The sequence below is a fragment of the Lontra canadensis genome, unplaced genomic scaffold, assembly GCF_010015895.1.
Source record: "Lontra canadensis isolate GAN:19392208 unplaced genomic scaffold, GSC_riverotter_1.0 scaffold5, whole genome shotgun sequence".
NCBI lineage: Eukaryota > Metazoa > Chordata > Mammalia > Carnivora > Mustelidae > Lontra > Lontra canadensis.
The window spans coordinates 8,714,569-8,858,747 of NW_022630999.1; the positions used below are offsets into that span (position 1 = coordinate 8,714,569).

Genomic DNA, 144,179 nt, shown 5'->3' on the forward strand with positions numbered 1-144,179 from the left:
AATATTTAGATGAAATTTTAGACCTTAGTTTTTAGACATGGTGCTGGAATGAATTAAGATTTTGGGAGCTCTTGGGATGGAATGACTATATTTTGCATGTCAGAATTTTTTTTTAAGATATATTTATTTATTTGATCACAAATAGGCAGAGAGGCAGGCAGAGAGAGAGGGAAAGCAGGCTCCCCACTGAGCAGAGAGCCTGATGCGGGGCTCGATCCCAGAACTCTGGGATCATGACCTGAGCGGAAGGCAGAGGCTTTAACCCACTGAGCCACCCAGGCACCCCCAGAATTTTTTAAGAAGGTCAGAATGCTATGAATGTTTGTGTCTCCTCCAAATTCATATGTGAAAACTGTAATTCCCATTATGATGATATTTGGAAGTAATTAGGTTTAGATGAGGTCATGATGAAAGAGCCTTCATAATGGTCCTCTTGCACTTAAAAGAAAAGGAAGAGACCAGAGACCTCTGTCTTTGTACCATGTGAGAACACAGCAAAAAGATGGTCATCTGCAAACCAGGAAGAGGGTTCTCACAAAAACCTGGCCATACTGGCACTTGATTTTGGACTTCCCAGCCTCTAAAACTGTGAGATATAAATTTGTTCTTTAATCCACCCAGTCTGTGGTATTTTGTTAAAGCAGCTCAAACTAAGCATTTTTCCCAAAGAAATGAAGATTTATGTTCACACAAAATCCTGTACCCAAATTTTAATCACAGCTTCATTCATACTATCCCAAACTGGAAACAACCTACATGTTCTTTAATGGATGAATGGTTAAACTGTGGTGCATAGAATACTACTCAGCAAGAAGAAGGACAACTCCTGAGACACATAACTTTGACAGTTCTCGCAGGAATTATACTGAGTGGGGGAAATAAACCAGTCTCAAACAGTTATTATGTGATTCCCTTTATACAACCTTGAAATGACAAAATTATAAAGATGGAAAATAGCTTAGTGGTTGCCAGGGATTAAGGAGGGGCGGGGGTTCAGAAGGAAGTAGTGTTGCTACTAAAAGGGTAGATATTATGAGGAATCTTTGTAATGGAATTATTTTGTTCTTGACTATGGTGGGGGTCACGTGAATCTACATATATGACCAAATTGCATAGAACGAAATACATGTATGTGTGCATACACACGCACAAATGAGTGCATGTAGAACTGAGGTAGGCATACTGTCAATTTCCCGAATATGATATTGTATTGTATTTATGGAAAATTATGTAAGATATTACCATGGGGGGAAACGGGGTAAAGAGTAAATAAGATCTCTCCGTATTCTTTCTTTCTTTTTTTTTTTTTTAGGTTTATTTATTTGAGGGAGAGGGTGAGAGATTTGTAAGCAGACTCTGTACGGACCCCAATGTGAGTCTCCATCTTGAACCCTGATCTGAAACCAAGAGCCGGATACTTAACCAACCACGCCAGCCATGTGGCCCTCTCCATATTATTTCTCAAAACTGTTTGTAAATCTGAATTATCTCTAAATGAAAAGTTTTAAAAACTGAACGCATATAAATAAACCTTGTTCCATCTGTTGTGTTTTTTTTAAAGATTTTATTTATTTATTTGACAGAGAGAGACAGTGAGAGAGGGAACATAAGCAGGGGGAGTGGAAGAGGAAGAACCAGGGTTCCCGCTGAGCAGGGACCCCGATGTGGGACTCCATCCCAGGACTCTGGGATCATGACCCAAACTGAAGACAAACGCTTAATGACTGAGTCACCCAGGTGCCCCAACCTTGTTCCACCTTATCCCATCACTTCCTACACTTTCCTAGCTAGTTCAGTTCACTCCTCCCCATCCAAATTATCATTGCAATGTATATATCATAAATTAATGGGGGGATATTAAGAGAAAGAAGAATTAGCTGACATGTTTGTTCTCTTGGGTCTCTTTTGTGTAAATTATCTTCCACTCCTAGTCCACTCCTATATGAAATTTGGTCCCAGCCAGTCAGGACTTGACTCCCATCTGGATCAAGGCTCCAGTCTATCTTTGAGTCTGACATAGCAAGGAATGCTACTTAGGATTTCCCCAACATCTGGTATGCTTACTTGTTTAATGTTGATCTCTTAGCTGAACTAGAATTCCATGAGGACAGAAATTCATTCACTCACTTATCCATTCATTCAGTAAAAAAATTTTTTTTTTTCTTTAAGTAGGCTTCATGCCTAATGTGGAGCCCAACACAGGGCTGGAACTCACGACCCTGAAATCAAGACCTGAGCTGAGATCAAGAGTTAGATGCTTAACTGACTGAGCCACCCAGGTGCCCCTCACTCAGTAAATATTTATTGCATGTCTACTCTGTGCTGGACACTGTTCTAGAGCTGAGGATAAGGAAGAGTGTGAGATTAGTAGCTGTGAGGTGTCTGAGACTAGAAGTGGGAAGACCTGTGATGGTTGTAGCAGAAATTCCAGAGGAAATAATGATGGTGATTAAGGTAGTAGTAGTGGGGCTGGAGAGAAGGGCCAAATTCAAGAAATGTTTCTGAAAAAGCTGACAGATGTATGCAAGGCTTACTAAGAATCCAGAAATAGGGATGACTCCCAAGATTCTGGCTTTGATCCTTCAGTTTCCAAAAGTGGGCATACCAGAGGGGGGCAGGTTCAGCAAAAAAGGGGACACTCACTAGCTCCATTTTGGACATTTCATTTGGCACCTGGTGCATCCAAGTGGAATTGTTCAGGGGATAGGTAAATTATGGAGTTAGGGGTCAGAGGAATGTTGCCTAGCATTAGACATCTGAGAGCTGAAGCCATAGAGGAAATAAGATAACTTAGGGAAAGTGGATAGAGGCAGAAGAGGAAAGAGAAGCACACATTTAATGGCTGTTATTATATGAAGAAGAAGGATCTGTGTATTCTGTTTACATAGGGTTAAACCTGAGAGAAGCCTCAAGAACAGAATGTAAAAAGGAGAGGGCCCTGGGGCACCTGGGTGGCTCAGTCAGTGAAGCCTCTGCCTTTGGCTCTGGTCATGATCTCAGGGTCCTGGGATCCACCCCCCTTCAGACTCCCTGAGCAGAGAGTCTGCTTCTCTCTGTCCCTGCCTCTCCTCACTGCTCATTCTCTCTCTGTGTGTGTCTCTCTCAAATAAATAAATAATATCTTTTTTTAAAAAAGGTGGGGGGGGGATGGCCCAAGAGTGTCATACGTTACAGAGAGGCCAAATAAAAGTAGGGTTCTGAAGGAATCCTAAGTAGGATTCTGTAAGAGGGCCCCTTCTCTGAGCCCAAGCCCTCTACTCACCTCGGCAGGTCCATCCTGCCTATGGCTGCTGACCCGCTGGACAGCAACTGCCTCTGGGAACCAAGGCCCCCTTCATCCTGTGATCTTCCAATTATCTATCTAAATTTGCTTTTTGAGAAGAACAATAACAACAATAATAGTTAATATTTAGCACTTAGTGCATTCTAAGTAAAAACACTTTACATGAGTTATCTCATTTTAATTATCTCATTTCATCTTTCAAACAATCCTGTGAGGTAGGTACTCACTTTCCTCGTGTTGCAGATGAAAACACCGAGACTGAGAGAGCTTAATTAACTTGCCTAAGATCACAGAAATAGTGAGCAACCCAGTTCTGTGAAGTGCGGAGTCCACAAGCTGAAACAATTCTACACTTTATCTCCAGAAAAAGTGGGTCACAGAGATGCAAATATCCTATTCTATTTGAATTCTATTTCTCACCATAAATTAATAAATAGGCATTCTCACAAAATTTGCAAATGGAATAATATAGATTTGCGAGTGATTTGGCTACAAGCAGTTGTCAGTATTAGGAAGCATTGACAGCTCTAATTCTGCCAGTGTTATAAATGGGAGAGATATGTGAAGTTTGTAAGGCAAGTATATTACAGATGTTTTGTCACCATTATAGTTTCTTTTTTATTTTAAAGATGGGAGAAAGATGATTTGTTAGCTAAAGACAGTGAGGGGAGAAAGGAAATCATCAGGAGGAAGGGGGGGAACTGAGGGAACAAAGGACCAGAGGAGGAGGCCCGTCACAAATTCAGAGTACAGGTGGCAGAAATAACTTCAGATGGAGGAAAGCTTTTTCTGCTAAGAAATGGAAGCAGATGCAGAGAAATTGCAGGAGAAGGAGGGTGCTGGAAACTTAAGATGATCTCCATGTTCTCAGTAAAAACGGAGATGTCTTTACCTCGAGGGTGGGAGACATAAAAAGGGGGAGTTTGGAAAGCGCAACGGTTGCAAATGCTGCTCTGGGAAAGGAAACTGCTTCAGAAGAGGGCCAGTTCACAGAATTCCTGGGGGCCCGCAAAAAAGTCCAGCTGGGGTTGGTAGACCAGGGATTTGCAGGGGCAATGCTCTGAACAATTTTGTGATTTTCCTCTAGCAGCTCTTGATGACCTGATGTAGGAATCGAGCAGTCTGTTACTGGGAGTGAAATTTCATTATGCGGTTAAAGCAGGAGAGTAAAGTCAGTAGGGGTTGAGGGGCTGCTCATGGCTTAAGCTACATAAAGAAAGGATTGAAAACGAAAGATGAATGATAGATCGGAAGGAAAAGGGAATCAAGAGTCAGAAAGAAGGGAGTCCTAAAGAAAGAAAGTGGTGGTCAGAGTATGAGAGCTGAGTTGAAAATTTTAGAGGAAGTTCTAGGTGAATAATTACAATGGGCAACGTTCTACTAATTGCACAGTTCCAAGAATTGAACCGAAGTGCTTGCTGGCTAGCAACGAGATAATGTAATAGCTAGAAATGCTATTTTCAGGCTCCAAATATGGCATTCAAAAGACAATTAGGAACATCAATATTTAATGTATAAATATCAAATAAGAGGTCTTTTGGTACTGATGTGTTCTATCTTCCTAGCTCTCTGCCACAGTCTATGTACTGCTCTTTTTGTTGGCACAAGGCCAGTACAGTCCATCTTTGAACAACATGGATTTGAACTATGCAGGCCCACTTATATGCAGATCTTTTTCAATAAATATAATATGGTACTGTAAATATATTTCCTTATCATTTCCTTTTTTCTAGGTTACTTTATTATAAGATATATATATATATAAAATACATATAATATAGAAAGCATATGTTGTTTATATTATTGGTAAGGCTTCTGGTCAACAGTAGGCTCTTAGTTAAGTTTTGGAGGAGTCAAAGTTATATGCAGATTTTCAATTATGGGGGGTGGGAGAGGGTCAATGCTCCTAACCCCTACATTTTTCAAGGGTCAACTGAATCTTCTTTCTGTTTCAACTCTTATAGGGCACTAACAATGTTTTTCTTCCTTTTAACAAATATGCGTTGACTGCCTAATGACAGATAGCTTCGTGACCCCGAGATCAAGAGTTGTAACCTCCTGGGTGTCTGGGTGGCTCAGTTGGTAAGCATCTGCCTGTGTCTCAGGTCACGATCCGGGGGTCCTAAGATTGAATCCCCATGTCCTGGCTCAGTGTTTGATTATCACACAGAGCTTCTTACTTTGAGATCTTACCTTCTAGAATCTACTTTGGAGCAATAAGTTTGCAGCTATTTTAGGTGCAAGAGCTTGTCTTTAAATAGATTAGATACTCAGACCCACACCCCCTCAATTCTGCCCTGGTCTTAATGTGTGTGTGTGTGTGTGTGTGTGTGTGTGTGTGTGTGTGTAGCCTGCTTCTCCCTCCCCCCCCCACCCCCACTCCTGTTCATTCTCTCTTCCTCTCTCTCTCTCTCTCTGTCTGGAATTTAAAAAAAAAAAAAGAAAGAAAGAAAGAAGAGTTGCATCCTCCTTCAACTAAGCCAGCCATGCACCCCTGCCCATTTTCTATTTGGATTTTTTAAAAAATATTTTATTTATTTATTTGACAGACAGAGATCACAAGTAGGCAGAGAGGCATGCAGAGAGAGAGGAGGAAGCAGGCTCACTGCTGAACAGAGGGCCCGATGCAGGGCTCGATCCCAGGGCCCTGAGACCATGACCTGAGCCGAAGGCAGAGGCTTTAACCCACTGAGCCACCCAGATGCCCCTCTATTCGGATTTTTTAAGAACTGTCGAGTTTTGAGGGTTCTTTATATATTCTACATATACACCCTTTGTAGATAAGTGTTTTGCAAATATTTTCTCCCATTCTTTTCTTTTTTTTTTTAAAGATTTTATTTATTCATTTTTAAAAAGATTTTATTTATTTATTTGACAAGGGGTGGGGAGAGAGTGAGAGAGATCACAAGTAGGCAGAGAGAAAGGAGGAAGCAGGCTCCCCGCTGAGCAGAGAGCCCGATGTGGGGCTTGATCCCAGGACCCTGAGATCATGACCTGGGCCGAAGGCAGAGCCTTAACCCACTGAGCCACCTAGGCGCCCCTATTTATTCGTTTGACAGAGAGTAGTAGAGAGTGAGAGAAAACACAAATAGACGGAGTAGCAGAGGGAGAGTGGGAAGCCGGCTTGAGCAAAGGCAGACGCTTAACCCACTGAACCACCCGGGCACCCCTATTTTCTCCCATTCTGTAGCTTGTTTTTTTTATTCTCTTAACCTCGTCTTTCATAGGTTTTCTCATTTTGATGAGATTCAATTTATCAGTTTTTCCTTTTATAAATCAAGCTGTTGGTATCAAGCCACACCCTGGATACTGAAGGTTTTTCTCTTATTTCTTTTAAAAGGTTTTGTGGTTTTGTAACCAACCAACATGAGTTTGCTCTTTGCTGAGTCAGAAATTGTACCAGGTTGAGTTGTTGCACAAGGAAAACTTGCATTTGTAGCAAATGAGATCATAAGGAATGGCTTCCAAAGCTGTGGCTCCCTGAGAGGGTGAATGGGTTTCTTTGGGCTAGTGTTAGGATGAACGTTTAGATAGAGAAGACTTGTCATCCTGCGGAGAAGAGGGCATAAGGTCATGCCTGTGTCTTAAGGAAACGTGTCTACACAAACATTGTATGTCATGGAAATGCGGCTGAGGCTTCTCCTGGAGCAGAGACTGTGGTATTATAATTAGGTAGAGGTAATTGTAGGTCATTCCCTAGATCAGACCATGGTCCATCTGCAGAGGTATGAGCCAGGTTTAGCTCAAATGGTCTTGGTGGTCTGGCCAGCAGGGAGATTTTGTCAGTGCAGTTCGTGACCTGGGAGGTGGTTTTAGGTTTCATGTGCCTGAGTCTAGAGGAAAGCCTGAAAGAAGTGCTTAGGGGAAAATGTAAGACCAAAGTTAGTGGGTACAAACAGGTGGGCAGTAAAGGCAGGGTTTTGGGGTCAGGCTGGTGACAGTTTTACGTTAAAGTCTGTATTCCATTCTGATTTAATTATTGTATAAACTGTGAGATTTAGTTTAGTTGGAGTGATTGTTGCCAATGGATGCTCAGTTATTTTAACACCATTTCTTAAAAGGCAAACTTTCCTCCACTAAATTGCTCTTGCATCTTTGTTAAAATTAAACTGGACACACTTCTGAAAATCTATTACGGGCCGGAACCTGGGCTATCTTCTTTACAGTAGTTTTTTCTCCTAGAAACAACGTGCAAAATCATTATTTAGCATCTGTTCTGTGCCAAGCTCTGTGCCAGTTTGGAGAACTGAGAGGCGGAATGAGCCTGCCTGGAATGCTTCACAGAGGAAGAGACAAGCATGAGCACAAGTCTGCAAAGAGTAGGGAGAACAGGGAGAGCTTTCCGTGCTGAAGAAAAAGCATGTCAGAGGGCTAGGGAGTGTAGAGCAGCTTTGTTCATTTAGGAAGTAGTAAGTATATTACAGCTAAAAGAGAGGAACAGGAGATAATTTTCTCATGTTGAGTTTAAAATACCTGTGGCTAACTCAGTGGGAATGACCAGCAGGGAGCTGGCTACATGGGTCTGGAGCTCAAGAGAGAGATCTGGGCTGGACACTAAGCTTTGGAAGTTGTCATAGCACAGTTGACACTGAGAAGGGAGCCCAACATGGGGCTTTAAACAAACTAGCAATTATTTAGCTTTGTGCTGGCTTTTTAATGTCCGTTTTCCTCCATCCTCTTCCAATTAATGTTGAACAGTGTAAGTTCACTTAGTTGGTTAATATTTGCTTCCTAAAATCAATACAGTCTTGATTGGTCTGTTGGGAAAAAAAAAGGGCTGAGATTGGGGTTAGTGATGGTTGCCTTAAAACCAGTCAAGTGTCTCCATTATTCAAAATCCCTGGAGTCTACAGAGTCTAAGAATACTTTCTCACAGGAGTTGTTCACTTTGCTAATATTTACTTGTAAAAGGGAAGCTTGAAACCATAAACTACTGATAACTGTTTAACATAATAATCATAATAAAAACGCATTTAATTGACCTGTCTCTGGCTTGGTTTTAACTGGATGCAGGGTTTTGATAACGTGTTCTCTTTAGGATTCAGGTGGGTTTTTTTTAAAATTTTAAGATTTTATTTATTTATTTATTTATTTGACAGAGAGAGAGTGTGTGCATAAGCGGGGGGGAGCCGCTGGCAGAGGGAGAGGGAAAAGCAGGCTCCCCACTGAGCAGGGAGCCTAATGTGGGGCTCCACCCCAGGACTCTGAGATCAGGAACTGAGCCGAAGGCAGATGCTTAACCAATTGAGCCACCCAGGCGCCCCTAGCATTCAGTGTTTGATCTCATATCTTCTCAGGCTCAGTTTACATTTTGATTTTTGGCTGTAGGGCACCTCTCTGTGTTGAGGTTCCAAGACAACCTAATGGTGTGTTATACTCTTCTAAAGATTTAATCTTTTTTTTCTTTTAATAGATTAGGACTCTAAATAGTAAATACTGTCTTTAAGCATTTGTGGGTACAAACTCTCCTAAATTTCAGAGGGCTTAAATTTGGATGTGTTTAAAATTGGATCTATCCAGGGGCACCTGGCTGGCTCGGTCAGTAGAGTGTGGGACTCTTGATCTCGGGATTAGGTTCGAGCCCCATGTTGGGTGTAGAGATTACATAAAAATAAAATCTTAAGAAAAAAATTGGATTGTCCAAATTTAAATTATCCAATATTTATTATTTAAGTTTTTATTTATTTGTTTAAATTAATTATTAATTATCCAAATCATAGCCAAATCTGTAATTCTGTAAGGAAAATTTACATATATATGAGAGATACTTTTCTTTCTTTTTTTTCAAAGATTTATTTATTTGAGAGAGAGAGAAAGAGAGAGGGAAATAAGTGGGGGAGGGGCAGCTGGGGAGGGAGAGAAGCAGACTCCCCTCTGAGCAGGGAACCTGACATGGGGCTCAGTCCCAAGACTCTGAAATCATGACCTGAGCCAAAATCAAGAGTCTGCCACTTAACCGACTGAACCACCCCAGCATCCTCAGAGGGGTGGTACTTTTCTAAATGGGGATTGGGGGTGGAAAAAGCCGGGAAGAAGAAGCAGATATCAAAGTGGACAAAGTCCTCACAAAACCAAAGAGGGAATATAACATTTTTGCAAAAATTTTATACAAGATATTTTCTAAGATTCAGAAGCAACTAACTTACAAACTTTTGGAACTTAATCCAATTTTCTTTGGAGACTGCTATGAATATTTTGTAATTACTATGTAGGAGAGTGGGGCCTAAAACAGAACCTTTCAAATCACAAATGTTTTCATCTGGAGCAATGGCACCAAGCTGTGTTCGACAAATGAGAAGAATGAATTTTAAAAATTATCATATACTTACTGTTTAACAGAAAAAGTGAAAAATGGTATGTCATCTTTGAATCTGTTCTGATGTGAAATAAGAAGGTGAAATTAAATAACCCATTAAGCATTCATTTGAGCCAGGATTTCTCAGTTTTAGCACTGTTAGTGTTTGGGACTGGGTAATTCTTTGTTGTAGGGAGCTGTCCTGTGTAATGTTGACTGGTTAGCAGCCTCCCTGGTCTCTACCCATTAGATGCCTTCCCTCTGTGTGATGACAAAAGTCTCCAGACACAGTGGGATAAAAGTGTCCCCAGCTGGGAACCACTGATTTTTGTTTTTTATTTGGAAGCACTGATTTTTAAGCCTTGAAAGAGAAAAGCAACAAATATTGGCCCCCAGTGTTTTAAAATGAGTATTTGTTTTCCCAGTTTGATTGAGATATAACTAATGTGTAGCGCTGTATACATTTGAGGCATACAGCATAATGATCTGACTTACGTATATCATGAAAGAGGCTTAGTCTTAATCCTTACCAATTACTTCTGTCTCATTGAAACTGCTGTATCTTGAACCTTTTTCTTTGGTTACATTTATCATGGTTCATTACACTTTTTATCTTTTATTATTATTATTATTTTTTAAAGATTTTATTTATTTATTTGACAGGCAGAGATCACAAGTAGGCAAAGAGGCAGGCAGAGAGAGGGGGAAGCAGACTCCCTGCTGAGCAGAGAGCCCGAGGGGGCTCAATCCCAGGACCCTAGGATCATGACCTGAGCGGAAGGCAGAGATTTTAACCCACTGAGCCATCCAGGCGCCCCATCTTTTATTATTTTTAAAAATTTATTTATTCAAGAGAGAGAGAGAGAAAGTGGAGGGGAGGGACAGACGGAGGGGTAGAGAGAAACCCAAGCCGACTCCTCATTGAGCATGGAACGCCACTCAGGGCTTGATATCATGACCCTGAGATCATGACCAGATGGGAAATCAAGAGTTGCAGACTTAACTGACTGAGCCACCCATGTGCTCAAAGCTTTTATTTTTTAAAATTTATTAAGAGGGGGTGCCTGGGTGGCTCAGTGGGTTAAGCCTCTGCCTTTGCTCAGGTCATGATCATGATCGGAGAGTCCTGGGATCGAGCCCCATATGGGGCTCTCTGTTCAGTGGGGAGCCTGCTTCCCTCTCTCTCTACCTGCCTCTGCCTACTTGTGATCCCCCTCTTTTCAAACAAATAAAATCTTCTTAAAAAGTATATTAAGAGGATTAGAGGGGCACCTGGGTGGCTCAGTCCTTAAGCATCTGCCTTGGGCTCAGGTCATGGTCCCAGGGCCTGGAATGGAGTTATACATCAGGCTCCCTGCTGGGAGGGAAGCCTGCTTCTCTGTCTCCCACTCTCCTTGCTTGTGTTCCCTCTCTAGCTGTGTTTCCCTCTGTCAACTAAATAAATAAAATCTTTTAAAAAATTTGTTAAGAGGATGAGAAAGAGAGAACACAAGAGTGGGGGAGGGGCAGAGGAAGAAAGAGATTCTCAAGGGGACTTCCCGCTGAGCCTGGAGCAGATGCCAGACTCATTTTCAGGACCCATGAGATCATGACTTGAGCCCAAATCAAGAGTCCTATGCTTAACTGACTGAACCCAGCAGCCGTCCACCGCCCTTATATTTTCTGAAATACGGGGCTTGTGTCCTTTCCTGTCTGTGAACTCTTTCAGAAGAAGGGCAGTGTTTTTCCTTGACATCCTCTGGATGCCAGTAGAAGTTCGTTAGTTGAATGACCTTTTATGCTGATTAAAAGCACCATATGGACGTCCTTTATTTTAAAATTTATTTGTCAGAGGGAGCGAGAGAGGGAGCAAGCACAGGCTGGGGGAGCTGCAGGCAGAGGGAGAAGCAGGCTCCCTGCCCAGCTCACTCCATCTGGGCACTCTGGGATCCGCTGGTGACCTAGGGCTGAAGGCAGACTGCAGTGTAAGAGATGTTATTAAAGGAAGGGTTTCCCTGAAGATTCTTTTTAAAGGAATATCTCTGTTTTGCCTATCTTATATATTTCACTTAAAGTAAAAAGCAGTGATCATGCTGACATTTCATGATGATTGAGCTTTGACTAAGTGAACCATTTTATGTATTTGATTCTTCTCACTTTTAATCAGAAGACACCTGCAGACTAACAGAACTATGTGGAGAGGACAGGCAGGTCCTTATGTTTTGGGGTCCTTTAATAGTTTTGGTGCCATCAACCCAGGCCATGTCCAGCCACTTCATGTCCATCTCTAGCTGCTGGATGTTAATACTACCAGCGGCACACGGCTTTCTCTGGGCCCGCCGTGGGAAGAAGAATACGTAGATGTGTGTTAATTTTTGGGCCTTGACATCGTTTCCGAAGAATTTAACTCCACCTCCCCGGGCAGAATGCAAAAACAGCGCCCTTCTTCCCGCCCTTCACTACCCCGTGACCTCCTCCCACTTGCCTTTTGGTCCGCTTCTGTTAAAGAAGTTCTGATTTTTTCCTAGACAGCTAGAGGGAAGGTACCAAAAGTGGAGTTATATTATCTCTTTATTTGCTCTGGTGGGACGCTGTAGAGGAAATCACACTTGCAGCTGGTTCTCCAGTTACAAATGTAGCGCTGCAAACTTCACCGCCCGCGCAGGGCTCCAGGTTTGATTGACAAGGACGCGCCGAGGGAAAGCGCGGAGGCGGGGCAGGGGGCCGCGGGTCGAGCCCGAGACAAAGAAGTTTTGGCTGCTACTGAGGAGTGAAGGGCCCCTTGGGGTAACTAGCTTTGAGCTCCCAGGGGGCGTTCGGCGACGTCGTGTTCTTGTCCGGAGCGAGGGAGGCAGGCACCGGGGCCGAGCGGGCTGAGGGGCGGGGTGGGGAAGGGGCGCGGGGCGGGGGAGGGGGCGCAAGAGGGAGTGGGGGGGGTGCACCGCCGTCACGTGGCCTCCGCCGCCGCGGGGTTGGGGCTGTTCTTCCGGGTTGGAGGCGCAGAGCGGTGGGGCCCGAACCCGGGTCTGCCAGCGCGGCGTCCCCCGCCGCGTGCCGCCCACGGCCGCCTGGCCTCCCAGCCAAGGTGAGCGGCGCGGCGCGGCGCGGGCCGCCCAGGGGCGGGATTGGGGCGCAGCTGGGGAGGGGCCGCGGGGGCTCGCGGGGATGGTCCGGGCCTCCGCAGTGGAGACCTGTCAAGAAGCAGAAGGGGGCGGGGTCGGCAGTGATCCCGGTGCGGGGTGCCCTGCGGCGCCCGCAGGCAAGAAGCTTGGGTCCGGAAGGAGAACCGCGCTTCGAGGGCCCTCTTTCCTGTCTCTTGCTGGGGCGACGTGGAAAGGAGTGGCCGGGTGGTTGGGAAACTGGGTACTCGCAGGGGTCAGGGGACTGGCAGCTTTGCAGGTGCAGATCTTGGAGCTTTGGGGGGGGCAGCGGGAGTCGTGCGGTGTCATTTCTGCCCGCAAGATGGGAGGAGGAGGGGAGGTCATAGAGGACTTTTGATAGAGGGTGCACCTAGAGAATTGGCAGCTGGACGCCCCGAAATTGTGCTAGAACCTTGAGGGAATTCGGGGTCGGCGATCGGCTGGAGACCTAGGTGAGCGAAAGTTGTGAGTGTGCCTGTCTGTGCGGGCTGATGGTGGTCCGGGCAAACTTCAGCCGGGCAGAGTGGGGCTCGGGTTTTGCGACCGGGAGGAGACAACGGTGGGGGCCGAGCTGATTCGAACCCTGGAGGCGGAATGTCTATTATTCGGCCTCGGCCAATCGGCTCCGGGGGAAGGTTATAAATAGCGGTCCGGTGCAGTTGCCCGTAGCGCAGCAGTTTAGTGGCCGAAGGAGAGGGGCGGTACCGGTGGGTTTGGGCGAGGTCACACTGCCTGCCAGTCTAAGCTTCTGTAGGGTATAGTGTCCTTGGTTGGTATGCTTCGATTTAAAAGCGTGACTTGTTTACGGTTGCAGGCGTCCTTTATTCGCCCTGTTGTGCAGGGCAGTCGTAAAAAGATCGCCTTGTAAGGAGTCTTGTGGGACAGACTACGTTTGGATGGGGCTTGCATGCTTTTATTTAAAATGCCCCCCTCTTCTCCATCGCACCCCCTTTATTTGCAAACCTGGCTATTTTTTTTTTAATTTATTAAATGTACAGTTTAGGATTACTTTCTTATCGGCAAGTGTGCTCAGGCTTTTTACCTTTGCTGATGGAATCAGTTTTCCACAAGGATACACAGCATTTCATTTTCAAAGGAAATTTCCTGAAACTGTAGAATGTGTTCCCTAGATACCTAGGTTTCAGGTTACCTAGCCCTAGTTATTCATTCATTCAGTCAAAAAAAACACTTGCTGTTTTCCTACTTTGTGCAAAGCTTTGGGCCAGTTAAAATACCAAAGTGAATAATAATAGCAATTAAGATAACTGTCTTTTTAATCTTCACAACCCAAAAAGGGCCTTGCTGTCATTATCATGTTAAAGGTGAGGATATCAGGTTCAGAGGAGTTAAGTGACTGACTGGCCAAGGACACAGCTAATAAATTGCAGAATGGGGGCTTAAAACCCACAGGTCACCTTGTTAGACTGTAGGCTGCCCTCTCTCTCTGCCCTCAAGAATTTTAGGGAAGATAGTTGTCCAAATCACTTACATTACGCTGCTGCACGGATGATATACTAATTTTTTTTTTCAATTTTGAGTTGTAAAGCTTTCCCCCATCTCTTCAAAGTCTCAGAAGCATGTGGATAATAAAATAGAAGAGAGCTTTTTAAGTGAAGAGAGGGGTAAATGTGACAGTTAAGCTAGTATTCTATATTTGATGGAAACAAGTACCTGTCTGTGATAACACAGTCTCAGATATTCTCTGAATATCTTTCAGGGTCATTTGTATTTGATTTAGGCTTAGTGGTAGGAACCGTTCCTGTCAATAAACTACTTTCTGATCGCTGTCTGGTTATGTTCATAACTTGATTAAGTGGAATTTTTTGGAGAGATCGGCCTCTGAAGGCCTTGTCCTTAACTGATGTCTGATGCCAGGGATCTGTTCAACATCAAATTCCCATTTTCCAACTAGGCAGGGCAGTTTTTTCCGGATTCCATGAAATAGGACTTCAGCTTTAAGGCGTAAAATCTCATCATAAAAGTTTTAGAGCCGAATGGGGGGTCTTACAAATGAGCTTTCCTATGTTTTATATATGAGCAGACTGAGGTGCAGAGAGATTCAGGTCAAGTAGGGAGTGAGTGGCAGTGGGTCTGGGTAAACCTCATCAGCCCCACGAGAACGGTGGTTGTTGGGGAGGTTGGATGATCCGAGAAGAGAAACTAGGGTAAGTGGGGAGATTGGAATAAGACTAGGTCATTGGTAATGGTAGGACAAATCTCCCTCAAGGCAAGGATTTTTTTATATCTGTATCTTTTATATATCTTTGTATCTCCCTTGGTTCTTGGCATAGATTCACTGAATGTTTTTGAATGTAGGGCTGGATTGCTCTCCATTCTCAGCCATGACTAACCCTACAAGTGACCCATGAATAAATAAGGAGAATATTTATGGGACTCAGGAATGCTTGGGATTGAAATGAAACGACATGCGGAAACACTGAAAATATAAAACCTATTCAAGGGCAAAGCATTATTCATACACATTTCTGATTGCCTGAACCAATTTCGCCGCTTCCCCTTCCTTACCTTTTTTTTGTATTACTCTCTCCATCTTAAATGTTTATTTCTTTTCTTTTTTCTGAGACCTGCAGGAATGCATAATCTCCTTCTTTGATGCCTCAAAGAACTTTGGACTTGCCTTACTCTGCTTTGTAGTGTTATTACTTGTTGATTTTTCTTATCTCAAAATGTGTGACCTATTCCAGTTTGATTTTACAGATGCTTCTAACGACTGTGCCTCTGACTAAGCTCTATATACGTGTTTGTTGAATTAAAGGGCATTTTAAGAATAAGCACCATTTGGATTAAGAATTTCCATTCCCAGTGTGGCTTTTTGGTATTTGTAAGAAGTTGCTTCAGGGAGTTGTAGCAGCAGTTCTGAGGGAGCTAGACCCTTCTTCCTCTGGATGCTGGAAGAATGCTTATGGAGGTCTTCTGGGACTGGGTCCTGGGCCCCATGAGGGCCCACATGATGGTGCAGAACTTTTAAAGTAGTTGGTGGAGTTAGCTGAGCTTGAATGATAGGGTTCCAGATCTTCCACTTTTTCCTGATTTTTAAGGAAAGAAAAGAAGGTTGGGGGTTGGGGGAACATTGGGAATCCAGGAATGGTGGGGTTACCTTCCACGTACCCCTGGGGTTCTGCCATGGAGAGCAGTGGAGGGAACCACTGAAGCTTAGGTCATCCAGCCCCGTTAGAGCTGGTGAAGAGTGGCCACTTGTGAGAACCACTGATGGAAGAGTTCCTAGTGGCACGCATACCTACAAGCACAAACTTCTGTGATAATGACATTTTCCTTTCTTTTTAAAAATTGGAGTCATAGCTCACACATGTTTAATTTTCTTTTTTTGGCGGGGGGGGATTTTATTTATTTATTTGACACAGAGAGAGAGAGTAGGCAAAGGCAGGCAGAGAGAGGGGGAAGCAAGCTCCCCGCTGAGCAGTGAGCCCGATGCATCGCTCGATCCCAGGACCCTGAGATCATGAACTGGGCCGAAGGCAGAGGCTTAACCCACTGAGCCACCGAGGTGCCCCATGTTTAATTTTCTTAAGATGTGCACTTGGCAAACATGCATCTCATGTTCACTTATCTCAATTCAGGGGGTCTTACAGGATAAGCATCTTGCTGTACTGACTAGGTTGCCAGTGTTTTCTGTTCAACATGGTGGCTAAGTAGGTTGCTATTATACAGTATTATAGACAATTTAAGGGAAATTCAAGGGTACCTGTGTAATTTTTGTTGAACATGCAGACTTAGAAGGTAACTTTTCCGTTAGATGTGACTAACTCTAGCAATTTTCTTTTTTAGCTTTCCAGCTACATTAGGGATCAATTAGACTTAGGTGATTGAGGCTTAGAATTGATAATAGGTTTAGAACCACAATTTAAGTGGGAAAATGAATTCCAAGTTTTAAATATCTGAGTTGGAAACAAACTTTTGAAGCATCTTCTGTAAGTAAAGGATTCGGCAAATAAATTCATCTTAGGTGCCCACACACAACTTTTATATTCCAAGCTCTTTGAATTAGTATTTTTAAAAATGTTTTTGATGGTCAAATGACAAAGTATGTTTTTCTTAGCACATAAATGCTTTATTTTCTTTCCTTTTAGTATTTTACTGTCAAGGAAATTTGGCATCCAGAAAGTTGGGAGCTCATACGAACATGGCGAGTCTACTGAAAACCATGGTGACTGGCTGTTCATGTCCGTTACTTAGCAGTTTGGGGTCCTATAAGGTTATACCTGGGAAGAAGGATTTTTTACGAACATTTCATGCTCATCAGGCACTGTGGTGTACATCTGGAAAACCAGGTAAAGTCTCACGTCAATTTATGTAAATCAAACCTTCAAATTGTAGAAGCTAATAGATATTCTGATGGTTGATAAAAGGAAAGACATGGAATGTGATAGCCTGGTGTTTGTGAGTCATTATTTTGCATTAAAGAAAGCCTAAGGAGTGCTTTTTTATATTTTCCATGTATAGAAGTTACTGATCATCAGTGCTAATAGAAAAGAAAAGAAAATAGAAAAAGAGGAACAATAAACCAGTTGAGTTGTATCCGGGAAGCTATTGCTCAGCGTGAACGTTTCTCCTAGCAGCTCTTCCTCTTTCCTTGTTAGTACTGAGGAATTGTAACATACATGGCTCATCTCTGCTCAAGAATTAGCAACAAGTATGTGAATTAATCTGAAGTAGTGCTTCTTAGTTTAGTGAATGGCAACTTCATCTCAGTTGCTCAGTTCAGAAACCTTGGGGTCATCCTAGATCTTCATAGAGGTATGGGTCAGCTGTATCTTGTATTTGAGTCTATTCTCACCATCACTGCTATTATCGTCCTGTTCCATGGCACCATCACCTGTCCCTGGGACTACTGTGGTAGGCTTCTAAATGCGCTCTATGCTTTCTGCCTCTGCTCCCACTACAGTCTGTTCTCTACACAACAGCATCATCTTTTAAAAATGAAAGATCATGTACTTTTCTATTCAAAATTTGCCAGTGTCCTAGCCCATGCAGAGTTAAGAGCTGAAGTCTTTCAGTAGCCTACAAGGCCTTCCCTGCTAGGATCCCCACGCTGCTGTTCTAGTGTACAGGCCAAAAGGAGAAGCTAAATAAGGGCTTTCTAAGCTGAGTGAGATCCCTTTATGCACTTTGCACAAAGGCCCTCCTAGGACTCTGTCTATACCTCATTGGCCAAAACTGAGATAGGTGGCCATTATGTGGTTGTAAGGGAGACTTGGACATAAAAGAGGTCCTTTGTTCTAGATGATGACATATTCCACTAAAATTGGCATTTTTTAACTAAGGTGGAAGAACAGGATGGATATTTGGGGGGGGGGTAACCTACAGTCTTTGTCACATAGAATAATGCCCTTCTTTTTAAGTTTGTAGGACTCTTTGCATTTGGGATCCCAACACTGCTATGCTTTTTTAGTTCTTAGGTCTGTCTATCACAGAATTCACAGCCTCTTTTCTTGTTCTCACATGGCAAGTGACTCTTGGCCGGGTACCTGACCCTGCGACTCCTCAGTTTTATGTTCAGATTTTTATTTTATTTTAGGTGTTCTAGAAAGCCAAGTGATCCAAGTGTGAGAAAACTGTGTGTAAGATAAAAGTAAGTAACTGCATTGAGGATGTGAGAATTGTCCTTGCGAATAAAGGCTGGACATCAAGATCTCTATAGCAACTATGCAGGAGACTTGTTTATTCAATTTCTGGCTCTTGACTATTTCCTAGATAATTCCTTTTTATATCTAAAAGATAAGGATTCTATTTAAAATATATAACACCACAATTTCATTACCACATTGAAAAGCATGGACAGTAACCCAGTTAGTATTCATTTTTTTTTTCCATTTTTTTTATGGTTGCCTTACCCAAATAATGATCCAAACAAGGTCCATATGTTGTATTTGCTCGCTACATCTCTTCTTTTGTTCTCTGTGCTTCCCTTTTTCTCCTTTTAATTTATTTGTTGAAGAATATCACTGTTGCCTTGCAGAATTTCACATTCTAGATTTAGCTGATGGAATTCCCTTGGTCTTATTTATCCAGTTCCTCTGTCCCTTGTATTTTCTGTGCCATTTGGCTAGATCTAGAGGTTTGATCAGACTCAGGTTTCCGTTTTTTGGGCAGGAATGCTTCATAGGTGATGCTGTGTATGATCTATTGCATTACATCAAGAAGATTAATCAGTGAGTTTAGATGTTGTTGGTATCCATCTATTAAGAAGTTCCCATCAGTGTTTCATTCAAAGGCTATACAGCTGTTTAATGATCATTAACTAAATCCATGGTTTCATGGGGAGTTTTAAAATGGTGATAATGCTATCATTTTATCTCCATATAGAGCTAGAATTTTTCTGTAAGAAAAACTTTCCCTCTATTATTTAGTTACCCTGAGGTTGCGATGGTGAGGTGGGATGAATGTTGGATTCTGTCCCATTATTTACTAGTTTTGGTAATAATGTCTTGGTACCCTTAAGTATTAGTTGTCTATTTCTGCTATAACAAGTGATCACAAATATACTGGCTTCATATGACACAAATGTATTGTCTTGCACTCCTGGAAGCCAAAGTCTAGAATGGCTCTCACTAGGTTTATATCAAGGTGTTGGTGGGGCTGTATTCCTTCTGGAGGCTTTAGAGGGAGGTCTTTTTCCTTACCTTGTCCAGCTTTTGGAAGCCGCTTGCATTCTTTGGCTCGTGGCCCCCACTTCCATAGCATCTTCAAATTACTGTTTGACTCTGACTCTTCCTTCTTTTTCCATAGTTAAGGACCCTTCTGAGTGCATCGGGCCCACCCAGATAATCCAGGATAATCTCCTTGTTTCAGGGCCACTTGATTAGCAACCTTAATTCATCTGCTACCCTGATTCTCCTTTGGTGTGTATCCTAACACATCCACAGGTTCTGAGGATTAGACTGTGGCTGTCTTTGGGAGACCGTTACTCTGCTTTCTACACATCTGCTAAAGTTGGCCAGTGAAGCTTTTTAAAAATACTTGTTTTTTGAGTATCATGACTAACTCACTTGGATGTGTTTTATTATATTGCAATTAATTATTCTCTTTCCTGCTCAGATTGCTTCTTATTTGGCCAAGTGGATGCCCTTTCAGGTTGGCTCCTAAATCTTCCTTCATCTTTGGTAGCTTCCTTGACTTATGGTATATAGGGCCTAGGTAATCTGAGGTTGTCAGATAAGTAAACTCCAAATGTGATTTAACTTTGCACATCCATGCAAAATATTTTCCAGCTTTCTATTATTTTCCTCCCTCTTCTTCAAGTAGAGGGTAAGATTCATCATATTTTTGCCTTTGGCTTACTATCAGTTATTACTGCTTATGGAGTATGGGGTCTAAGACTGTGATCAAGTGAAGGTATTTTTAGGTTGACTTCATTTCTCTAAGGCCTCACGTAATGATTATTGTTATTCTGTGGAGATAATTTTTTTATTATGTATATTTAGAGTTTAAGTTGTTAGAGTAGATTTCTAAACTTTAATAAAACATATAGAAGCAGATCTTTATTTAAAAAAAAAATCTATGCCTGCATGTTGAGTAAAACAACAGAAGAAAGTAATCTACTTTAGCTAAAGCTGTTCAGAACCATCTATAAATACTTTACGTATATCATACAGGCTGTTTTGGTTTGCAAGGAACAGGATCCCATTAGGATATATTTTGTGATGAGGGTTTATTGTATGTGTTCTTGTTCCTGTTCATATACTTCTTGGAAAAGTAGAATGTTCTTCTGGATTTCATAGCTATGGCTCATCTTTCCTCTTGTATCGCCACTCCTGATGTTTCTACTGCTGTTGCTGTATACCTTCCTTTGATTACCTCATGACTGCTTACAAATAGCTTCTGTACCATTTACTCCCTCTGTCCTTTTCTGTGGCTCTCAGACTCCCTGAGAAAGAACCTGACTGGATCATCACTGGCCAACATAGAGTGTCCTTGGGCAGTTCCTGTGTAAGTCACATCAGAGGCGTCTGGCCTGTAGACTGTTATCTTTGACCCAGCTGTGGATCCCTGGTCTGATCAGCTGTGGCCAAGAATGTAGGGTCTCAGGAAATCTTGGAAATTTCCCTTGGAAATCTATGAGGTATTTCTTACGTTCAAATTGCCAGGAAGAAAACTCTTGAGTGTGGCAGGCCACCAAAATGTCTAGTATAGGGTAGTTCTTCAAAAACAGCAAATTACTTCTGTCTTCCTTAAAGGTAAGGATAAGGAGACCATAAATCCCAGAGGGGTAGTTTGAAGAGTGGAATTTGCCTGTTGATTGATTTTTCACAACCCATTTCCCCCCCTAAGGCTAAACTAATCTAGTCATGTGCCTTGAAGAGAGCCATTTGGCTAAATGAAATATTTGGGTATTTTCTGGGGAGCGGGCATAAATATTTTCCATCATTGATAAAAAAAACTCAGTGTGACTATGAAGTGGGAACATTATGTTGAGCTGTAACTTGTATGTGTAGTATATTTTGAACAAACTGCCTATTTTTGTTTTTATGTTGTTTTTTTTACCTTTGTAGGAATTCCATATAAACAACTGACTGTTGGCGTCCCCAAAGAGATTTTCCAAAATGAGAAGCGGGTGGCCTTGTCTCCTGCTGGTGTTCAGGCCTTGGTCAAGCAGGGCTTTAGTGTTGTCGTGGAATCAGGTGCTGGTGAAGCTTCCAAGTTTTCTGATGATCACTACAGAGCAGCAGGTGCCCACATCCAAGGGGTGAAGGAAGTGCTGGCTTCTGATTTGGTGGTCAAAGTAATTATTCTTTTCCCCCCTCATTTATGGCATGCTGATTTTTAAAAAACTTTTCATAAGAAAATTATATTACTCTATTGCTATGTCTCTTCATATTTTCAAACAATGCCCTTTCTCAGAGAAATCCTTGCATGTTCTGAATATTCTTCATATTCCAGTAGAACTTTTATCAGGCAGTGTGATCCATGGTTAACCACGAGGGGGAGAAAGTGATCTTCCTTTTTACATTTGTCGTGTGGGAATTCCCTTCTTTTTGGCTGGGGAGAATTTGCACTTCTGGTTCATATATATCTAAAATACCAACAGGTGAGTATTTAACTGCTACTGGAATAGAAAAAAGGCATGGAATTCCTCCTGGGACTGAATGTACAGTGATGTTCTGATACATAGAAGGAACAGTGAGGTAATTGACATAAATGCTATTTCTAGAGAGGGCAGCGCTGCCCTGGATAAAGCAACATGGGGTTGAGTGGAGAGTAGCCATACCTACTTTAATAAAAAGTTTCAATATACAATAGAATCTCTGTGCTGAAGAACTTTAGATGTAAAACCTAAAGTAAAAATTCATATAGAGAAAGGAAGAGATTGCATCCCAAGTCTAGCAGAGATAATTACTAGAGGGGAGCATTAACTTAAATCCTAAGCCTTCTGCAACCAAAATAAGGAGGAAAATAGGGATCATAGAAGCATGATCATTAGGCTGAAAGAAGCTCCTTACTTTTTCAGGAAACAGGAGCTGTGTGTGTGTGTGTGTGTGTGTGTGAGTGTGTGCGTGTGTGTGTATTAATTTTTTTTTTAAGATTTTATTTATTTATTTGACAGACAGAGATCACAGGTAGGCAGAGAGACAGGCAGAGAGGAGGAAGCAGGCTCCCCGCTGAGCAGAGAGCCCGATGCGGGGCTCGATCCTAGGACCCTGGGATCATGACCCAAGCCGAAGGCAGAGGCTTTAACCCACTGGGCCACCCAGGCGCCCCTGTGTATTAATTTCTGAGATGAATCAGTCACATAATTTTTTTCATAATCTCTACTGAATAACTTGGGTAGAGTCTTAGTGATTTTTGCAGAAGACACAAAATTTTTTGCTATAGACGTTAATAGTAAAATTTATGGTACATAGGTAAGTTGCAATTCAACTAAAGCTTTTAGAATGTTTAGGTGTGCAGATGCTTGGTGATATACTTAGTATATTAAAAGAGCTTAGATAGAAAAATAAGTATAATCCATTCCAATATCTGATCTAGGGATCAAAAACTTTTGAGACGTCCCACAGTAAAGGGTTGGTAGGGTACACATAAGTTTTGGAAATGCTTTGTGTTCTTATTAGAGACTCAGTGTGTAGGAGCATGTTAAAAGCATTGAGAGACCTTATAATATTGAAACTAATATAACTCTGTGCTTGCATTAATAAACTACTTGGCTTTGGGACCCATTTTTTTTTTAATCAAGACTTTACTATCTTGTGGAACTAGTGATCTAAAAAGCACATTCAGGGAAACATTCTATTGACTTAAATCACTCAGATGCCAGCTGTTTCAGCTGAGCATTTGATAGGGGCCAGGAGCATTAATGCAAAGTTGTCCTCTAATTTTTATTAAATCTATATTATAGATTCTCACTGAGGAAAAATAGACCTTGCCAGAGAGTCTTAATTAAGTCCAGAACCTTAATTAATTAATTAAAATTACATGCATCACTTGAACAGCAACTGACATGGGAGTAACCAATAATGGTGTCTCATAGGTAAATTGAGATGAAATGCTGTGGAATGAAAGTATTGACCCAGTGTCCGTGTTTCTGTTTCCTTTTAAAATGTTAGTACCCGAGCTATTGTTTTCTGGGCTTACTTGTCTAAGAACACGGCTGCGAAATGAGAGCTAATGAAAGGATACATGTTAATTGGAGACTGATTTTTAAACTTGGATATAAAACACATTTTAAAAGCCAGCCAATGAATTGGCTTACCTGAATGCCTGCAGGAACTTCGGAAAAGCTGGTGGTAGTAAGCCATGTTACCGGCTTTACAGACAATGAAGTCATTAAGGTCCCTGAAAATGGCTATAAGAAATTAAAAAAAAAAAAAAGAGAGAGAGAAAAGGCACATTTTAAAAATCTTTCTAGGTGGAATTAAAAAAAAAATGTGGTTTCAGAACATGGACATTTTGAAACTTCCTAACATATGGTGTGTATGTTCATTGACTTATTTGATACTTCTTCCCAGGACAGAGTTGCTTTTTGCTTAAGTGCAATTCAGCAAGGCTACTAGTTTGAATAGTGTTCATCCATAAATATTCTCCTGGAATTTTAAGGTGACATAAATCTATAGGTATGACAGTGGAGAGTTTAGGTTATACTGTTCTTAACTTCTTGACACTCCAGATGTTTGTGCTTGCCGAAATTTGCAAGAATCAAAGAACACACAACAAAAAATCCCTGTCCATTTTTTCTAATATCTCTTAATCTTACCAGAATAATAGTATGCTCTGTACTCAGACCAGTTCATAGGTCATCAATCAGAGGACAGATGGCAAAGATCTTTGTGTTCCTTACCTCATTTAGGTATTTAATCAGAAATTTATTGCCGAAAGATGACTTCTGGAGTGTTAATTATGGCTTATTATTTACATTGTCCTAGTTACTTCAAAATATGATAAAGATATTTATATTTTTAATCAGTGATGTGACTTTTTTCCCTCAGGTACGAGCCCCCATGGTTAACCCAACCTTAGGTGTTCATGAAGCTGACCTTTTAAAGACATCGGGAACACTGATTAGCTTTATTTACCCAGCCCAAAATCCAGACTTGCTAAATAAACTTTCTGAAAGAAAAACTACAGTTTTGGCAATGGACCAGGTTCCAAGAGTCACAATTGCTCAGGGCTATGACGCGCTAAGCTCCATGGCCAACATTGCCGGGTATGTCGATTCTTTTCCATTTCAGTCGAACAAAAGTACAGTGGTGCTCTAGAAACATGCTCATTGTAGCTCTACTCTCTTACAGGGATCTTACCTGTAATCATTGTTGGAGATCGCAGCTTTTTGAAAGTTTGCTTATTTTTAAGGCTTGTTTTATTTTTTCAAAGTTATAGGAAATGACTTTTCATGTTATAGTCCGCTCTGCACCCTTTTTTAGTCTTCATAGGTAGAAACCTTATTTCCTTGCACTGAGCAAATGATTATGAAATTATTTGTATGAAGAATAGACTCTCTTCTACATATGTGTGGATACATGAAATGCCTATTTTTAGATATGTTGTGATATGTGATATGTTGAGATGGCTATTTTTTTTCAAGTTTTATTGAGAGATGATTGACTTATAACCTTGTCTAAGTTTAAGGGATAAACATAATGATTTGATATATCAGTATATTGTGAAATGATTACCACAGTAAGTTTAGTTAATATAAATGGCTATTTTTATAGGTAAAAAAAATGGTTGGATATTGGCAGTTTCATATGGTTCAACCTAATGTATACATGTTAGTATTTGCCATTTTAATTAGGTTTTACTTAGGTAAATTCATAAACTATTTAATGAATACGGAAAATGTCTGGACTTGAAGAAGTTTCATTTGCTGTCAAAACCCACATTGCTAACTGAGGGCTAACTATGTCCTCTTATCTTTGCCTGCCACTCATATGTTCCCCGGGTACTGGCTGGAGTGCTGTGTAGAGAGGAGACTAAGGCACTTTCTGCTCGGAGGAATGTGGCTCAGACTGAGGAATCGTGCCTGCCCTGGGGAGGGATGGGAGTAGCTGTATGAGTGTAGCCTATTGCTGACTTTGCTAGAGAGTGGGAAAAATCTGGAAATAGATGATGCTTCTGAAATGACCGCCTCTAAGAGACTAGTTGAATTAGGTTTTAAGCATGAAAATCATTGGTAGTGACAATTTGCTAATATGAATGAGGCACCAACAGATGAAAATGGTTAAATAAACAGTGCTTGAAAGCGAGACTAACTTGAATAAAGCTTTTTATGGCCTTACACATGAACTGTAGTTTTTCTTAGGTTTTATATCTTAGATGTAGTGTGTCAAATAGGCCAATAGAGCAAATAGATTCTACTTTGGGTTTCAGCTGTCCGTTTTTTATAGAAAAGCGGAAAACAGAATGGACAAATTAAAAACACATTTTGTTATTCTTACTATGGTATGGCAAATGGTTGGTTTGGAAGATGATTTTTGTGATATAAAGTATATACCAAAGGACAGAATTTTTGCCATATTATTTAGTTTGTAGAAAAGTTACATTAGGTATTGTGGGACTAAAAATTTCCTGTAGAATGGCTCTAGATCAGTGGTTTTTAACTATGGAATCTTTTGAGCAAATGAAATATTATGAGGTGATATTAACAAATCCAGGAAGAGCAGAGTGGCCTTTCTTAAATTGAGGGATGAAGGGGTGTCCAGAAACATGTTTATTCTCTACCCTTCCTGGAATGGCTCCAGAGCTGGCTGAAATTTGAACCTTTGGGGATTTATGGGGCACAATGTAAAGAATCACTCTCTTATGTCCTGATCTGATATATACAAAGGTCATAGTTGCAGGTGAATCTTCTGGTATACTTATCCGCACAGTATGTGACAAATCACTGTCTAACTCACACACATAGCCATGTTACAGTGAGGACACACTCCTTCCAGTTCACTGTTGTTCTTCTGGGCTATTTTGTTCTCATCAAAAAAAGGACAAACTGTCACTACTTTTCCCCCCTCAACGTTTTCTTGTACATTTCCTGTGTGCTCCATCTCATTTTTGTTATTTTTTCAGCATAGCAACTGAATCTTTTGAAATATTCCAGTGTCTTACAGTGGCCTTTGAATCTTTATTATGTTTGCTTTTTGAAAATTTCTATGACTTGGATTCAAAAGTAAGACTAGCAAATAATGTAATCTCTAAAATACTGTTTTCCTGCTATAATAATATTTAACTTAAAGTAATAGTGGTTACCATTTTATACTTTTGCATCCATTATCTTATCAAGTATTATTTTATAAAAAATAGGAGCAGGGAAAGGTTTTCTTGTCAGCTAGCAAGTAGATCTTATTACACACTTGCATCGTGATTTTAATTGTGTGTATGTTATCAAGCGAGACTGTAGAAGTGTCTTTAAGGTATTAAATGATCTGAAAATGAACTTACTCTAATATGTTAAAAAGTCCTAGTAAGGGAAATTGATATATCTTACTAGTTTTCTTGCACAGAGTATTTCTTTAGTCAGAAACACTAATATTTACCAAGCATTTATTTTGGCGGGCTTTGTGCCAAGACCTTCACCTGCATTATTCCATTTAGTCCTTGCAACAACACTAAGAGACAGATGCTTTTTTCCCCCACTCTATAGACGAGGAAACCAAGGATTAGAGAATTACAAAAATTTACCCAAGGTCACAAAGCCTGGTTAGTGGTAGAATTGGGACCTGAGCTGAGGGCAGTCTGTCTCAGCATCCCATGCTTTCAACCACTAGTGATCAAGGGAAGTGTTTTGTTCGTTTGTTTGTTTTAAATTCCCTGACTCTCTCTGTGTCTCTTTTTACTCATCTATAAAATGAAGATAGTAACAGTACCTTTCTGCAGGATTGTGGTGGAGGTTAAAGGAGTAGGTATCCATACGACAGTGAGAATGATTTTTGACAGGTTTCATGCCTTAAAACCTAATTCAACTAGTCTCTTAGAGGCGGTGATTTCAGAAGCATCATCTATTTCCAGATTTTTCCCACTCTCTAGCAAAGTCAGGAACAGGCTACACTCATACAGCTACTCCTATCCCTCCCCAGGGCAGGCACGATTCCTCAGTCTGAGCCACATTCCTCCGAGCAGAAAGTGCCTTAGTCTCCTCTCTACACAGCCTTAGTCTCCCCTCTACACAGTACCCAGGGAACATGTGAGTGTACTAGTGTCCTAGTGTACTAGTATGTAGAGTACTAGAAAACGTTAGTGACTTTTCTTTGACTATTAAAGAAAGCTTAATTGGCAAGGTAGGATAATAGAGGAGTCTAAGATCTTTCATTTCATGGAAATATTTATTTTTTTCAGTTATAAAGCTGTTGTACTAGCAGCAAATCATTTCGGACGGTTTTTTACTGGTCAGATCACAGCTGCTGGAAAAGTTCCTCCAGCTAAGGTAGGAAAAACTTTGCATGTTTCTTCATAATATGAATGGGTGAAAAGTGAGGGTAGGTGTAGTACTAAATAGTACTAAACTACAGTTGTTTTAAAGGTTTTGTTCCGTGTTGACTTCACACTAATAACCCTGTGGCACATACGGACACATGGTGGAGCCTCAAGGCTGTTTACGGATGCTTGACAGAAAAGAATTTGGACATTTCTGTGTTTTTCCATTTTCGACTTACTAACTTGAATTCTTGGAGGTGTTTTGGGTAACTCGTTCTGTGTAGCATGTTTATTACTGATTTAAAAAAAAAAGCTTCAAGATACCATTCAGTAAGTTCTCGATTTCACAATGTTGTGACACTTGGTTCATAGGAAAGATTGTCTTAGTTCAGCAAATTCTCGATTTTCCAGCTGTTACATTTCACTCACAGAAAAGATTGTCTTAGTTTTTTCCCTTTTCTTCAAAAATGGGTTAAGAGGAGGGGGGAGGGAAGGGAGGTGGCGTAATCCCGTCCTTGGCAGAGAGAAGGGGTGTGATTTCTTTAATCTGGATTGAAAGCTGAGAGGAGCCGTTGATGAGCTGTGGGGATGGCTGGGTGGAAGAAGATATTGCTTCGAAACCCTTCAAACCTGCATCCACTAAATGACAGTGTAAGCACATTGTCTGGTTAGAGGAAATAGGACTGAAGAGTATGTCTGTAGGTACAGGTTTCCTTAGTGCTTCCTGCTTTTAAGTACTTTATTATACAAACTGAGAACTCATATGAGCTAAATCTCCCAGAAAAAAATGAAAGGGAAAAAAAAGATATGGCAGCTTTGAGGAATCTAGTGGTATATTGCTTTAAAAAAAGGCCAGGTGAGGAAAATGGCAAGTGGTTTAAATGGAGGCCAGAATACACAGCAAGGAAATTTAGCAAAAATAACAGGGATGTGACATATGAAGGGATTACATTTTTTGGGGGGGTGGGTGGAGTTTATTTATTTAAATCATCTCTACACCCAGTGGGGCTCGAACTCATGACCCCAAGACCAAGAGTCACGTGTTCTTCTGACTGAACCAGCCAGGTGCCCCTGAAGTGATTCCGTTTGATTTCTTTGTCAGGATCGAAAGAGTAGGCCTGGCACTCATGGCAGCCAGCAGTTCAAGGTTGTTTTTTAACTGGCTGAATGCTTTGATGCACAAACCTGTTACTCAGTTTTGGTTAGACTCTTTCCTGAAGTATATGGAAACTGAGAGGAAAGCTGGGAATATATTAGAGATTAAAATGTGAAACAGAAGACGAGAGGCTTAAAGGAAGGAGAATCAATCAGCCTTTAGAAGGTAGAAAAGAGACTGTCTTTACTGAGAATTTAAACTGCAGCTTAAGGGACTGTGGTCATCTGTCAGAAATAGTTTTCTGGTATTGAAGAATTAGACACTAGGGGGGCATATCATTCCTATAAATATGGAGGGTTCTTACTTGTCTAGAATGAGCTAACAAGCATCGTTTGATGGCTTATGATATGTCAGGCACTATTCTGGAAGCTGTGGAATGAACAAGGCAAATGAGATCCCTACCACATGAAACCTACACTCTAGTAGGGGCCACAGCGAGGCGATAAATCAAATAAATATAAGAGATAATCTTAAACATGAAAGGACCAGGATGATGTGATAGTAAGTTGTGGGGGCCAACTGCTTTCACTAGGGCAGTGGGAAGGCTCCTTTGACACTTGAGCTGAGACCTAAAGGATGGCGAGAAACGAACCAGGTATTCAGGATTTCAGGCAAAGGGCCCAGCACCTATGAAGCCCTATGAAGGTGAAACAGAGAAGGATAAAGAAGGCTATTGGTCTTGAGTGCGGTGAACAAGGTGGGGAGTGATGTGCGTTGGTGGAAAGGTAGGTTGGAGCTGGATGACGTTGGGCTTCTCTTGTCAGCCTTGCTCAGATTCTCTTACAGCTGACGGAAATGTCTGATTCAGGGTCATTTTGGAAAAACTCACTTTTGCTTCTGTGTCTCTACTGTCCCATAGAACACTTCACTTCTGACACTTCTGGTCACCCAATGTGTGGGGTTTTCTCTACACCGAGCAACTCTGTGACACCAGCAGTGTGTCCCACAACTTATTTCTAATACCGTCTCCTTGGGGGTAGTGTGCGATCCACAGGTAGAGGGCTCAGTCCCCCAAGGCTGCCCTCACCCCCTTCACATGCCATCGCCAAGTCCAGGTTGTTACAGACAGACTGACTGTAAATCATTCAGAGGTTCCCATGATCCTTTCCCTGGGTTCAGTTAATTTGCTAGAACTGCTCACAGAACTCAGGAAATTTATAGAAGGTTATGATAACGGGTACAGATGATCTTCCAGATGGAAGAGATGCCTGAGGCAAGGGAGGTGGGAAGGGGCGTGGAGCTTCCATGCCCTCCCTGGACGGTCCTGTCTCTTGCACTTCCCTGTGTTCACCCAGAAGTTCTTCAAACCCTGTACTTTCGGGAGTTCTAAAGGAGACTTCATCACGTGGGCATAATTGATCATTAACTGCTTTTCCAGCCCTTCTCCTCTCTCTGGAGAATGGGAGGTGGGGCTGAAAATTCTCAGCGGCTGTCCACAGACTCTGGTGATCAGCTGCCATTCAGGAGCCCCCCAAGAGTCAGCTTGTTAGAACAGAAGATCCTGCTATCACCCTTGAAATTCCAAGGGATTTAGGAACTCAGTATCATGAGCTGGGGTCACAGATGAGTTATTAGAGCAAAAAATGTTCCCAGTGCTTTTCTGGTTTTGGAAATTACAAGGGTTCTAGGAGTCCTGTGTCAGGAACTAGGGACAGAGGCTAATGTATATATATATTTTTTATTATCTCATGAGGATTAAAAAAAAAATGTATGGAAGTTCTTTGGGAGAATGGTTAGTAGGGGGAAGAGTGAAGGCAAGATCTGTTCGGAATTGACTGCGGAAGTTGTGCCCTGGGAAGGCAGTGGCAATAGAGATGTGTAGAAGGGGATGGATTGGGAGATCTTTGGGAGTTGACACCAAGAGTACTTTCTGGAGGTGGAAACGTGCAAAGGGAAGCCTCAAGATGACATTCCCGTTTTGGCGTGAACAGTTGTGCGCACAATTAGTGCTCTTAACTGAGCTGGGCAGGCTGAGAGGAGGAACAGGTTAAATGACTGGAAATGAAGAATATCCCTTTTTAAAAATATTTTATTTATTTATTTAGAATGTGAGCGAGGGGAAGGACAGAGGAAGAGAGTCTCAAGCAGACTCCATGCTGAGTGTGGAGCCCGACATAGGACTTGATGATCTCATGACCCTGAGATCATGACCTGAGCCAAAATCAAGAGTTGGACACTTAACTGACTGAGCCACCCAGGCACCCTGGAGATAAAGAATGTTCCTAAAGGTCATTTCTTTCCCCTGGCCTTCCCTGTTTCCCGAGTATATGTCTGGTGTGCCAGTCAGCAGTCAGTGCTTTAGATTCCATCATTTAATATAACTGCCATCTGGGAAGGGGTTTTTTGACTGCTCTGTTGCACAAGCCAAGCGGCTTGCTCAGGGTCACCCAGGACTAGTTGGTAGCCGAGTCAGGATTTGACTGTGCCCCTTAATCTCTGTGTCTTTTTCTTCACCCGGTACTGCAGAGAAAGTAAATTCCTGTTGTGAGATCTACACGGCTTTATTATTGTGCAATTACGGCTTTTAAATTATGGTTTTGTGTGTGTGTGTGGGGGGGGGTCATTTCTTGATTCAGGATAGCTTGGTCTAGTCCTGTGATTTTTAGTTACTTTATTTTTATTTCACACATTCTTTTTTTGTTAGTTTTTTTTTTTTTTAAGGATGTTATTTATTTATTCGAGAGAGAGAGAGGAAGAGAGCAAGAGAACACGAGCAGGGCCAGAGGGGCAGAGGAAGAGGGAGAAGCAGACTCCCCACTGAGCAGGGAATGGACTTGGGGCTTGGTCCCAGGACTCTGGGATCATGGCCTGAGCTGAAGGCAGAGGCTTCACCTGAAGCATCCCTTAGTTCACATTGTCATAGTGTGGAGTGGGGTGGGTGCCTTGGAGCCCAGAGGCTCCTTGGTCTCTCTTTGTCCCCTTTTCTGTGGAGTAACCCCCAGCCCTAAACCGTCACCATCAAGATGAATTCACATGATCTCTAAAACACTGCTTAGGGGGGCCCTGGAGCATGGGTTGACTAGGCTTCTTAAAGAGGCAGAAGGACATGTGGACATGATGGGTAGGTGGGAATTTATAAAGCTTCACTGTTTCTGTGTCTGTAGGTGGCTTTTATTTTTCTATTTTTATTTTTTTTTTAACGCAACCACAAGGAGTTGCCTCAGTTGACTGGGGAGTATAATAGAACTTTTTTTCTGGAAGGCCCATTCCAGACTAGAGACAACACTGCTCTTATTGTGTTTCTTAGAAGGCAGGGGCGACCCTTGTTTCTGAGGAATTCTTTGGTTTTCTTGGCTCTGACACTTCCACGGCTAGGGAGAGTCATCGTGTTGCTGTGGTACGGTTCATTCATAATGGTTCAGAATTACGTAGTTCGTCATCTGCTGTTCTTTCAGAAGCATTCGAGCTCCAGATACAGGGTAGAGTGGCTATTTCACCGAAGTTGTACCCATCTTTGAAACTTAATTTGACATCTTATGAACATAGAGAAACCTTCACATTTGAGAGGGGAGAGGTAGCTGGAATGCTACACTGGGAATTTGTTTCAGTACACATAGCTTTTATACACTAGGAAAGACCTAGTAATCTTTAACGTATGTACTGTTCATCAGACTGTATGTGGCTTCCACACGGAGGGGCTGGTTGTCTGTTTTCAGTGAAGGTTGTGGGCCTTTGCCAGCAGGTGGTCCTTTCATGAATTTGTAAAAACAGTGGTGGTTCCATTAAAGAGTTGTCTGTCCACTCAGTGTATTAACTGAGGGCTGTTCACCACCAGCACGCCTGGTATGTTACTGAATTAACTGTGTAGTGCCCTAGCCGCTGACAGTTCTTAGCTGGTGGTTTTTCATAATCAGTTGATAATGAACTTTATTTAAAACATACCATTCTGCCCTTTGCCCTAGATTCTGATTGTTGGTGGCGGTGTTGCTGGGCTGGCTTCTGCAGGTGCTGCTAAGTCGATGGGTGCAATTGTTCGAGGATTTGACACCAGGTAAGTGCCTTTCTAGTGATTGCTGCTAAGGCAAAAGCATTTTGTTTCAGGTGGGTTTTAGGCTTTCCTTAGGATTTATAAATGGCAGTTGCACATTGAAAACTGCTTTATAAGCTCTTTCCACTTAAAACTATTTCTGCTTCTTCAGTGTTAACTCAAAGTGGAAAAATATTATCTAGTGGGGAAAAAAAATGGAAGGGCCAGACTCAGTACTGAAGAAATCATTTCAAAAGCAGAGGAATTGGGGGTGCCTGGATGGCTCAGTCGTTAAGTGTCTGCCTTCAGCTCGGGTCATGGTCCCAGGGTCCTCGGATCGAGCCCCATATCGGGCTCCCTGCTTGATGGGAACCCTGCTTCTTCCTCTCCCTCTCCCCCTGCTTGTGTTCCCTCTCTTGCTGTCCCTTTCTCTGTCAAATAAATAAAAGTCTTAAAAAAAAAAAAAGCAGAGGAAATGAAAAGGAAAGACTCGCATTCAGTTTTGTTTCTTTTCGATGGATTAGCAGTGGGACCAGAGTTAATCCTATCCTGAGTTTGTGATGTGTTGCTCTACATGTCCTCTTTCTGTTCAGGATGCATTTACAAATCAGGCAGGACGTGACCACCACATCTGTGAGTTTGAAGAAAGAAAGTAGTAGAGGAGATATTTTGGGGGCACTGGGTTGGCTCAGTCGGTAGAGCATGTGACTTGATCTCATGAGTTTGAGCTCCATGTTGGGCATAGAGTTTAGTTTAAAAAAAGTCAGCATTAGAGACATTTTGGAGAACAGACAGGTGGCAGAGAGGTAAGGGGTATACTCTGCCTTGAATGGTTGGAAGCAGATAGAGGTGTTTGGGCAATAGTAGAGCCCCTAGGGGAAAGTAGTCAATTAGGTTCACAGTACTTTAAAGCAGGCATATCAACGTTGTCTATAATTCTTTAAAGAAAAGTTTGATTAAAATTGTTCTTTATTTTAGAAGATATTAGCTACTGGATTTTGTTAAATGCTTATTGAGAACGGCTATCATTTATGTGTATGAGTACTATTTCAAGGTTGAAACGTGGTGGTTATCAGCTGAGATCGGTAAAGGAATAATACCATGGCTAATCTTGAAAATACAATGATCAAAATTTTCAAAAAAATTTGCAATATTCAAAGTTGGAAAGAGTGTGCATTTCCGGAGTAAGGAATGTTCCATAGAACATGGTTGTCAGGGCTTACCTGGAGTTTAGAGAAGTGATGTACTGATGGAAAGCTATCCCGCTCACATGAGAAAAGGCATTTTTGAAGTAATCAGGTTGCAAGACAAGGATAGCCAGAGTCAAGCCTGTCATTAGTGATGTCTTTTAATTTTTAATATTTGCTTATGTGAAGTCTTTGAAGACAGCCAAACCCAGAGGGAGGAGATTGTGCAAATTTTCATTGTAGTGACAGTAAGCAGCATTAAAGTGGAAATGTGTATTTTTGGCTTAGAGAGGTTTTGAAACTTGATGTTGGGGTTTGATGTTTGAAACTTGATGTTGGAGAATTTATTAGGTATTTTGATGTCATTGGTTTAGATTGTATTCAGAGCTGATAGCTTGAAGGTGGCTGTTGCTTAAATCCATTTACCGTTTATTAGGATAGTTCAAGTACACAACGAAGAAAGATGTGCCTGAACTGACATAATGCTTTTCTAAGAATTATAGCTCATTAATCACTATTTTGAGACTGGAGATTGGTATCATATATAAATATGAAATCCAAATGTATTAGAAAACACACGATTACAAATTCTTGTTGGAAGACTGAATAATATATATCTTTGGATAAACATCCTAAAACCTTAAGGATAGCTCATTGCCCAGTGATATTAAAGGGGTGTGATTTAAAAATTTTTTCAAACAATAACTAGGAGATTCCCCTCGTAACTATAGTGAGCATCCTACTGAATGCCTACATTGAGAAGTTTAGAAAATAATAGCTTTACTTTTTTATATTTCTGTGTGTGTGTGTGTATGTGTGTGTGTTCCAATAAAGTTTTATTTACAAAAACAATTGGCAGGGGTGCCTGGGTGGCTCAGGGGTTAAAGCCTCTGCCTTTGGCTCAGGTCATGATTTCAGGGTCCTGGGATGCAACCCCACATCGAGCTCTCTGCTCAGCAGGGAGCCTGCTCCCCCCCGACCCCCTGCCTCTCTGCCTACTTGTGATCTCTCTCTCTCAAATAAATAAATAAAAATCTTAAAAAAAAAACAAACCCAAAAAACAATTGGCAGGTTTTTGGACACCTGTTCTAATGCTTATTCTCTCAGGCATTGTGCTATATGCTTTATTTTGTTCTTTACAGAACTCTATGATGTAGAGATAAATAGCCCTGTTTTACATATTATAAAGAGATATAATCAATTTTATATCATTCAGTTTTATTTCTTATCAAAAACATAATACATGCTTATTTCCCCAATTCAGAAAAATATAAAAAATTACAAAAAGTGAAAATAGCCTATTCCCTGGAAAGAACTATTAACATCTTTGTATATGTTCCCTTTTCTACATGTTAATTTAAAATATAATTTTACTGATAGTACTAGTTAACTGGCTTTTTTTTTTTTTTTTTGCTTAACAGTAGATCATGAAGAACTTTACTTACCTACAAATATATTTAATGGCTGCATAGGATTCCACTGTGTGGAAGTACAGTGACCTACTTAATTAGTCCCCTATAAATGGACATTTTTACTATGTATAAACAATACTGCATGTATTTTCTGTGTCAGAACATATGTATTTTGAGAGATTGCATTATTTCCTTAGGGTAAATTCCTAGAAGAGGAATTTTGGGGTCAAAAATATTCATGTCTTATATTTTGGTATATTATAATAGTTTTAAATGATAATTATTTTGAAGGCAGAGATTCCAAAATAGGAGATGCCTGGGTGGCTCAGTCAGTTAATCTCACGGTCTTGGGATCGAGTCCTGCGTCCTGTTTCTCCCTCTGCCTGCTGCTCCCCCCCGTCATGCGAGCGCTTTCTCTCTGACAAATAAATAAAAAAAATCCTTAAAAAATTATAAAAAAGCATTTATGGTTCCGATTATGCATGTTCATTTTTGAAAAATACAGAGAAGCCGTAAGGAGGAAAAGAAAAATGCCTTTTATAATTCTCCCAGCTAGATAAAATTGCTAATAATTTTTGGGGCATCATTTCTTACAGATATTTATGTAGATACCTTTTGATCAAAATTGTGATCACTCACACATATATGTCATTTTATTTTTTTTTTATGTCATTTTAAATTTATTTCATTAAAAATAGTAGACATTTCTAAAACTTGGTAAACAGTAGTATACCTTTGGCTGTAAGGAATAGAAAACAACTCAAACTGGCTGAAACTCTGAGAAAATGTGTTAGCTCTCCTAAATGAAAGTTCATGGGAAGGGCTCCCTTTTTCACACTCGCGCCAGCAGCGCATTGGTGCCCTCCAGGACCAGGTTCTTTTTGTCCTTTCTGTTGTCTTCAGCTTTGGCTAATTTCCCTGAGTCACAAGTTGGCTTCCGCAGGCAATCTGGGCTTGAAGTTTCCTTGTTCAAGCCCACAGAAAGGTGAGGACCTCTTGCTCAATCATGTCCTACCCATTGGGTCTGTTCTCTCTGACCCCAATGGTTGCTGGGGACTGGGAGGCTCAGACTACAGTTTCCTCAAGTTCCCTGGTGGCCAGAATTACCCGCAGCTCTTGCTAAAGATAAGCTTCTGTCCTCTCTGGGGGAGATTGTAATCGGGTCTGGGAAGGGGCCTACGAATTTGAATTTTTAACAAGCCCCTGAAATAATCATTGTCATCAGGGATGTTTGGGACTCACTATAGTGGGATGGGTGTTGACAAGTCAAATACACCATCCAGTGTGACTGAGATCTTTGCTGACTCTGGTTTTCCAACCAGTACACAGTGCATGGCTAGTGTTTATTTATTTATTTATTTTTATTTTTATTTTTAAGATCTCTGGTTCACTTGCGAGAGAGAGAGAGAGAGAGAGAGAGAGACACCACAAGTAGGGGGAGGGCAGAGGGAGAGGGAGAAGCAGACGCCCGGCTGAGCAGGGAACCTGATGTGGGGCTCAATCCCAGGACCTGGAGATCATGACCTGAGCCACCCCGCTGCCCCTAGTGTTTATTTTTTTAAAAAAACTGAATGTATTTTTGTGTAATTTTAAATGTATTGGCTCTTTACACCTTTTATAGGTTGTTTTTTTCAAACACAATTTAATGAGGACTAGGGACAAAAAATCACTTTGTTAAAATGCTTCTAAGAGTCATTCATGAGGGAGAAGTCCCCCTAATTCAGAACATTTATAAATGAAGATCTCAACTTGAGTGATTTGAATGAAGTCAAATCTTAATGTAGGTCAGAGTTCACATCATCATTGACAGTGGGGCCCCATGAATCAGAAGTGATTGTTGGAGTTATCAGTAGTGAAATTCCTTTTGTGACTGAAGTAAGTAGAAGTTCGAATTCCCTATAGTTTTAATTTTTCCAGGAAAAATTAATTTTTGTAGAAGTGGCACATACTTTTGGAAATAACTGAAATAGTCCAGTCAGAGATATCAAAAGAAAATGTCCAATTTTGCATATATACAGTTTGCTCTTCTTAAAACTCAATACACAAACAACAAACAATCCAATTAGAAAACGGACAGAAAACATGAATAGACATTTTTCCATACAGATGGTCAACAGACACATGAAAAGATGCTCAACATCACGGATCATCAGGGAAATACAAATCAAAACTACAATGAGAGATCACCTCACACGTGTCAGAATGGCTAAAATGAACAACGCAAGAGACATCATGTGTTGGTGAGGTTGTGGAGAAAGAGGAACCCACTCTCACTGTTGGTGGGAATGCAAACGGGTACAGCCACTCTGGAAAACAATATGGAGGTTCCTCAGAAGGTTGAAAATAGAACTACCCTACAATCTGGCAGTTGCACTACTGAGTATTTACCCAGAGAATACAAAAATACTAGTTCTTTTTTTTTTTTTTCCAAAATACTAATTCAAAGTGATACATGAACCCCAATGTTTATAGCAGCATAATAATAGCCAAATTATGAAAGCAGCCCAAGTGCCCATTGACTAATGAGTGGATAAGGAAGATGTGGTATACACACACACACTCTCTCTCTCTCTCTCACACTCACACACATGCAATGGAATTTTGTTCAGCCATAAGAAGTAATGAAATCTTGCCATTTGCAATGACATGGATAGAGCTAGAGAGCCTAATGCTAAGTGAAATAAGTCAGAGAAAGACAAAAAACAATGATTTCACTCATATGTGGAATTTAAGGAACAAAACAAACAAAGAAAAGAAAAAAAAAGAGGCAAACCAAGTAACGGACTCTTAACTGTAGAGAGCAAACTGGTTACCAGAGGGGAGGTAGGTGGGGGGGGGGGATGGGTGAAACAGGTGGTGGGGATTAAGGCGTGCACCTGTTGTGATGGGCACTGGGTGATGTATGGAAGTGTTGCCTCACTATATTATACACCTGAAACTAATATTACACTGTATGTTAACTAACTGGAATTTAAATAAGTAAAAACTTAAAACCTCAAAAATCCCCCCAAAATGTGTAGTAAAAGCTGATCTTGATTTCTGTTAAGGGCCTAAAATAACCCACCGCTTTCCCTTCAATAATCACCAGAGCTGCAGCTTTGGAGCAGTTCAAGTCTCTTGGTGCTGAGCCCTTGGAGGTGGACTTGAAGGAATCTGGTGAGGGGCAAGGAGGATATGCAAAAGAGATGTCCAAAGAGTTCATCGAAGCTGAAATGAAACTCTTTGCCCAACAGTGCAAGGAGGTGGACATTCTCATCAGCACAGCGCTGATTCCAGGTACGTCCTTAAGCTCACACTTATCAGCAGAGCACTTTGACTAGTGGTATTTCAAAAGTGAAAGTTGTTTAACATTGGAATTTCTTTAAGTAGAGATTGATTTACTTTCTAGAAAATGAGAAAGCACGTGAAAGCCAGAATGGACAAAAATCATGTAGCGCCTGGATAAAGATGATCATTAATAGTGGCATCCATTTTTTTTCTATATATTTTTATGTAACTGTGTTCATAGTCATATTCTGTATATCGTATTCTATTTGTAAGCAATTTCGTTTGTTGATACCCTTGATGAATTGTTTTTTTAATTTATTTCTCTTCCCTTTGTTAAGATGCTACATTCTTATTGTAGGACATCCAAACAGTACTGAAAAATATGAAGAAAAAAAGTACAGACCAGAAGTTGCAGCAGAGATGACCATTATTAATATTTTAATCATTTTTCCATACACTAGAGAGAGAGAGAAGGGGACTTGGTGTGTGTGTGCATGTTTTTGGAAATTCTGGTATATGTTTTTTACTAAAGGATGTGACACTTTATCACTTTTAAAATCATTTCCTTTGGCATGTTTGGTCTTTGCAACCAAATTGCAAGCTCTTTGATGGCAGGAATTACTTTTCAATCCTTTACCACATCCTCTTTAAAGAATATTTTTCACTCAATAGATGATTGATTAAACCTTGCTGGTTTAGTAAGCAGTTATTAATCAGTAAACAATAGCTTGATCTAGCAAGATTTTGGCTTTGAAGAAATGCTCCACCCCTCCTCTTCTCCCTTTCCTTCTGATATTGAATAATGACCACCATGCTAACTCTACTGTTTTCCTTTCTGAAAGGAAGTGGGCCAGATAATGAGAGCTTAGAGGGTTAATGGTTACTTGTGTTAGTATCTTCTAAAGGAGGCTTGCTTTCTCTAGGGGACAGTGGAAAATTAGAAGTTGCTTTGTCATGAGGTCATGGGAGAGGAGAAGTTCTCTTCTGGCATCTTCCCACAACTCCCCAGCTGAATAATGTGTATGCAAGGGCAGGAACTTGAGTGACACCACATCTGTGAGCTTGTAGGGGAAAATGTGTCCCCCAAGCTCTTTCTGTCCTCTGTTTACCCAGATGATATCAGATAGACGAGCTGGTCTCTCCAGACACAGCCCACCAGAGCTGGCTAGGGGAAGCAGATGGCATGGGCTAGTGACACAGGGTTAACCCATAGAACAATCTGTGAGTCTAGAAATGAGGTGGGTCGGTTACTGGAGGTGGACGCAGATCAGGCCAGCTAGGGTCTCATGGCGGTATTGGTGAAGTCCGCTGACTCATGAACAAGCAGTGGGAGGAGAGCGCTGAAGGATTTTGTCCTTTCCTTTTGTGGCAGTGGCTTGTGGCCCAGCTGTTGCACAGGTGACTTTGAAGGAGGGATGGGGTGGCCTTTGCTGCAGCCCCCATCTGACCTTTGGAAGTTAGCTGCGTGTTCGGGAGAGGTTACGAGCTGACTAGGTACAACAAGTGGCCAGTAGAGGGTGCTAAAACATTTCCTCATGGAGTAAATGATTTCGGACAGGAAGCTGGTTTTAGTCAAGTCATGCTCTTTTTGGACATAAGATAATTTGGACATAGTATATGGAATTATTATTGGGGATAAAGCCTAAAGTAAGCAATACAACTCAAGACTTCTTGTATAAAACACATACTCTTTTTAGAGCCTACTCCCTCCAATAATACTTATTTTTTAAATAAGGACTTTATAGTAAGTGTACTTTAGTAAAAGGTCAAATCGTGTAATAGTCTTAAATAGGATTTGTTAAAGACATTTTGTTAATCTGTTCCACTGAGCCTCTACTGTCTTCCGTCTTTTCTGGAGCAGTGATCTGTTTAGAGCATGTTCAAGTTAGATGAAGTGCCTGATCAGAGGGCTAGTCTTCTGTTACCTTTTTTTTCCTTTTTTAAAAGATTTTATTTATTTATTTGACTCAGAGAGAGAGAGATTACAAGGAGGCAGAGAGGCAGGCAGAGGGGGAGGGGGAAACAGACCCCCCGCTGAGTAAAGAACTTGATGTGGGGCTTGATCCCAGGACCCTGAGATCATAACCTGAGCAGAGGCGGAGGCTTAACCACTGAGCCACTCAGGCGTCCCTACATTTTTTTTTTTTTTTTTGGAAAGCCAAAATAAAAGAGAAAAGTTGGTGGGAATATTATGAGGAAGAAGATGATTTTTCTAAAGATCTTTCTTATCCCTGGGGGACTGAGACCCAAAAGTGTGAGCATTTCAACGAAAAGATGAAAAGACTTTATAAAAGCACAAATACCCTTTGAAAAACTGTCCTTGGCATGGTACCTTGACTGGTTTATGTCCTGCGTCTCTGCATGGGTCATCTGATGTGTGTCGAGCTCCTGAAAGACTTCTCGGAACAGAAGCTGTTCTCAAGTTTCCTTGAGTGGATCCAAAGGGGATTAAGTCAAACGTCAGAAATGGCCAAGCTCACTTGCTTGGACACAGGTGCTTGGAAGGCCGCACACAGGACCGGATTTGGATAAGGACACTAAGAGGGGGGCATGGGCAGTTAGCTAGCTTCGGGTAGCAACCTTACGGAGCTGGCAAATTTTTGATCCTCCAAGGTGCACTCAGTCTGCGGGCTTGAAAGAACAATTACATTGTGTTTGTGTAGATCGTATGTGGAATGAAATATCTTTGGAGGTTGCTAATTATTATGCTGCCATTTTGTACCACATACTTGTGCCATCATCTGGACTCCCTAGATTGGGGTGGGTGAAGGGTTAAAGGCTCTACTGTCACTTAATGTAGGTAGCTTCAGGACAGGGCTGACAGTCCCATTTTGTGGTGCTCTGCACACACGGGAAGACTCCCCAACTTCCCTGTGTGGCTCTGTGTCCTTTGGGGCTACTATTAAAAAGTAAGTCCCTCTGGCCATGTTCAGGTTGTGCTCATAATCTTTTCTGCGAAACTTTTGAGACTCAAGAGATTTTTCAGCATTTCTCTTGTTCTGGGTGCCATCCTGAGGTCTTCGTTGTTACAGTCTCTTATTTTTCAGTGCTGTCCAAGGAATGAGAGAAAGAACACTCTCTTGGCTCAACTTTTGGATAAGAATGCTGCAAACGCTAACTTAAGATTGGGAACCTAGCTTTCTTAAATTTTCCAAAACCAGAATACTTGCCAAATTTGTAATTTGAGGTGGTTAGCTAGGTCTCTCAGGAGATAGAACTGGGAAGTAGTAGGAGGTCTGTCTAGGAGTTAGAAAGTGTTTATTGGTCAGGAAGGAAGATATTCATTGCTTGATTATAAATTATAATACCATAGGTCATATATGCTGGGACATCTTTTAGGCACAATACAGATTATGATACTTTTTATCTATACTAGGTAAGGTCTGTAGAATATACCCTATACAGGATACTTGTGATAATTCTACATGACTCTGGAGAATTGGGAGGGGCTGTTTTCCCCGACATGCAAAGGCTATATGCATAGAACAGCAAACTAGAGATATTTTGCCATTGCCTGGAAAATCAGCAGCATTGGTTCTCCATCTGACATTACTTGTCTTTTTGAAATCTATCTATCCCGAAGAGTAGAAATATGGCACACAAGAATACTTTTTCACAGTAATGTTCAAACTTATGTTTAGGCAAGAGAATAATGGATACGGTGATATACTCTCCCATTTGTGAAAACCACCAAGATAATATTGTTTTCATGCCTCTACAGAGTTTTGGCCCAGAGTCCATGTTTAGTGTTTAGAGAGACTGGTCTTTTCCTTCTCTGTAAGCAAGAGGATCTCACAGTACAAAACTATAGAGATCAGTCATTTCTAACTTTCTTTTTTAAATTATTTATTGTGTTTTACTGACTGATCTAATTAATGGGTCCTCCTTCCCTCCCTTAAGTTTATCATATGGCTGTATGGAATTTTGTAGTATTAATTCCATGAATTTTGTTTTGAGAGTTTTGAAGGACGGGGAGAAAGACTTAAGTGTTGCAACATCAAGGGTTGGTAACCACAGGCTGTCTACACACCTCTTGGTAGCTTTCAGCACAAACAGGGCAACTTGTCATCAGGAGGAAGATGCCAAGATGGGGGAGTGTTCATTACCATTTATCAGTCGTGACTTCTGAGAGTGTGTTTGAGCACACTTAGTGAGTGATTGGGCCAAATTTAACAAATGGTCTACTAGGAAAATTTACGGCACAGAATTATACTCTGGTTTGGTCTGTTATTTCTCCAAAAGTGTGTTGCAAGATTGGAAGCATCATGTTCCCATCCCCGGCAGTCCCTGAGTTGAAAAGGATTGGGAGACCGAGGCCGTCTCTGGGGAAGAACGCCGGATGGAGTTACTGCGAGCAGCTAGTGTGGCCCTCCACGTGCATTTCAGTATTTTCCTTCTTTCCACTCTCCCTATACTTTCTTGTGCCTCCGTGTTGGGGTGGTCTAGCTGCTCTAAGAAAGCAAGGCAAAAGCTCAGACATTACAGAAATTTACTCCTTGCTCAGTTAACAGGAATGGGCAGTTGACACACTGGTGGGCAACTCTCCTTCACGTGGTTGTCTGGGGATTCAGGTAGGACAGTGTAGCTGTCGTCGTCATTATGAGGCACTGAAGGGCACTCTAGGCACGGTCTCTCTTCCAGTCAGCCGGAAGGGATGGGGACATAGAAGAATGTGCATAGGATGCCTAGAAATGCCACCTACCACTCCTGCTCATGTTTCTTCGGAAGATCGGAAGACTTAGTCATATGGCCAAACCTAACTGTTAAGAGATGCTGGGAATTGTTGCTTTGCTGTGTGTGCAGGAATAACAGAACATTGTATTAGTCTGCTAATTAGTTAGCTAATTAGTAGCTAATTTTGCTAAGAAAATCCCAGTTTAAACAAGGTGTTTATTTTCTCACAATCTGGAGGTTGGCGGTCCCAGGTCAAGGCATAGGCAGGTCTGGTTTCGAGTCCTCTCTGGCTTGTAGATGGTTCTGTTCTTGCTGTGTCCTCACATGGTCTTGGCCTCTTTTCGTATCCACATTTTCTCTTATTTTAAGGATATCCGTCAGACTGGATTAGGGCCCAGCCTAATTGCTTCATTTTAACTTAATCATCTCTCTAAAAGCCTTTGCTCCAAATACAGTCCTATTTTAAGGTACTAGGGGTTAGGGCTCCAACATAGGAATTTTCTGGGGACACAGTTAAGCCCAAAACAAACATGGATTTTGGTGAGCAGCTAATAGCTTTTTCCTTTTTCTCACTCTATAGTTTTATCTGCTCATGTTTAATGCATTCACAGGGGATCAGATCTTGGATTTAGAGCCTGATAGAGTAGATTCAGGTGCTAGGTCCACTGCCTGATAACTGGCTGTTGGGTCTCTCTGAACCTCCAAGTCTTCATCTCTGAAAATGGGGTAAAATTTTTATCCCATAGATCTCTTTCATGAGTAGATGAAGAAAACAATCCCATGTAGGGCCTGGCATAGAGAGCATTAGCGTTGTTCTCTTTTCTGCCATTGGTGATGCCTGGTCTTACAAATGGTACTCAGGACTGAAAACTTACCTCTTTTTTCTTTTTTTAAGATTTTATTTATTTATTTATTTGAGAGAGAGAGAGAGAATGAGCCCGTGCACGCCTGCATAAGCTGGGGGAGGGGCAAAGGAAGAGGGAATGAGAATATCAAGCAGACTCCTCGCTGGGTGTGGAGCCCAACTTGGGGCTCAGTCTCATGACCCTGAGATCATGACCTGATCCATAATCAAGATTCATACCTAACCAACTGAGCCACCCAGGCATCCCTTGACTTTTTTAATAGGAAGTCCGGACAGTCTCAAGGACTCCGTGGAATGTCTAAGACATTCCCTGAAAAACTGCATTTTCCAAATCTATGCATTTCATTAAGGCTCTTTTGTCAGTTAATCTCATCCTGACCTAAGTTGAATAACATGGGAAATAAGCAGTATTATTTCTATTTTTAAAAATAATCTTTTGGGGGCGCCTGGGTGGCTCAGTGGTTAAAGCCTCTGCCTTCGGTTCAGGTCATGATCTCAGGTTCCTGGGATCGAGCCTCACATCGGGCTCTCTGCTCAGCAGGGAGCCTGCCTCCTCCTCCTCTCTCTCTCTGCCTGCCTCTCTGCCTACTTGTGATCTGTCTGTCAAATAAATAAAAATCTTAAAAAAAAATCTTTTAATTATTTTAAAGAACTAGTAAAATCAGAAATATTCATTGCTTCAGTTTTTAAGGCATTTTGGTAGCAAAGGTACATCTAAGCATATGTTGGAAGGAACACAAAGAATGTTGTAATTTATACAAGAATATAGATGTTATACGTTTAAGAATGTATACCTTATATGTTTCTGGGGCGCCTGGGTGGCGCAGTCGGTTGAGCATCTGCCTTTGGCTCAGGTCATGATCCCGGGGTCCTGGGATCGAGTGCCCCATCAGGCTCCTTGCTCAGCGGGGAGCCTGCTTCTCTCTCTGCCTGCTGCTCCCCCTGCTTGTGCTCTTTCTCTCTGACAAATAAATAAATACAATCCTAAAAAAAAAAAGAATATTATACTTTCACGCTATAATTTAAATATGGTAGACTTTTTTTAAGAATTCCTACTGCTTATGGAGCCATGGTACAATCCTGACAATTTTTGATTTTTATTTATACAGAATTTTGCCGCTATGAGAGGTGGATTATTAAAATAATCCTTAAAAAATTTTTTATGAATGTGTCCTTTAATAATTAGGTAAAAGCTCGTTTTTAGTTTTTTTCATTCAACAGATCTTTCGGGATTTCTCTAATTTGCTAAAATATGCTGTTGACTAATCGTATTTCGTAAGTATTACATTTAGAAATATCTCACGGCATTCGATTTGTAAAAGCCAAGATTTGCTGGCCTGGCTTTCTCTCTGTTCCTTATACAAATAATTAATTGTGCAGAGAAAACTTGTCTCTACTTTTATGGATAGAACTCACATGTTAAATACTTGCTTGGCTCTTTAAGCTTGGGTTAGAATCTCTGTTCGCGAACATAGCTGTCTAAAGCTTAGCCAGTGATAACACAGAAGGAGGGGTTGAATGAGTATGTTGCTCCATGCACCATGAGGCTGGCTAAATCAGACCCAAGTAGATGAAAGACCCATGGATCACATACTCTGCAGTTTCTTGCCACTTCCGGTCGATTACATAATCAATTATCTGTTTTTCTCATAGGTATATGTAAGCGTATAAACACCCTTTTGTCCTTCTCTGTAGGCATTTTTATAGCTTAAGAGCCAAAGCTTTAACCCCCATCTGTGATTTTGAAATTCCAAAAGAGCCTTTGGTATGTATTGATTATGATGACTTCGGCTGTCAGAAGCAGAAATTCCTGCACATTCTGCCTTAAACAGAAAGGATATTTCTTGGGTTATGTATGCAGAGGAAGTCCAGTCAGAAGTGTGGGTAGGTGTGCTGACATCAGGGGACTTTCACTGTGCTCCTGTGTTCTCTTGCCTTGCCCTGCTCTGTGAGTTGGCGCTGTCCTCGGTGCTGGAAGGCAGCTGCGGGTTGAGCCCTCTGGCGTGCCCAACACAGTGTCCACAGGACAAGACAGGTCAGTTCCGATGGTTCCCTCTTGAAGAGGAAGGAAACTTCTTTTTCAGAAGCCCCGACCAAACCTTCCCGTGTTCTTATTGGCCTTCATTGGGTTAGTGACCACCTCTGAGCCAGTTTACGGAGACAGGGCAATGAGATACCCATTGGCTTACATCTGGATTTCTGAACTGGTCACTAATAAGGGGATGAGATTACTCTTAGGCCAACCAGCCTGCATCTGGAGTGGTTTCTGGGGTCAAGTTCCTAGACTGCGTGGAGAAAATGGAAATCAGAGTAGTGACCAGAGGACAAACAAAGTGGGTGCTGGGTAAACAACAGCGCTCAGTGCAAAATTGTGTACTATTAATAATGACATTTCTTTATGTATAGATGCTGTGGTTCAGAATGTCTTTACATGCTGTACTTTCCATTGAATCAGTGTATAGTGTTGCATTACGTTAAAAATTCTCCTTGTCTTGTTAGTGCTTGTTCATGAGATATTCGTTTTGGTTTGGATAAATATATTCTGTAATTTGTATTTTTAATGTCTTTGCTCCTATATTGTTAAATATACTATGACCTTGTTAAAGCAGAAAGTTTTTCTTGAGCTTGTCTAATTGGATGCCTTATAGGTCAGGAAGTTAGGAATTTCCCCCATCCAGTTACATACTATTGAATAATTCCAGTAAATAATGCTAAAACTTCTTTAGAATCATTATAGAATTTTGTGGTAAATCCATTTCATCTTGGTGTCTTTTTTTTTAAGATTTTATTTATTTATTTGAGAGAGAGAGAGGGAGAGCGAGCAAGAGAGAGCATAGGTGGAGGGGAGGGGCAGAGGCAGAGGGAGAAGCAGACTGCTCGCTGAGCAGGGCTCATGATCAGAGTGGATGGCAGATGATTAACCGACTGAGCCACCCAGACTCCCCTTGGTGTCTTGTCCTTAATATTTTTAGTGGTTTCCTCTTTGTTTGTTTGTTTGTTTGATGTGATTAAAGTTGTCTGTGAGGGCTTGATTCTTTTCCTGGTAGAGTCTGAGAATTTATTGATTTCAGATGCTCATATTAAGCCTGATTTATTCAATGAAGTATAATATATTGAAACTTTCTGGTAACTCTTTTCATTGGTATTTAGTTTAAGCTAAATCACTCTTCTGAATATCATCTTGCAGAGAGGGCAATGATATATTTTTTTGCTATATAGCCCTAGTTGTTACAGCTATTTTTCTTTCTTTATTTCTTTCTCTTTTAAGTAATCTCTATACCCACGTGGAGCTTGAACTCATGACCCTGAGATAGAGACTAAGAGTCACATGCTCTTCCAACCGAAGCCAGCCAGGTGCCCCTAAAGCTGTTTTCAGAAATGAGTAATTTTTCTAGAAATTTCTTTTTTTTTAAGATTTTTTTATTTATTTGGGGAGGAGGGGAGAGAGAGAGTGAGCAGGAAGGGGAAGGGCAGAGGAAGAGGGAGAGAGCAAATCTCAAGCAGGCTCGTCTCTGGGCATGGAGCTGGATGCAGGGCTCAGTCTCACAACCCTGAGATCGTGACCCAAGCTGAAACCAAGAGTTGGATGCTTAACTGACTCAGCCAGCCAGGCACCTCTGGAAGTTTCTAACTTTAATACTTTTAAAACTTCATCTTAGCATTCACTTAATGAGAAAATACATAGTATGAAAAGAATCTATGAATTCTAAAACTGTGACTTCAGTCATATTTAGAATGTATGTGTGTGGATTACAGCCATACATCCACACAGCTAGAAATGGTGCACAGGTGAGGCACTTTTTCAGCCTGGAGCCAATTCTGATGCACACAGAGATTCAAGGATACTCACCCGAATCTATGCCATCTCCGCTCATCCTGAATAATGGCCAACCAATTAGGAAACTATGAAAATTTTTAGATGACTGCTTTAAATACCTCAGCTGTTTTGGATAATGTAACTGTTCGCTAAGCTTTGAATGTAGCTTCTTTCAGTCCTAAAATATTAGTCTTCAGAGTTACAGGGAAAATTTTCCTTCCCTATCCAGCCTGAACATGGTAGGCACTAAATAGTAGTTGAGTGAATGAAAATATGAATATTTGAATGATGACTGTGATGGCATGATGTCCTACCATTGCCTTGGCTAAGATATGGAAACAAACATCCCCCACTGGGAGAGAACAGAATAATCTTACCATGAATGTAATGTCCAAGAACCAGGAGGAACCAAGAAATATTTCATGAAGTTGGACATCAGGTCAGATCTCTTAGCCACAGTTTGCATTGTGCCAGGAAGTACATAAATAAAAAGTTCTCTTTGTTGATTTTTTTCTGTCATATTTTCTGTTGTCATTGTTTTTGGTGGAGGTGGTTTGAGGAAATGTAACAATTTTGGTCTTTTTGTGTAGCTCATGTTTTGCAGATAAAATTATAAAATTAACAGAAATGAGCAAAGGGGAAAGCCCAGTTGTGCCTGCTTAACAAAACAAAACAAAACAAAACAAAACAAAACAAAACACCTCTTACTGCCTTTTAAGAAGATTAACTCCTCTTCTTTTCTTCTTTTTTTTTTTTTTTTTGGTAGGATTTTATTTATTTACTTTAGAGAGAGAGCAAGCAAGAGAGAGCGTGAGCATGGGGCAGGGAGGGCAGAAGGAGAAGCAGACTCCCCACTGAGTGGGGAGCTGATGCAGGGCTTGATCTCAGGACCCCAGGATCATGATCTGAGATGAAGCCATATGCTTAACCAACTGAGCCATCCAGGCTTCCCTTTATTTCTTTTTAGTTAAAAAAAAAATTTTTTTTTTTTAATTTTCAGTGTTCCAAGATTCCATAAACAAGATTGTTTATGCACCACACCCAGTGCTCCATGCAATACGTGCCCTCCTTAATACCCACTACCAGGCTCACCCAACCCCCAACCCCCTCCCCTCCAAAACCTTCAGTTTGTTCCTCAGAGTCCACAGTCTCTCATGGTTTATCTCCCCCTCTGATTTCCCCCAATTCACTTTTCCTTTCCTTGTCCTAATGTCCTCCATGTTATTCTTTATGCTCCACAAGTAAGTGAAACCATATGATAATTGACTCTCTCTGCTTGACTTACTTCACTCAGCATAATCTCTTCCAGTCCCATCCATGTTGATACAAAAGTTGGATATTTATCCTTTCTGATGGAGGCATAATATTCCATTGTATATGTGGACCATATCTTCTTTATCCATTCATCTGTTGAAGGGCATCTTGGCTCTTTCCACAGTTTGCCAACTGTGGCCATTGCTGCTATGAACATTGGGGTACAGATGGCCTTTCTTTTCACTACATCTGTATCTTTAGGGTAAATACCCAGTAGTGCAATTGCAGGGTCATAGGGAAGCTCTATTTTTAGTTTCTTAAGGAATCTCCACACTGTTTTCCAAAGTGGCTGCACCAGCTTGCATTCCTACCAACAGTGTAAGAGGGTTCCCCTTTCTCCACATCCTCTCCAGCACTTGTTATTTACTATCTTGTTAATTTTGGTCATTCTTACTGGTGTAAGGTGGTATCTCAATGTGGTTTTAATTTGAATCTCCCTGATGGCTAATGATGATGAACATTTTTTCATGTGTTTGTTAGCCATTTGCATGTCTTCTTTGGAGAATGTCTGTTCATGTCTTCTGACCATTTTTTGATGTGATTATCTGTTTTTTTGAGTTTTGAGTTTGAGGAGTTCTTTATAGATCTTGGATATCAGCTCTTTGTCTCTAGTGTCATTTGTGAATATCTTCTCTCATTCCGTGGGTTGCCTCTTTGTTTTGTTGACTGATTCCTTTTCTGTGCAGAATCTTTTGATCTTGATGAAGTTCCAAAAGTTCATTTTCACTTTTGTTTCCTTTGCCTTTGGAGATGTGTCTTGAAAGAGGTTGCTGTGGCCAATGTCGAAGAGATTACTGCCTGTGTTCTCCTCTAGGATTCCGATAGATTCCTGCCTCACATTTCGAGTTTATCTTTGTGTATGGTGTAAGAGAATGGTTGAGTTTCATTCTTCTACACATAGCTGTCCAATTTTCCCAGCACCATTTATTGAAGAGACTTTCTTTTTTCCACTGGATATTTTTTCCTGCTTTGTTGAAGATTATTTGACCATAAAGTTACAGGTCCATATCTGGGCTCTCTACTCTGTTCCACTGGTCTGTGTGTCTGTTTTTATGCCAGTACCATGCTGTATTGGTGATCACACCTTTTAGTAAAGCTTGAAATCAGGCAACATGATGCCCCAGTTTTGTTTTTCTTTTTCAACATTTCCTTAGCAATTTGGGGTCTTTTCTGGTTCTATAAAAATTTTAGGATTGCTTGTTCTAGCACTTTGAAAAATGCCAGGCTCCCCTTTAATTAACTCTTCTGACTTCTGCAGTTATGTCTTGAAACACTTGATATGATCATTTGATCTTTTATTCTTATATCTAGAATCTATACCAGACTGTCTCTAGGGTATATGGGACATCTCTTTATATTTGAAGGATTTGAATTAAATAATTGGATAGAGTCTTCTCTTTGTTTTATATTGTAAAAATCTTCCTGTTTGCTATCCATCCTTATTTAGGTCTCTGTCTCACTCTGTAAGTGTTTTAGAAGCACTTTGAAAGGCTGTCCTAACTATGTAGCTTCATTTGCTATAGCAATATTCAACTGGTTTTTAAGTTGTTTTAACTCTTCTAGTACAACTCTTTTTTTTTTTTTAGATTTTATTTATTTACTGATTTAAGAGAGAAAGAGAGCATGACTGCACAAGTTGGGGGAGGACCAGGGGGAGAGGGACAGGCAAACCCTAGGCTGAGTGTGGAGCCCAACTTGGGGCTCAGTCCCTGAGATCATGACCTGAGCCAAAACCAAGAGTCAGATACTTTAACCCGCGGAGCCACCCAGGTATCCCTCTTCTAATACAACTCTTAATTTATGTCTTCAATCTAGAGAAGAAACTGGTTGTGATTATACAGGAGTACTTTATTTGTTTAGGAATACTTTATTATTATTATTATTGTTGTTATTTTATAAAAATAGTATGTGACTTTTGGAAATGTGGTAAAGTACAAAGTAGAAAATAAAGATCATCTGTGATCTCTCTACTCAGTGAAAAATACTATTAACATTTTACTGTTTCCTTTTAGCTTTTTTTTCCACGCATTTTATTTTTATTTTTATTTTATTTTTAAAAAAATTTTTAAATTTATTTTCCGTGTAACAGTATTCATTGTTTTTGCACCACACCCAGTGCTCCATGCAATCTGTGCCCTCTCCAATACCCACCACCTGGTTCCCCCAACCTCCCATCCCCTGCCCCTTCAAAACCCTCAGATTATTTTTCAGAGTCCATAGTCTCTCATGGTTCACCTCCCCTTCCAATTTCCCTCAACTCCCTTCTCCTCTCTAACTCCCCTTGTCCTCCATGCTATTTGTTATGCTCCACAAATAAGTGAAACCATATGATAATTGACTCTCTCTCCTTGACTTAGTTCACTCAGCATAATCTCTTCCAGTCCCGTCCATGTTGCTACAAAAGTTGGGTATTTATCCTTTCTTATGGAGGGAAAATACTCCATAGTGTATATGGACCACATCTTCCTTATCCATTCGTCGGTTGAAGGGCATCTTGGTTCTTTCCACAGTTTGGCGACCGTGGCCATTGCTGCTATAAACATTGGGGTCCAGATGGCCCTTCTTTTCACTACATCTGTATCTTTGGGGTAAATACCCAGTAGTGCAATTGCAGGGTCATAGGGAAGCTCTATTTTTAATTTCTTAAGGAATCTCCACACTGTTCTCCAAAGTGGCTGTACCAACTTGCATTCCCACCAGCAGTGTAAGAGGGTTCCCCTTTCTCCACATCCCCTCCAACACATGTTGTTTCCTGTCTTGCTAATTTTGGCCATCTAACTGGTGTAAGGTGGTATCTCAATGTGGTTTTAATTTGAATCTCCCTGATGGCTAGTGATGATGAATATTTTTTCATGTGTCTGATAGCCATTTGTATGTCTTCATTGGAGAAGTGTCTGTTCATATCTTTGCCCATTTTTTTATATGATTGTCTGTTCTGTGTGTGTTGAGTTTGAGGAGTTCTTTATAGATCCTGGATATCAACCTTTTGTCTGTACTGTCATTTGCAAATATCTTCTCCCATTCCGTGGGTTGCCTCTTTGTTTTCTTGACTGTTTCCTTTGCTGTGCAGAAGCTTTTGATTTTGATGAAGTCCCAAAAGTTCATTTTCGCTTTTGTTTCTGTTGCCTTTGGAGACATATCTTGAAAGAAGTTGCTGTGGCTGATATCGAAGAGGTTACTGCCTATATTGTCCTCTAGGATTCTGGTGGATTCCTTTCTCACGTTGAGGTCTTTTATCCATTTCGAGTTTATCTTTGTGTACGGTGTAAGAGAATGGTTGAGTTTCATTCTTCCACATATAGCTGTCCAGTTTTCCCAGCACCATTTATTGAAGAGACTTTCTTTTTTCCACTGGATATTTTTTCCTGTTTTGTTGAAGATTAACTGACGATAGAGTTGAGGGTCCATATCTGGGCTCTCTACTCTGTTCCACTGGTCTGTGTGTCTGTTTTTATGCCAGTACCATGCTGTCTTGGTGATCACAGCTTTATAGTAAAGCTTGAAATCAGGTAACATGATGCCCCCAGTTTTATTTTTGTTTTTCAACATTTCCATGCATTTTTAAAAAAAATTTTATTTATTTATTTGACAGACAGAGATCACAAGTAGGCAGAGAAGCAGGCAGAGAGAGAGGGGGAAACAGGCTCCCCACTGAGCAGAGAGCCTGATGTGGGGCTCGATCCCAGGACCCTGAGATCATGACCTGAGCCGAAGGCAGAGGCTTTAACCCACTGAGCCACCCAGGTGCCCCTCCATGCATTTTTATCCTGTTGGATCAGGATATAATATCATTCTCATTTTTCACATTTATTTTATTTTAAAGATTTTGTTTATTTATTTGACAGAGAGAGAGATAGAGAGAGCACAAGCAGGGGGAGCAGCAGGCAGAGGGAGAGGGAGAAGCAGGCTCCCCGCAGAGCAGGGAACCTGATGTGGGACTCAATCCCAGGACCCTGGGAACATGACCTGAGCTGACAGCAGGCACTTAATCAACTGAGCCACCCAGGCACCCCTCATTTTTCCCATTTAATACTATATCATAAGTTTTCTCCTTCATATAGCATGATGAGTCATTAAGAAATTTTTGTATATATATTTTAATTTTGGGGGGGATTTTCTTATTTTAATGCACCACATTTTATTCAATGGTTAACGCAAAGTTGGGCTTTTCATTTAATTCCACTTTTTGTCAATTAAAAATAATGCTCTAACATTTTTTCTGAGTTATTTCATCATGTGTGCCTTCATTTATTTCCCTGGGATTAATCAAATCTTAGAAGTAGAATTACTGCTTGAGTGGATATCAACATTTTTGGCTGGTTGATACATACTGCTAAATTATGCTTTCCTGAAACTTTTATGTAGTTCATAATCTCATCAGTAGATCATCCAGCTAATTGTTTCATTTCAACATTGTTATGATTTTTAAAAGATTTTATTTTTAAGTAATTTCTACACCTAGTGTGGGGCTTGAATTTATAACCCCAAGATCATGAGTCTTATGCTCTACTGAATGAGCCATCCAGATCCCCCCATTATTATGATTTTTTGATTCTTTCATTTTGAGAGAAAAAAAAAAGTATCTCACTTTTTGTAACTTTGATGCATATAAGGGTGAACTTTTTTTAAAATTTGGTTGTTACCATTTCTTTTAGAATTGACCATTTGTGTTTGTTTTTCATGTATTAGGATCTTAGTGTTTTGTCTTTAATAAATTTTTTATTATATTGAATTATATTAAATTTTTATTATATTAACTTTTTGTCATATTGATTTTTGAGGAGTATAATACATACATATTTCATATTTTAATCTATTGATGTTTTCCTTATTTTCCTCATTGCTTTAAGAAATACCTTTTAATTCAAGACTAGAGAGAGATTCACCAAGGTTTCCTTTTTTCCTTTTTTCTTTTTCTTTATGGGTTGATTCTCTCTCTCTCTTTTTTTAAGATTTTATTTATTTATTTGACAGAGAGAGATCACAAGTAGGCAGAGAGGCAGGCAGAGAGAGGGAGGGAAGCAGGTTCCCTGCTGAGCAGAGAGCCCGATGCGGGGCTTGATCCCAGGATCCTGAGATCATGACCTGAGCTGAACGTAGAGGCTTAACCCACTGAGCCACCCAAGTGCTCCAATTCTCTCTCTTTTTAAAAATTTTATTTAAGTGATCTCTGCACCCAATGTGAGGCTTAAACTCATGACCCCAAGATCAAGAGTCGCATGCTTTCCTGATTGAGCCAGCCAGGTGCCACAAAGGCTCATTATCTTTTTTTTTTTAAAGATTTTATTTATTTCTTTGACACACAGAGATCACAAGTAGGCAGAGGGGCAGTCAGAGAGAGAGGAGGAAGCAGGCTCCCTGCTGAGCAGAGAGCCCGATGCGGGGCTCGATCCCAGGACCCTGGGATCATGACCTGAGTCAAAGGCAGAGGCTTTAACCCACTGAGCCACTCAGGTGCCCCAGGCTCATTCTCTTTTATAATTCATTCTGATCAATAAAATTTAGAGTTTAGTTTGGAGTCTGATATTAGATTTGGGTAGATTCCCCTCCCCCCATATCTCACTGATCATCTTATACCTTTTGTTCCTTCCATTTTGTGATGTCACATTTATCATATATTACATTTTTACCCTAGTAGCCATCAGGGTAAGACAGTATTTTGAAATTGCCTTCTTTTTTTTTTTTTTTAAGATTTTATTTATTTATTTGACAGAGAAGTCACAAGTAGGTAGAGAGAGAGACAGGAGGAAGCAGGTTCCCCGCCAAGCAGAGAGCCCGATGCAGGACTCGATCCCAGGACCCTGAGATCATGACCCGAGCCAAAGGCAGAGGCTTAACCCACTGAGCCACCCAGGCGCCCCTGAAATTGCCTTCTTAGTCTTCCTCTTGAACTATTCTTTTGGGGATTTGCTCATTTGGAACTTTTATGTTCCAAATTTATGTACTCTGCTCCTCTTTTGGCTCTATTTTTTCCCTTCTGTTTTCAATTTTCATTTCTGCACTTTTAGAATTTTCAAAAAATTAATCCACATGTGAATGCTTAAAGCCAGCTGCACTATTATATTCATCATTGTATTCCCTGTAGCCTTTATTGATTTTTTTTAAATTATAAAATTAAAACTAGCTCTTACAGAAAATTTAGGAGATAAAAGCACAAAGAAGAAAATATTCTTACCACTCAAGATGTCCTGCTATGGTTAAATATTATACAACATAGAATTTACTAGAAACTATATAGTATATGTAGTGTTTCATGTATGTATATAAATATATATAAAATTCATATATGTATATATAAATTATTTTTTACATTAAGGCAGCAGTCTATATATACTGTTTTGCTGTGTGCATTTTACTTATAATAGTTTCATGTATTCTAAGTATTCTCCATGCCGTAAATAAATTTTAACTCACCCTCTAGTTATTTGACTAAAGAAATTACTTCATGTGAAGGAATAGCCTATCCTTTCAAAAGTGAATGGACTTCAGAGTGACAGTATAGCCAGAACACTTACTATCTTTGTTAAGATGCAAGTGTGTGCATTTAAAGTTGTGTCAGCCAGTGCCTAATTGTTTTGTGAAGGTTGAGTGAATAAAATCAAAGACAAATCGGTGGTATATCAGATATTTTCTAGGGAGCCTAAATGGTTTTGGCCACTTCAGGTCACTAGGGTGCCACAGTCCAGACCTGATCCTTAGCTCTCACTGGGTCAGAAGAAGGAGGAACTCCAGAATTTTTAGGGTGGGAGGAATTCGATGCCAAATCGAATTTGCGAAGCCTATGCCTGTAAAGTGGGGGCAGTTAGAAGTCAAAGGGGGTGCATTTGGACCCACATTGCCCCATCAGGCCTATCAGCCTAAGACTGGAGGGAACAAGTAAGGTGTGAGGAAAAGCTGTTGCAAGCAAGAGGCTGGTTCAAGGAGAGGAGGTCGTGGACTAGAAAAGAGGAAGAAGGACGATCAGAAACACCTAGAAAGTACACATTGGCACTTGAAGTTTGCCGTTTTACATGGATGCGACCATGCGATCCATAGCTTTATATTTTTTCAGAGCTCAGCAGCATGACCTCTGGGGGGATGGGGGCAAGAGTCCTCAGATGTATGTTCTTTGCATCCCCAAATTCTTATGCTTGAGTAAAGTTTAAATATCCAGGATAGCTTTGTTGGACTGTAGTGGGGGAGAGTAGAGGAAAGGAATATTTCCAGAGAATTTTGAGAGGTGGTGAAACCACCAGGACTTCAGAGTGTTGTCTCTGGGGGAAATACCTCCTCATTCTTGCTCTTTCATGGAGAGTCAAGGGGTTATCCAACAAACCATGTGACAGCCGGCCCTGCGTGGCTGGAACAGAAGGTCCAGGGGAGCAGTCATGAGATAAAATGAGAGAAAGAGTGCTTATACCCAGTCAGGAAGGCCTTCAGTAAGAGGAGGCCTGGGATTTGGACTTTTATCTTGGCAGTATACAGTTGGCGTTGAGAAAGAGAGAAGTACTATATAAATACCCCTTTGTACCTTTACAACTCTTTTTTTCCACATGTGCTGCAAATCTTTATTTTTCTTTTTTTGAATCACATGTTTTCCAACCAAGTGGATTGAAAAACAGATAATTATAGTGCAAATTTTATTTTATATTTATTTCCATTTATAAAATCAATAGTGGTCTTCCTAAAATTCTGTAAACAGAGTTGAAAACTTTCTGAAAGAGGAGATAATGATACTGAGGCTATTAACTCTCTACTTTCCTGTTACTAGTCTCACAAGTTTATTTCCTTTGTCTTTTGGCTAATGCGTATATTGTTCCGTGAAACTTGAACCTTGTAATATACTGATGGTGTGGGCCCTGTTGAATGTTACTAATATAGGTTAGGTTGAAAAATCTTAAAGATTGGTGCTTTATCTTCTATGTAAGAATCAGTGAATGAATTTTTAAAAAATATTTTATTTATTTGACAGAGATCACAAGTAGGCAGAGAGGCAGGCAGAGAGAGAGGGGGAACAGGCTCCCTGCTGAGCAGAGAGCCCAATGTGGGGCTCGATCCCAGGACCCTGAGATCATGACCTGAGCTGAAGGCAGAGGCTTCAACCCACTGAGCCACCCAGACGCCCTGTCAGCGAATGAATTTTAAGTGTGAACTATCTCATGGCTAGAGTGTTCCATGAGAACAAAGTTCTTTTCTGTTTATCTACCATATATTCTGAGCACTAGTATAGGGCTCGACTCACCAGAAGCAGAATTAACAGTGTGCAGAGGGAATAAAAGTGTATGCGTGATTCCCAATTCTAATCCCAAACTGGGATTTCCTATTGTTTTCATTTCATGGCATTCCTCTGTCTCTCCTTGAAGTTATCCGGTGTTAAATGAAGGTAGATTAATAAAACATGTGGAAAAGTCTGGTGAAGTTTGTTAAGATGTTTGGAAATATTTAATTAATATTTAATTTAATTTAATTCATAAATTACTATTGAATATTCCCTTGACAATTGTGATCTTTATGAATTGTCCAATTCAGGTACACGTATTTTCCTTAATAGCTTACTATATGCATTTAAAAAGAGACGGGCCAAATGTTTGTGTTTGAAGAACAGGGTTGCGTGAAGTAAAGGGCGAGATCCCTCCTGCATGTTGACTTTGCAGTTCCTACTTAACTACGTTTCTTCCTAGGAGGATGACCAGTTTCGCCGGTGTGATGGACTTTCGGGGTATCTTGAAAGAATTAAAATTTCAGATGTTACATTTTTGAGTGTCCAGAGACAACTGTAATAATTAGGAAATAAGAGTTTGAAGAAAGCATAATATAATTTGTGCTGTTCTCTTTGATTTTTATCAGGTAAAAAAGCTCCAGTTTTATTTAGTAAAGAGATGATTGAGTCAATGAAGGAAGGTTCAGTTGTTGTGGATTTAGCTGCTGAGGCTGGCGGAAACTTTGAGACCACTAAGCCAGGAGAACTTTATGTCCATAAGGTATAGCAAACAGCTTCTTCTGTGTACAAACCAACTCCCATGTATTTAGTGATTTGTAAGGGAATGTTTATTCCTTTAAGTATTCAGAAAAACTGAGGCCTGAAATTTTTTAAAATTAAAAACAGGTATATTTAAAGCTCTTTTGAAATCTGTATTTGTTTGTGAGATGTGTATATATTTATAAAGGTATGTAATTTCAAAACTTAGCCTTGGCTATGGCGGAGACGTGTTATAGAAGGATTGTGAAGAGATCGACTTTTCTAACTATAGTTTTGTTCATGTAGGGAGTTACTCACATTGGCTACACAGACCTTCCCAGCCGAATGGCCACGCAGGCCAGCACCTTATATTCCAACAACATCACCAAGCTCCTGAAGGCCATCAGCCCTGACAAAGATAATTTTTATTTTGAAGTGAAAGATGACTTTGACTTTGGTACGATGGGTCACGTCATTAGAGGAACTGTAGTGATGAAGGTAAGTGAAGAGACCTGTTCCCTCCTGAGTTTTCATTAGAACTGTGTTTTAAGATTTCTGTTTTATGGAAGGATCCTATGTTGGAACTGAGATAAAATCTAATAAAGGGTTGATGTGTTGGGTTTATACCCATAAAAAGTGTTTAGAAATGCAGAACGATTTAAAGAAAAATTTCACAAAGGTTTACATACACGTGAACTCATCCAAAATATGCATTGCTTTTGAAAAACAGAAACAAACAAAACAAAAAACCAGAACTGAATAAGGTAAAAGTTAAACTTTCCCCTTGCCACCTATCTCCTTTTAGGGGATTGGTCTATGTTTTTTCCATATGTGTTCTGTGCATATAGAAATTATGTATCCATGCATGTGTAACAAACATTCTATATTTATATACACATATATATTTTATAAAATGTTAAAAGTGACATGAATTTATTTAAGATTACTTTTTTAAAAAAAAGATTTTATTTATTTATTTGACAGAGATCACAAGTAGGTAGAGAGGCAGGCAGAGAGAGAGGGGGAAGCATGCTCCCCGCTGAGCAGAGAGCCCAATGTGGGGATGGGTCCCAGGACCCTGGGATCATGACCTGAGCCGAAGGCAGAGGCCCTAACCCACTGAGCCACCCAGGTGCCCCATTTAAGATTACATTTAAGAGGCGACTGGCTGGCTCAATCAGTAGAGCATGCTGCAACTCTAGATCTCAGGGTTGTAAGTTCAAGCCCCATGTTGGGTGTAGAGATAGTTTAAAAATAGATCTTTTAAAAAAATATGTTTAAAAGAACCCCCCCCCCCCTGCACAGTCACTATCTTCTGTGTTTTTGACATGCTGGACTGACTGTTAAAAAAATGTCTGGTTTTCTAATTTCTGATAGGATGGTGAAGTGATTTTCCCCACTCCCACCCCAAAAAATATTCCTCAAGGTGCCCCAGTAAAACCGAAGACAGTGGCTGAGCTGGAAGCTGAGAAAGCAGCTACAGTCACCCCCTTCAGGAAGACGATGACTACGGCTTCTGCATATACAGCTGGTGAGAGCCCCGTTCATGAGGATGGAGTCCTGATGGTTTGAATTTTGTAAGAAATGCATTAAGTGTCAAAATTAGTGAATGAGATCCTGTTGTCCTCCTTTGGATTCCATGAGGAAGCGGACCTGTTAGAAGCAAGTTTACATAAATGGGTTACTAGTCTCACCTCCGCGGCCTTGGGGACCACGCTGATGGCTGACCCCAGAGATACAGGCACTTGCTAGATACTGGAATAAATGTGTGTGAAAGCATAGACGGGCTGTTAATGCTTTTCTGTCATAGAAACCATTTAAAATACAGCTGTTAAGAGTTTCATCTTACATCAAATATATCGGGTAGTGATGTGTGTCAGATTATGTTGGTGCTAAGTGCCTATATATGTGGTTATTTATTTATCTTTATGAGTTATAAAATGTCAGTTATGATTGTCTGCATGTTGCATAAGGCTGGGGAACCACATGTTTGCGGTGAAGAATAAACAGTAGGAGACAGGTATGGCCCTTGGTTCTTTGTCAAACATCCTAAGTTCTTCACCTAGTAACAAATTTCAGTTTTTAAATTTTCATTTCTTTAAAATTTAACACAAATTCTTTGCCTTTTTCATCTTTATGAAAACATTAAACAGTTGCTGTAAAATAGTGGTAAATATTCATTCTGGTTATGAAGTGTTAAGAGTCTGAAGTACGGACATATGGTTTTTAAATTGGTTTCTCTCTCATCAAATGAATTAAAATTATTTAGATCTACTTGGAGCCAAAGCAAAAACAAAACAAAAGCAAACTATAAAGAATTAAGGACCAGCAGCAGGCACATAACTCTTGTAGCCTCAGCATTCTCCAAATTCCCCTGTGAGCCCAGATGTTTGAAAGAGAAAAATGTAACTCTTCTTGAAGAAAGAGCAGTTCTCAGCAAGATGACTGAAAGCCTCTGATTGTGTACATGGTGAATAAATGGGGCAATGTCCCTACTTGCACTTGCTTGTTTAAAAAAAAAAAAAAAAGAAAGAAAGAAAGAAAGAAAGAAACCAGATTATTATATTGTACCTGGAGAGGATTCTTGGGAGGACTGTAAATTTCTATTTCTCTTTGCGATTCATGAGGAAATACGGTGAGGCACATAAGATGTTTTATTTTTCTAGGTTGTTCTTTCGTTTGTTAAGGTTTATTGTATTTTAATAGATATAAAATTAGCATATTTTAGTGAATAAAAGAACAGCCTGATACTTGTTTTTCTTTACTTTAAACTTCTTCGTTTATAATTAAAACAAGTATTTTTCTTTTATGTGTGTGTTAGGAACCTATTTGAATAGCATTCTCCAAAGAATATGATTTGCTTTCTTTTCCCTATCTTTTTTTTTCTCTGCCTTTCTCTTTCCTCTGTTACAAAGACTATAGAAATACATTATTATTATTAAATATACTATAGAAAAGACGTTAGTTTACTAAAGAGTTGATTAAAAAAACCTTTACATAGGTGATTTTTATCTTAGATGCCCAATAAAAAATGGACTCCGGATTATGATAATTTAGTGCTGCTTGATTAATGTGCTAATTTAATGAATGCTAGGCATTGCACTAAATACTTCATATGCCTTAACCTATTTACTCTCTACAAGACCTCAGTGAGGTGGGCATATTATTATTTTCTTTTTCCAGGTGAGGACAGAGAGGGTTAGTAATTTTACAGATGATGATACTATGGCACAGAGAAGTTAAGTAATTTGCCTGAGATCACACAGCTAGCAAGCAGCAGACCCACAGTTTGAACGAGGCAGTCTGGCTTATGAAAACATATTCTTAACCACAGCTCTGTATAGCTTCTCTGATGTTTAATTAGAGCACAAAACAATATTCTGTCTCCTCTCCCTCCAGATGGTCAACAGGCCATGTATTGGAACCCTGGGCATTTTATATGTGGGTAGAGGAATATAAATTAAAACTGCAGTCTTATTACATGATCTAAAGTAAAATTAATGTCAATTCCTAGCTGTTCCACTTATAAAGAAATACTTTGTATCAAGGGGAAAAAAAGTACCTTACTCAAGAAAGTTGAATTCCAGCTCCCTAGTGCCCCCTTTGCATTCTGTTTTTACTGACCACTAGGTAACCCTTCCTTCTGTTGCAGAACAGTGGTCCACATGGTTGCTATTAGGAAAGGCAATAATTAAAGATGTATGTTCAGATCTGACTGCTTGTATTTTGCACATTCTTAATTTAATTTTTTTTTTTTCCCCTTTTCTTTGTAAAATCCTGTTTGCTGACTTGGTGTTGAGGCTGGAGCTGAGTGCCCTGGCCAGCAGTCCAGTCCAGCTTCAGGAGCAATTGCAAAACTCCTGTCCCGGGGGTCGAGGGGGTGGAGGAGAGGCCATATGTTTTGGGGAGGTGCTGGAGTGAATGAAATCCTTCCTACTCTTTAAAAATCCCTCTTCCTCAGCCAAAGCTGAGTGACATGACGTTGGCTTCAAAACACTCCTGTCTTATAAAGGTCATGTCTTGCCCAAGTAGAAAATGCTTGGGTAGATCCCGTGTAGGTCTCTAATTCTGGAGCAGAAGCACTTGTAAACACATGTGGCATTGTCAATGAAAGTCAAAACAGGGAAGAGGACAATGGGGAAATTGTTATTAAGGTGACTCATAAATTTCACTAGGTCTTTGCAGCTTATTTTATTTTGGGTGGTGGTGGTCAGGAAGCCGAGTTTTGTCCTTTAGCTTCCCCTGTCCCCCATTGTGAAATGTGTAAAAATATCTCACTATTGGAAGACTCATTACTGGGTGCAAAATGTAAAAGCATTGACTATTTCACATTTGTGTGTGCTTTTAATCTCGAGATAATTGGCTGTGAGCTCCCACTCTTCTCTTTCTGTAGGTCTCACTGGGATGCTGGGTTTGGGCATTGTGGCGCCCAATTTAGCCTTTTCCCAGATGGTGACCACTTTTGGCTTGGCTGGCATCGTGGGCTACCACACTGTCTGGGGAGTGACCCCTGCTCTCCACTCACCGCTGATGTCTGTGACTAATGCAATCTCAGGTTTGCTCTTCTCTTGTTTTCCCTCATTTTAGGTTTTCATGGGCTTATTCAACTCTCCAGTTGCTTTCAATGAGGTTTCCAGAGTCTTTATTTCCAAATTGTATGGCTTGGCCTCTGAGGTGGGTGGTTTGGGGTCCCAGAGTGGGGAGGACAGGGCTAGAAGTGAGGGTCCAGCAGAGTGCGCGTGTCAGGCCTTTGGGCTGCTCCCATTCCAAGCAGTGCAGAGCCATTGTTCTTTCTTTCAACTGTAATTTCCTTTAAAGAAAGGATTCCTCTGATATCACAGAATCGTGCAGCATCGTTTAGGGACTAGTCTTAGATTCATCTAAACATTCAGCGGTAAGTAGGCCACAGCTGTTGTCAGACTTACTGTGAAGCCTGTGGAACAGGAAGCAGCCGGCCAGCCAGGGAGGCGTCCGCCGAGCCTCAGACTGTGCTGCGAGTCTTGACAGGGGTCCGTGTCCACACAGCTGCCCAGGAGCTCTTCTCTTTGGCCCCCAGGGATGCTCAGTTCTGAGGAGGGAGACCCGCCTCAGACAGTCGGGTGTAGGGCCTGCCCTGGCGTGGAGGCCTCGTGCTGCCAGTGCTCCAGACACCGCTGCCGGGGGGCTCTGCAGGGATCGTGGCTAATTCCAAGGGGCAGTGTACTCTGGAGGGCTCAGAGTCATGGCTTTGCCCTCCTCTGTTTATAGTTCATGCATAGTTCCTTCCAGTTCAGAAGCAGCTTATCTCCCCACGCTCCCTTTTTATCTCTTGTCCAATGACTTGATCGGTTTAGATCTTTATCGGGGGCACAGAGCTAGAAAGTTAAAGAAAGTCTAAAGTTTTTTGCAGAAGGAGAAGAAGTTTTAACTCTTTGCCCACAAGAGTACTCTAGTGATGGTGGCGCGTGAGGACTTTGTCTATTGTGCCTGTCCTTGTGAGACCCTGTGACATTTCATTTGTCCTTGTCTCTACAACCATTCACCATCTTGATTCTTTCTTCCTAGGGTTGACCGCAGTCGGTGGGCTGGCACTGATGGGAGGACATTTGTATCCTTCCACAACTTCTCAGGGCCTTGCCGCTCTTGCTACATTTATTTCTTCAGTCAACATTGCAGGTACGGTAGCAGTGGTACTGAGAGAGTCCAGAGTGCTATTAAAAAAATATATATATATTTATTTTCACAAGTTCTAGACCCAGAGTGGGGCTCAAACTCACGATCCCAAGATCAAGAGTCACATATGCTTTCACCTGAAAGCTGCCCCGGCTTGACTGCTATTTTTTTTTTTTCTTTTAAAGATTTTATTTATTTTTTGAGAGAGAGAGAGAGAAGGCATGAGTGGAGGGGAAGGGCAGAAGGGAAGCGGGAGAACTACTACGTTCTTGTCTCACAGAGTCAAATGAATCTTGCAGACAACAGAGAGTGAATAGAGCGTTAGAAGTTCATTAAGTGAAGACACAGAGAAAGCTCTCGAGAGTGAGGGGGTCCTGACAGGGTTGCCCTTGAGTGCTATTCTTAATGGGGACATGAGAAGCAAATATCAATCTATACAGAATAGACATTTGGATTTTTTTTAGACATTTGAATTAAACGAATTTGATTATACCTTTAAACATTGTTTCACTCAGACCATGAATGCACTCTGTGAAGAAAAATTATTTTGCCCACTTGTAATTTTTAGAAACTGTTTGATAAAAGAACACCCCCTTCCTCAGTGCCCCAAAATAAACAAGCAAAATGATTGTCTTGCTGCAAGTTAACTGGGAAGTTATTGAATGCATAGTTTTGAATTAAGTTAACTTGTAGCTATCACCATAACATCTGTAAATGAGTATACTGTTAGATAAAATTTTAGCCTTTGCCTTATCTTAGCTTGTGTTTCTGAAAACTGAAAGCCTAGCACATGTGTAAACTCATTTGATGCTATGTTGTAGCTGAAAAATTAGATGATGGCTCCAAGAAATCTGGTGCCTATTGATGTGGCATTTTTTTTTCTTTTATCACTTATTATAGGTTTAACAAAACAAAATAACTTATTTGAAAAAAATACTAGCCTTTGATCTTTTGCATTCCCAAGCTGTTTGAATGCCTGTTTACTTGTAGTCATGCAGAAATAGTTGGAAGTTTTCTTCCTGAATATAGGGTTTCCTGCCTTCAATGAAACTGGCTTGAGTGATAGAATAAATTTCAATTTTGAGGTTCTAAAATGTTACTAATATATTTATCCCTTGGTGATAAAGATGTCTTTAAAATGGAGAAATTGCACCAGTTTAAAAATCATGTTGCTCAAAATACCTCTTTCTGTTCCATATTTACTTTGATAAGGTGGATTTCTGGTGACCCAGAGAATGCTGGACATGTTCAAGCGTCCCACGGATCCCCCAGAATACAATTACCTGTATCTGCTCCCTGCTGCTACCTTTGTTGGAGGATATCTAGCTGCCCTCTCTAGTGGTTATAACATTGAACAAGTAAGAGGCTTCCTTGAGAATTTTTATTTTTGCCACTGTGTTTTCTTTCCCACTAGATTCAACATCATCATTACCCAAACTCAGACTCCACCAAGCAAATACAATAATAACTCTAGAAACATCTTGGTCAACTAGAGCATTCCTGTCCCCTAAGAATCAAGACCCTGGATACTAGAAACAGATTTGCCTGCTACCTGAATGTGCTAATGTGGGTTTACCTGTTTGTCCCTCAATTTTTCCACTTGTAAAAAGTGTCAAAAGTTTATTTTGTACCTGAATGGATTGTTGTGGGGATACAATGAAATAATTGGTAAGAGAATCTGAAATTTTTCTGTTAAGTACTGTTAGTCTTTTTCCTACTTACTTTCTTCTCCTACAAATTCAGTATATCATCTATTGTAACCAGGAGATGTTATGTCAATGCATTTAAAAAAGATAGTGTAAGATTGAGTGTTACAGAAAAACAATAATCAAGTTGAACTTTGAAAGTTCTATGTCTCAGTGTGATTATAATAGAGACTCAGCTTTGTCCTGAGCTCAGTATTTTTTTTTTTTTAATCACTTTTTAATGCCTACTGGGAGATTGCAACTGACAGCAGAAAGAGCATGTCTCCCTTGGTTTCTGCTGTTTCCAACATTTCTTACTTGTTGAGTGAACAAAATCTTTTTTTGAGAAGAGTTGGAGTGGTGTGTCAGAGAGACCCTCTGAATCCTGCAATTGCTATTTTCTGATCATGTGACCTTGGAAGAATTACGTAACCTTAAGTTTTGGTTTTTTCTTTTGTAAAATGAGGATGATAATTCTTTCAACTTCCATGAATCTCATGGGACTGACTTGAATAAAGTGGATGTTATGGTCCCTGACATTTATAGCATCAGGGGTTGGCTCCTTTACAGTGTTTGGTCAGGTCTAGATCCCATTATAACTGTTTAAATTTAGGTACTTTTTAATGCATTCGTGCATGCTATCAAATCCAACCCCCCCCCCCCAGTTTTCATAAATGGTATAATTGCAAGTACAAATTAAGATATTTAATTTGTTAATTTCCCTAATGGATGGAAACATATATTGAAACATTCAAAGAAGAAGTCCTACTGGTCCCTCCATTGTCTGAATTTAAAATTGTTCTTAGGAAATCGTGTTTCCTCAAGAGAAGTTCTCCCTGTGGTAATAGACTGGATGTTTTGATAGTCTGTCTTTCTCTCTTCTCTTCTCTTTCTTTTAAAAAGATCATGTATCTGGGCTCAGGTCTCTGCTGTGTTGGTGCCCTGGCCGGCCTTTCCACCCAGGGAACAGCTCGTCTTGGCAATGCATTGGGCATGATTGGGGTGGCCGGAGGCCTGGCAGCCACCCTCGGAGGCCTGAAACCATCCCCAGAACTGTTAGCTCAGATGTCTGGAGCAATGGCTTTGGGCGGTACCATTGGTAAGCACTTGGTGGAATTCTGCCTTTATGGGAATACATGCCCATTTTTTAGCTCACTCTTTTGACATAGTTGATCTACCTTCTCAATGTTAAGGTTTTAAAATGTTTATATTTTAATGAGAATTATACCAACTATGGTTGTTCACCAAAATAAATACATTATACACAAATTATATTATTCATAACTTTCTAATTAATTTGTTAATTTTTTTTTCTATGCTCTTGAGATTACCCATATTACAGCTCTTTTTAGACACATTGTATGAAGGTGGGCTTTTGTCCATCTCTTCCCAACTCCATCTTTAATGACATACATTGGTAGCTTGAAATTGACCATGGTGGTTACATTTATACCATGGAAATCAACAAATGTTACAAATCTGGGTTTCATTTATTGTTTCATTGATTGTCCAGACCTAAGAAAGAGATGGAGTAAATATTAATAGTGCGGCTTAAACGTAAAAGTGTGCTGTGACTGTAGCCATTACTTTGTAAATATCACCAAAAAATGAGCAAATATTATTCCAATATTTGAAAACTATTATCAGAGTCAAGGTGTTGCTCACATTGTTGACAGTGAGTGAGGTTCTCACATATATCTTGTTTCACTTTCGTCTTACTTGTTAATGCAAACAAAAATGTCAGCCAACATTCCCGTGGGAACTACACTAATTTCATCAGTTTCAAACACGAGATTGGTAAGATTGAAGAGTTTGGCAAAAGTCAACAAAAACACCCCGTGAAAGTCAATTGGCAATATGGAGTTTACCACAAAGAGTATCATATATTTTATTATTTGAAAATTATATGCTACTTTATATCATTAAAAACTTAGGTACACATTTATATAACCACATGTTTTTATCCAGAGAAGCTTATGGTATATTTACCAGTGTAACAGTAGCTTTAGGCCTTCTTTCATACTTGCCCCCCAAGCTTTGTGTCCTTTCCTGATGGTCCCTGGAGAGGATCAAGGACCATGTGCTGTAAGCTCATGGCAGGAGGACCTCTAGACAAGATCTTCGCAGATACTCTGAGGCGCACCCCTTCTCTGTCACCTGCCTAGAGCCATGTAGCTCTTTCACAGTCCTCATTTGGGTATAAACTACCCAGGTATTTGCATTTCTTTACCTTTGGACACAGATACACCCACCTGAAAGCCCGGCTTTCCTATTCCAGCTGTTTCTCCTGTGTTCAGGAGCAAGGGGTTGGCTTATGGAGAAGAGCGCTTGGGTTATTCATGCTGTGGGGAGAATGTGAGGGTTGGGTTGGAGCCTCAGGTAATCTGAAGAAGTGTTAGGGAGTGTTTGCAGGTTGTGATGGGAAAGGCATGTGTTAATGTTGTATGTGTGGGTTTTTGGAATTGGACCTTGGTTAGGTATGTTGAAAACACCTGCTATTTTTAAAGGGTACATAATCAGTGTCCTTACCTTCTGTACAGTCCCTGTAAGAGAATATTTAGCCCAGACTAGGAAGCAGATAAATACTTATTAGGGGCAAGGATGGAAAACCTTAAATGTGGCCTTTTTTTTTTAAATTGAGGTATAATTGGGGCATCTGGGTGGCTCTGTCGGTTGGTTAAGCATCCGACTCTTTGATTTCAGAATAGATCATGATCCCAGGGTGGTGAGATCGAGTCCTGTACTGGGCTCCGTGCTCAGTGTGGAGCCAGCTTGGGATTCTCTCTCTCCCTCTCCCTCTGCCCCTTCCCACATGCATGTGTTCTCACCAAAAATAAAATAAAAAATATAAAATTGAGATGTAAAGTTGACATAATATATTAGTTTCAGATGTCCAAATTAATAATTTTCTATTTGTATATATTGCAAAATGATCACAATAAGTCTAGTAAGCATCTGTCACCATACATAATTGCAGAATTTTCTTTCTTATGATGAGAACTTTTAAGATCTACTCTCTTAGTAACTTTCAAATATGTGATACAGTATTATTAATTATAGTCAACATGCTGTATATTATATACATATGACTTCTTTTATAACTGGAAGCTTCACCTGTTTTGCCCACCTCCCATCCCCTGTCTCTGGCAACCACCAATCTGTCCTCTGTATCTGTGAGCTTGGTTGGTTGTTTTTTTGTTTTTTTGTTTTTTTTAAGATTTTATTTATTTATCTGAGAGGGAGAGAAAGAAAGAGAGAGAGAGTGAGCAGGGGGAGGAGCAGAGGGAGAGGGACAAGCAGACTCCCCACTGAGTGCAGAGCCTGATTCAGAGCTCAATCCCATGACCACGAGATCATGACACGAGCTGAAACCAAGAGTTGGTTGCCTAACTGACTGAGCCACCCAGGTACCCTGGTTTGGTTTTTTTTATTTTTAGATTTCATAAGTGAGATCATATGATATTTGTCTTTTTCTGTCTGGCTTATTTCCCCTAAGCATAATACCCTCAAGGTTCATCAATATTATTGCAAATGGTAAGATTTCTGTCTTTTTATGGCTGAATAATATTCAGGTGTTGGCTTTATTGTTGTTGCTTCTCAGAGGTCTGTTGAGTTTTAATTTCTCTTTGACCTGCATTTCCCACAGGACTGACAATTGCCAAGCGCATCCAGATTTCTGATTTACCTCAGTTAGTTGCTGCTTTCCACAGCTTAGTAGGCTTGGCAGCTGTGCTCACTTGCATAGCCGAGTACATTGTCGAATATCCACATTTTGCCATGGACGCAGCAGCAAATCTCACCAAGATCGTGGCCTACCTCGGTACTTACATCGGCGGTGTCACGTTTAGTGGCTCTCTTGTTGCCTATGGAAAATTGCAGGGTAAGTGATTCCACGTAACAAAGGAATCGCTGTTGTTCAGGGGACTCAAGGGTCCGTTTCAGTTTCAGAAAATGGCTTCATGGTAGAACCGTTAGGTGAAGAATTTGTATAGCACTCGGAAATACATAAATACATAAACATATAAATTATGAATATATAAAAGATTGCTTTCCTGAATGATCCTTATAGATCTAAACGTGGAACCTGTTCTTCTGCAGACAGCCAGTGGAGGAAATAAGTGCACAAAAATTTGTGTAGAGGGACCAGTTGACAATTGATAATACATGTGAACAAAACTCCGTCTTCCTCAATCCTTAGTTAGAGATGCCTATTCACAGAAATGAACTTGATACGTTTTCCAGAGTAGAGAGAAGCTTGTTTGTGTGATCACCATACAGTACTTATTTTGAACACAGACACATTTTTCGGCTCTGGCTTGCCATCTTCTGCTACTGCTGAGGTCAGCCATGAGATTGGAAGTGGTTGGGGGGAACCCTCCAAATCTCACAGAGGCTGTTTTCAGTGTTTTCGTGAATAATTGAGTCTATAGAGAAACTAGTTTGTGATATAAAGATCTGGTCTTTGCCTCTGAGTAATCAAGCCATTGAAATTAAATAGAGAACTTCCATGAAATTTAAAAGTCACAAAAGAACTTCAAGCCTCCAATGCTCTTGTCTCCTGCTTTTGTTTTCAAAAACAACTAGCAAACCAGGGCTCTGCTCCCTTGGGCTCGGTTGATAGAATCAGAAATGTGAGTGTGCTAGGACTCTGTTTTGAAGTTTTAAATAAATGAAACCACACTTAACAACTTCTGTGTTGGTCATACGGGAAAAATGTAATTTTTTAAGATGCTAGGACAAAGAGTAAAGAAATTGTTGTATGATCAAAGTAAAGAACAGTTAAGTTGAGCCATACTTTTCCTACTTCTGTTAATATTTGTTACGTGTAAGAGCCCTAATTTGCTTTTATGTTTCAGGACCTTTTTTCCCCCCGATATTTAATGTTGATAGTTTAGGATTAAATGGCGTTCACTTAAGACTGTGTATGTGTGTGTTTGGGTGGGGGTGGTTGGTGTTCCATGACATGTGCTGGCTTCTGACAGACTTGCACTTGGTCCTAGGTATCCTGAAATCCGCCCCTCTCCTTCTTCCTGGAAGGCACTTACTTAATGCGGGCCTGCTGACGGCCAGTGTGGGAGGGCTAATCCCATTCATGATGGACCCTAGCTTTACCACCGGCATTACCTGTCTGGGCTCTGTGTCGGCTCTCTCTGCTGTCATGGTAAGAAGTTGGGGCGGACGGCACGCCCTCAGTGAGGAGCTGAGTGCGGTCTAACCATGTCTCTAGCTCTTCAAGACCATCGATGGCAATAAACATGTCTCAGAGTGATGCTACACGTTCTTCTTTTTAGAATCTGGCTAATACAGGAAAGTGTAAGAAGGAAGCCACTCTTTCTCTCCACCGAATGGTTCCTCTCAAAGTTGTCGGGTGACATCTTTAGTGCTCTGGGGTGGATCACTGGATTGATGGGAATTTTTAAAAGCCAAGTGTTTCTATTCTTTTCATTAGGTGCCTACTTACTGTGACGAGGCCCACAAAACAGTGCTTTGGGTTGTATGCAAAAAGCATCAGATACTCCTTGCGTATTAGTTATGCTCTCATTTACTGGAAGCTGTGGTACCAAGTTAAAGAATTATATAAAATGAGATGCATTAATAAACCTTGTGTGTTCAGTGGGGGAAGTCAGGGAAGCCTTTATGATCAGTATGGTCCTCCTCTCCCGCTCTCATTTTTATATTTAGTATATTGATACACACGGTGTTCTCTAGTTGTCTGTGTGCCCCAGTAGAAACATTTTATTATACCAGTGTACAGTGCTTTGCAAAGCAGCTGTTATCCATGGATTCCTTCATGTTTGTCTAGCCTGGAGTCCACATTGTAGACAGGGTATGTGTTTTAGGTTTTTATTTTTTCAAAGTTCTTATTTATTTATTTGACAGAGAGATGGGGAGAGGGAGAGAGAACATAGGCAGGGGGAGCAGGGTCCAGAGAAGCAGGCTCCCCGCTGAGCAAGGAGACTGGTACAGGGCTCGATCTCAGGACCCTGGGATCACACCCTGAGCCGGAGACAGATGCTTAACCAACTGAGCCACGCAGGTGCTCAGTTTTTAATTTAAAAATTATTTTAAATAATTTAAAAATTTAAATAATTTAAAAATTATTTTAAAAACTGCCAGTTTTTAAAATAATTTGTATTGCTTAGCACAAAATTAGACATACAATAATTGCTTATCAAACACATACTGGCTGCTTGGCTCAAGATTTACGGTGTTAAAAATGATACTTATTTTTATGTAATGCTAAGAGACCTGATTTTGGCAGAGAAACTTTAGAAATCTGAAAAGTAGGGGTTCCTGAGTGGATCAGTCAGTTAAGTGTCTGATCTTGATCTTAGCTCAGGTCTTGATCTCACGGTTGTGAGTTTAAGCTCCATGCTGGGCTTCGCACCAGGCATGCAGCCTACTTAAAAAGAAAAGAAAAGAAGTCTGAAAATTAACTTAAAATTCTTTCTATTGACTGCTGACCATTTTTTTCCGGTGTATGTAGCACTGGTTTTTGTTTTATTTGAAACAAAATAAAAATGGTTTTGGTATTTTTTTAATCCAGTAAAGCATAATGTCTCAAAATAAAACCAACAGCATAGAAAAGCAAAACTTTAAGAATTACCGTTTTTGAGAAGAGATGAATTTGATATTTAAGAGGTACTTTGTGCTTGTATGAGAATGAGTAAGATAAAATGTTTTGTGGACTATTTTAATGGCTTTTGACTTCATTAAGTGGTACATGAATGCATTCACATCTGAAACTCAAAATACATAGGTAGGTGTATGTGGACTAAAAAGCAAAAATCTTTCTCCCCATCATTCTTTCCCCTTTCCGGGGTTTGGTGATTTGGGGTTGCATTAGAGAGACTTTGGATTCTGTTATATTCCTCCAAAGAGTATTGATCATTATTTTTTACCTGTTTTTTTTTTTTTTTTAAAGATTTTATTTATTTATTTGACAGAGAGAGATCACAAGTAGACAGAGAAGCAGGCAGAGAGAGAGAGGGAAGCAGGCTCCCTGCTGAGCAGAGAGCCCGACACGGGACTCGATCCCAGGACCCCGAGATCATGACCGGAGCCGAAGGCAGCGGCTTAACCCACTGAGCTACCCAGGCGCCCTTTTACCTGTTTTTGTAGGCAGCTAACTTGGCTGCATTCAGATTTCAGATCTGGCTACTGTATGGTAGGGGCAGCTGAAACCTGTTACTACTTTATCTTTCACAGGTTTGTTTGGAGTCAACCAGAGTTTTGGGCAGAGTTCATACATAAAATTTGGGGCTCCCTCTCTTTTGCCTGCCCCTTCGCAATTTCCCTTCTCACTTTCCAGGTGCTGTAGTCACCCTAAGTCCTATCCTTGGATCTTCAAACTAGCAAGACTGGGCATATATTTTGGATTTAGCTATTTCTCTTGGCACCACTGGGCCTGCCCTTACGTTAACACCATAAAAACTGGGAAATTCACTTAGTGCTGTTACTTTTTTTCAAGTGCAGACCCCTCTCTAGTTTCTGCCTGCTTTTCGTCACTGCCTGTTATGGATTTAGGGCTATTTCTGGGGGTGGGGGATGGAGAGGAAAGTGGTTCAGTGCTTACCTGTGTTATATCTGTGGGAGAAGTGATCAGATGGGAGGCACTTAGTCATTACCAGCCATGGAACTTCAAGGGAAATACATTAATTGGAAAACCAGAATGATCAAAAACCAAGATGTCCAATGTCAGAGGTTTTATTTTTATTTTATTAATTTTGATTTCCACTTTGGATTTCATCCTAGGGTGTGACGTTGACAGCGGCTATCGGGGGTGCAGACATGCCTGTGGTCATCACTGTGCTGAACAGCTACTCAGGCTGGGCCCTGTGTGCGGAGGGCTTCCTGCTGAACAATAACCTGCTGACCATCGTGGGGGCGCTCATCGGCTCCTCGGGGGCTATCCTGTCCTACATCATGTGTGTGGTAAGAAACTGGTGTTTGAACAGAAAGGGAATGGTGTTCTGAAAATAGGGATCTGTTTGTTATTTTACTTGCCGTCAAAAACGACTGTCAGTTCGTTCTTTCTTCAGTAGAAATGTCTGTTTCATTTGAATAAATTCATAAGACTGCTTTTAAAGTCCCCAAGTGTAGATAATTAGGAAAATTAAATATCAAGCTAAAAAATCTGGCTCCATCTGGAGATAAGCACTTAAGATTTTGGTTTATTTCTTTCTATTCTGCTTCTTTCTCTATTACGTATCTGTGTATTTACTAGTCTGATCATATTATATACTGTTTCAGATTTTATTTTTTTTCTTTCTTTTTTTTATTATGTTCAGTTAGCCAACATATAGTACATAATAAGTTTTTGATGCCGTGTTCAACAATTCTTTAGTTGCACATAACACCAGTGCTCACCACATGTGGTCTCCTTAATACCCATCACCCAGCTACCCTCTCCCCACACCCCCTTTCCATTTTATTCTTTTCATCTTACTATAGGCTTGTCATTTTCTTATTTAAAATGCTTTTAAAATACCATTTTAAGGCACTTCATACAAATCCATCATTTGGATATATACAATTTATTTAATTTTTCCCTAATACTTTACCTTTTATGTTAGAGTTTTTAATTTTTCTCTGTCCATAAATATATGTTTGGCACTTCCGGTTTTTGTCTTCAGATTGATTCCTCGAACTGAAAGAGGTTTGCTCAGTTTTCTTGGCTCTTTCTGCTTATTACCGTGTTGTTTTGGGCGAGCTTGCTCCAATCTACACTCCCACGGGTCATCTGTGAAGGTGCCTGTCTAAAAGTTCTGTGGTCAGCATGATTTTTTTTAAAAAAGAGAAGAAAAATAATCAAGAAAATAAATACTTCCTGGCTTCCTTTTTGTTTCTAGTTCTCTTCTGGATGTCAAGAAGATAACCTGCAAATAATTAAAGGTTTGATTAGGAAACTTTTTTAAATGGTAGATAACTGTTTTCTAAATGATAGTTCTGAATGACTGCATAAGGGGGGCGTACAACGGAGTGACGTCAGATCATGACTGTGCTGGTTAATCGTTCAAGCAGAGAAAGGATACTTCTTCCGCCTCCGTTCTTTTATTACAATATTTAAAAAGCCCCTTATTTTATTTTATATTTATTTTTTATTTTTTAAAAAAGATTTTATTCATTTGAGAGGGAGAGAAAGGGAGCACAAGCAGGGGAAGGGGGTGGGGAGAGAGGGAGAAGCAAACTCCCCACTGAGCAGGGAGCCTGACTTTGGGCTTAATCCCAGGACCCTGGGATCATGACCTGAGCTGAGGGCAGCCGCTTAACCGACTAAGCCCCCAGGTACCCCCAAAAAGCCCCTTATTTTATAATTCAGAATTCCTCATATATATTAATTGAAAATCTCTTTGTAAATTGAATACTTTGTAAATTGAATCTCTTTGTAAATTGAATAAAAAATCAGTTTTCTTTGGCCATTTTGTAGAACAAATGATTTGATAGCCCCAAGGAAGAGGTTTTAAAATAAATCTCCCAACTTGGTCAGGGAATTTGGAAAGGGGGGGTTTGTATCTCCTATTTCAAAAGTTTCAGGCTTTGGGGTTCTAAAAAACAAATGTTACATGGGGCGCTGCTCAGCAGGGAGCCTGCTTCCTCCTCTCTCTGCCTGCCTCTCTGCCTGCTTGTGATCTCTCTGTCAAATAAATAAATAAAATCTTTAAAAAAAAATAAAAAACAAATGTTATAAAGAAGGAAAAATTTATTCAGTTGTATTAGACATAGTTTTCTCTAAAAATGAACTTAAAAAAAAAGGTTTTTGTTTTAATTCCAGTATAGCTAACATACAGTGTTATATTAGGTTTGGGTATATAATATAGTGATTCAACAATTCTCTACATTACTCAGTGCTCATCATGATAGGTTTCCTCCTTAATCCCCATCACCTACTTCACCCATCCCCCCCAACCCACTTCCACTCTGGTAACCATCAGTTCTCTATAGTCTGTTTCTTGGTTTGTGTCTTTTTCTTTCCTTTGTTTGTTTGTTTTGTTACTTAAACTCCACGAATGAATGGAATCATATGGTATTTGTCTTTTTCTGACTGACTTGTTTCACTTAGCGTCTAAAAACAAAATCAGAAGGGGAGACAAACCATGAGAGACTGTGGACTCTCAGAAACAAACAGGGTTTTGGAGGGGAGAAGGATGGGGGTTGGGTGAGCCTGGTGGTGGGTATTAAGGAGGGCACATATTGCATGGAGCACTGGGTGTGGTGCATAAACAATAAATTTTGGAACACTTTAAAATAAAGTAAAATAAAATAAAATAAAAGAAATTTTAAAAACACGAACTTTTAACACTTCATTTGACTTTGCTTCATTTGGTGAATTAGAATGACCAGCAGGGGGCAGCAGATTTTCATTATTACTTTAACTTGTGGTTGGTCAAAACTCCGATTTTAAAATTAAATGGGAGGATTTGAATTTTAACAAAGCAAGTGGAATACTGATATGGAGAGAGCTGAGGACCTGTGTCTAGTTCTTGGAGTGTCATCACAGGTGCTTTCTTGCCTTTAGTGTTTTTTTCTTAAATGGTTTTACTTAGGTATTTGTAGTATTTCCCAAATTTGTCTTTTTTATGTCCTCCCCCCTTCTTCTTCACCTAGTTTCTTTTAGTATTGTCGGTTATAGTAACTACAGACTTATAGTAGCAGTTCTATGACAGTAACTAGAAGAAGGTAGTCAGAGGCACTTGCTGAAAAGACTTTGTCCTGCGTGTATTTCTGTAACTATACCCTCTTTCTCTTATTCTTTCCTTTCATATTTCTTGATCTGTTATCTGTATTTCTTTTTTTTTTTTTCTTTCTATTTCCACCACCTTAGGCATGCCATTTACTGGCCACATACCATAGCTATTTTTTATTCCCGTACTCTATAATAAAAGTGTTCCTGTAGCTCTCTGTGACAATACGTGTCATCCTGATTAGACGGATACTCCGTTTATAATAGCAACTTGTATTAATTTGGATTTAAAGACAGTTGAAACTTTAATTTTTAAAAAAAATACTCTTCAGTTACAAAAGTAAAAGATGTTTAATGTGGGAAATGTGGAATAAAATAGAAGAGGATAAATAAGTCATTTGTAATGCCATTATCACTTAACTCTTAAAATTTAATATTCTAATTCCAGTCTTTGTTCATAAGCCTATATTCAAATATATTCTGTGTTTTGTTTAATTATATCACTAATAATTAGTGTTTTTTTTCCCCTTCAGTGTACCTCCTTGCACATTTTGATTATTTCCTTGGGAATGGAGTAAGGGCTTTTTGTTGGCTGCTGATACTGTTGAATTGATTTCCAGAAAGGACTCTCCAGCCTGAGCTCTCACCAGCAATGTGTGGGGTGCTCGTTTTCCTGCATGCTCGCCCTTCCTCCATCTTATTACAAAACAAACAAGGCCAACAGCAAAAACCAGTCTGCTGTATTTTTCAATTTTGAAGATAGAAATTTTCCTTCCTTCTAAATTGCCCTGATTTTGACTTTTCACATTAATCTTCATTGATTCTTGGCTTGTGCTTCTTTATTATAAGAAATTATTTCTTCATGGCTTTAGCAGCTCAGAGTGGTTTATGATAATAATGAAAATGAAATAGCCTCGTGTAATTGGGCATAGTAGCAGGCGTTAATATACTGTAGGCATTAACGCTGGGTGCTTTACAAATATTAGCTCATTTAGTCCCCACACTAATTCTGGAGGTAGAGAATACTATTCTCATTTTGCAAGGAAGTTATTTTAAGATGCCATTGATGATTTGCCTTTGTGTTTATGGAGGCTGACCATGCACCTGGCACAGTCATATGAGTAAATAATTATTAAATGAACATTAAATGAATGTTTTATTTGTTTGCTCATTTCATATTTTGGAATCTTCTCTGGATAGGCTGTGGTAACAGATGTACTGCCATATATCAGGATCTGTTGATAATACTAGTATGCTTAGTTTCGTTATTTTATTATCTACTGAAGAAACATGCAAGTCCAAACCAGAACAGAGTAGTTTTATTATGGGAGAGGGAATGGAATGCTCTCCGAGTGGCTAATCAGTAATCCCTAAAATTGAATTTTTGTTCTGACAAAGAATTCTTTTGGGTGTCTACTAAGCCACACGCTATGGTTATACAACATCCAGTATTAAACTGAAAAATGTCTCGAGTGCCCGGACAACCAACTCAAATGAATGACTTGTTTTATGTCCAGATTTCATATAGACATTAACCTCTTCACGATTCTATAGTCCCTTTACTTGAGATAGTGTCCAAAGTGCCTGGGAAATAGAGGGCTTACAACAATGGGACAGCATTTTCAAACCAAATTTTCTGATTTTTGCACTTTGTTACTTGTTTCCAAATGAAAATAGAACAGAAGGAGAGTGGGTCAAAGCCAAACCAATAATTTTTTTTTTTTTTTTTTTGCTTTGCAGTCAATTATTCCGCACCCACAAAACACTGAAATGAGAGATGATAGTAAATAGAGTATATGGTATTATTTCTTTGGTTTTGTCTATTTTATGACCTTCCCTTTGTTTTCAGACTGTTTTCTTAGAGTTTGCTTGGAATTACGTGAATTAGGGGTCTCTTTAATGTAGCATACAATTTTCATTATAGGGCTTAATGACTTAAAAGGAACAGTCTTGGACAGTGTTGCGAATACTTTGTCTTGGAAGCTGGGAACTTCTCAATCTGTGGATCAGTGCTCACAGGATAGTCTCATTAATCACTTAAGCAAGCAGGAAAAAAAAAAAAAAAGGAACAGAACAAAGTCCTAAACCCTAAACATTTGTTGAAAATACGATGTTGCAATGGTAAATTCAGAGATGAAAAATAATCCAGTTTTTAAGAGACCACATGGAATCAGCTTAATGATGATATAATTGTGGATATGTGTTCAACAAGTTGACTTTGATTGTTAAACTACTGTGTGGTTCCTTTTTTTTTTCTCCCGAAGATGCCATTAGAATAGTGGGTAATTAAATGTCCTCAGAAATTCTTTTCTTCTCCTTCATTCAGTTTTATAGGGAAGGAAGAATGGTTCCATTTATTTATTTATTTATAAGCTTTTATTTCAATCCTAGGTAGTTAACACAGTGCAATATTAGTTTCAGGAGTAGAATTCATCGATTCATCTTTCACGTGTAACACCCAGTGCTCATCATAACAAGTGCCCTCCTTAGTCCCCATCACCCATCTAGCTCCTCTCCTGCCCACCTCCCTCCGTCAGCCCTGTTTGTTCTCTCTCATTAAGAGTCTTTCATGGCGGGCGCCTGGGTGGCTCAGTGGGTTAGACCTCTGCTTTCGGCTCAGGTCATGGTCTCAGGGTCCTGGGATCGAGCCCCACATCAGGCTCTCTGCTCTGCGGGGAGCCTGCTTCCTCCTCTCTCTCTGCCTACTTGTAATTTCTGTCTGTCAAATAAATAAATAAAATCTTTAAAAAAAAAAAAAAAAAAAGAGTCTTTCATGGCTTGTTTCCCTCTTCCTTTTTTTTTTCTTTTCCTCCTTCCCCTGTGTTCATCTGTTTTTCTTAAATTCCACGTGAGTAAAACTGTATGGTATTTGTCTTTCTCTGACTTATTTTGCTTAGCATTAGCTGTCTAGATCCATTCATGTTGTTACAGATGGCAAGATTGCTTTCTTCCCATTGGCTGAGTAATACACCATTGTATGTACATACCACTACTTTTTTTTTTTTAATTTCTTTTTAGTGTAACAGAATTCATTGTTTATGCACCACACCCAGTGCTCCATGCAATATGTGCCCTCCGTAATACCCACCACCTGGCTCCCCCAACCTCCCACCCCCCACCCCTTCAAAACCCTCAGATTGTTTTTCAGAATCCATAGTCTCTCATGGTTCATCTCCCCCTCCAATTTCTCTCAACTCCCTTCTCCTCTCCATCTCCCTATGTCCTCCATGTTATTTCTTATGCTCCACAAATAAGTGAAACCATATGATAATTGACTCTATCTGCTTGACTTATTTCACTCAGCATAATCTCCTTCAGTCCCATCCATGTTGATAAAAAGTTGGGTATTCATCCTTTCTGATGGAGGCACAATACTCCATAGTGTATATGGACCACATCTTCCTTATCCATTCGTCTGTTGAAGGGCATCTTGGTTCTTTCCACAGTTTGGTGACCGTGGCCATTGCTGCTGTAAACATCGTACCACAACTTCTTAATCCATTCATTAGTCGATGGGCATTTGGGATCTCTTCTTAGTTTGGCTATTGTAGACATCTTGCTGTAAACACTGGAGGTTGTATATGTCCCTTCAAATCTTTATTTTTTGTATAGAATGGTTCTTTTTAAGCCAAGTTAGAATAAGGTGGTCCTATTCGTGTACATCTGTCCCTCTACATCATATCCCTCTGTCATTTGTCCCTCTGCAGGACAGTGGGATGCTGGTGATGAAGTCACTTTGTGGGTTTGACTTGTCTAAAAGAAGTTCTCTATGACAGAAATACATCAATATCTGAAATAGTCCTTTGAACCAGATTTTGTTTTTTTAAAGATTTTATTTATTTATTTGACAGAGAAAGATCACAAGTAGGCAGAGAGACAGGTAGAGAGAGAGAGAGAGAGAAGCAGGCTCCCTGCTGAGCAAAGAGCCCAATATGGGGCTCGATCCCAGGACCCTGAGATCATGACCTGAGCCGAAGGCAGAGGCTTTAACCCACTGAGCCACCCAGGAGCCCCTGTCTCTCTCTCTCTCTTTTTTTTTTTTTAAGTGATAGATTCACACTTAATAGCTTTTACATGGAATAAACAATCTGTCAATGAGATATTTACTATAGCCCTTAAAATAGGGTTTAATAATTTTTTGGAATTTTTTCTGAAGTGAGACATCCAGTTATGATCATGTAAAATGACTGCTTTCTTCCTGTACTGATTTGAATTCTTAAAAGGCATTTGGTTACCCAGACTATTTAGCTTCTTGTCTTGTCTTTTACACCCCAACTCCAGAGGTCTGCAGAAGAACTGTTTCAGAAACCACCCCTGCCATTGTCATGTTTTAGTTGTCGTGTTTGTGTGGCACATTGTTGGATAATTGTAAACGAGCACGCCTTCCTCTGATTGTTTTTGAGCTTATTTTTCCGGTTAAAATGGCAGGCATAAATTTCAGTGAAACAGGGTATGAACTTACTCATCTGCCTTTTCGGAAGGCAATATTTTAGGAGCCTAGTGATGAATCCAGTCACTTCTGCTACAGCTTCGATGTAGCTGATCTGGAAAGTAAGACCCTGTCAGCTCCCGCATTTCTTTTTTTCTTGACGACAGAGGGCAGCAGATTTCTAAATGCTGTGGCTCGCTGTCCTTTAACAACTCCTTGTTGCCTCTTGACAGCTTGCAGCTGGTAGCAGGATTCACCTAAGACATCTGTAGTCACCTTGTAAAATTTCTCATAGAGACCATTCTCTTTTACACTGGTGAAATATATGTGAATGTGGAGATAGAACTTCCTTAATCAGTACAAGGACAGTAATAACTGGATCTGAATTTTTCATTGATTTCTTAATGTTATTGTTAATTTTCCATTAAATTCCTTTTTAAAATTAACTTTTACTGAAAATATATCTTTTATAGATGTGATCTATGTGATTTTTTTTGGAAGATCAAATCTCTTAAAATGATTACGAATATCATATATGTAGGATTCATACCACTTTCAAAAAGTTATGTGGATTAAACTCTCACAGCTAATAATCTTGCTCTCCAGGCAATGAATCGCTCCTTGGCTAATGTGATTCTCGGAGGCTATGGTACCACTTCAACAGCTGGTGGAAAACCCATGGAAATTTCTGGCACACATACAGAAATCAACCTTGACAATGCAATTGACATGATCCGAGAAGCTAATAGCATTATTATTACTCCAGGTAAAGAAAAAAAAAAAGAAAAAAAAAGCAAACAATCTATAATAGCTATTGGAATTATGTTCGTGCAGTTTCTTATAATAGAAAAATTGAATTGGAACTTATTCATTTTTGAAAATTTAATGGAAACATAGAAGCAACACTATGATTATCAACTAAAAACTCTCAACTATGTTGAGAATCCTTGGCTTCAGTTAATATTTCAGGGATAACAGAGATTTTGCAGATCGATGTGGTAGTTCTAGCCATGTCTTTCTGCGCTTCTGTTCACACATTTTAGTCATCTTTGAATTTTGTTTATGTATTCCTCATAGATAGTTTTTGGAATTATTGTCAATATTAAGTTAGATTTAGTACATGAAAGTATTTAGATTCACTCAGTGAAGGCTAGTAAATGTTAATCTCTTTCTTTTCAAAAGTAAATATTTAAAAAAACCATTGAGAATCATATGGTTTCCAATAAGATGAAGTAACACGACCTAATAGAAAGAACTCGGTCTGGGAGTGACAACACCTCACTTCTGTTCTTAATTTTGCTTCTAACAATTGACGTGACATTGACCATGTCATTTAATCTTCCAGCCTCAATTCCCTAATGTTTTGAGGGTTAGCTCCATTTTTCTTTCATTGGACTGCAGATTGCTGTGGTATTACAGCTAATACATTGGGTTCAGAGTAAGATTTTAACTCTATCATGCTATCATAAGAGTTTTCTATAAAGGAAATCTATTGGTTTGACATTTGGGTGGTTTGCTGGTTGGTTATATGCTAAGATGTAAATAACAAACACTAGCAGAGTTGAATGTTCAGCTGCAAGCCTTCTCAATTGAGGCAGTATCATTTTCTAGAGGCATTTGAAATATGCAGATTTGGGTTTTTGTCTCGCAGATGGGGCTGCTACTGTCCTAGTGTGTGGGAGCAGACACACTAAATATGTTGTATTGCCCGGGACATTCCTGCATTGTGAATTGTCCCACCCACAGTGGCATTAGTGTTACCTGGTGAGAAACACCTGGAGTATAGAGGTAGAAAGATGTAAAGGACAAACTCTTCTCCCTTTAGACATTTTCTATCTAGGGAAGAAGTCAGATCAATAAATAACGTATGGGGGTTACGGTAAGGGCTAGATTGGACTGTGTAGACACCCTTTCTTGTTAATCATGAGGAGCATTAAGAAGGATTGTCAGGAAGTGAGGGGTTTTTTGGGGCCTTGAGGATGCACCGTGTTTGGGATGGGGGAAGGCAGAGGGAACAGACTGAGCAGAGACTTGATATTTGGAAAACTGGGGTAGAAAAGTGAGGATGGGTGTGATTGATTGTATGGGGGGAGTGGACAGAGTGTAAGGGTTAATGGAGAAGGAAGAGGACTGCAGTTTGTGGTCGTACCTATAATAACATCAGAAATAGGGAGCACTTTAGGGTTTTTTTTGGCAGAAGAGGACATTTTTCTGTTCTTCTTAGGAGACATTAAGTTTAAGGTGGAGATAGGACAATGGATGTGCCATCCTGGAGCTCAAAGGACAGGCTGAGCCTGGGCACAGATTGGGGGTCCTCAGATGGTGGTTGAAGCCGTGGGATGGGCTGAGACTTTCCAAGCAGAGTGTGACGGGTGAAGCCAAGGCCCTCGGGAGTTTCATTGTTTAAGGGGAACTGAAGGAGATTGAGTGAAGGATGTCAGAGAATAGTAACGAAGTGAGGAGAGGAACCAGGGAACTGCAGTGTTCTCAAAACCAAGTCTGAAGTCAGTTTAAGACTGTTTACACAAGCCACAGGCACACACACCCAGAGTGTGTGTGCGTATACAAGTGTGTGTGCGGTGTGGTGTATGGGGAGGGAGTGCCCAGCAGTATCAGACAAGGCAGAACATGGAGGAGGGACCATTAGATTTTGAATTTGACATTTAGGCCAATATTTTTAAAAAGTCCAGAAGTTTGCTTTCATTTCTCATCCTATTAACGGATTGCCTTTTTTTTTTTTTGGCATAAGAATATGTTTTGATCAAGGGAGAAATTATTCTTCATAAGATTTCGAAATAAAAATCACCCTGTTCTATGTGCTTCATGTTCTTTGCAGGCTATGGTCTCTGTGCAGCCAAAGCACAGTACCCCATTGCCGACCTGGTGAAGATGCTCTCGGAGCAGGGCAAGAAAGTCAGGTCAGTGGGTATAGTGTGAGGCTTGCGGGTGTGCGTGCGTGTGTGTGTGTGTGTGTGTGTGTAAGAAAAGGAAAAGCAATGACTTGTGTTTAGATGACTTTTTCTTACAGTGGAGTAAGAAACAGTTGTTGAAACCCTATGCTTGCCTTAGTCTGGGTACCGCGTTTCGCTGTCTCTCATACCACAGAACTTAAACACAGGCTCATTTTAGAAAAAGAAACTTTATATTGAATTCCAGGATTTTTATTAATGGGGAAAAACAGAAGTCTGATTTCTGGTTGGATTTGGAGAAGGAGGTCAAATAAAGGAGGTCAAAGAACCACATCAAGTTGACCCTTTCTGGTTCCTAGCGTTCGCACTGACTCATGAAAAGTATGTCACATGAGAGGTTCCTGATGAAGAGTGAGTGAGACCCGGTGGTGATCCTGTAGGCTGGTTAATGTCTGACTGGGTTCGCTCTCATATTCGTCTGTGGACAAGACTGGTGCAAATGTTCTTTTCCTGACACTGTACACTTTTTGAAATAAGGATGAAGGCAGTAGCTGTGGCTCCTCCTTGGCATTTGGGCACTAGACTCTGCCCTTGGGAGGATCTTGAGCACAGTGGAGAAGTGGAGGATGCTTCATTTCCAGATGATTCTCTGTGACTTTGGATAAAGGGTTTGAGGGATATAAAGATGGGGTCGGTGGAGGACAGACCCTTGGAATACTTCACATCTGTCTGGTGTACCTTTGGATCCCTGTTCTCGAACTCTGCTGTCAGGAGTCTGTGAAGGGACCATCTGGAGTTGTCCCTAGGAGTCGATACCTGCTGCCTCTTTGCTAGAGAAGCTGGTTCTCTCGCAGCTTCATTGACATGGTACCATAAGTCAGAGAGACAAGCTAACTCTATTATTAAATAAAATTTGTTCGTTCACCAGAATGTTAACGTATGTTGACAAAACTGTTAATGTCTATTAATGAAAATTCCTTTTAGATGTCTATCTTACACTTTTTCTGAGGCAGATGATAAGAAAATAAGCTCAACCATGTGCCCAGAACTAGTCAGAGCGTCTATGCAAGACTGGGTGCAGAATCCTGAATGTCCCAGCTGTTAATAGTGGTGAAGAGGACTTCCATGATGGAATAAGTGGATCTGACATTTTGCTTTTTTACTTTAAAGATTTACATATTTATTTTAGAGGAGGAGTGGGAGGGACAGACAGAGAGGGACAGAGAATCTCAAGCAGATTCCCCGCTGAGTGCAGAGTCTGACGCGGGGCTCGATCTCATAACCCTGAAATCAGGGCCCGGAGATCACGACCTGAGGCAAAACCAAGAGTCTGGCGCTTAACGGACTGTGCCACCCAGACGCCCCAAGTGGATCTGTCATTTTAGTATCAGCTGCATTTGCTCTCTTCCTTCCTTCTTTCCCTCCCCCACTCCCCACTCTGCCTTCTGTGATCCATAGTTAGTGTTTTCATATATGGAGTCAGAATACTCTTTTGTGGTAGGACTAGCTTTTCTGTGATGTCAGTGTTTCCATGTTTAGTATAATCTTAGAAAATTGAAGATAGATGATGAGAAAAATCTCTTAAAAATAAAAAGATTTTATTTACTTATGTAAGAGAGAGCAAGTGCATGAGAAAGAGCATGCAAACTCGAGTGGGGCAGGGAGGGAGAGAGGGAGAAGCAAGCTCCCCACTGAGCAGGAAGCCGGATGTGGGGCTCCATCCCAGGACTCTAAGATCATGACCTGAGCTGAAGGCAGGTGCCCCACTGACTTTGTTTTTTGATTTTCACCTATGAAGTCTCATTTCGGTCACCATTGTCCATTTTCTTATCCGGTATTATACAGGGCTGCCCTTTTAATCATACGCTTGTCGCTTAAAGCATTTGCAGACCTACATAAGGAAAGGATGTGTTAAAGAATCTTTTACGATTTTCTTAAACAGAGATTGTTTTTCTTTATTCAGTCCACATGTGGGAAGTCTAATGTATTGGTAATGCCTTCTATCACCACAAATGTTTAGGACATGAGTGGCAATCTTACGAAGTAGAGAAAGATGGCTTTCCTGTCTTAGATTATTCCCTTCCCAGAGGATAACTAAGACAGGAAAGCCATTTCTCCTTTGGGAAGGGATTGATTAAGCTGACATCCCTCTCTTATTACCCATTGACCAGCCCGTGTTAACCAGACATCTTGGAAAATCAGTCCGGGGTGAGGTGGATGCAGTATTGGAGGGCCTCAAGACTGTCGGGTAACTTGACGGAAGCAGGATGTGAGGGGAAAGGAATAAGAGGGATGGAGAAAATGTTCTGGAAAGAAAAGGGATGAGATAAATGAAATCTCAGTTTCTGACCTGACTAAAATTTGATTTTGATTCATGAGGACATAAGATAAATTGCTGTTTTAGGATGATTTCTGTCACCCTGAGTGGGAAAAATAGTTGCTTGACTTCAGCTATATGGAAGATATTAAACATATACGGAAAGTATCTCAGTTATAATTTGTGCTTTATTGAAGTAATTTTGTGAACAGGATGTCAGACTTGATGTGAGAGAGCGCTCCTGTCATTTCACATAATTGTCATAGTTTGTTCGAATAATTTTTTAATAATAAACTTATTAATAATTTATTATGTAGGATCAGAGTGAAACAGTTCAGTCTAATTTCTCTATTTGTGAGTTAGGAAAAATTGGCCACTTATATTGATCAATTTCATAATAAAGGTGAAATTAAATATTAATATATCAGGTTTTTTTACTGTGATCTGTTGAATTTTCAATATGGGCTTTGTAGCAAGTTATGCAGATTTCATGTTTGAATTAAATGGAACATTCCAGAACTATTCTTGCTGACACAGTAACAGTAGATTATCCTATTCTTCCCTTCTAGTTTCTGAGTAGAGATTTTTTTTTTTTTAATTTAAAGGGAGTCATGGAAATTGTTGATTTTTGTCTCATGTGCGTCGTCGTCTTTTCCTAGGAGAAATGCAGATTTTCTTGATGGAATTAGGAATACGTGTATCCATAGATGCTAGCTTTTTTTTTTTTTTTTAGAAGACAAATGTGTGTTTGCACAAGAGATGGCTGCAGCGTTACCTCGTATTTTAATGAAATAAATCTGTATTTACAGTTAGCAGTAATTTAGTACTTTCATCACCCTGTGGAGCTCCCACGGTGTTCATTGAGCACAGCTGCTGGGCCTCTGGTTTTAGGAGATCTTTGTGCCTCAGGACCCAGCATGCCTAGCATCCAGATGTGGCGACATAGTCACACACATCCCCCGTGGAAATATGCCAGTGTGGACATACGATTGTCATCAACTAGTTATGCCCAAGTGGTGCCAAGAAAAATTGCCTCTGTCATACAGTCTGTCTGGCTTCACGGCCCATGATTGATTTAGAGACACTCCTGTTTTCCTTTGCTTTGGCTGTAGTCATAACATGCTCACCGGGAGCTGAGATGACATAATGAACCACGTGACATTTCATGACAGGAGCTCATGAGTGTTCACTAACCTAGACTTTCTTCAGTGGCCAGTGTACAGTTGCTTCCCAGTTGCCCAGAACACTTCTGTAACTCACCTAACTTATGCTTGATCTCTAAAAGCATTTTATTCCAAAAACCTTATGCTATGAGAGTACAGACATTTTTTTCTCTTGATTTCCCAATCTTTGGATTGGTATGATGGGCTTTTCCCTATAGAGCAGAAATAGTGTTCCCACTGAGTAATTCTTAGAAAGAGGTGTATTTTTTCTTTTTGCAATTAATCACAGTTCGATTTTCTTTTCGGAAAGCATTATTGCTTAGATTATCACAAGTCTTTTGAGTTTATGAAACCACCCTTCAATTTCTTTGATTGGCTAACTGATGTTAACATGAGTAGTTAACTTTCCTGTTAATGTTCAGCTGTATCTTTCTATTAATAATTTGCTAATAGAAATTTCTTGTTATCAGGTATTGAGAGAAAAGGGTGCCTAAGCCCAGTTGCCACTCTCAAAAGTGTATGGTTATGAAGCAAACAAACCTATAAACAGATGACTCAGTGAATGAATTCCATTTAACATGATAGTGTGCTAGGAAAAGTAGAGTAGAAGGAGGGTCAGAATGCAAAGGAGAGTAGTTATTTGTCCAGGGGACATTTTAAATCTTTTATGCTACTCGTAACATGAATTTCTTTGCAGGTTTTTAAAAACATTTAATCTTTTTTTCATTTTTCTGTCTAAACACATCTAGTCACCAGTGGTGTTTGTGGTTTAATGGTGTTTTATGGTCTTGTGTGACATGGCTTTGGTTTAAATATAGGTTAGTTTTGCTTAGGAATCCACTCTCTGAAGATATTTCAGGATGAGATACTTCGTCAAGCTAACTGGATTTTCTTTTTTTGAAGGTTAAATGTAATTCAAGTAAATAGAGTTCAGCCGCCTTGGATTTGTTATTTATTGAGGTGCAAGAAGAGATAGGACATTCACATTTGTAGAGTGATGAAGCACATGCTTCTGAAGAGAATAGGTATTAGGCCAGATAAAAGATTTTGTATTTGAGCAAAGAAATAAGACATTATTCAGCATTTTTAAAAACGATTATTTATTTATTTAAGAGAGTGAGAGAAAGCATGAGAGGGGGAAGGTCAGAGGGAGAGGCAGACCCCCCAGCTGAGCAGGGAGACTAATGTGGGAATGGATCTGGGGACTCCAGGATCATGACCTGAGCTGAAGGCAGTTGCTCAACCAGCTGAGCCACCCAGGTGCCCTATTTAGCATTTTTTAAAAAAAGCTTTTCTTTATTCATGGTTCGGGAGGAGGCAGAGGCAGAGGGAGAAACAGGCTCCTGGAGAGCCTGATGCGTGACTCGGTCCCAGGACCCTGGGATCATGACCTGAGCTGAAGGCAGATGCCCAACTGACTGAGCCACCCAGGCACCCTTAGCATTTTTATGATAGCTTTGCAATACATTCTTTTTAGACGTGACTACTCATGTTAATGACCATTCACTGAACGACTCATTACATAGTGTTTTGTGCCAGGCACTGTTGTAGGTCCTGAGAATACATCTGTGAATATGCAGAGAGAGTAAAACCGAAGAAAGTGTGTGCATCCACTCACATCTGTGTTCAGCCTATTGTATAGAATTGCCAGTAAATTCTCCGCTCAGAGTGTCTCTTGTGCTCTTAGAAAGCAACCCTGTCCCTCCCAGATTCAGGCTGTTGGCCAGACTACCTTTGGCTTTCTGTTTATATGGTATATTGGTGTAGCGGAAAGAAAGTCTATGATGATTTGTACAGCCTCTGCCTTACAGTTCATTCTAGGGCGCGTTTCTCAGTCTGTCTTCTTGCAGTTCGGGTGCTCTGAGGGAGAAACTTTACTCCCGATGAAACTGGTGCCTCTGACCACCAGGGTGTTTCTCGGCTTCTTGTTCTAGTATTAGTTGTGATAAACTCTGAGCTGAGGTTCTTCAGTGATGTTCACGTAAATATGGCGGAGTATAAATCAATAAATAAATAAACGCCCGTTTCTCATTTCATGTTCCCCTTCTTTGATATTTTGCTGACAGTGTCATCTTACGGTGCTCACTGGCCATTACTTCCCAACAGCATCATGAAGGTTGTTCAGGCAGGAAGATGACATTATGTATAATTTTTTTTTAAAAGATTTTATTTATTTATTTGACAGAGATCACAAGTAGGCAGAGAGGCAGGCAGAGAGAGAGGAGGAAGCAGGCTCCCTGCTGAGCAGAGAGCCTGATGCGGGACTCGATCCCAGGACCCTGGGATCATGACCTGAGCTGAAAGCAGAGGCTTTAACCCACTGAGCCACCCAGGCGCCCTATGTATAATTTTTTTTTTTTTTTTACCAAGTCTCTGCCCTATGCCAGAATATAATATTTTAGAACACGAGTGGCAGATAGAATTTCAATTTTTCCTGTGATATCGTTCTTCATAGTCTTGTTGGTTGTTTTGAAATAAAAAGCGTGTCAGTCATCATACAGTTTCTGTTCTGGGCTTGGTTGCTGGATTTGGCTCAGAGATGGAAAAGCCAGATTTGGGCACAGTCTGTAAAAGCATCCTTGGAGGGGAACGGGTGGTGTTGTGGTGTGGTTCTGTAGAGGGCTGCATTGATGTTTGCACTGTCTTCTGGCCTGACCCCCTTTAGATGACTTCTCATTCTTCCGGTGACCTCAGTGTTCCAGGCCACACGCACAAATAGAAAATGGGACTGTAGCCCTTTGGCAGATACTTTCTCATTCACAGTCATTGAAAAGGTTATATTCTGTATTAGAAAAACTGTGCCCCTGAGACATTTTTGTAAGCTCTTTAACATTCATAATTTTTTTTTTCCTAAAGAAGGGGAGGCTGTAGATAAACATCAGATTTCAGATCAGCCCTGATATGCCTTCAAAAAAAGAATGAAAGGTACATAATGTTTTCTAATTCTGGCTATTGGAAAGTTCTAGAAAATTAAATGAACATTTTTTTTTTCCCCATTCAGAACCATATAAGTGAGTTCATCTAAACCACTATTTCTAAGGTCTTTCACAATTTTAGAGAGGTGGGTGTCTGTCCTTTTACCTAAGCCTCCCCAGGAAGTTGATTCCACTAACCAGTTTTTGTGGACAGCATCGGCCTTGTCAGGAGGGTTTTCCCTGCTTCATCACAGTGTTTCTCTTCAGGTGAATAAGCTAACCTTACCCAGCTGGTCCCAGCCTTTTCACCAGTAAGGATGATTTGTGTAACATTTGGCCTGCTTCAGGCTTTACAAGTTTTTATTCTAAACTGCATTTACTATAGTTCTTTATTAAAAAAAAAACAAAAACCAAAACTTCCTTGTGCTTTTAATCAGTGACGTGTAGCTGTCAATCAGAAGTTGTCATCAGAATGTGACAAACCAAAGGAACCTGCCTTTTCAGGTCCCACCATATTTTCCACAGGTGAAATGCACAATTAGATTACAAAAATAAATATAGTAACAGATCTTTTTTTTTTTTTTTTAAGATTTTTAAAAAATTTATTTGGCAGAGAGAGAGAGTGCAAGCAGGGGAAGCAGCAGAGGCAGAGGGAGAAGCAGGTTTCCAGCTAAGCAGGGGGCCCGATGCAGGGGCTCGATCCCAGGACCCTGAGATCATGACCTGAGCCGAAGGCAGATCCTTAACCAACTGAGCCACTCAGGTGCCAAGATCTTTTTATTACCTTCACAGGCCCTGCTCAGAATGGAGCATTGCCACGTGCAAACATAGAATACAAGAGTCCTTAAGGTGTGTGTGGCCCAAACCAGGGACTCTTCCTTGCATCTGCAGTGGAGCTCCCAGCCTGTTCTGTGATGAATACAGTGCACACATATTTGGTGTAATTCTAAATAAAGGAGTCCTGCCTTGGGGAGTTGTCGATGGGAGAATCTTTAAGGTCTATTTTAACTCTTAATTTTTTAATTTTTAGGTGTTTTTTTTTTTTTTTTTAAGATTTTATTTATTTGTTTGACAGGCAGAGATCACAGGTAGGGGGAGAGGCAGGCAGAGAGAGAGGAGGAAGCAGGCTGCCTGCTGAGCAGAGAGCCCGATGTGGGGCTCGATCCCAGGACCCTGGGATCATGACCCGAGCCGAAGGCAGAGGCTTTAACCCACTGAGCCACCCAGGTGCTCCAGGTTTTTATTTTAATTACAGTTAACATACAGTGTTATATTAGTTTCATGTATACAATTTAGTGATTCAGCACTTCCGTACAAGACCCAGTGCTCGTCACAAGTGCCCTCCTTCATCCCCATCACCTGTTTACCCCATCCCCCACAACTCACCTCCCCTCTGGTAATTACCAGTTCTCTGCAGATAAGAGTCTGTTTCAGTTAGTATCAAAAACATATGAAGAACTCATAAAATTCAACACACAAAAAACAAATAATCCAGTTAAGAAATGGGTAGAAGATATGAATAGACATTTTTCAAAGAAGGCATACAGATGGCCAACGGACACATGGAAGGGTGCTCAATATCACTGATTATCAGGGAAACACAAGCCAAAACTACAATGAGAGATCACCTCACACCTGTCAGAATGGCTAAAATGAACAACTCCAGAAACAACAGGTGTTGGTGAGAATGTGGAGAAAGGGGAGCCTTCTTACACTGTTGGTGGGAATGCAAACTGGTGCAGCCACTCTGGAAAACAGTATGGAAATTCCTCAAGAAGTTAAAAATAGAGCCACCCTATGACCCATAATTGCATCACTAGGCAGTTACCAAGAGAACACAAAATACTAATTCAAAGGGATACATGCACTCGGATGTTCGTAGTGGCATTATCTACAACAGCCAAATTATGGAAGAGCCCACATGTCCACTGACTGATGGATGGATAAGGAAAATGTGGTATATATACACAATGGAATATTGCTCAGCCATCAGAAAGAATGAGATCTTGCCATTTACAACAACATAGTTGGATCTAGAGGGTATCATGCTGAGCAAAATAACTCAGAGAAAGACAAATGGCATATGAAACCTATCTTTTAAAGGTTCTTTAGTAAGAGATTAATAATTAGTTTTCTTCGTCTCTTTTTATATACCTTACAGTTCCATGGTGACAGTTATTTTCTGTCCAGTCTTTGCCGATTTTATTCCACAGCCTTCTGGCTTCCTTGCTTGGGTTCAGTTCCAGACCAGTGCAGAAGTCTCTCAGTGACTTGATCTCGGATTTCCCAGCCTCCAGGGAGGCGGACATGTTTGTTGTTTTAGTCACCCAGCTTATCGTATTCTGTTATAGCGGCCCAGTCAGACCAAGACATTCCTGTTCGAGGAGTTGGATGGCATTCTCCCTGAGAAATACATCATCATTAGCACTCGTGAAAACATTCTTTTACTGGAGAGCTTTGGATAGTAAGTGACAAAAAGCTGAGGAATCCTGAGGTAGGAGAATGAAGAGAGAAATGGCGAAGTGACTTCATTTTTGGGAGTGTGGAAGTGGAATGTTTCCACACTCCCAAAAACCTGTTCTGAGTGTGGAAGCATGACTTCACCTTGCCTGTAATCACAAGAGGAAGCAGCAGCTCCCTGGGGCCTGGTTCCTGAGCTGCCTAGCGGCTCCCCAGCCCTCTTGTTTTGACTCTTAAGGTTTTATTGGTTTATAAATATTTATGGTTAAAAGCAGGAAGAATAAACAGGCTTCCAACAAGTGAAACTTCAAAAAGTTTTCCCTTTGTTACGTCTTTTTCCTCATTAATTTGTCAACTTCCTAGGAGCTTAGAGTAACATATTTAGGAAAATTGTGGGATGATAATACTGGGAGGCAGAATTCCCAAATGTTGTCAATGTATATTTGAAAATATAAAACACAGCAAGAGAAACGAAATGAACTCTTTGAACATCTTGAGTATGAAAACACGTTCTGTGCAGTGACTGGCAAAAATATATGACCAAATAGTTGAAGGTTATAAAAGGATTTTTTTTTTTTTTTTTGATCTGAAGATCCTTTGCAGTGTTTATAATAGTAGGAGGCAGCAAAATGGAGAAAACACTAAATACTGTAGAATGAGGCCCCGTTGTCTCTGTAGTTTCTTTGTCTTATTGTTGAGTTGGGTCACTTGGCTCTTCTTCATGTTTTATTGCTGAACTAAATCTGGATATTTCCATAATGCAAGAAGGAAAATGTAGTTTATTTGAGCAGTTGTGGTAGGATCCATGTGGTGAATGTTTTATGCTCTCTTTACTAGTCCCACATGTCCTAGAATAACGGCTGTAGCACACCCTGGTCAGGACATATTGTCTCCATGGCTCACGATCATGGGAATTCACATCGTTGTGTCCCCTTTAGAACATGTGGTGTCTGAAGTCTAATGGGAAGTTGCGAAAAAGTATAAAAATGGGGTTTATAGCATCATGTGTTATAAAAGAAGCTTAGAAAACGTGTTTTCTCACTTGCATTTTTACCATGTTTTACCCTGTTAACATGAAATTTCAAATCATTCTTGTATACACTCTTATTTGTTGTTGCTCTTTCTTGGGTAATTTAAAAGGCTCTGAAGATCATGTTGTTTTATCCGAGTAGATTTTTCCCCTTTTTTGAGCCGTGCCTGGGTCTGTCGGGAACTTTCAATTAGGGACTGAGGCCTTAGTGTTTATTATATTTTATTAAATTTTTATAGTATTTTATTATATAATGTTTCACACAAAACTATCATTTTCATATTTGAGAGAGGAAAAGAGCAAAAAGGAATTACATGGCATCTTTTTTCTTGAAATTTTTCTTGCTTCAAGATAAGTGAGACAATTATCCTGACTTAATGACGACACTTGTATTTGTCAGTTGGGGAAACCATATTCTTTTGCCTAATTGTATCTGTGGAACGGTTAAATGTGGCCTTTTGAAATCTGATTTTATCAAAGAAGTGCGTCTCTGCCTATTAGTCATGAACACGTTCCCAGTGAGTCCAATATTCACAGTTACTGGCCTTAGTCTTTATTGACTATATCATTCTTTTAGTCTTTTGATGTCGTTGTGAATATAAAGAATGCTTTTATTGGACTATATTGCTATTTACTGGAATTTTAAGGTAAAAATTAGCAAACCAACTCAGAAATGTTGACATGAAACCAACATTTTTTAATGTAAAAATGTGTATTTTTCTATAAATGGTCATTAAAAGGTACATTTATTTGAAAAATACCATGAGCATTTATATTACACAGATGTGCTTGAATAGAATATTATCATTGAAGGTTAATTTATTAAAGGCTTATTATGCTTGGTATTGGTCTAAAGTATTTTGTATGAAAACCTCTTTATATGAACTATCTCACTTAAATCTCACAATAGTCTTCTGAAGAGGTTTGTTCTCAATCCCACTGGGTGCAGAGGAAAGGGAGGCATACAGAAGTGAACTGTCCAAATGCTGGCAATCTGGGCAGTGGTTCTCCAGAACTTTCACTGCAATTCTTTACTACTTCCCTAAATTTTTTCTCTAAAAAGAGATGTAGAACATCTATGAGTCAGTGTACCTTACTGGGCACATGGTGTTACTTAAAACCTTTTCTCTCCTTCCTTCCCATTGAGTCCCTAGAAGGAATGCCAGGTGCTGTGGGAGCTGATAAGTAAGCCATATTACTGTGTTACTATGATGTTACTATGTTGCAGTGCAACCTAAGGAGGAGAGACATTAAAAGAGTTCTGGGAACCTAGAAGATCTTTCTGTGATCTCATTTTTGTATTTATTTTCCTTCTGCAGAATCTTGTTGTGGACAGGGACAGCTGATTTTGCTTTGTTAAGTATGTGCATAATAGAGATAATTTTCATGGCTCAAAAGGAAGAACTAAAAGGCTAGTAGGCTTTGCATTTTCAAATTCTGGATATTCTTCATACGATGATGGAACATTGATGAGCTTTGGCCATCAGTTCCTGGAAATGACTGGCCATGGCCAAACCAATGTCTGGTATAATTAACTGTAATACATACTTTGGAGATAAGCCAGTTAACATGGGCCAGAATTGTTATTAACTCACATTGACTTATCAGTGTGCACATATATATTTCCACAAATTCAGTGTGTTCTGTTATTTCTCTCAAAACACTGGCATTTTCTTGTAAGAGCCTTGCGTGTGTTTCTCTCCAACATTAGAGTTTTAAGGTTTAGTATAATAAATTATTATGCCAACAGATATAAAATGATCTGTCCTTTGGGATATTCAGCATAAGATATTGGTTAGCTTTGCCATTATTTCCACTTCACAACTAGCTCAACAGATATAATGTCTTTATGCAGTCTGTAGCTAATCAAATGTTACAATAACAGCAAATACATTTAGAGCTCTTTGATTTCTAATTTGGCCCAAGACATGTCAGTTTAAGCATAAAGATGATGGCCAGATGGATTAATTGAAAGATAAGCAAGGACAGTATTCAAAACAAACAAATTAATTAAGATGAAAAACTTACTGGAATAAAGGAGGTATACAGAATTGTTATCCAAAAGTAATTTATATAGTATATATTGGATTATTCAGCTAAAATAGAAACCCTAGTTCATGGAATTTTAGGACTGGAAAGGACGTTTGCGGTAGGCTGAATAATGGCCTTCAAGTGTCCATCTACAATTCCCAGACCTGTGGACATGTTAGTTCACGTGGCAAAGGGGGCTTTGTAGATTTGAGGGGAGGATTTGGAGGTGGGGAGACTATCTTGGATTATTTGGGCAGGACCATGTCATCACTAGGGTTCTCAGAGAGAAAGGAGTCAGAGAGAGTCCTAGAAGAAGCCGCAAGAGAGAGTCAGAAGAAGAGATATGGCAGAGGAGGCAGAAGTCGGAGGGATGCATTCACAGGTCAAGGAATGGGGGCCGCCTCTGGAAGCAAGAGAAGGCAAGGAATGAATTTTCCTGTAGAGCCTCTAGAAGACATGAAGCTGTGCCAACACCTTGATTTCAGTGCAGGGAAACCCATTTTCTGCTTCTGACCTCCGGAACTGTAAGATAATTGATTGTGTCATTTTAAGTTACTAAATATGTGTCATTCATTACAGCAGCCATAGGACACTAATACAGACCTTAAATATCACATAGTACAGTGACTTAAAGTCTTCCTCAAGTCTTACAAATTGGGTTTTGTGAAGAGGTTTGGACCTGGGGGAGGGAAGAAACACTGGTAAGATTGGGAGATTAGGAGAAATTTTCGGTGTTCAAGAATTGTTATTTGCATTTCAAAAGAGCACAAATGAGTAATTTGTGGCAATTATAGTACCATTGACTTGAGCTAGAGCGGTTCTTTATTTCTGGAAATCCTGAATTTCATCGTTGTCTCCTATTAGTGGTTAAGACAGTTGCTTTTTTTTTTTTTTTATTTTTTATTAAGATTCTTTATTTATTTATTGACAGACAGAGATCACAAGTAGGCAGAGAGGCAGGCAGAGAGAGAGGAGGAAGCAGGCTCCTTGCTGAGCAGAGAGCCCGATGCGGGGCTCGATCCCAGGACCCTAGGATCATGACCTGAGTGGAAGGCAGAGGCTTTTTAACCCATTGAGCCACCCAGGTGCCCCAAGACAGTTGGTTTTAATCCTCCCCAATCCTCCCAAAGGGAGGATTGTTGCTGCAACAGTCTTGTTGATTACATGTCCGTGTCCGTAACCCAGCCACCCAATCTCTCTCCCTTCTCTCCCCACTCCTCTCCCCCCTTCCCCTCCAGCAACCCTCAGTTTGTTTCCTGAGATTAAGAATCCCTTATGGTTTGTCTCCCTCCCTGGTACCATCTTGTTTCATTTTTTCCCCTCCCTTCCCCCCACAACCCCCCAACGCTGCCTCTCAAATTCCTCCTATCAGAGAGATCATATGATAATTGTCTTTCTCTGATTGACTTATTTCACTTAACATAACAGCCTCTAGTTCCATCCACATCATCACAAATGGCAAGATTTCATTTCTTTTGATGGCTTCATAGTATTCCATTGTACATATATACCACATCTTCTTTATCCATTCATCTGTTGATGGACATCTAGGTTCTTTCCGTAGTTTGTCTATTGCGGACATTGCTGCTATAAACATTTGGATGCACGTGCCCCTTCGCATCACTACCTTTGTATCGTTAGGGTAAATACCCAGTAGTGTGATTGCTGGGTTGTAGGGAAGCTCTATTTTCAACTTTTTGAGGCAACTCCAAACTGTTTTCCACAGTGACTGCACCAGCTTGCATTCCCACCAACAGTGCAGGAGGGTTCCCCCTTTCTCTGCATCCTCGCCAGCATCTGTTGCTTCCTGACTTGTTAATTTTAGCCATTCTGACTGGTGTGAGGTGGTATCTCACCATGGTTTTGATTTATATTTCCCTGATGCCGAGTGATGTTGAGCACACAGAAAAATTTTTAAAACTCGAATTCTTTCCTGTGCATTTGAAGACCATTTTCTTTTCTTCTGTTTTATGCAAATGAGGGTGATTTGGTCAACTTCTGTTTTATTTGGTGTGCTTGAAAATCACGTTTTGCAGTTTTTTTTGAGCCAGTTGATCTTTTTTCACTTAGAGGTTATTTTCTAGGTCATTAGATGTTTTGTGTTTCTCTTGAACTTTAGGCAAGTACCCTCTGATCCTTTTCAACCGTAGCTCCTAGAACTAAACCTGTTGTTTACTTTTTTCATTGGGTCTAGTTAGTGATGAAAGTGAGGTTACCTTTTTGGGAATGTAGAGAACCACCCTGCCATTGTTCACCAAATCAAACACCTTTGAAACTTCCATTTATCATATCTTGTCTTTTTCTAAATTCATGGAGTCAACAGTCTTAGGAATATATTGTAGTTATTTCAGTATAATGCACTTTCTCTCTAGGTCTTTTTTTTTTAATATTCATGCTTTAAGTACTGTATTAGTATTTTTTCTTTCTTTCTTACTTTTTTTTTTTTAAGGAGGCTCCATACCCAACATGGGGCTCGAACTCACTTCCCTGAGATCAAGAGTTGGATGCTCTTCTGACTGAGCCAGCCTGGTGCCCCTAAAATATTATATTATTAAAGTATTAAAATGGTATTTCTGTTCATATTCGAAGTTTAGTAATAACAAGCCCCATTTATTGAGATAAGCTCGGGTGCCTGGAGAATTTTTAAAAAAATGTTTTATGCTATTGCCACTGTAAAAAATACTAAAATTTTAAAGTAGGTACCCCAACCAAAGAGTCGATCTGACATTGCAGAAGTGCTTGCTCTGAGACGCAAAAGAGCCACAGTACTGAATCCAGTTTGCATTACCACATGAAGAGTGGGAACATAAATTGTCAGTAGTTCATCTTATTTCTTTTGTTTTCAGGAGTGATTAAAAACTCTGGTTTGGTATCGATTATGACATTAGGAGAGCAATTTGTAGTTTAAAAAAAATAAGCAATCTTGTCTTTAGAGAATATTTTAAAATTGTACTCAAGTGTCAGACTATTACAGTCCCCAAAATGAAAGGAGAATTTGTGGTTGAAGAACTTAAAACCTTATGAGGTGGTGAGTTTGGGTGATCATGGTCTGGCGTGAATTAATTAATGACTGCCCTGAATTTTATTTTCACTAGAATAAAAGTACAGCTAGCCCACTGAGGGGAAGGATGATGAAGTAGTTGAAAGAGATGAAATAGTTCATTCTGTCCAGGTAATTTCTAACTCCCACCCTGGGTAATTTTTCAGAATCGACTTGCCCAGTGTTCCGCAGGTGCTCATAAATATTTTACATTGTGCTGGATACTTTGTATACTGCAACATATTTTTCTCCTGTGTCAATTTTTCATGCAGAGATTTAATGTATTTTGTTTTATAGCTCTTAGTATTGTTGAAACTTTCTGGGCTCTCGGTTATTCTCAAAGAACACTGTGAATTGGATTGTTGGAACTCCTTCAGGCAGAGAGAAATAGGTGTTCTCAAGGCTGTTCACGCAGTGTTTTCTCTAGCCCTTGGAAGGATGTGGGCTTGTAGTAACCGCGGGTTACTACTGCTTGGTGGGAAAACAGAGACAGAGAGAGGCGTTAAGTAACCTGCCTGACATCAACATAACTAGTAACCGGGGCTGTTAACCAAGCAAAATACCTCTCAAATTGCCTGACCACACTACTATATGCTATAGTAGCTACAGGTTCAGACTTTCGAGGCAGAAAGACCTGGGTCTGAATCCCAGCTTAACTACGTACTGAAAAGGTTGTACAAACTGCATAGCACCTCACAAAGGGCCAGCATTAGCCATCCTGTCAAAAGAGATCTACGTTCTTGCTTCTTTTTGGTGGATAGAGGAATGCAGCTCCACAGGCTTGTTTATCTAACCGAGGATGGGGCTTGAATCACTTGCTGGACATTCGAATTCTTGGTGGAGATTTTTAAAAGACAATTAGGGATAGAATGAAATAACACATGAGAAACCCTTTGTAAATTGTGTTATAAGAGAAGAGCGTGAAGTGGTAACTTATTTTAAATGAAGTTAAATTTTTTTCACCCTAAAAAGTATATGTTTTCCTCCTTTTGGCACCTGTGAAACTGGGAAGATCCCATTGATCTCATTGTCCTCCTCGCCCTTCACAGTTTCCCTGAAGCCCCTCAGTGACATGGTTTGACTGCCCCCCACAAATGTATACATTCTCACAGAAAATTAGGAAACTATATTTAAAAAAGAGGAGTAGTACAATGACTATCTCTTATATAACTGCTTAGAGGTAACTGCTTTGTTTCCTTTTAGCTCGGGGTTTCTGTTTCTGTTTCTGTTTGTTTTGTTTTTAACATAAATTGTTATCTAGGAACATTTAGTGATCCCAGAAGGAAGATGATATAAAAGTGAACTTGACAAAAGAACACCTGTCACTTGATGTCCTTTTTTCCCCTCCCAATTACAAGACCCCTCAGGTAGGCTCTTCGTTACCACTTTTAAAGATGTAGAAAATCATTTATCAGCTATTGGGGCAATCTAAAAAGCCATTTTAAAACTCTTTTCAAGTCTACTTTTGGGGAGGAGTCAATTCCTCGGTGGCTTTAATCTGTTCCTTGCAGGACCTGTGTTCAAAGTGGGGAGGCCTGACTTGGCTGCGGTTCTCATGAAAAATAAAAGGGCGTCTTAAATGACCATAACTTCTGTATGAGCCAGCAGTGTGTTGTGGCAGCTATAAATGCCGAGGCCGACTAGGGCACTGTCAACGGAAGAGCTCAGGATGTGGTTTTCTTGCTGCGCTTTGTGCATCTAGATCACGATATCCAGCATATTGTATTCACTTTGGGGGCCTAAGGTTTGAGCTGGATATTGACAGTGTAGAGACAGGTGACTAGGACAGCAGTGGGTCCTGTCGGCATGAATAGTTGAAAGAACTGAGGGTGTTTTGCTTAGTAGGCATCCTAGGAGAGTGCAGAGGAGTCCACATATGAAAGAGAGAGTAGAGGCTATAGATGGCCAAACTACAGACCTTGGAAAGCAACGTGGTGGGGGTTCTCTTTGGCTGAATATGAGTGTGTGTGTGTGTGTGTGTGTGTGTGTGTGTGTGAGAGAGAGAGAGAGAGAGAGAGATGTAATTATTGGGATTGTCTAGTAACGGAATTGACCTCTGGAGGGAGTGAGTTTCTGGTTACTGAAAGTATTTAAGCTGAGGTTGGATGGATCCCTGCCAAGAACTACAATCAAGTGCATTTCTTCACTGCATTTTTTCACTCTCACTCACTCACCCACTCACTCCCTCCTGATTGAAGCCTTCCTATGTGTCAGGCATGGTGCCCAGTGCTGAGGATGCAGAGATCAATACTGTGGGCAAGAGGCTGCTTCAGATGACCCCAAAGATCCCATTATGGCCGTGGTTGGAAGAAATTTCTTGATGCTTCGACTTCTTTTGCCTTAATAAAAGTGTGGGGCTCTGATTTGTGTCTCACTCTTTCTTTGAAACGCTCCAGTGTGTTGCTATCGCATTTCTCCTGGGATGCGGAGTCTTGCTTCATACCACGCTCAGAAAGATCGGAGGCCTTTAACTCCTGTGATGACAATATTTTATTTCTCGAGCTTTGAACATAGAGGTTAAAGTTGAATGTGGAGTCAGCTTTTGATGGAATCGTGGTGATTTTTCATGGCAAGTGTTTAATTCCAGGCTGACTTACATAAGTTTTTAAAGATGCAAGATTTATCAGAAAGTATCATAAAAGAACATAATGCTTCTTAAATGTAAGGTGATATTATTTATTCACGTTGTTGGGAATTCGTTGTACTTGAAACATACAAAGAGTCAGGTTCTAAGGTTACATTTATTTCTCGAGAGGAGCTCTCATTTGTGTATACTGAGAGATTAAACCTCCAACTTCAATATTTGTAGATTGATCATATATCTGGACTGGTTCTAGCCCCTCTTGTAGAGATCAGATAGTACCAGGAAGAGTGAAGGTGCCAAGAACAAAGTGTGCAGATCTGGGGGTGACGTGGGGGTCTCTGTACATTTTGGCCCATTATGTAAGGCCAACTGTTCATTTGTTTCATGTCTAGGTTTGGAATTCACCCAGTCGCAGGCCGGATGCCTGGTCAGCTGAATGTGCTGCTGGCTGAGGCCGGGGTGCCATACGATATTGTGCTGGAAATGGACGAGATCAACCATGATTTCCCAGGTAAGTAGTGGGGGTGAGGGAGAAGCTTGTTCTTAGTCCGAATAAAGTGATACCAGTCTTAGGACCTAAATTGTGGGATTACTGAAGACCTACCAGTCAGATGAAGAGTAACCTGCTCCTAGGAGGTGTACAGTTGAAATGAAATAAATGAAAGACAGTACAGAATGAGGTCCAAGAGGCTCGTGAGTGGGAAGGGTACTTTCCTAGGAGGAGATTGGAAGGTGGTGAAAGGTGGTGAAGGTGGTGAAAATCTCAGGGTGGGGCGGGGACAGTAGAAGTCATTGCAGAGGGACTCTAAAGAGACCTGGCTTTCGGATCCAGGTTCTGACTCTTGCTTTTGGAAATGGATACTCAGCCTCAGGTTCCTCCCTCATAAAATTGCTTCTGTTGATAATTTCATGTCCAGTTCTTTTCAGCATCTGAGATTTTACTGGTTTCCAGTTGTACCAACTCACGATCAAGGAAGTAGTTTTTGGTTTTCTTTTCAAGTGCCAGGACTTTGCTAGATAAGGTGCCGTACTTCATGGCTGTTGTTGGGTAGATGTTGAATGTTAATGACATTTGGCTCAAGATCATGTTTGTTAAAGTTAAACCAGTTCCCTCTGGCAAGTATCCACTGTAAACTTAAAAAATACTGTTTATTAGAGGAAAATAATGAAGTTGTGTGTATATCTACATTCACATGGCATTTTTGGCAAAGTTCTAAGGTAATTTATATTATAGAGGGAATTTGGGACATTTTATGCCCCCTTTCAGATTTCACTGTTGCTAAATTATGTGTGAAACCTGCCAGTTCCAGAAATTATGGACCCAGCTTTAATACAGTACAGACCCTTAGACCATTTTCTTTGAGACATCAAATAGCATCTTATGTGGTCATTTTAAAAGATGAAAATGGGATGCAAATATTATAAAATAATGTAACTGGCAAGATCATTGTGAGATAATAAAAAACCGTCAAGTCAGATTGGGTAGATCCGCTGTGGGGGAGGGGAAGCACAGCAATGCAAGGTTCGGTCAGGATGCTCAGGCTGAGCTGCAGGATCTACTGTTTTAGCTGTGTGACGTTGGCTAGGTTACTGAGCCTCTCTGAGGAAGCTTTTTGTACAGTGCCTGGAACAAGTGTCCGTCCTATAAATATTAGCTTCTGTTATCGTTGTTTTAAAGTCCAGATCACTCTGATTGGCTTGAGAAAAAAGAAAATGACCCATTTGCGTTTTTTTATTTCTCTTTTTTTCCTTTACTATGTAGACACCGATTTGGTGCTTGTGATTGGAGCCAATGACACTGTGAATTCAGCCGCTCAAGAAGACCCCAACTCTATTATTGCGGGCATGCCAGTCCTCGAGGTCTGGAAGTCCAAGCAGGTAAGGCTTCAGACTTGTATTTCATTGTAATCATCAGATGTCTCCTAGAACACGCACACAGAGCTGTCCTGGTTCACGTTGGTGAGGAGTGCTGATGCCTTTTGGGAGCCCCAGGAGCTAGAGTGGGTGTAGGGCCCCGCTGTCTCTATCCAGCTTCTGTCTGTTCAGTGGTCACCAGAGAACCCAAGTAAATGTGCTGGTCAGCATTCGAACTAGATGATGTTATGTGGGTGGATTAACAAAATCTGTAACCACAGCTGAAAAAAGAGCTGTGAGCTTTTAGAATGAGTTTGGCTGACTTCCACAGAGCGTCCAGTGAAGCAGATGGCTTCCCTCTGGGAGAGTGAGTCAGTATCATTGCCTTCATATACGAAGACAAGCACATTTTTTCATTTAGTTTTTTTGAAAGGGCATTTGTTGTTGTTATGGAGTGTCCAGAAGAAAGGTGATTTAGAAATCCAAACTGTGACATGGCATAAGGAGGCAAGGCCTGCTCACGCACCTTACCTCCATGGAAGCTAACTGCTGGGTTACGGAGAACTCACAGGCTTGTCCATTTCCGCCGCCCTGGCGGAGGGCTGGTCTCCTTACCACTCTCAGGTCAGATCTGCATTTTAACCGTTGTAATGATGTGATGTACATTTCCCTTTCGTTTTGTTTCTTTTTATCGTAAATATGTGAGCTTGGAATTTGTGGTGGATGAGATACGCACTTGTTCACGTGTAGATGGAAAATTATTGCACTGGTCATCAGTATTTGAGAGTTTGCAGAATGTGTTACTGTACTAAGGCTGTGTGAAGTGGGAGTAAATTTGTATTGCTTTCATTTTTGAATAGATTACATGTCCCAGACTACCGCAGAAGGGCTTTCCATTTCTTTAAGAACTGACTTGATGTTTAACTGAATAGCACCCTCCATAACTCATGTAATTGTAAGTGACTCTAACGCATCTGTATTAGAGACAGACTGACTTCTTCCATTTTGCTTTGTAGGAGCATAATATTAGTCATTCGCTCTGTCTTGTGATGGGCTAGATCGCTCTTCGGGCTTTCATCGTGGAACCTTCTGCCTCACTTTAAAGTGATGGAATAAGAACCATCCCATTTTCCCACTCAGCTACATTTATCTTAGGATCTGTAGCAGAAGTTTATGTGCCAAGTTTGTTCTCTGAAGCCCAGTCAGAGAATGATACTTATTTCTCTGACTAGAAGATGTTACACAGTCTGTATGGAGAAAAGCAGTGAGAAGAAAACAGTTAATATGATTTTTCTCTCATGGATAGGAGTACGGGCACATTTTTAAAATGAGAGTTAATACAATGTAAACATGCATTTAGAAAACATCCCCCGTGTGTCGCAAAAATCTGTGCACTCGGGAGTTGGTCACGGTACATGCTTCATTCAGAGCTAGGGCAGGGTGGTGTTGGCCCTGTCACGTCCCCGTCGTGTCTGTTACATCACTCACTCTCTGCCTTCGTCTTTGCTCCTTAGGTCATCGTTATGAAGAGGTCCTTGGGTGTTGGCTATGCTGCAGTGGACAATCCCATCTTCTACAAACCTAACACGGCCATGCTTCTAGGCGATGCCAAGAAGACATGTGACGCACTGCAGGCGAAAGTGAGAGAATCCTACCAGAAGTAAACTTTAAAGACCAAGCTGTTGTCTGACAAAGCCACCTCTTCCGTTGTGCGAATAGACAAATACCGTATCACTATATACAGCTGATACACATCTGTAGCAAAGCTCTTGGAAGAAAAAGAAGACAAGAAAACGAAACGTGGGGAGATTTCTCAGGAGCAGTGATCCCTTGATTTAAAGAAAAAAAAAGAAAAAGATTCGCCATGTCTTTCTGTGCATATTTTTTGTGTCATGAATTCCAGAAGTATTTTATAAAAGAAAGAACAGCCTTATTTTAGTTGTAATCCATTTGGATTTTTTTTTTAATTCTTCCTCAATAGTCAGCAGTGTTTTAAGAAATTAAATCTTTAGGATCTTAGTACTTACATTATATACATGGATCTGAAAAATCTGACCCTGTAAACATTACCGCTACCTTCATTTATGTTATTTATAACAAATGCTACTTATTTGAAACTTCTGTCAACTCCTGAGCTATCCTCTTACCATTTAATCGTAATCTGAATTAATGTTATCAAATTGGCTTCAACTTTTTGAACTGTATTTCCAATTGTAGGTTTCAGGGATATATTTTCTGACTTCTATTTTAATATATTAAAGGACTAGATAATCTTTCAGAGATGCTGGAAACAAATAATTTGCTTTGTATATTTCATCAGGACATCAGTGAAACATGTAATTTGAAATCAGTATCGTATTTTTAAAAATCCATTTTCCAATCCAAGATCTTTTTTTAATTTCAATCAATTTATAATGTGTATTACTGTATTCAGTGCACTTGAATGGAATTCAAGTATTTGACTAATAAAATGAGTTCATCATGTTTGCATAGAGATGTAGCAATTGTCTCTGGTAACAAAGGGCTAAAGCGAATAGTTTTGCCTGTTAGTAACATCTGGGGAAGGCTTGCTACTATGAAATAGATGAAGTTAATCAGTCTCTTAACTGTTGGCAAGAATTTTTTTTTTTTTCCCAAATCAGAGTGTGTTTTGAGGTCTTATGTAATTGATGACATCTGAGAAAAATGGTGGCACTTTTTCTGTGCTACCTCTTTGTTTATCTGAGCACCAGTAAAGATCATGTCTTTTTGCAGCAAAAGTGTAGAGTTTCTTTGTGACTTTGGTACTGTACCAAAATGTCTAGGTGAATGTGTGAGGAATACTTGGGATATCTGCCTCTCTACATAATTAATTTGGTACTACGTTTCTCAAAAACAATTATAAACACATAAAAGCTATTTCTAAACCAGAAAAAGAAATAACTGGTGTGAAATTTTTTACTGTCATGCTCGTGTTTACTCAGTTTACAACTCATGGTATCTGCTGGTTTGGTAAGCAGCTTCCATTTTGTTGTGCCTGAGGTCAAGATCTGTGTGTGTGTGTACGTGTGTATGTGTGTGTGTGTACATATGTTTTAAAGCAGGAAAGACTCCTTTTTAATTTTTAAGTGGTAAATGCAATTTGCTAATGGATCTCAGGTCATTAGTAACCTCAAGTCTGGATTATATCATGAAAGTTCTACTAGAAAAAAGTAAATATTATCTTTATTTATGTCCTTTTCCCTTTATCAAAGTAGTAGGTACATCTGGAGAGTAGCAACTTGGATTGTTTTTTGTTGTTGTTATTGTTGTTGAGATAATTCCTGCCTTCAGCTTAAACTAAAAATAATTATACTTGAATTTATTTATTTTTATTTTTTGTAGTAAGTATTTTTCCATGTTTTTAAAAGTTAGGACCTCATTCTTTGCTACTCATTAGTCTTTTGTCGTCCAGATGTGTTAACTGAATTGAACCAATATCCAATTGGTTTTATTTTACTTTATTGGTTAGGATATTTAAATGAATTTGGATATATTTCTTAAAGTACAACTCCCTAAAATTTGGTGGCCTTGGATTACTTATGGTAAAGTCTAATATCAACAAAAATAATCTTCATCTGGGGTGCCTGGGTGGCTCAGTGGGTTAAGCCTCTGCCTTCGGCTCAGGTCATGATCCCAAAGTCCTGGGATCGAGTCCCGCATTAGGCTCTCTGCTTGGCAGGGAGCCTGCTTCTTACTCTCTCTCTCTTTCTCTACTTGTGATCTCTCTCTGTCAAATAAATAAATAAAATCTTTAAAAAAAAATCTTCATCTATCCTGTTTTTTTTTATTTCGTTTTTTTCTGCTAAGTCCTGTAACTAGAAGATCCGACTTCTTTTTATTCTTGTATTGCTCACATTGTATAGTGCTATTCAACTAGAAAGAATTTTCAAAATCAATCCATTGTACCCCAGAGTGTGTTACCAAAAAAAATTTTTTTTTTTTAATTCTACCTAGGCATTGAAAGGTTAATGTTGACATGTCTTTTAGGCCTTTTAACAATCCTTTATTTTCTCTTGTTTGTCCTAAATTGGTAGTTTGTGTTTAAAGCTATGCATCTAAGTAAATAATGTGTAAAAGTAAATGTATACATTTTAATGCATTATATGTATGTTTCTGTGTAACTGTGGACGGTTTTCTGGCATATAAATCTTCTTATCATTCTCTCTCCACATTTTTTTCTAGGGATTGGAATAGAGAGGACAGAGAGAGAGGACTAATCTTTTTCTGCAGTGGGCGTTTCAGGCGTTTATGAACTCAGTGAATAACAGTTCGATGTTTGGTAATGAGTCTGGATGGTGGGGTCTCGCCTTTCTGATTCCATCCAAGTCATGGCCCTAACTTTTAGATTTTGCTATTTTATCATCCAACACAAATATGGGATATATTATGTATCAGTCAGCTTTATGGTTTAGTTCAATTTATCCTATCCCAGAGCCTTATTATGTATAATTAATAACTCATAACCCATGTGTTCATCTGACTGAGAGGCAAATTTTCAAGTCCCTTAAGGCATAAGCCTTATGAGTTAAAGCATTTTCGTACTGGAAATTTGGACAGCTGGGGGAGAAGAGTTCAAATGTCTAATTTATAGCTCTCGCCAGTTTTTGAGAGTCTTTGCCAATAAATATTATTGGGTCAGAATGGTAAGAGAAAACAAAAACAACAAAAAACAACCAAAACTCTACACTCCAGTGGCAACAACTTGTATATTCCGGCTCCTCTTTAGATTCTCAAGGAATCTAAATCTTCAAAGGAAAGAAGCATTAGTTTAATTAACAAGGAGGGGGAAAATTCTCAAAGTGAAACTTTTTTTAAAAAAGATTTTATTTTATTTATTTATTTGACAGAGGGAGAGATCACAAGTAGGCAGAGAAGCAGGCTGGGGGGGGGCAGGGAAGCAGGCTCCCCACTGAGCAGAGAGCCTGATGCGGGACTCGATCCCACGGCCCTGAGATCGTGACCTGAGCCAAAGGCAGAGGCCCAACCCACTGAACCACCCAGGTGCTCCTTTAAGTGAAACTTTTAAAGTGTTAGTTTAGTAAAGGAGCAGAAATGGTAACATTTGAATGTCAAAGCACTTAAGATCGCTGTTCTTAAACTTTTAGAAGTTCCATATTGGACTAAGGGATTGAACTGTTCACAATTGAGATGGTTATATGGACATTTACTGTGGTGTATACTGTAATTCTGGATGGAAACCTTTTGGATAAAACAGTGATATAGCTGATGAGACAGTAATTAGAATGCTAATATTTGAAACTCTGGCATATAATGATTAAGATAGTGGTAGAAAAAGATAGTTGGATCTTGGTACATACTTTTTGGGGGGGGAGAGTGGAAAACTACATTGGATAGGGAGAGAAAGGCCAGTTTATGATTACAGAGAACTTTAAAAGTTTGAACTGAAGTAGTGGGGAAATACTACATCTCTGTCATGTTGATTGTGAAAGCAGATGACTACTTGATTCTATATAAAATATTTGTACTTCATATTCTTGCCAAAGATCATAACTTTGAACTCTATTTTCCAATTCCTCCCAAAAGCCCATTTCTGAAGAATAATTACTAATGAAAAGATAGCCTAAAGGATATGGAGTCCAGTTTGCCCCCAGATATTTCAAATTTTGCTCAGAGACCAAGCCAGTCCTTCGGAGATCTAGGTGCTTGGGCTGTGTTGTGTGGGTCATTGTGGATAACAATGATATGAAGGTACTGGAATCAGGGCGGGGGAGGGATCCAGTTCACCTCAGGGGACTCCGAGTTTGGGGGACGTATATGTGGCAGCAGTAGAATGGTGGGGAGTAAAAGTGGTTGTCACAGACGTTGAGAAGAATTGAAGTGATGTGGATTTGGGGTATGCAGGTGACACATGGGAAGATGGTGGCTACACTTCCCACAGTGATGCAGAGATGTGAATTGGAAATGAGACCTTAGAGCAAGAGGTTGGAGGTGTTCCTGTTTGTTATAAAGACAGAAGAGGAAGATCTAAGAGCTCTCTCCTCCTTCCTGTTGCATTTGGGACGTTGAAAAACACAGCAGCACAGTAATTTAATATATAGTGAATAGGAAAAACCCATGGAAAAACATTTAGAAATTAAAATAAGGCCATATTCCCCCTCATCCTCACACTCTGTTTTTGGCTTACTACAGGAAAAAAACAAAACAAACAAAAAAAAAACAAGAGCAAAAAGAAAAAAAAATTTGGAAACATCTCCAGTAAGGTGTAGACCTAGATTTAGCCAGTGAACTTTCATCTAAATCAGCCCTTTTCTGGATCTGATTTTCCAAAAGCCAGTGAACAGCTGTCAGCCAGCCTTGCTTTTTTCCCCTTTCTTAGGAAGTCCATTTTCCGTACAAGTACGGTGTTTACACAGAGTAGCAGGGGCTGTGCCTGGTGAATTCCATCCAGACCTTGTGATTCTCGACCTCCACTACACATACACGCAGATGCTGGGTTCAAACTGAAAGGTCACCTCAAACCCCTAGAGAAATGGGAGAAAGTCTGAGTGGGTAAGTTCTTTGTATTATGTCAGAGGGAGTAACTTCTTCCCCAGAGGGAGGAAACAGCAGGTCATGGCTTTATCTTAGAATATTTTGTCACTACTCTCTGAGTTTACTGGAACACTATGCTTCAGAAATCATTCCTTCTAGAAGAGGCCTTGTAAAGCTTTCAGGGCTTTACTGATTCATGGAAAATTTTGTTCTTGTAAATTATAGCCGGCTCTGTGGTTTTGTCCCATTGGGGTATCTATGAGCATGGAAATGTAGAGGTCCTTTAGGTCCACACCCTTGCATCTGATTAGGGATAACTGCTTCATTAGTGTTAGGTATAATTATAGTAACTTGGATGCATGGTCATATAAGGATTAGAAATCATCATTGTAAATGAGACCAATAGAACTTTTAAAGACTATGACAAAATCTTACGAAAATCTTATACTACACGTAAGAATTTTAGCGTATCTGTACTGCTTTGGTCCTTGTTGTCATGGACCAGAATACTGTCTCACCCAGAATACTGTCTGTGTAAGCATCACGAATGGGTGATCTTTGGTGATTGAATATAGGACAAGTGGTTGGATGATGGCATCACTATGAAAAGTGTTACTACGTTCTACATAATGAACCACATTGAATAACGCTTAATATCTAGAGGGTCTCACCTTTTGCTAAATTAAACATAAAGGCATTTTAATAAGTATGTTCCCACGGGCATGGAGGGAGGGTAATGATTTTTGTGTGTGGTCCACATGGATTTCTGTTTAGGACTCATTATCTGGAAGATTATCTTAACCTTTTTTTTTTTTAAATTCCAGATAGAGAGACTCTGCTCTCTTACTTGTCTTAGTAGCTCAGTGAGTAATATTAACAGCAGCTACTAGTTAACAAGTGCTCAGTTTGTGCTGGGCACCATCCTGTCCACATCCTGTGAGTTTTCAGGGCCTCCTACAACAGAAAATGGCACCCTCGACCTGGCTGGCAGCAGGTCCACTCAAATCTCTCTGTTGATGTTTGTCAAGCAAAAGTAGCTAAAGGAAAGTTGGCACTCATGAAAGGGAGGAACCTTGTCATACTAAACTATTAAAGTATATTTTTCACATACGGCACGACAAAAGTTGCTGCCTATTCCGTCATGATTTGCCTCTCTGCCCATTCTCTCTCCAAACACCTGCTGCCATTTGCCTCATGCACAAAAGCTTAAATCCTGGGATTGCTTCTTCCCTAGGAGCAGAACCAAGAAGCCTTTGGAGCAGCCTTTCTGGGTTTTGCTTTCCAGAGTCATACCTACTGCACTGCCATGCCTGCTTTGACCTCTCACAGCCTCCCACCCAACAGCCAGCCAGTCAGGCCACAGTGTTTTGGTGTGAATTGTCACCTCCCAGGCCACAAACTTTGATGTACCAAAATACGACTTTATTTTCCTTAACTGAACTGAATTCTTTTCTTGAATTCCCATTGTTCCTGTTGTTGAAAACATCTCCTTCTACTCCTGGGGGCACATCTTCACTTGGAGGCAAAGTAGGGTGGAGAGCCGGGTGAGTTACAGAGATGCTCGAGTGGAGTGCGCAGGTCCTTGGTCTTCATGGGTCTAGTCTGGCATCCTCTGACTTTGTTACTCCTCTTACCTAGTTGTGGTTACTGATATCTTTACCCATCGACATTCTCTAATTTCCTCTTTGGTCTAATGGAATGAAAAAAGTTACAAGATTGTTTAAAGCAATGTAGAATGGGAAGGAAGAAATATCCAAGGTGGAGGATATCATCCTTTCAACATATTTTGGCAAATTTCTCCTACGATTTATATTTGGGGCAAAAGCCTTTGTATGAGAACAGAATATTAATATTATTTCTATGAAGAAAGTAGTTAAGTACTCTAAATAATTTAAAATGAATTGATTAGAATGCTTTAACCAAAGAAATTCTGAGGAGCCATTTAATTATTTTCCTGAGACCAAATGAATGTGAGCTTCAGGTCAGAGACCTTTATTTTTTAAAACTTTAGACATTGAGCTGTTTTAGGGAAGGTTTTTCATTTGGTCTTCTGCCCTAGGAGGAATGTAAAGTGCTCTATCATCTATTAGTTTATCAGCAGTACTTTGGTATTAAATCTATAGCCAAAGTCGAACCATTTGTTGTGAGTTGGAGCACATCTGAAATAAAGACAAAAAGGTAAAAAAAAAACCCAGCTCTTTTGATAATTATTGTCTTTTTAAGAACACAAGTTAGATTTTATAGTCCATCTAATTTTTTTATACTGATGAAATATTTTTTTTAAAAATAATGATTTCTGTGTATGTTATGAATTGTAATTTTCATTGGGGAAACTGGAGCACAAAACATCACAATATTCCCCTAATTACCCTGTGGCAGATGGAGCAACAAGAACCGTATCTTCTGCCAATTAATTATATTTGTCTTCTTAAATTACAATGCCTGGTAAATATCACTATTCCTAATTTATGCATAAGCTTTTTGGTCCTCTGGAATAATATATTCTCCTTCCCCCGCCCACTGGAAATAAAGGAAGTTGAACAAACAGAACAAAGAAGGTAATAAATATGGTAATAAATAAACCATGATTTAATATTTTCATGGCACCACTGGAGTATGAAAGTAGAATAGACTGCAAGGGACAACGGGGGGCAACCATGTAGAGAGCTTAGCAGAAAAGGTGTTGCTGATGTACCAGAGTCTGGAGGATTAGAGGTCTTGTCCAGGTGGATCAGAGGGTGAGAGGGGGAAATGGCCACTGCTCAGCCTGGGGGAGATGGGGAAGGAAAGAAGAGGGCGAGGGAGCATTCAGGATGTGAGTCAAACCCAAACTACGCTAGTTCTTCTAGATTCCAGGTGAAGAGAGGGGATGGCAAAGGAAAGAAGAATCAGAGATGTTTGGCATGAGATTTTTGGAAGAGATGTGGAGTAAGGAGTTTTAGTTTAAACCGGAAGAAGCCATAAAAAGAATTAATGGTAGCACTGAGGACATTTTCTAGACCACAAGGTGATTAGGAAATTGCTTATGCTTGCAATGTTTTTTTTTTTTTTTTAAGATTTTATTTATTTATTTGACATAGAGAGAGAGAGAGAGATCACAAGTGGGCAGAGAGGCAGGCAGGGAGAGAGAGGGGGAAGCAGGCTCCATGCTGAGCAGAGAGCCCAAGGTAGGGCTCGGTCCCAGGACACTGGGATCATGACCTGAGCCAAAGGCAGAGGCTTTAACCCACTGAGCCACCCAGATGCTGTGCTTGCAATGTTGTGTATTCTATTCCTTCCACCACTGACTTAGTTGGGTTTCCTAGCTATAAAATATATGATCAAGAGGCAATGGAAAGCCTAGCTGTTATTTATTGTTTGAAGTGTGCTATGCCAGGGAGCAGATACATGTGGCATCTTCCCTTGCAGTGAAATATGGAATGCAAAATTGTAATTTGGTGGAAGTGCAAAAACAAAATGATTTGCAAATTATGGAGGTAGCTCATAGAAGAGAATGATTATTACTGCCTGGGTAAGAGGAGGGAATTCTGGGGACCTTGTGCAGAGAAGTGTTTTGGAAGATAAATAAGAGGTGGTTAGGCACATAAGGAAGGACAAGCATTTTATTTTATTTTATTTTTTAAAAGATTTTATTTACTTGAGAGAAAGAGAATAAGTTGAGAGAGACTGAGCACAACCCAGGGGGGAGAGTCAGAGAGAGAAGCACACTCCCCGCTGAGCAGGGGGCCTGATGAGGGACTCGTTCCCAGGACCCTGGGGCCATGACCTGAGCGGAAGGCAGATGCCTAACCGATTGAGCCATCCAGATGTCCCAGAACAAGCATTTTATTTTATTTTATTAACATATAATGTATTATTTGCCCCAGGGGTATAGATCTGTGAATCATCAGGCTTACACATTTCACAGCACTCACGATAGCACATACCCTCCCAATGTCCATAACCCCACCACCCTCTCCCTACCCCCCTCTCGCCTCAGTTTGTTTTGTGAGATTAAGAGTCTCTTATAGTTTGTCTCTCTCCTGATCCCATCCTGTAGAAAAAACATTTTAAATGGAAGAGAGAGCATGTGAAAATTCACTGAATCACAGTTTTTCACAGGAAATAATTCTCTTCAAATATGTAACAACACATATTTTAAATTCGTAGTTGGTAATATTTTAAATAAAATCCTGGTGCCAGAGGACTGTCATTTTCCAAGTTATTGTAGGGAGGACACTTGGAGTCATGAGTCTTGGAATAGTTATTGTTTTTTTAAAAAAATTTCTATTTCCTTTCAGTAGTCATTTGTCAATTTTGGTACTGATGAATCTCTCTTTCCTCATGCTGCTCTCACAAGTAAAATAAAAAATAACATTGCCAGTATTTTTCACAACCTATTCTCCCCCATCCTAGAGCACAAATGAAGAAGGAACTCTGTTGTGTAATAGAAGCCTCAGGTTACCAAGGAATAGTGGAGTCAGTTGAAACTGGGCAGTGGTTATTCAGTAGTACTAGTTTCTCTACCTTTTCCCAAGATCTGGGACTTTTTTGGCTTCTGAGTTGATCTCAGAAGATCAGTCTATCAGGCCTGTTTCTGATGGGTGGTGACCAGTCAGTATGGTTTTATGTCAATTTAGCTAATCTGGAAGTACCATTCCTAGAATTTCTTTCCTTGTCTGAGTCTACATTAACCCCAAGAGAAATTGTGTGAAGTTTGGGAGATGAGGCAAAGCAGCAGCCATACCACTCTGAAGGCTTGTTCCAGGCCCCCGGGGACTGCTGCAGCTCCGTGGGGACTCATCTCCAGGCCAATTTGGTGACCTTGCACTTTAGTTGGGACCCCAGCTCCTCTCACACGTGTTGGATTTCTTTCTTCAGCTTCTCAACTTTCTGGGCAAAACCCATGTACGTGGATTTGGGAAGAGCACCAGCTTCTACAGGTCACCTGTGTTGTTGTGTGTGACAGATGAGGGGTCCAGTGTGTCCTTACTCTCTCGCAGTTCATGTTGGGCTGGAGGCTTTCACTTCTTCCCAGCATCTACAATTGTGTCAAGTCGTGTTCCTAGTAAATCTCTTCTTTCCTATTACTCATAGTGGTTCTGCTTCCCCGATTGAAACTTAACTGGTAGAGGTCCCTCATGACACGTCATGAACGCTAATGTAACTAATTTGTGATCATTAATGGTGATAAGGAATTGGGATGGCATAAGTAATTGAAATTACAGGTGGTCAAGCGTCTTGTTTAATAATTTCAACCGTTTCTCCTAGTAAATATCAAAATTAGATGAATCACATTTCACCAGCTTTGCAAGTGGATTAAAAGATGAATTCAGTGAATGATTCTTTCATATAGATCCGTGCTTTTTCCAAAGAGCACAATCTAGTGTCGTAGGGATTAAAACACTTGTGAAAGCTATCTTGTTTTTGGCATAGAGTGGGGGTGTGTGAAGAGAATGTTTGCTGGTATGAAAAAAAGAGCAGACTAAAAATTTCCACGATGTTTTTGTTCTAGAATATGCACACATACAGAGAATGATTGACACCATTTTTAGAAATTCCGAGAACTCTTGTTTTTGCATATGTGAATCAATCCTTTGACTCTGGGCTTTCCCACATGCCTCGCTTTGGCCAATGGGCATTAACAAGTGATATGCAGAGGGAGGCTGGACAAGTGCTTGTGGATCGGGGCTTGGCCTTTTGGAAAATTCCTTCTTGGGAGCTTGTGGTCATACTATAAGGAACCTTGGGCTGAATCACGAGAGGCAATCTGGAGAGAGTCTTGGAGGATTAGGGACTGTCTTGGATGTAGCAGCTGAAGGCAGCTGCATTAGCAACATCCTTGTAACAGGAGAATCACCAGCTGAACCCTGCCAGAATCCTAATAAACAGAATTCTGCACAATAACAGCTTGTCGTTTGGGAGTGGTTTGTTATACAGCAATGGAAGATTGAAACAGCTATGACAAAGTGCTGATAACAGACTTTGTTCCTTCTCCTTCCCCTTCTTGTCCTCCTCCCTATTCTCCTTCTCCCCCTTCCCCTCCCCCTCCTCCCCCCCCTCCTCCTCCCCCTCCTCCTCCTCGTCCTCCCCCTCCTCCTCCTCCTTCTTCTTCTCCTTGTCCTCCCCCTCCTCCTCCTCCTTCTTCTTCTTCTCCTCCTCCTCCTCCTCCTCCTTCTCCTCCGCCTTCTTAGTCTTCTCCTCCTCCTCCTCCTTATTCTTCTTCTCCTCCTCCTCCTTCTCCTCCTCCTCCTCCTTCTTCTTCTTCTCCTCCTCCTCCTCCTCCTCCTCCTCCTCCTCCTCCTTCTCCTCCTCCTCCTCCTCCTTCTTCTTCTTCTACTTCTCCTCCTCCTCCCTCTCCTCCTCCTCCTCCTCCTCCTCCTCCTTCTTCTTCTTCTTCTACTTCTCCTCCTCCTCCTTCTCCTCCTCCTCCTCCTCCTCCTCCTCTTCTTCTTCTAGAAAAAAACCCATGCATTGACTTAGTTCTGACTATGCCTCCTTTTCCCCTTTCCTTAAATTCCTTCTTATTATGGTTCATTGTCTCCACTTCCCCCTTCCTCGTGCAAGCATAGGTGGTCATTTTTCCAGGTGGCAAGAGTTGGGAGACACTTAGAAACCTTGTTTACTCCAGAATATCTTTCTTCTTAGTCTGTCCTGGTACTTGACACTTCAACATTACTTAAATAACGATTTTTTTCCTTCTAAGCTAAGAATTTCCATCTCCAAAGATGAATGCGTAACTATCCTTGGACACACAACATCGCTCCCCGTCATTGACCTTGGAGCCAGGCTTCCTTTGTTAGTTTGCTTTCCCAGGAAGTGGCTCAGAGGAGCTGGCCCTGCCTTGCCAGAGAACCTTGCTCCCACATTTACATCAGTCTGCAAGACTTTCCCTTATTTTGTCATCCAGTTAACTACTTCTCTTCCTTCAGTTCTTGGCTCTGTTACCACTTTCTTAGGGAAGTGTCCCAGAAGCCCCTGATTAAGGCTATTCTCCTATGAGAGGTGCTCATAGAGCCAAATGTCTTTTCCAGAGCAATAGCAATTTAACCTTTTTTATATGTAATTATATTATATTTATACCACCTGAGGCCATAAGCTCCAAGGAGGTAGAGATCTTGTTGATTTTTGTCCACTGGAGTATTCTCAATACTTAGAATATACTGCGAGCTGTGGAATGTGTTCAATATATGTGTGTTAGAGAAATGAATGAATGGATGGAGGAACTGAGATTCTGAACAATTGACTTCTCTTTTACCTTCTTACTTGAGACAGTTTTGTGCCTGGACTGGGTGTTTCAGTCCTATTATGGGCAAGAAAGCAGGCCCCTGGCATTCTAAAAGCTCTAAGAGATGTTTCAAGGGGGGAAATCTGTTAAGAGTGCTATGCTTAAGCGAAGACTTACCAAAGTATGATGGATCCCCTTGCAATGCCTAACCCATTTAAATTCTTACCCCTGAATAAAGACCTTCTCAGAAGCAAGAAAACTAATAAGAATTCACATGAGTACTAGCACGCCTTGTAAAAACGTCACTGGGCTGCCATAAATATTCCTGTTTTCCCATGCAATAAGAGTTAAAAGCTTCCCTTTCTTTTATAACTAAATTTCAGATTATTAAGGAAGAACTGTAATGCTTTATTTTAATTGAGGTACAACTGACATACAACATTGTATTATTTTCAGGTGTACAACATAGGGATTTAATATTTGTGTACACTTTAAATGATCACCATATTAAATCAGAACTATAATGTTTTAATACACTTGGCAGTTCTCACATTTATCTTCATTAAAATAAGTAATAATTAAGCAGAAAATCATTCATAGTGGGTTTACTAATGTGAGCAGAAAAAAGGAAAAGTTGGAGCTTTATGTTTTATTTTAACACTGCTATTCTGACTTTGAATGGGTTGAGCAAGAATGGCAATCATGATTTAGCCAATATTCAATTTATGAATAGCGTTTTTATAATCCTCGGAGGGTTGTGAAATCAAAAGCTCGTACGTTTATTTCCTCAGGGATAACTGCCGTTTATTCTTTAATTTAGAGTATCTGGGAAGTAATTGACCTGGAGAAGCATTTCTCAAAATGTGGCACTTACTACAGGTAAGAGGAAAACGGTTTCTATGGTCAAAAAAGTTTAGGCAAAGCTGGATTAAACAAAATTCAATGGTATTTTTCTTTTCTTAATTACAAAGACTGATAACATTCATTGTAAAGCTCCAAGAAAAAAGGACATATAGACAGCATTTCCTACTGTCAGCTGGTCACTGAATTTTAAAATGAAATTCAGTATTTTAATTTTATTGTTTTGGTTTTTGGGCTCTTTGGAATTTAAATGTGCTCTGCTAAACACTTAGAAGTCTTCTCTTATGTATTTAGAGAGGTTTGTCTATACATTTACCAAATCCCTGGTGACTTACTGGTCTCCTGGTCTTTTCCATAACCACAGCTCTCTGATCCTCCTATTCTAGGAACTACGTACTGGGTTCCTATTCCTATCAGCATGCTAATTAAGATAATAGCTAACCTTTGTTGAATCCTATGTGCCAGGCATGACTGTAAAAACTTCAATGTGATAGATAACTCATTAATCACAACAGAACAATCCTTTGAGTAGGTATCCCATTTTAACAGCTGTAGAAGCTCAGAGTCCAATGAATTTAGTAGGTGGTGGGGTTAGGATTGGAACCTGGGCAGTCAGGCTCTACTCTGAACCACAGCACTTATGCAGTTGTAGAACTGGTTTACCAGCTGACTTTTAGAGAACAACCTCTTGCTCAGATGGGAACTACTTGTAATTTGTGAACTCTTAGGGATGCTGAACAAAGAAGCAAAGAAGTACAGTTTAATGTACCAGTTTGACATCTGTTCACTCCATTCATGTATTTGGCAGTCGATTTTTCCAGAAGATGTCTTCACCTTTTAGAAATACAGTCTGTTGTTTTGGTGTGGTGCCACGAGAAGGATCCTGTGCTTCGCTCCTAGGATAGGGACAAGTAGTGTTTAAATACAGGCTGCTCCTGGGCTTTCCTTTTCTTCCTTTTTCCTTTTTTTTTTAATGATGTGGCTCTCCACAGAGAGCCAGCCTGCCTCTATATCTGGTCCTGCTCTTTGCTGCCATCTGAGATCTTCCTTATCTTCTGCTGGTCCCTGTGCCCTATAGAGGTTACTTCGTTAGAGCAGGGCTGGTTGAGTTTTTGCAGAAAATTGCCTTTCATTTGGCAGTTCCTCACAGTTTAGACTCTTTTCTTCTTTATTACCCTAATAATTCTGCTAAGAATGCTAAGCCACATTCTACTTCCTCTATATTACCCCCAAACTTGTCTTTCTATACTTGTTTATCAAGTATATATAAAATTAAAATGAAGTATTAAAATGTATTGATTATTAGAGGCAGAGCATAGCTGAAGCTTTATAATAATCTAAGGAGACAAACCACTATGCTCTTGGGTTTTAATTATAGTTTTGTTTTTTTGCTCTAAATTGTGAAACGTTGTCAAGGTTTTCTAAAACAAGAGAACTTAACATTAATCGAACATTAGTTTATCTTCTCTACCTAGAAGCTATTTTCTGGGTGCCTGGGTGGCTCAGTGGGTTAAGCCTCTGCCTTCGGCTCAGGTCATGGTCTCAGGGTCCTGGGATTGAGCCCTGCATTGGGCTCTCTGGTCAGTAGGGAGCCTGCCTCCCCCTCATTCTCTGCCTGCCTCTCTGCCTAGTTGTGATCTCTGTCAAATAAATAAATAAATAAAATCTTTTAAAAAACCCAAGAAGCTATTTTCTTTACCAATTCAAGCTCTCAGATGAGTAGTTTACTTTTGCCCACACCCTCTTTTCTCCTTAGAAACCTTTGTTATTGGCTCCTATCCTAATTATCTAGCTAAAATCACTCTCTTGAAAGTCACTAATAACCACCTTATCACCCAGTGTAAATCTCAGAACCCATTTTCTTGGACACTTCTGTCACATTTGACACCAGTGATTGGCCACTATGGAAAATGTCTCTTCTCTAGGATACTACCACTAATTAACATAGTCTCTGAGCACATTACCTCTGTCATAATACCTGTAATACTTTATTTCCCTAAAGTCTATATCTCCTGGATAGTGAGCTCGAGGGCAGAGACTGTCCTTGACAAATGGTTAGGTGAATATATTAAAAAATTCATGTTAGTGTGATAATGAAAGGAGGGAAGAAGAAAGTAGTGCATGGACTGACATAGAAAATGAAATGTCAAAACTACCCTAGGTATTCATACAGTGAAATGTGTCACTTTATGCTGTCTGAGGACCCATAATATTTGGTAGTAGAAAGGCCAATTGAAATTGGAAATAGAAAGCATGCTGATTTCTAAAATTCTGAATTTCTAAAATTCAAATTTCTAAAAACTTTCTAAATTCAACTTCTAAAATTCAATTTCTAAAAATTCAAGACAACAACACAACTTGAAATGTGTAGTTTTGACCTTAGCCATAATGTTTGCGTTTCAAAAATCTCATTCTGTTTTAGAACAGCGGTAAAAGGGTGCTCATTTAGGCTTAATTAGTACTGATTAAATCGTGATCGGCAGCAGGAACTGTTCTGTAGTTATTCTGCTTCTTCACTAGATGGTGCTTGTGAGCTAATTAAAAAAAAAGATTGGGTTTATGGTTTATTCACTGAAGGGGAAGCAAGGGGAAAATTTGTGAATTAAATAGAATAAGGCTATGAAAAATTAGAAAAATTTAAGACAGCTCTTTAGAGTTATTAGAGTACTTGGAGAAAATCTCATCTTCCTTTTTGGTAAAAATATTAAGCCTTTGAAAGAAAAAAATTCTCGTTAAGAATAATCACTAAATTTTGAATGTATTGTGGGCTAACCGTCCAAACCTAGTGAATTAAAAAATTCTCTTTCCTCTCCTTAAAATGTAGCATTAATCTTTGGCTGGAAACAAAACCATTTAAATTGTTACATGTGGAGAGTAATCGTTCCATTTTATAGTGTTACTTGTGAAATGGGTTATTGTCTAGATTTTAAATGGTGTGATAGGATATTCCTTTCTTTTCGTTTAGAGGCTTTCAAGTGTAGGAGTTGAACGAGAAGGCTCTGGATTCATACTGCTTGACTTTACTCCAGATCTGCCCCTTCCTAGCTGTGTAGTCTTGGGACTTCCCCTCTCTAGACTTCCTTTCCCTCATCTTGGAAAAAGAGGGTGCCATAGTTTTCACCTTATTGGATTGTTGTGACAATATATAAAAAAAGACTTAAAATGGTGCCTGGCACATAGTAAGCCCTCAAAAAATGTTAACATTCTTGCCATTTCTCATCGTGTTTCACTTACCAATGAAGAGTGATACATTCCGAGTCACAAAACAATCATGGAAAATGTCACTTTAATTAAGTTAGCCTTTTTTTCCTTTTTTTCTCCTTCTAGTATCTTAACCTATTACCGCTCTGTCTTTATCTATGAAACTCACTTATATTTACCAAGTGTTTGTTTAGGGGACAGACCATCCCTTCAAGCTCAGTCGAGGCATTCATGTTCTTGCTCTGGGGCCACGCTAATCGTCTCTATATTGTTCCAATTTTGGTACATATGCCTCCAAAGCGAGCATGAGGCATTTATGTTCTTTTTTTTTTTTTTTTTTAAAGATTTTATTTCTTTTTTTGTCAGCGCGTGAGAGTGAGCACAGGCAGATAGAGTGGCAGGCAGAGCAAGGAGCCTGATGTGGGACTCGATTCCAGGACTCTGAGATCATGACCTGAGCCGAAGGCAGCCGCTTAACCAACTGAGCCACCCAGGAGTCCCGGCATTTATGTTCTAATGTGCGGTGTTTGGGATAGCTTAGCTTCTTCTGAACTTCAGGAAAAGACGGTTTTGTTTTCTCATCGTAGATCCTGAGATTGAATGAGTGCAGTGACCGACAGCAAACTTCTCCCCTTGAAGCTTCTGTTGCTCTCAGAACCTGAAGGATGCCACAGGGGATGGTAAATATCACAGCTAAGAAAGAAAAGAGTGTGAGGAAGAAATTATTCCAAGGAAATATGTATTCTTCCCCAAATGGTGGCAATATGGACGTGAAAAAGAAAAGGACATACATTTGAATGGATACATTTTAAAATGAAGAAAGGCTATGTCCACGTCTAGGAAGAATCAGGAACAAAATCACCAGTCACCATTTTTGTTTACACTTATACGTGTAGTATACGTGGATCCCCACGCCCCAACTGACAGTTATCATCACGTGATGTGACTGACAGACCTGTCTGTGTCCTTTGTGCTGAAAACTAGGAGATGATCTGCGGAGGCAAGGTAAGTGATTTCCTCGGTGGACCGTGACCGCCACAAGACAGCCGGTATTCACCAAGGGGTTACTCTGCTATCACATTCAATGCTCACTAAGCCTCCACGAAGTCACCAATGTTATCATCTCCAGTTGCCATTATTACCATTCTTCCCATTAACGAAATGGGTATTTGGAGATGTTCAATAGCTTTTCCTAGATTGCATAGTCAGCGAACGGCGGAGCTAGTATTCAAACCCCATTCTGACTCCAGAGCCTCAGGATTTTATCCATTTTCCTGAGATGTCAGTTCAAACAAAGACATTGTTTGAATTGATTCTGGAAGTATAGGCAGCACCCTAAATGGCACATTTCCTAATTGGTCTTCCCTGCTGAGACATTAACTTGTCAACATAGAGCATTATCCCTCATTAGTTCCCCGCATGCCTGGGTAGTCAAAGAATCCAACTGTCCTTCCTAATTTGAAGACGATACCGCCGCATGTGTGCTGTGGCTCAGAAAAACCAACATCTGACAAGCAGTTCTTTCCGCATCATGTATACATGCAGATAGCTCTCTGGTTTGTGGTTCAAGCCTCTGTCGGCAGAGCCTTGCTTCTGTATTTTGTTCTGCCAAAGTGTGGTTAGCTGAAGCTTAGTTTGAGAAAGGCTTCACTATCACCGAGCCTGTATGCTCCCCAGAGCCTCATCTGTTCCGGTCCCTAGCCACTCCTAGCATTGCCTCACCATCGTCAGGACGGAAGGATCATCAGAAGTCTTTTGGCTTCCCGGGTTTTATAAGCAAGACCTGTTTAAACAGTGTTCCGAGGTCCCTTTTAAGTACATGTGTGGTCCATTAGACCTGAGTCACGATGATTCACTATTTCAAGGCTCGTGGACAGAATGACCTGCCAAACTTGGTTACTGAGTCTTGCCATTTGTTTTCTCAGCCCCGAGATAATTGCTCATTGGACAGGAGATGGTGGCCATGGTTCAGAGATATAGGGACATTTGGTCACTCTCCCTGTTTTAGAAAACTTCCCTGTGGGTTAGGTGCTTGACTCCTCTTCCGGGGCCCATCAGTCTGTAATTCTTATCTAGTCACTCTACGATCAACTGTCTGGCAGAAACACAGCTGATGGCTGGGATGAGGGGTGAACTTGGTGACAGCGGGTCATGATAGCTTGGCATTCAATTGCCAAATAGGCAGCTGAACTCATCCGCATGGTATATTATCACCCCTTCTCCTCCTCCTCCTTCTCTTTCTGGACCACATTTACTGGCTGCATCCCGTAAGCTAGGTGTTAGGTTAGCCAGGGTTTCTCAACCTCAGCATCTTCAATATGCTAATTCGGACAAGCCTTTGTGTGGGAGGTTGTCCTGCATGTTGAAACAGCATCTGATCCCTATCTACTACATGCCGAGGGTACTTTCTCCTTCTTTCCTAGGTGTGATAATAAAAAATATCTCCAGACACTACTAAATGTCTCTAGGGGGACAAAATTGCCCCAGAGAACCACTGGTCTAAGGATATTGTTAAATTTAATCCTCATAATAATTCTATGAAATGGAATTAATATTTCCCATTTTACAGGTGAGGAAACAGAGGCTTATAATGTTAAGAATTTGTTGAGGATCATACAAAGAGTGAATTCTGAAGCTGAGATAGTAGCACAAATCTGACTTTAAATCCTGACGTCTTTACCTCTATGCTATACTAATTACTATTACATGAATTTTGGGTTCTTTTACTTAAGCAGGAACTATGTCCTCTGAAAGTCCACTCCCAGATCATAGTTAACTCCTTTCAGTTCTTGCATATATTTTATTTTTTCATTATTCTGTGCCTTCGCACACACTGTTCCTTCTGCCTAGATTAACTTTGCTGCCTCTCTCCATCTAAAGAAAGCGAATTCATCTTGTAGCCCGAGTTCTAATGTCACCTCTTATATGACACCTGACCTGGTCACTGTACATGTACCTACCCACATCCACTCCCACAAGTTCCCAGAGTATTTTGTATTCACAGGTAGAACACGGATGTAATTTTGAGTGACCTTTTAAAAACATAGAATGGAAAGAAATAAGATTGTATTCTAAGAGTTCAAATGTGTGATAAACATACTGTATCAGATTAGAGATTACGAAGTTACTTGAAAGAGACCAAGCTGTCCCTGGTTTAAAAGCCTTGGTTATTTCCTGATAAAAGAATTGCTGTATCCAAAGAAAAGGATTTGTGCATTAGAATAGGGCTTGGGCTCATGGAAATAAAGTCAGAAGCACCTGGTCATGATATCCATCCCAGGACCATCCAGGGACAAAGTGTCTTCTGTTGGACAGCTGAGTGGTAGAGCCTGATTTTGTTGGGTGTTTGACCTTCCACCACACCATTGTTTCCCTAAGGATGGAACCCATACCACAGAGCAGAGATGAAATGATGTACATAATACATGCACGTCCTTAAATAACATAGACTCATATGGCAAAAATGTGATCACATTCTGATACATGAAGCAAAAAGTTTCATTTTGAGGCCAGTGTCTTGAATACCTTTAATACCAATCTCCCTTTTAAGCATAGAGAGAGCAGGATTCGTGCTCATGTCCCTTTGCAAATAATAATTTCTACTTATATTATTATGTAGTTTCCATTTATTCTTGTTTCTATAATATGTTTCATTCAATCGATCAAAGGCAAGTTATATTAGTTTTCCATTTAGAGTAGTGATTTAATGTTTCTTTTAAAAGCAACAAGTTAATGAAATCAATCAATTTCTTTTTTTAATTTAAATTCAATTTATATCGACATGGATGGAATGGGAGGGTACTATGCTAAGTGAAACAAGTCAATCAGAGAAAGACAATTATCATGTGGTTTCCCTCATATGTGGAGCACAAGAAATACTCCAGAAGATTATAGGGGAAGGGAGGGAAAACTGAATGGGAAATGAATCAATTTCAAGAAAAAATGAAATAAATAGCCAGATAGTTGTGGTAAGAAGATATGTCAAAGTCAGGTGGGATTAGGATGACCAACTCATCCTGACAGGAAAACAGAACATTCTGAATCCTGCTTCAGTCCTGTGCAAACAGAGATGGCTGTTTACCCTAAATAGAATACAAAAGTGTTTGGTGTTCCACAAACACTGTATTACTCATTCAAACTGCAAGAAATGCAAGTCAGCCCAGATAATTCTAATGAAGAGACACAGAGGTGTGGGCAGGTTGAGGGAACAAACTGGATACTGAGGTGGTCCACAGAGACTAGCAACAACTGGAAACAATTGCTTTTCTGGAGGCTGAAGACCCAAGGGGGAGGAAGTGGGGGTTTCCAGGCTCAGGGCCCAGGCAGTGATGTTGGAGCCTAAACGATGAGATTCCTAGTGGTCTTGAGGGATGAGGGTTCTGCCAGGAGAAGTGGAACCAAGCAAGGAAGAGACCAAGGAGGAAACATCCCAACTTTACTTTTTTCCCCACCCTCTGATTTCCTGCTGGTGCATCTCAATACTTGAAGCCAAACCGAAGCCTCTGGCAAGGAGGGTAGGGGGTTCCTGCAGGACCCTGGGGCTAACCTCTCTAGACAAGAAGCGAGGCAAAGGAGAGCCGACAAGGAAGATGGAAGGAAAGGAGCCGAGTAAAACCACATAGGAGTCCAAGTTCATTAGATCATCTTCTAGTATGGTTTGTCATGTAGGTATAGGAAGATAATAGGCTGGTCAGCCTGACCCATAAGTATTTTTGTTTTTTTCTCATTAAATGTTAATGAATCATACATGTTGGTTTTATAAACCAGGCTTTTGTGAGCTTTGTCAGAGTAATTTTTCCTGAGTCTGATAAACTCTGCGATGTTGGAATTGTGTTTCTGAGAGACAGAGTCTGGGTCCGATGAATTTGCCAAGCAAATGTCACCTTGTGCTAGCTGGCATGAACCGTCCACTGGCCTCCCTCAGACGAAAAATACACCTTAACCTCACAGTTGCATGAGTTCTCCTCCTTTTGTTAAAGTGTTCCAGTTACTGAAATTTTTGCATTCTTTGGGTGACCCAGTTGCTACTGTACTGAATTTCTCACCCACAAACCTGTCTTGCTTGCGAACCAGACTGTATCTCGTACTACCCAACCCATGATGGTGTTTAGGTCCGGAGTCCTTAGTGGGTCACATAAAGTTCTTTGAAATTTGGGTCTTGAGTTTCTCTTTAGTTTAGTTTTCATGGTATATCTTTTTTGATAGTTTTACTTTCAACTTTTCTATGCCCTTATGCTTTGGATCTGTTATTTGTAGTTTTTTGTTCAATTTAATTTTTAAAAACCCAGCTACATAGACACACACTGATTCATAACCACACACAAATCTCTACCTATTTCTTTCTCTATCTGTATATATTGAAAACCACGAGCTCACACCGTTATCTATTAATTCCAATGTGACTCTATTTTTTTTCTCTTTCCACATTTGTAACTCAAAAGCGAGGAAATTTGCTCCCAGTACCCTAAATACATTTACTTATTTGACCAACCCCCCAGTTGGTATCCAGATTCCTGATGCTGCTGTTGCACCTGCCCTGGAGCTCCAGTAGCTCACACCCACCTACCCCTCTTATATAGACCCTTGTTTGGCTTGGCCTTTGACACCCACATGCAGCTGTCTCTCTGCATGGAAACCTCTTCAGCTCAGATTCTTATTTCCCCTTGCTGGGCTGCCCCCAGATGTGGACATGCTCTTCATCTTTCTTAGGTCTTAACTTCTGCAACTTGGTCCCTTACCTGTATAGACACACTCCAGTGTCTAGAACGGATATCCTCCTTACCTCACTTGGATTCTGATACTCCTTGGCCACACCCCCTTGTGAAGGTCTTCTTTTCCCTGTTTGGGCTCTTGAACCTACTGCCTCATACCTGTTGGTTCCCCACACCCATGTGGACTCCTTCATCTTTCACAGGACACCCCTCTGTTGGACACCCTACATCAGACTGCCCTATTGCATGGATGTCCTTATTACCCTGCTTGGACTCTGATGTCTGTTGCTGGACTCTTCTTTCATGCTGGTCTTCTTTGCACTATGCTTGAGTTGTGACTTCCTATCCTGGACCACTGTTCTCTATGGATGCCTTCTTCACCCCACTTTTCCCTTCCCTCAAGGCTCTGACTCCCTATGACAGGAAGCCCTCCCAAGGGGGACACTACTTACTCCACTCTGGTCTATGATGCCCCACGCTGGGCCACCACAACTCCCCCAATCAGGGAGATGCCTACCTTGCTCTGCTTCTCCTAATGGTCTTAGAACTCAGTTTTTAGGAAAGGAGAGATAAAGAATGAAAAGAAAAGGAAAGGAAAGAGGAAAGGATGACTTACATTTTTAAAAAGATCACTCTGCTGTTCTGCTGAGAGCAGACCAAAGTTGAGCAAGGGTTGAAGCAGGGATACCAGTTGGGAAGCTAATGATCTCTAAGTAATATGTCAGTTGTTCTACTTAGTGTGTGAGCAGTGGCAGGGAGCAGTCATCACATTCTATATTTGTTGTTGAGATAGCGCCAACAAGATTTGTTGAGGGAATGAGTGGATATGGGTGAAAATAATCAAGGATCAATCCAAAGTTTTTCTCCTGAACAAGAGAGAGAGCTGGAATGGGTACTACTTGGAGCAGAGTAGGTTTGGGATTAGAAATCAAGAGTTTAGTTTTGGACATATTAAATCTGAGATGCTTTTAATCATTCAAGTGGAAATATGTTTAAGAGACAAGAGTTCAGGGGAGAGATTGGGGTTGGGGGTCATGAAGGTATATATGGAATTTATAGTCTTGAGCTCACCTAGGTATGAGTAGAGATAGAGAACAGGAGAGGGCTTAGTACTCCAACATTTAAAGTTTTGGAAGATAAGAAAAAAATCATCAAAAGAGACCAAATAAGAACAGCTCTTCAAGTAGGAAAAGAACCAAAAGGGTGTGATCTCTCATAAGCCGAGGGAAGAACATGTTTCAAGAAGAAAACAATGCTGCTGACCCAGTAAACAGTAAACCTGGTGATTCAGAAGAGAGTAGGAGAACTGTAGAAGCCATGACCTTGATTTAAATAAGAGCAGATGGGAAGCATGTCCCAGTGGAAGAGTTGGCCCCCGAAGGGACCCCGAAGGGACCCCGAAGTGACCATGGGCAGTTCACCATTTCCAAGAGGCAGGAAGGCAGGGGAGACAGAGTAGTAGAATTGGTGGGGGAGAACACGTGGAAGGTACTCCTCTGATGGTTTCCATTTTCTCAGTGACGTTGGAACTAAGGCTCAGAACTGAGAGAGAGGAGGGAGAAGAGGTATTTGTGGTTCAATCAGAGATGTGCAAAATAAATTTCTAGGACAGTAGAACAGTGAATGGACTAGGGAGATGAGGATTGCCAGGCAGTGTCAGGGGACCTTTGTAGGTAACTGGAAATGAGTGCTAAGTGAGACCTGTTGTATGGTGCTTTGCTTTCCTCTAGCCACACTGGGTTACTGAGGCTAGGCACAGAGTAGGCAGAGAGTTGGATTTGGGTAAACTAGAGATCTGTGAGAGGGGCAAGGGAGTTTACTTTGAAGAACCTAAAAAATACTAGGCTACTAAATATTGCTCATGTATAGTTCTCGGGTTTAAAAAAAACTTTTTTTAAAAAAGTTTTATTTATTTAAGTAATCTCTACACCCAATGTGGAGCTTGAACTCATGGCCTGAGATCAAGAGTCACATCCTCTTCAGACTGAGCCAGCCAGGGGTTTTGTATTAAATTAATAGATCAGAATGTTTTTAAAAATGAACATGTTAGTCTTAGGGCAGATACTGAAAAACAAAATAAAGCATAATACTCTCTAGATCTATCTGTGTTGTTGCAAATGACAAGATTTTATTCTTTTTTTATGGCTGAGCAATATTCCATTGTATATATAGGCCAGTCAGAGAAAGACAAATACCATATGTTTAAAATTGTACAGTCTTGTGTGAAATCACTTGATCTATTCATTCATCAAAGGTTGTCTGTATATGTGCCAGGGTCTTCATTAAAGCTCTAGGGACACACAAATGAATGAGACATGATTTTTTACCGGTTTGGGGTTTGTTTGAAAAATATATTACTTGAAAAATAATATTAAAATATTTGAAAAATAATATTAAGAGCTTATACAGTAACTATAAGACAGAATCCTAAATATTAATAGGTGATAAGAATCATAGGTTCTAGATCTGACTTACCGAGCTCTAATTTCAGTGCTTCTGCATAGTAGCTATATAGACACCAGAAAGTAATTAAACTTTTCTAAATATCAGTTTCCATGTTATAAAATGGGCATGATAGTACCTTCTTTACAGAGGTGTCACTAAGATTATGCTATTTAATGATCTTTAGAAATTGGTAGTGTTATTAGCACATGATGTGTGCTTAATAAATATTAGCTATTATTGTTATTATTACTACAGATGTATAAAAACTGTTTGTAAATGCCTAAGAAGAAGGCATGATAAATGGTAGGTTTGCAAAGCAATATGCCTACTCAAATTATCACGCATTAGAAATGACCTTACTAATAAATTTATGAAGCTCTATTATAAAAAATGGACAATCAAATATTTACATAACATAAAGAAATTTTAGGAGTGAGATAACGGATGAACACACAAGGTGGGCATAGCCATGGGAACTGTGCACAGGCTGGGCAGGAATTGAGATGCAGTCAGAGTGATGTGGCAAATGGACTGATGGAAATTTCATGAGCGGTAGTAGGAAACAGAGAACTGAAATTTCCACTGACCAACTGTTCTTTTCACCCAAGGCACTTTTAGTAATGCAATTTTGGCTTTTGTAAGTCGAGGCTGAGATCTCTTTCTACCACATCAGAGGATGCATGTATTCAGCATTGATAAATGATCCACAAAGTGTTCATGTCTTGTTACATGTCTGAAATAGTCTTTAAAATGGTTTGTTGAATTCCCTTTTCCTAGCATTGTAACAAAGTCATTTTAGAGCCTCCCGTCTAAAATGGCTAGAACATTTCATCAGTCCAGCTCATATAACTGTAATAGCTATTAGTTATTTAGTCCTCATTATGTGTTTTATGAAGCACTTGTGTGTGTGTGTGTGTGTGTGTGTGTGTAGGGTTTTCTTTAATCCTTACAATAGCTTTGCTAAGAGGCATTTTCATATCCATGTGACAGATGAAGGAAGTGAGACCTAGACAGTTAAACAGCCTGCCATGGGATGGACACCTGGGCAGGGATGGACACCTGGGCAGGGATGAAAGCAGGATTTGAATGCGTGTTGGCCTGACTCCAAGATCTGTAGGTATTCTGGACTCAGAAGCAGTTTTCAGGAGGTTGGATCTTGTCAGGTAACATGGCATAACTGCACCTTTCCCGCTGATGTGCATGTCATAATTCTCTTTTCTCCATAGTACCAAATAGTTCATAAAGGAATTTAAGATGTTGTTTGGGGATCATTTGATCGTGTTGTTGCACATCCAGCCTGCTAGCCCCGAAGCAGAGGATTGCAAAATCGTCACATAGTCTGTCTGTGTATTCTATTTCTAATCAGATCCTTCTGTGATATGATCCATGGAGAAAGCGGTGGTGCCAGAGAGGGGTTGTAAACCCAGTTTATGAATCTTGGGAATGTCTCAATTTTCATTCAGCCCTGATATCTAAATATTGTCATTGTTCTGGAACATCTGCATGAAGGGTCCTGACAAACACACTTCTCAATCTGATAGAAGTTAACTCATTATTACCTTTAACCGAGGCTGGCCCTCAGTCAAATGCTTTTATGATGTCACTAGCTTGTGGAACCAGCTGATACACATTGCCTATTAATTTTTAGGGCTGAATTCAATCCTTTATTTCCTCAGCCTGGAGGCAACGTAGAATTGGGATACTCAGTGAGTAAGAAGGATGGAAGATGAACAGAGCATCATCTGAGTATGTCAAGTGCAGGGGGTATTTACTTCTTAGACATATCAGGGAAGATCAGGTAGACAGGTTCTGGGTAGGGCTGTTGATTGACAATGTCACACCTGAACTTGACCAAGAGTTTTTTTTTCTTTTTTTGTTTTTAATTTTTAATTTTTTAAAAATTTTCAGTGTACCAGAATTCATTGTTTATGTACCACACCCAGTGCTCCATGCAAGCATGCCCTCCATAATACCCACCACCAGGCTCCCCCAACCTCCCACCCCCCCACCCCTTCAAAACCTTCAGATTGTTTTTCAGAGTCCATAGTCTCTCATGGTTTGTCTCCCCCCACAATTTCCCCCAGCTCCTTTCTCCTCTCCATCTCCCCATGTCCTCCATGTTATTACTTATGTTCCACAAATAAGTGAAACCATATGATAATTGACTCTCTCTGTTGACTTATTTCACTCAGCATAATCTCTTCCAGTCCCCTCTATGTTGATACAAAAGTTGGGTATTCATCCTTTCTGATGGAGGCATAATACTCCATAGTGTATATGGACCACATCTTCCTTATCCATTTAAGATTTCATTTATTTATGTGAGAGAGAGAAAGAAAGAAAGAGAATGTGTGTGGATGGGGGAAGAGAAGAGGGAGAGGGAAAAGTAGACTCTGTGTTAAGTGTGGAGCCCCATGTAGGTCTCCATCCCACAATCCTGAGATGGTGACCTAAGCCAAAACCAAGAGTCAACCTTTAACTAACTGAGGCACTTGGGAGCCTCCTGCCAAGAATTTGAAAAAAATCTTTTTACTCAGGAAATTTTGAAACATCCATAACAAGTAAAGATAATTAGTACTTAACTCCAATATAGCCATCACTCAGCTTTGACAATTGTTAGCCATTTCCCAATTTTATTTTAACTCTGCTCCCATGCCTTGGCTTGCTTCCCCTTTCCACCAAGGACTGGGAGCAAATTCCAAACTTTATATCATTTGATCTATAAATACTTCAGTATATATTACTAACAGATAGGGCTTAAAACTATTATCACAATACTATTGTCATAGCTAATATGACTCTCTCTATATATATATTATATATACACACACACGTGCACATACACACACACAAATATAATTTGTTTAGGAATAAACCTAGTAACAAATGTAAAGAATCTATATAAATGGGCACCAGGGTGGCTCAGTCGTTAAGTGTCTGCCTTCGGCTCGGGTCATGATCCCGGGGTCCTGGGATCGAGCCCAGCATTGGGCTCCCTGCTCATCAGGAAGCCTGCTTCTCCCTCTCCCACTCCCCCTGCTTGTGTTCCCGCTCTCTCTGTGAAAAAAACCCCTGATTTTTATTGAGAGACATAGTGTGCTCTTAGAGAAAAAAAAGCACAACTATACTCATCAGTGCTCATCATGATAAATGTAGTCTTCATCCCCATCACCTATTTCACCCACTTCCCCTCTGGTAACCCAAGTTTGTTCTCTATATGTGAGTCTGTTTTTTTGTTTACCTCCTTTTTTCTATTTTTTGCTTCTTAAATTCCACATATGAGTGAAATCCTATGTATTTATCTTTCTCTGACAGACTTGTTTCACTTACCATTATGCCCTCTAGCCCACCCATGTTGTGTCCAATGACAAGACTTCATTCTTTTTTATGGCTGAGTAATATTCCATTGTAGATACATACTATATCTTCTTTATCCATCCATCTATTGATGGACACTTGAGTTGCTTCTATAATTTGGCTGTTGTAAATAATGCTGCAATAATAAACAGAGTGGGGGGAACCCTCCTACACTGTTGGTGGGAATGCAAGCTGGTGCAACCACTCTGGAAAAAAGCATGGAGGTTCCTCAAAAAGTTGAAAATAGAGCTACCCTGCAACCCAGCAATCGCACTACTGGGTCTTTACCCTAAAGATACAAATGTGGTGATCCGAAGGGGCACGTGCACCGAATGTTTATAGTAGCAATGTCCATAATAGCCAAACTATGGAAAGAACCTAGATGTCCACCAACAGATGAATGGATAAAGAAGAGGTGGTATATATATACAATGGAATCTATGCAGCCATCAAAAGAAATGAAGTCTTGCCATTTGTGACTACGTGGATGGAACTAGAGGGTATTATGTTAGCGAAATAAGTCAATCAGAGAAAGACAACTATCATATGACCTCCCTGATATGAGGAAGTGGAGATGCAACGTGGGAGGTTTGTGGGGTAGGAAAAGAATAAATGAAACAAGATGGGATTGGGAAGGAGACAATCCATAAGAGACTCTTAATCTCACAAAATAAACTGAGAGTTGCTGGGGGAAGAGGGGTATGGAGAGGGTGGTTGGTTATGTACAATGGGGAAGGTATGTGCTATGGTGAGTGCTGTGAAATGTATAAACCTGGTGATTCACAGACCTGTACCCCTGGGGCTAATAATACATTATATGTTAATTAAAAAAATAATAATAAACAGAGGGGTGCATATATCTTTTTGAATTACTGTTTTTGTATTCTTTGGGAACATAGCCAGTGGTAGAATTACTGAATTATATGGTCATTTTATTTTTAATTTTTTGAGGAAACTCCATACTGTTTTTCACAGTGGCTGTACCAGTTGGCATTCCCACCAACAGTGCACGAGGATTCCTTTTTCTTCACATCTTGGCCAACTTGTTTTTTCTTATGTTTTTATTTTTTTGATGTTAAAAATTTCTTTGCTTTGTGAGAGCCCTCTTCAGCTGGTGGGCTCATTTGAGTTCATTTCTATGTCTTTATGGCATGTCCCCAGTGTTATTTTACAGCTTTCTTCCTTTCTTTTTCTTCCTTCCTTCCGTCCTTCCTTCCTAAGGTTTTATTTATTTATTTATTTATTTATTTATTTATTTATTATTTATTTCTTTATTTAGAGAGCAGAGAGAGCGCATGGGGAGGGGCAGAGGGAGAGGGTGGGAGAAGCAGGCTCCCAGCTGAGCAGGGAACCCAAGGTAGGACTCGGTCCCAGGACCCTGGGATTGTGACCTGAGCTAAAAGCAGACCCTTAACCGACTGAGCCCCCCAGGCACCCCATCTGACAACTTTCTTGACCTCTGGCATGACAAGTTCCCAGGCTCATCTTGCATATTACTTGCCCAACTTACAAAGTGGTGTTTTGAGATCTGTTTGTTAGGTGTGCTCATTACTACTGAATTGTCATTTTTCCCAGGCCCTTTCAGATATACTTAATAAATATTTGTTTTTTATGAAGAGAAAGTAAATTATTAATTCATTGTGGTATTTCATACTCAAATGTAAGATTACAGGGTTTTTATTTTATCACTTTTGTATTATTATTATTGTTATTATTATTGTTACTATTTTAAAAGTAAGCTCCATGCACAGCATGGAGCCCAGCATGGGGCTTAAACTCATGACCCTGAGATCAAGACCTGAGCAAAAAATGAGTGTAGACACTTAACCAACTAAGCCACCCAGGCACCCCAACACCTCTTTTCTACTGAAGCTTGATTTCTAAACACATTAATATATTACTTATTTACTTTACCCAAATAAATATAATATCGGATTAATATATAACAGTTTCAAAATAACAATGATATTATCAGTACTAACAATAAGACATTTAAATGTAGTTTAGGATTTTTTTCTTTGTGTCCTTAGGATATATTCCACTATTGATGTATAATACAAATACTATATTTTAAAATAATTGAAACAACCCTTCTCTCTGTGGTAATGCTATTAACTTCATATTTGGTTAGGTATTTATTTATTTTTTTGTTTATTATTTTTAGGCTTACTTATTTTTAAATTTGGAAATTACTTTTCAAAAAGTATTTCTGTTCTTGGTTGTGAGAAACATTTACATGTCCAAAATCAAACCCCTAAAGTATATTCAGGTAAATCTGGCTTCCCTCCCTGTTCCTTCTCTGTTTGTTCCTCTCACCAGCAAGTGTGACCCTTTTTTTTTTTTGTTTGTTTTTCGTTTGTTTTATTTCTTTTCAAAAATACAAATAAATACAAATATACAATTGTGTATTCTGAACAAAGGGTGCCATACTCTAAAAGTTTTTGCACCTTGTTTTTCCCATTTAATATATTTTGGACTTTTCCCTAGCCTTGAGAAGGGATTACACTGACCAACTTCTAAATTTTATCCCACGTTGTGAGTGGTAAATGGTATGTTGCAGTTTTGCTTTACATTTCTCTTATTATGGGTAGATTGAGCAGATAGCCATTTAAACAGGATCATTTGCATTTCATTTTGTATAAAGCATTGGTTCTCAAACTGCAGGTGATTTTGATCCCTGGGGACATCTGGCAATATCCAGACACATTTTGTGTTGTCACAACTGGAGGGCAGCACTACTGGTATCTCACAGATGCGGGTCTCTCATGACAAAGAGATTAGCTGCCTGAAAACGTCCGTAGTGCCGAGGTTGAAAAACTCTCTTGTCAACATATCTATTGATTATTTCTCATATGAAATTTTATTTCTTGTTCATTCCTCATTGTTAGAAATACTTCGTGGGGTGTGTTGTCATGTTCACAAAGACTGATACTCCCACCTATTGAACTTATTCCCATGAGACTTGCTTTGGTCAGTAGAGCAGGAACTGAAGTGCATTCTCAGTAGATGCTTTAAAGAACCAGCCCCTGGTTAGACACGTCCCTTTTTTCTTGCCTCCGTGATTGGGAAAGTGTGGGCAGAGATGGCCTCCATCAGTCTGGGTCTCTGAGGCAGTATGATTAGAGCGCTCCCCATTGACAAATAATGGACATGCAGTGTGAGTGAGAAATGTTTTAGTGCCATTGGGATTTTTCAGGTTGCTTGTTACTATGGCAAAATCTTTTTTTTTTTTTTTTTTTAGGATTTTATTTATTTATTTGATAGAGATCACAAGTAGGCAGAGAAGCAGGCAGAGAGAGAGGGGGAAGTAGGCTTCCTGCTGAGCAGAGACCCCTATGCGGGGCTTGATCCCAGGACCCTGGGATCATGACCTGAGCCGAAGGCAGAGGCTTAACCCACTAAGCCACCCAGGCGCCCCTACTACAGCAAAATCTAATCTATTTTGGTGAATATGATCTTTTCATATTGAGGCTATTATTAATGCTTTCTGATACATATTACAAATACTCTTCTCAGTTTGTCATGTGTGTTTTTACTTTGCTAATGGAACCTTTTGTCTTCCAAAAAATTGTTATTTTAAAATTTATAAAGAATGTAGTGAAATGTGTCAGTCTTTTCCCTTAATGTGTCTGGGTTCTGAGTCACGGTTAAGAAAGTTTCCCTCAAACCCAGATAATTCAGAAATTCAGTCATGCTTTTCTGTTGTTCTGGTAGCAGCAACTGTATTATTATTGTTATTATTATACCAGAAAAAAGCATGACTGGATTTTGAACCCAAGTCTCATACCAAGTGTATTAGGGATCTAAATATAATAATACCATATTATTATTATATTATTATAGTTTGGCTTTTGTGGACATTGCTGCTATAAATATTGGGGTGCATGTGCCCCTTCAAAGCATTGTATTTGTATACTTTGGATAAACACCAAGTAGTGTAATTGCTGGAATGTAGGGTAGCTCTAACACTTGCCCTGGGCTGAGGCCAGGCTCTTCCAGGGGCTTCTTAGGCCCTCACCTGTCACAGAGCAATCCAGGTAAAATACAGCCCATTTAAGTAATCATAAGCTAAAGCCTGAGGAGTTGTTTTTAAAAATCAAATTTAACCATTTTCATAATTGGTCCCTGGAGTATGTGGAGTACCTGTTTGCCTCTTATGGACCGATAGCTTATCTTCTCCATGTGTGGTTTCCATGTCACTGTTCATAGAAACAGTACAGGCCAGCATCCTCAATCTTGCCCTTGCTGTCAGCTTCATCACAGCACGGTGGCCTTCCCCTGCTGCCCAGGCATGCCATTTCCAAGGACAAGAGGGGGCTGTCTCCTGCAGGCCATCTGTGCTTTGACTGTCTTAGGTGATGAGTAGCCCTTCTCCTTTGTCGCCTAACAGCTTCCTATCCCTGTGCTGCTAACACGGTCCAGAGTCTGGGACCTACTTTTTCTTTGTTATTTATAACCTTGTTTAAAGAAAATCAGTATCTCCCAACCTTTAAAAAAGAAAAGAAGAGAAAGTAAAATAAAAGAAAATAATAAAAGTATGCCTTGGGTTATTACCATTTTGATAAGGCAAGAAATGTTTCTTATTGTTTTTTTTTTTTAATTAGTGGAAAATCTGAGTCCTTACTCTATTGCAAACTGGCCATAAGACCCTAAGCTATCTACGAATTAATCTGTAACCAAATTTTCCCTTTTGGAATAAAGAGTACAGATTTTGTTTGAGATTTTGGATTGAGGGATGAGAGGGACTGTAAAATGCAAGCTAGTGAGATGCTATTCTTCAACTCCTCATTGTTAGTTTATATATTTTATAAACAGTTTCTCCTTAACATTTTCCTCTCTCAAAGCACATAATCTCTTTTTCAATTCTTGTCTCACATTACATTGCATGAGACAAATTCCCTACAGTACAGAACATTCTGGAAAATTGCTAGAAAATAATATGAGATATAATAGGAAAACTGAGACCATATATTCTTAATTACATACAACCAAATGTATATAAAGAGCACAAACCTAGCTTAACTTTGCTTGTGAAAATTGGGGTAAATGAAATCCTATAGGAATTAACCACAGATTACAAGGTTTATAAATGGGTGTTCCCATGGAACAGAACCATTTCTGGAACAGGTTTTAAAATTATCAGTGCAAGTGAAATTATCCCTGGCAAATAGTTGTGGTGTAACCTGAATCCAGGACATGAAGCATTAATATTTTATCCATTTTTTCCGCAAATACAAATCTTCCTCCTTAAGTTGGTTTTGCAAAAGCAGTAGATATGCTTGAAAATGGAAAATAATGGTTGATTTTTATTGCTATTCCATTTTTTAATTGACAATTTCTACAAATAGCTTTTTTAATTAAAAAGAAAAACTTGCAAATAAGGTTTTGCTCTCCCCACACTGTCAGAGGAAGTGGTGTGTAGGGCAGCATGGTTATGATTTTAAGCATGGAGCTTGGAGTGATACTGCTTGGGTCAGATCCTGAGTCTGCTGGTCTCTGGCTATGTGACTTGGACAATTCAATAAGCCAATTAATCACAGCTTTGACGTAAGAGGGTTGACACAAAGATTAAATAACTTTTTAAATGCTTAGAGCAAAGTCTAGCAAATAGTTAGCTCTATTACTCTCTGATAAATTTTAAAAAAAGTTTATGTACTCCACTTTACTATCTTTCTCAGTATCTTGGTTCAGGTGATATTAAGTCAAAATCAACATAAAAGATGTCTTCAGGCAGGGGTCAGGATGGAGAAAGAGAGCCCAAGCTAGGAAGGGCACAGTCTACTCTGCTTGCTGTAGTAATGGTGGAAGGATTTATAGGCTGGTTTTTCTCATATGAATCTCAGGTCTTTTCACCATCTGGTGAACTTACTGCTTTCCATCCACTGGGATGTTTTCTGAGTCTGCCCAGTAATAAGAAATTGGAGTCTATGGAGCTTGCTGTGTGGACAGCTCAATTTGCTACCTCTGAGTGAAAGCCTTGGGAGCAGAAATGACAGTGAAATCATGACAAGTCAACGATAGTCTGTTCTTTAAAAATAGAGTTAACCCTGTCTACTGATACTCTGCTTAATGAAATCCTCAATCACTTCCATTTCATAGAATGCTTGTTCATACTAGTTAACTAGCTCTTTTTACTGAAGCTCAAGTCCATGTGCAAACTAGGAGTACTTGGAAATAGGAGATAATGGGAGTGTCTGTCTTTTGAATTATATTGGACTCAAAGAAAAATGAGAAATAATACAACTCAGCATCCAATTTCCATTATTCCTTTTCACACAACTCCCAAAAGAGAAACAAAACTCCCTTCACTTATAGGGATATGTTTTTCTCTAGTCCTTGGTCTCCACTAATAGCTCTGTAGTTCAAGCTCGGGAGACCACAAATGGAAACTCAGGCAACTGCGTGCGATAGTACCAATGGCATAATGCATCTTTAGGGCCAGTGCACAACTGTTTACTTTGACAGAAAATTCTAACTGTCTATGCTTGTGGAGAGGAGTTAGTAACATAAAGTACTGGTAGAAGATGAAGTGCATGCTGGAGCAAATCCAGGCAAAATGTCTCCTGCTATGACTCTCCTAAAAGACTTGAAGTCTGCATGTACTGTAGCTATCTCATAGCATTCCCTCAGTATCCCTTTCCTTTATTCAACAAATATTTATTGAGCACTTACTATGTGTTATGCACTCTTCCAGGGCCTGGGGATACTGTGGAGGATGAAGCATGAAGCTTACATTCTAATGGAGGAAATTATACAATTATGTAATGTCAGGCAGTGATCAGAGATGTGAAGATAAATATAGCAAGGTAGGTGGCTATTTTAAGTATGATAATTAGGGGAGGTTTCTCTACTGAGAGGATGTTTAAGCAGAGGCTTGAGTAGAGTAAAGGAGGGAACCAAGGACTTCTGGAGAAGGGTTCAGGAATAAGGAGCAGTAGAAGGAAAGGTCAGTAGTTGGAGGCTTCTTGGTGCAGTAGAGGAACAACTAGAAAGAGAATTTAGTTAGTGGGGCAAGAGTACAGAGAGTGTCAGGTAATGAGATTGGAAAGGTGGACAAGGGCCAGATTACGTAGAACTTGGTTGGCCATGGACTTCGTTCTTTGTGTGAATGGAAGCTAATGGAGGGTTCTGAACAAAGGAATGAAACAAAGTAGCTTACTGTTTTCACAATTCATTGGCTGCTGTGTGAAAAGTGGAATGGAAAGGCCAGGAGTGGAAGTAGAGACCAGCTGGGGGGCACTGCAGGGTTATAGGTGCCGGTTATATGGATCGGGAGAAGGACAAAGGAATAGAAAGCATGTGTGCATAATCCCTCACTGGTGTTCTATTTAGAGTAGGCCTTGCGTACTTGTAGCTCTACAGATTAAGCTTTTATATATATCTCCATTGTACCTTCCTTCCAACTGGATAGCACTGTTTTAACTGGGCAGAGACAGAACATGAAACAAATCCCCATCAACAGAGAAATGGTTGATTAAACTCTGGCAAACACTTACTACAAACTATTAAGCAACCTTTAAAAGGAATGAGCTAAATTAATAGTTGGAGGGATAAAGTTTTTAAATATCTCCATTGTACTTTCTTTTTAATTGGGTAGTACTGTTTTAAGTGGGGAAAAAAAACCCAGAAAATAAAATGAATCCCCATCAACAGAGAAATGGTTGATTGAAATCTGGCAAACACTTACTATGACCTATTAAGCAACCATTAAAAGGAATGAACTGAATTGATATTTGGAGGGATTTGCATGATATACTCTTTTTTAAAAAAAGATTTTCTTTATTTGAGACATAGCAAGAGTGTGAGAGTAAGAGAGAGAGAACACAGGGAGAGGGAGAAGCAGACTCCTCGCTGAGCAGAGTCCAACCTGGGGCTCGATCCCAGGACCCTGAGATCATGACCTGAACAGAAGGCAGATGCTTAACTGACTGAGCCTCCAAGGCTCAGTTCCTTCCATGATATACTCTTAAGTGAGAAAAAAGTCCCAAAACGTATGTATGTATGTATATATGTATGTACGTATGCTTGTAGCCTCATTCTTGAAAATCAGAGAATTCCCAATACCTATATTAGTATATATATCAAATTATGTATATATACACACATATCTTTTATATATGTATTTTATGTGACTATATGAGCATGCAGAAGATTATAAAAATATATATGCAGGTTGTTAACAGTGGTTACTTGGTTGAGAGCAGATAGGCTTTAAGTACTTAAGCAACATTTATGACTTTTAATCGCAGAAACCCTGAAATAAGGATACGGCCTAGTACAAACCAGATGGAATAAGCCTACCGTGAGATACAGAGTAGAGGATCTAGAATTGTGCTTGCATGAGTCCCTTAGTCACAGTAATTAAGGGTTATTGCCAGTTCCTTATGGAAGAGGAATTGAAATTGGATAACAAAGTCCAATGTACATTTTTTATGTGGAATTTATACGATTATGCATAGTAAAGTATATACAATTCTCATTTAAAAAGTTTTTTGGACATAAATTGATCTAAGAAAAGATTGAATTCACAGTCCTTTGCATCTTTAGTATATGCATGATGTAAATGTACTTTTGAGCACATTAAAGAATGAAATGAGTCAATGACTTCACAATGCATGTGTGTGTGTGTGTGTGTGTGTGTGTGTGTGAGTTCAACCATCTTGAATGGCCAAGTAGAAAAAAGATGTACAGGTTGCTAAAGACAGACTTCATCCACTTCATCAGGAATCTGCTCTCGAGAGAGGGGTGACCATACTAGGCAGAGTTTTCTTCAGCCAACATCATATACCTTATCTTTGGGGAACTTTCCTCCTCTGTATTTTTGACCATCAACCAACACTTTTCCAATGAAACCTGTGTTTAAGCAAGAACATTTGGTCTCTGTAGTAACATTTGGTAATTAAAACAATTCCTTTATTTAAACCTCCGTCACTGTGACGATGACTACACTTCAGAGGAATTCTGGGAAGAGGAGTGATTTCTTCACCTCCTGAACTCTAGTGTGTGACCATCATGAATAGACTTCTCATTCTGGCAAGTATGGCTTGGCCTACATGGCTCCCCAAGTTGAACATTTGGCAGGTTAGTTGACTAGTAACAAAATGGTCCTTTTAATAAGCTTTGCTGATCGCTGAGCTGTAATCCTCATCTGCTTTGACTTTTAAAATGATTATACGTGAGTAGTATCTCATGGGAGACTAAGGAGAAGGAAGAGGTTTTTTTTGTTTTTGTTTTTGTTTGTTTTGTTTTTTGTTTGTTTTGTTTCGTTTTTTACCTTTTGGAAAGGCTGTTCATTCAGTTTTCAAAAAACTGCCAGAAAACCCCATTGTTTACAAATTTTTCCATTGTGTTTTGTTTATTTGCCAAGAAAAATCTTGCACCATACCAACTTGTTTTAGTAAAACAAATGGCTCCTTTCACAATACAGCTCAGCATATTTGTATATTTACATGAGTTTTCCAGCATGCTTTGGGAGGAAAGATTCAGCTACATTTGTACATGCTTTGTTTTCCCTTGTGTGTAAGCTTTGACCTCCCAAACTAGCTCCCAGTGAACCCACAGGCCATGGATTAGTTGTAGGCATTTTGCTAAGTCCTCAGTTGGATAGAATTTTGCTGGATTCCTTGAAACATGTTTTCATGGAGCTTGATGTAGTTTTAATACCTGGATGAATTATGGGTAAAAAAAATAACTGTGACTATGACCCTTGAGCCCCGCCTTCCTGGAAAGACATGAAGCTTGTTGACACTTTGTTGGCCATTATTTAATTTGTGTAGCCTATCAAATAGCAACTTACAACAGATTATAAACATGGTACCAGGCTATTCAGCTTGTCTGGACTGGAGATCTGATGCTCTCCATTTGGCCTTCTATGCCTCACTGATTTTATTTCTTAATAATTTCATGGTCTATAAGTAGGCTAAGAAAACAATTTTCAGAGGCTTCCAATAATTTATAACTCATATAGTGTATTTCTTCAAGGGGGTAGAAGAGATTTTTCAATAACTCACACTTCTGAAACGTAGGCACTTGCTTGTTTCGTGATCTTGGACAAATTACTTCACTTCCCTCAGTTTTGGTTTCCCCCCTCTATAACATCGTGTGTTTATAAAACCAATTTCATAAACCTATTGTGAAGACCAAATGAAGTATAGTAAAATGTCTAGGATGGTGCCAGGCACATAAGCAGGTCCTTTGGAAGTAAGAACTGTGGCTGTGATCATTGGCGTCAGGATTCACTCTAGTTAGGATGACATCGGTTATTTCTGCGGCCATGGATGCAGGGATAGGTGATGGAATCTCAGTAACAGTGAAGGGCACCTAGGTCGGTGGTTATTCTGGTTCTTGGTACACCAGCAGCCTCTGGAAATGGAAGTGAGAGGTTCCACAGGCACGCTTCAACACTTCTGACCCTCCCAATAAAAAGAGTGTTTTATTCATAGCAAGGGGAATTTGGCCGTCTTCGGTGATGTATTGGTTTGGGCTGGAACCAATCTTGAGGAAGTTTAGGAAATCTCAGTTCCACACTGTGAAATGAAGCATTATGTTTCCAATGACACCACTCAGCACACTGATGTTCCCTGGAGCTTGACCACACTGTACTGCGCTGGTGCCAAGAAAAAGGCCAATGCGAACCATCTATGCCTTAGGATGAACACTGTGGCCTACATAGTTGCCAGTGTTTTGGCCAGTATAGAAAGGTCCATGATGTCACTGAAAGATAAAGTAGCATAGAAGACATCAAGAGGAATTTTAAAGCAGTTGAACTTCTCTTTAGGTCCTGTTTTCTAAATGTCCGTTTTGATAGTAGAGAAAGCAGCCATCAGGGAACAGCCGATGGGGAAGACCTTGTGCGATTCTCAGCTCTTTGCCACTTAGGGGGGAAGTGAGAGACTGACCCTGCCGTGTCACAACATGTCATGCATAGGATTCTTTTTTCTTTTTCCTTTTTTTTTTTTTAAGATTTTATTTATTTATTTGAGAAAGAGAGAGAGAGAGAGTAAGCATGAGCAGGAGGGAGGGGCTGAGGGAGGAACCGTCCCTCGCTGAGTAGGGAGCCCAATCCCAGGACCCTAGGATCATGACCTGAGTGGGAGGCAGACCCTTAACCGTTTAACCGACTGAGCCACCCAGGGGCCCCCGGCCATAGGTTCTTGAAGAGAATACTTCCTTGAATAGTGAATCCTAGGTGCTAATCTCATGGTGGAGAGTAATAAATCAGCCAAGCTATGGATGAATATGGAATGTTCTTTTGGCAAAGGAAGTAATTCTCCCCTTTCCTCCCCCAAGCCCCTACTTAATCTAGTGATTTTCCTTCGACAGGTGTGCAAGAAACTGCTCTCTAGCCAACAGAGAGCTGGGTCCAGATTACAGGTGTTATTTGATGGTACCGCTGCTCATCAGTCAATGTCATGAAATACAAGGATATCGACTTTGAGGGTGCAAGTCCCAAATACTTCAATGTGGGGGAACTTTTCATGCCAGAGCCCCTAACAGATAAATATGAACTCCCAACCATGTCACTCTTTCAGGTTAGCTTGAATATATAGGAGCTTAGGGACAAAGACTGCAAAGTTTTCATGGGTCGAGCATCTTGGTCATAGCATGTATATGTTTGCTTCAATGGGAAAGGAGCCCATCTGTTGTTGAGACCGAAGGCTGCCTGACAGAGAACTCTGTAGTCTTCATTTTAAGAACAGCTGTCAGAGCCCTCCAAACTTATATCCTCATTCTACAAGGAGTGCCTTTGTTACTTGTGGATTCTTAATTTATAGTTAATAATAATAGTAATCATCTGTGATATGCCTCTAGCAAGAAAAAGAACATAACATGAATTTTATTTACTGACTTCCTTTCTCCCTCTCATTTTCCATCCCTTTAGCTTTTCTTTGATTTTTTCCCCCATATGTGTTTTAAAGTTATTTTATCTGGCTCTATTATAAGTTTCTTTTGAAGCTGCT

The 144,179-nt window shown here is 40.1% G+C and overlaps 1 protein-coding gene and 1 non-coding gene across 6 annotated transcripts; both read left to right on the forward strand.

The window, feature by feature from the left end:
• Window positions 1-12,032: 12,032 nt before the first annotated feature.
• Window positions 12,033-105,418, forward strand: NNT (nicotinamide nucleotide transhydrogenase). 5 transcript variants are annotated; one of them, XM_032851435.1, is made up of 22 exons: window positions 12,033-12,230; window positions 16,807-17,007; window positions 21,229-21,458; window positions 24,157-24,374; window positions 27,497-27,584; window positions 32,633-32,721; window positions 38,385-38,572; window positions 58,060-58,193; window positions 58,478-58,669; window positions 59,549-59,702; window positions 62,565-62,726; window positions 63,716-63,826; window positions 65,036-65,181; window positions 66,412-66,607; window positions 69,155-69,388; window positions 70,509-70,669; window positions 73,264-73,443; window positions 81,228-81,387; window positions 83,458-83,539; window positions 101,463-101,581; window positions 102,833-102,948; window positions 104,439-105,418. In XM_032851435.1, exons 2-22 carry the CDS (start codon window positions 16,860-16,862, stop codon window positions 104,586-104,588), a joined length of 3,258 nt encoding a protein of 1,085 aa, XP_032707326.1. In that variant the 5' UTR covers window positions 12,033-12,230; window positions 16,807-16,859; the 3' UTR covers window positions 104,589-105,418. The 5 variants fall into 5 exon arrangements, with proteins under 5 accessions (XP_032707326.1, XP_032707329.1, XP_032707327.1 ...); XM_032851438.1 differs by having other exon boundaries at window positions 12,084-12,100; XM_032851436.1 differs by lacking the exon at window positions 12,033-12,230 and adding an exon at window positions 12,231-12,344.
• Window positions 23,400-23,524, forward strand: LOC116864471. The gene has a single exon (XR_004382025.1). It is a non-coding gene; the product is annotated as a small nucleolar RNA SNORA33 (small nucleolar RNA).
• Window positions 105,419-144,179: the final 38,761 nt, after the last annotated feature.

Coding starts and splice junctions, on each gene's coding strand:
- NNT (XM_032851435.1), top strand. CDS start 16,860: ATGGCGAGTCTACTGAAAACCATGGTGACTGGCTGTTCATGTCCGTTA. Junction 32,722..38,384: donor GTTCGAGGATTTGACACCAG/GTAAGTGCCTTT, acceptor AATAATCACCAG/AGCTGCAGCTTTGGAGCAGT. Junction 66,608..69,154: donor GGCTTTGGGCGGTACCATTG/GTAAGCACTTGG, acceptor CATTTCCCACAG/GACTGACAATTGCCAAGCGC.